This window comes from Malania oleifera, chromosome 5 (assembly GCF_029873635.1).
Source record: "Malania oleifera isolate guangnan ecotype guangnan chromosome 5, ASM2987363v1, whole genome shotgun sequence".
NCBI lineage: Eukaryota > Viridiplantae > Streptophyta > Magnoliopsida > Santalales > Ximeniaceae > Malania > Malania oleifera.
This window is the reverse complement of record NC_080421.1, coordinates 55,016,264-55,132,468: the sequence shown is the minus strand read 5'-3', so window position 1 is coordinate 55,132,468 and position 116,205 is coordinate 55,016,264. Positions and strand designations below refer to the sequence as shown.

The 116,205-nt window shown below is 36.1% G+C and overlaps 1 protein-coding gene across 4 annotated transcripts; it reads left to right on the top strand.

The window, feature by feature from the left end:
• The first annotated feature begins 41,246 nt into the window (after positions 1-41,246).
• On the top strand, positions 41,247-114,871 carry LOC131156307 (ubiquitin carboxyl-terminal hydrolase 5). 4 transcript variants are annotated; one of them, XM_058109883.1, is made up of 17 exons: positions 41,247-41,619; positions 56,288-56,542; positions 57,806-57,950; positions 58,076-58,135; positions 64,799-64,894; positions 65,351-65,770; positions 80,219-80,359; positions 80,444-80,614; positions 110,178-110,435; positions 110,526-110,674; positions 111,119-111,336; positions 111,451-111,679; positions 112,092-112,365; positions 112,691-112,921; positions 113,930-113,981; positions 114,055-114,238; positions 114,495-114,871. In XM_058109883.1, exons 1-14 carry the CDS (start codon positions 41,480-41,482, stop codon positions 112,871-112,873), a joined length of 2,739 nt encoding a protein of 912 aa, XP_057965866.1. In that variant the 5' UTR covers positions 41,247-41,479; the 3' UTR covers positions 112,874-112,921; positions 113,930-113,981; positions 114,055-114,238; positions 114,495-114,871. The 4 variants fall into 4 exon arrangements, with proteins under 4 accessions (XP_057965866.1, XP_057965863.1, XP_057965865.1 ...); XM_058109880.1 differs by having other exon boundaries at positions 111,119-111,679; XM_058109882.1 differs by lacking the exon at positions 114,495-114,871 and having other exon boundaries at positions 114,055-114,405.
• Positions 114,872-116,205: the final 1,334 nt, after the last annotated feature.

Genomic DNA, 116,205 nt, shown 5'->3' with positions numbered 1-116,205 from the left:
TAGATTTGAATGAGTTTTTAGGAACTGAAGCAGAGACTAGTCACAGCACCAGTACTGATCATCCCGTCAGGGGGTGGATGTTATACTATTTGCAGTGATGCGTCCTTGAAGGGACTTGGTTGTGTATTGATGCAGCATAGTAGGGTGATGGCATATGCGTCTAGACAGTTGAAAGAGTATGAAAAGAACTACCTTATCCATGATCTTGAATTGGCTACAGTGGTACACGCATTGAAGATTTGGAGGCATTACTTGTATGGCAAGCGGTGTGAGATTTTCTATGATCACAAGAGTTTAAAGTATTTCTTCACTCAGAAAGAATTGAATATGAGATAGAGAACGTGGTTAGAGTTAATTAAAGATTTTGATTGTACCATCAATTAGCACCTAGGGAAAGCAAATGTGGTAGCTGATGCATTAAGTAGGAAGTCTGCGAGACCAGTGGTAGCAGTTATGGATATCCAGTTTCCGATCATGAGGGATCTGGAGAGACTCGGCATAGAGTTGGTAGAGAGTGATCCTCTAGTGTGTTTCACCAGTTTAGTGGTACAGCCTACTCTGCAGGATAGGATTAAAGTTGCTCAGAAGGAAAATCCAGAATTAGCAGAGGTGATGGTTAGGGTAAATACTGGTCAGGGAGAAGAATTCTGCATTACAAATGATGGAGTCTTGCTGTTCCGTTCCAGATTATGTGTTCCTGCTGATGTTGACATCAAGAAGAACATTTTAGAGGAGGCTCATAGATCTTTGTATACAGTTCATCTTGGCAGTACGAAAATGTACAGGGATCTGCGAGAATTTTACTGGTGGAGTGGCATGAAGAAGGAAATTACCAAGTATGTAGCGTAGTGCTTGACGTGCCAGCAGGTAAAAGTTGAGCACTAGAGGCTGGCAGGTCAATTGCAGCCGCTATTTATTTCAGAGTGGAAGTGGGATCATATATCTATGGATTTTGTCTCAGGGTTGCCGTCGACATCGCATGATCAAAATGCGATTTGGGTGATAGTAAATCAGTTGACCAAGACCGCCCATTTCCTCCCTATCAAGATTAGCTATTCCCTCAGCCATTTGGTGGAAATTTATATTTAGGAGATAAAATGTTCTCACGGAGTGATCACGTCCATAGTGTCAGATCGAGACCTCGTTTTACGTCACGGTTCTAAAGAAGCTTGCAGGAAGCCTTAGGGTCTCAGTTATCTTTTAGTACGACATTCCATCCTCAGTCAGATGGGCAGACTGAGAGGATGATACAGATACTAGAAGATATGCTGCGAGCATGTGTATTAGATTTTGGGGGGAGTTAGACTCAGTTCATGTCGTTGGTAGAATTTGCATATAATAACAGTTACTAGTCCAACATTGACATGACACCGTTTGAGGCACTGTACAGTAAGAAATGTCGTTCTCCTTTGTATTGGGACGAGATGGGTAAGCGGCGAGTTATGGGACCAGATTTTGTGCAGTAGGCGTACTATAAGGTTTGGCTCATCAGAGATAGAATCAGTGTAGCTCAGAGCTGACAAAAGAGTTATCCCGATAATCGCCGTAGAAAATTAGAATTTGATGTTAGTGATCATGTATTTTTGAAGATAATTCCATTAAAAGAGGTTATGAGATTTCGAAGGAAGGGTAAACTTAACCCTACGTTCATCGGTCGGTTTTAGATTTTAGAGAAAGTGGGATCGGTTGCCTACAAGTTAGCTTTACCGCCTATGCTATCCAGGATGCACGGCATATTCCACGTTTCTATGTTAAGGAAATACGTCCCAGACCCTTCTCATATTATCAGTTATAGTGAGTTAGAGCTCAGTGATTCACTAGTATATGAGAAGGTACCAGTACAGATACTGGATAGAAGAGAACAGGAACTACGTAATAAGAAGATTCATCTGGTAAAGGTTCTATAGAGGAATCATGCAGCAGAAGAGGCTTCTTGGCAGCTCGAGGAATATATCAGACAAAAGTATCCACAATTGTTCCAAGGAGTTCAGATGTAATTAGGAAATGTAAGTGATTGTAGTATTTCTTTTGCAGGTACATGTAATGCTTTAGTTAGTAAGTAGTACTTTAGTTTTGGGAGAAATTTTCTTTTATATATGTAATCTCTCAGGAATGTAACCACGGTATTCCTCCGCCATAAGTGAGGGTAAATAATAAAATAAGTAGACTGTTTTGCCTTTGAGGGATGATGAATTATATGAATAGTAAATTTTGAGGACGAAATTTTATAAAGAGAGGAGAATGTAATGACCCGAAGAATAATGGTATTTAAATAATGAAGAGAGAGGAAAACGGGAATAGGAAAAAGGCAGCAGCAGACTTCGTTGATGAACGCTTTGCGTTCGTCGACGACGTGGCAGTATAAGTCTGTCGACGAAGGTGTGCCTCGTTGATAAGAAAATACCGAGAGGTTGTTTTGGGCGACTCTGAATTTTTTCAATGAAGGAAAGAGCTTGTCAACGAATTTCCTCTTGACCTCGTTGACGAGGTGACGTGACTTGTCGACGAAGCTCATAGTATAAATAGCCCAAAACCTCGGATTTTATGCAGAAAATCAGAATAATTCTCTCTCTCTCTCTCTATAGTTTCTCTCTCCTCTCTTTTCGATTTCGGTTCCGACGTTCTCCAGGTCGACAATTTGAGGCCACCACGACGTTCCTGTGGAAGTTCTTTCCAAGTCTATCAGAGCGGATCATTGGTGGGGCTGAGTTGGAATTCATCCCTGGTTTAAGGTAAAAAATTTTATGCAAAATTTGGTCTTTCCGTAGTTATATGAAAGGTTATTCATAGCGAAATACTAAATTTTAGTTCGGAGAGTTATTGTTTTCAGGAAGTTGAACGGGGAACCCTGCGAGTGCAGGACCGGTATTTTAGGGGGTTTATTTTCAATATCAGGTAAGGGAATAAACTAAAACAGTTATTTTCCATGCAAATTAATATTATTTATCAGCAAATTAATTTTCAGGGAAGCATGTATTATATTTGTATATTATGAAGAAAATGCATATTTTGGAAAATATTGCTATTATGTTGAAATGTATATATATGTATGAAATGCCAAAATTTATGATTTTAGAATGTAATGTATGGTTTTATACAGTAATGTGTGGCATGAATATTATTTTATGTGGGAAATATTATGATATGGCAATTTTATGAATAAAGTATGTTTTCAGAGATTGTGAAAGAATATAGTACATTATGATTTCAAAATACATGATAAATGAATTATTTATTTAGAATGATATGTATGAAATGTTTTGTACAAGGCCATGATTGATAGCTGGCGCAAGACTGTGTTATATGTATGATTTTGGCGTAAGGTCGTATTTATGAATGTTCGGCGCAAGGTCGCAGATATGAAAGAAACTGGCGCAAGGCCATATATATGTATGCTATTTCAGAAAATGCTATTAATCTATTTATGTTAGGCAATTATATTATCATGTATTATATGTTATCAAAATCCGGATGATAGTTTAGTTCAGTTACAAGAGCACGGTACCGTAGCTATACAAATCAGATTACTATGTTCAGACTTGTGCTAACCTCCGCACAAGGGGATAGGAGATGGACAGTCGATGTGGCATTCAGTGTAGAGTTGTAGATGTCTACCTGACAATCCGGACCAAGGTGTGGCGGGCCCATCTTACTTACAGACACTTTTGACTCAGCAAGGGTTGGCCAGCCATTGTTGGGTCCCGCATTTGGACTGCACAACCCATCATAAGGGGTAGTACATGACATCAGTTAGTTATACATCCTGGGTAAATTTCAGTATTATCAGATATATCAAATATTTCTTATCAGTATGAATTATTAGAAATTATGAAAGTAAATAATTATTTAGTATGTTATGATGAATGTTTTCCAGTATATGTAATATATATATATATATATGATAGCACTAAATATTCATGTTGTCACACAGCTGTATTTAGTTTATTTTCCCTTACTGAGAAGTGTCTCACCCCCGAATATTAAATAATTTTTAGAAAACCCAGAAAGACCGGCGGATCGAGGCCGCCGTTAAGTCAGTTGTTCTACCCCATTAGGAGGATAAGTTTGAACTAGAATCAGGAGATTTTGATGTGGGATCCTAAAGATAATTTTTTGTATTTTTGGGAGATTGTATATAAACCCCATGTTTTGGATTATATTTGACTATGATATTATGTACTTTGTGGTTATGAGATTGTGATTTACATTTACTGCTGCCTAGGTTCCGTTGTGTATGACAGGTGTGTAACGCCCCGGACCCGCCATGCGGGGCCCGGAGTATTAAGAGACCGACAAGTGTCTCCAATACCATTAATGCAGCAGAAAAATAATAAAAATAACCTCAAACATAATATACTAGAGTTCTATATTTGTACATCAACAAACTTATACCATGTATCCATATTTACCATATTACAACCTAGAAGAAATATAAAGAAACATAAAAACTAATACATATCCGTTCTAGTTTCACTCACAAAACTACCCGCCCTGGAGCTATCTAAGCTCGATCTCTTGGATAACTTGAAAAGATTTAACATAAGGCGGGGTGAGACACCTCTCAGTAAGGAAGAAATAGTTTATATTAGTGTGTGGATGAAGTGTTTATTATACAATTATCGTATCCATCCAAAGTGTACTCACAGTTCACAAGTAGCCCAAATATCATGCCCATAATCACACAAGATCAACATCTTTATCATCCGATCACATACCCATAACCATCAATATTTTAATGTTAATTTTCAAGAATAGGGAAGTCTACCTGCACATACAAGTAGGTTCTCTCTACTCTAGTGCTAACATCAGGGCACTCACCTTTCTTAATAAGCTCTCAGGTTATGTATCCAGATAAAGTCACCGAGAATAGGGAAGATCACCCGCCCATACAAGTGGCTTCCCTCTACTCTGCTATCCACAAATAATTACTAGAGTACTCGCATTCCTCAGTAAGCTCTCAGGTGGAGTAATCTACTTTACCCAAAATACTTAGTTAAATTAATATCACACGCTGTTGACCACATTCATTTCACTGAACTCCACACAAGTAACATAACGCAACCATTCTACACAAGATCAAACACAGCATATATGTCTACACATAACTAATCAAACCACACAACATAAATGTCCACATAGGACTAATCAAACCACAACATCAATGTCCACATAGGATAAATCAAACCACAACATCAATGTCCACACAGGACTATACAAACCACACAGGATACAAGACAACACTCCGTCTGTGACGCCCCGAACCCTTAAATTCGAGTTCAGCGCGTTATACCTAATAAAATCCTGATAATCCATAATTCATAATATACGCAACAAAAAATATAAATATAATCTTCATATAACATAATACCAGAGTTTACTAATTCTAACTATAATCCATAATAAATCATCCATCACCTGCATTTCCATAAATCTACATAACTCTCAAAGCATTTCAATATTTTCACAATCATTCCTTACTCAACAGCCTTAAAACATAAAGACATAAAATATAAATATTTACATTCCCCAAAATTAACATAGAAATATACCCTTTTCTTTTTCTATTTTCCAATAATGCTATAAAAACCTCGAGCTCTCAAAACTCGATCTCGAGGAAATCCTGAAAAAGATAAATTCATATTCGGGTGAGACACATCTTAGTAAGGGAAGAAACAATATATTAACACAGCGTGTGGCTAACATGAGGTATATAGATATCATTTTAAATACATTTGTAAATCATTATCATAACATTAAAATCATTTTCTGAACTTAAACAATCACATGTAGAGATTTACCCACGAGATTACCTAAGGATAGGGGTGATTACCCGTCCATACAAGTAGCACCCCTCTGCTCTGATACTTAGGTAATCCTAAGGTCACAATTAAAACATATCAGAGCACTCACCTTACTCAGTAAGCCCTCAAGTGTAAAATTAATCTCATACTCACACGGGTCAACAATAGTTTACCGGCAAAGGCCCTAAGGATAGGGAAATATACTCGTCCACACAAGTAGGTTCCCTCTGCCTTAGTATGTTATGCGGCTACTGCCACATCTGTAGCTACTCGTGCACTCGCCTTACTCAGCAAGCCCTCGGGCGAAAGGTACACCTCGCCCAATCGTAACATGTTTTACGTACGTGCATACTTCTAAGATCATAATGCATCATTCTTTCTATCATTATTCAATCATACACATTTGTTCATATTCATAGTTTAACATTGCATTGCATTTCATTTTAAGTGACTCTTTCTCATTTGTATCATTCATGTTTCACATTTCATTTCATTACATTGTCATTTCATTGCATAACGTTTTCATTTCATTCATTCGTACTAAAGCTAGTCTTTAGCCATCATCAGTTAGTCCACATAGAAATGTGCTAGAATCTGCTAACATGGCTCCTTTTAGCTTTCATCAGTTAGTCCACATAGAAATGAGCTAGATCTGCTAACATGACTGTCTTTCAGTTGTCTTACATTTATATGGTTGCATTTAACATATACAGGCAACATGGTCCATATCACATTTTATTCATAATGTCTTACTTACTTAGCCTGCATCTTATACATTTAATATATATTTGCACAGAATCTCATGCCACACAATTTAACAGGAAAAATTCCTACATATTCCTGTAAAATAGGTCAACCCACATTTAACATTTATATGCTGAAAATATATTTCTTTTCTTACATAATTCCTCAGAAATCACTTTTCACTTTCATTCATTTACTTTCACATATATATAACTATATAAGCAATCTTAGGCTCAGGGAATATATTTTTACATGGTTGGCATTTTATAATTCACACCAAAACATACATATAATATAACATAAATTATTGTCTTTAATTTCATAAAATCTGATTTAATATATAATTTCTCCTTACCTAATTTCTTGAACTACGCCAATAGGGATCCTGAAAAATACCCGCAGCCCTCACCCGGACCTCGAACCAAAAATTCTAATTTCATTAAATTAACCCTAAATAAAATATTATTTTAATATTTCCTAAGGCCATAAATTCTAAACAAATAAATATACCCTTAAATTTAGTCAAATTACCAAATTTCTCAAATCTCACTCTCGCTTTGAAGTGGGGCCTAAAAAACCCCAATTAGAAATTTACTCATGTCAAAATGACGACGATCACAACTAGGACCCCATGGTGGTGTTTGATCGTCAATTTGGCTGAAGATCTAAGGAGAAATTAAGGATTTAGAGGAAATATATCTTTCCCCAAGAATGGTACCTACGCCATTCCCACAACAAATCCATTCCAATAGAAATGTCGGTGGCGGAGTTAGGAATCCAACGACACTTTCCGTTTCCCGATCGTCGCTCATTAGGCTGACGAAATTGAGGAGAAAGAGAAAAGTGGAGATGGAGAGGCAAGACGGGAGAGAGCGCAAACTCTCTCTGCAATTCAGGAAGCTTCAGACTTCCTTCTTTCCTTTTTTTTTTTTTTTTTTTGCTTTCCAATTCTTTACAGGTTAAGTTTTGTATATATATATATAGCTTTAGGCTTCCTTCTTTCCTTTTTTTTTTTTTTGTTTGCTTTCCAATTCCTTACAGGTTAAGTTTTGTATACATACATATATATATATATATAGCTTCAGGCTTCCTTCTTTCCTTTTTTTTTTTTTTGTTTGCTTTCCAATTCCTTACAGGTTAAGTTTTGTATACATACATATATATATATATATATATATATATATATTCCAATTAATTTTTTTTACTATTTCTTTTATTTATTTATTTATTTATTTTATTTAATAATGTTTAACTAATTAATTACTAATAAATAATTTTAATTTAATTTAATTTTTTTTCTATTTCCTTTATTTGTTTATTTAACATATTAATTTAATAATGTTAAACTAATTAATTGATTAATAATTTTAATTAATTAATAATTTTTTTTTCGGGTTATTACACCGTCCATGGTAAATAGGTAAACAACCTCCTCACACTACTGCCAATGTTTACCTCCCAATCTAAGTGTCCATATAACGACCTCCTCATACCACTGTCAACGTTATATGACAATTATATCAGGTACGATATAACAACCTCCTCATACCACTACCAACGCTATATCGTAATTTACATGAACCACAATCGAATCAACAGAAATCAACCGTTCAACATACCCAAGAATTCACCACAATATACCCAACATCAGCATATTCAATCAACCAGAATTTCACAATCAACAACATTTACATTCTCAATAATTCCTCATTCCAAATTAATCACAATCATTTAATTATCAAAAATGGTTTCAATCACACGATTTTTCCCAATATAATTTATCTATCTAAAAACAACATTTTCAATACCAGTAAGGTTTAGAAAATTATACCTATATACATATAATTTCATAGGCAAAACTAGTCGTTTAAAATTATAAGAAGACCATTATAAAATATTTCCCCTTACTTACTCCTTGAAATTCAACCCAAAATTAACAAAACGAGACCCTGAAATCCAAAATTCCAAGTTCCTCAAATCTTAGTATAATACTCCTATAGTACTTTCTAAGCTCCAAACGATAATATTTGTTAAAGAAATTCCAAAATAATTCACTTACCATGGTTTTGGGATGTTTCCCAAACTACTCAAATCAAAGATCCGCTCTGCCTATATTGCAAAGAATCTTCCCATGAGTCTCGTGGTAGCTTCTGATCATCAAACCAAGCTAAACCTGGCCTGGAATCAAAGAGAGAAGGTGGAATGGCCGAAGTTTTTAGAGAGAGAAGGAGAACATGCAGAAATTTCATGCTGAAATGAAAGAAAGCCACTTTTTATACTCAAGGATTTGTTGATTCGTTGATGAGTCTTAGTACACAGTTCGTCGACGAGACAACTAACTCGTCGACGAATTTCAGTCATGCTAAGAACCCCTCTCGGTAATTCCTCATCAACGAGACATGTACCCTCGTCGACGAGTTAAGAAGAACATTCGTTGATGAGACCAGTCTATTCATCAACGAATGTTTGTTGCCACCTTTCGAATTTGTTCTTCCTTCCCTTTCTATCTTCCTTATTATCTTAAATTATTTAAAAAATTTCTGAGTTGTTACAAGGTGTCCCCATTACCCATGGGTCCGGCTTAACTATTTTACTTATTATGTTTTATTATATGATAAGAAAAGCAAGTCGTTACAAATGGTATATGGAAAAGTTCCCTAATAATCTTGGGGCAAGGAATTCCACTCCTCAATCTATAACCACTCTGATTTCAATGCCTTCTCCAATATCCTTATGATTTCATGAGGCATGATGTATCACAAAATGCATTGGCCTCCAAATAAAAAAAAAATGCGAGGGTTGGTGCAAGCCATAACAAGTTGTTATTCAACTCCCAGTGTCCTAAAAATCCATATAGGCCAAGGGTTTGAAGGTGTCGAGTTTCTAGTGTTGGGGTGCAACACTAGTGGATATTCTACAGGTTCCCAAACCATTTCTACCCTTGCCTATACAGCCTAGTAAAGCCCCCAATCCTCACCCATTATAGGCTTCAAGTGGAAAGGGTCTAGTTTGAGTGAGAAGATTTTCATAAGGCCTATATAGTCGACAATGCCCCACAAAGGCTTCACTACTTCTCTCATCTACTCTCCTAACAATCCACAAACAAAAAGAGTTTTGAAAAAAGGAAGTAAAATAGTTAAAAGCACGTGATATGGATTGCCACCTTATTTTTAAGAAAGAATATAAGGAAAACAAAGAAAAATCCTGAAAAAGTTTGCAAAAAAGCAGAAAATGGGTTTAGGAGTGCAATTGTGCGTACGAAAGGTGATCAACTAACCATCTTGGTAATGATTAGCCGACCAGCTTCCCTATCAACACTCGTTGGCAGAAAGGTTGCCGCAATTACGTATGTGTTACCCTTAAAAAGAAAAGAAACAGAAGATAAGGAGAAAAAGACCCCTTTTTTATCCCCAAGTGTAACATCACTCTCTGAGCACCCCAACATGACTTCAAGTGGCTCAAAGAATTGCTTTAAAAGGGGGGTTGGGTTCAGAACCTTAATTTTGATGAAAAAATGATAATGATGATGATAAGGATGATAGGTGGTGAAAACAGTTGGTTTAAAAACATTGACCTTATAATACTGAGTTAAAAGTGACAGTTTAGGAAATAGGGCATCGAGCTTGTATTACGAATCTTTCAATGAAAGGGGTGAAAACAGGGGGTTTTGAAAAAAAAAAAGAGGTTTTAAGTTGAAGAGTGTGATGCGATACATGAGTTTTGAAAAAGGTAGGGCTTCATCATCGACCTATTAAAATCAAAAGGAAACAATGGAAAATATAATATTTTTTGGATTTTTTGAAAGAATTTTTGAAAAAGAAAAAAAAAAGAGAAAAAAACTCTAATACTAGACAACCAAACAACATGGTTCATTTGGTCCAACTATATTGGTTGGAACCATAATCCTTTTTAAATTATATGGTTTTCAAAAGTTAAAAACTCCTATCACGTCTAGGTATAAAGAGAAGAAGACACTAAACAATAAAACTCTCTCCTTTATCTCATCATAAGTTAGAATTAGATTTAGGAATTAAGAGAAAAAAATCATATTTTGGGGATTTTTCACACTTTTCAAATTTTTTTGGGATTTACAATAATGACAATATTAAATAAAAACACCCTAATTGACACAAACACATATATACAAACATTCATAGGCATACATTGATACGCACACACACATGTATTAACATACATGCACATATATTAACATGTCTATATACATATACATATATTTACATGATGCACATATATTAACATGTCAATATACATATACATATACTTACATGCTACATAGATACGACCATTTATGCGTTTATATATATGTATGTATAGTAAATACACACATACCACTATATGCATATATAGATAATATACCAACACAAATGTACATTATATATATGTACCATCTTGGCAATATTAGATACATATATACATACATATTTAGTATACAAATATACATATAAACAACTTAGATATATTCATATATATATATATATATATATATTTAATTACCTATTATAAAAGCATACACTTAGTAACATCTAGGTATAATATGTATACACACACATGTACATCCATATTTAATATATATATATACATAACATACATACTTATGTATAAATTAATACAAGTAAATATATAAATATGCAATACATATAAATAAACACATCCATATCCATGTATATACACATAAATATATAAACATGTATATATATATATATATATATATATGTATAAAAACATATATAAACATATATACTTAAATGATAATTGAGACATATGCCTCAAATTGAGGATATAGTGGCATTCGCAAACAACAACTTAATAAAAAGAGTCTTTAATCAGCTGTTATTTAGGTTGCTAGTCTAGCTCTTAATTAAATTGTTCAACCATTAAAAAGGATATTTTATCCATAGTCTTATGCATACAAAAATTTTAAGATGATATTTTTTAATAAAATATTTTTACTTAAAGTTGATTGTAAAGTTACAAAAGATGTTTTACAAAAAGGATGTAAAAATAAATGATGCAATAAACAATATGTTAAAATATTCAAATTAAAAGATCAAGACAACAAGATCTTGGCTTTGATACCAAATTTCTCGACATGATCAATCTGATAAGATTTGACAAAATTAAGAAAGTATAATAAAATAAAGTGATTTATAAGTTTGAAACGCACAATTTTATTCAAATATAATTATACAAATAAAATATTACAAAGCTTGATAATATACTTACTAGAAATATCACACTTCTATTGCTTTCTTACAAGTGTTCTCTCAAAACTCTCTCTCACACACAAAACAAGTGATTTGAAAAATAATCCTTACATACAAAATACTCTTATTTATAAAATGCAAAGCATTCAAATTTGAGTCAATTTAAAGTCTAAGGAATTTGGAATACTTTGATGAAGATGCGTGCATGGACCAGATTGAAAGGAATCCTTGAAGTTTTCGTCCTTACTGAAAAGACTGTTGACTCTATGAGTATAATCCCGTTTTGATAATGACAAATCACATAGTATCTTACTTGTGCATTGAGATTGTGATCGAAATCATTATTTAGCATGCATGGAAGGTAAGGATGTCATGGAAGCCATGAGGAACTTAAAGCATATACAACTTGACACACTTCATGAAATTAGAAGAACAAAAGGATGAAAAAGCTTCAAGTTTTTCAAGTGTAATGGGTATTTAGTATTACTTGTATTCACATAACTCATATGATATAGTTGGGAGCTCAAAATAACAAATAGATGGACCTTAGGATACATGCATTTTATGAAAATTTACATTCACTTATCCTAGGTTTAATCAGGTTGAAAATAGGCAACTTGTCGACGAATCCTTGGCCTCATCGACAAACGCATGAAGGCCACTCGGCGACGAATGTTTTGTTCTCGTCAACAAGAAAATACCAAGACCTCTTAAATTTCAAACAGGCAACTCGGCGATGAACCCATGCTCCTGTCGATGAACGAGTGTAGAACCCTCGTTGACGAACATGTGCACTCGTTGACGAGTCCGTTGGGCAAAACGACGCTCTAGTGCACAACGAGCAAAATTTTTCTTAAACAAAAATATACCTAAATTGATCCAACGATCAAGATGCGCCCATCTGCCGACCATGCATATATATATACATATATATATATATATATATATATATATACATATATATACATTTCAACCTAAAACCCTAGTTTTTGTAAGGAGATCAAAGAGAAGAACAACAAGATCTAGAAGAGAACAAGAACTAAAGATTTTTGCTATGCTTGAACCTCTTGCTTATGCACTATTGTATTCAGATTTTTAGGCATTCATTACTCTCATGATGAAAGGTTCTTTCAGTCATATTTTTGTGAGCAAAATCGTGTCTTTGAGGTTTGGTAAACATAATATTATTTTTGATATACAGATCTTTATTTTCAAAGTGCTTATACTCTCACAATCATATTATTATATATTTTGAGAGCAAGAACATGAGTTGTTCATATATATATATATATATATATATATATATATATATATATATATTACTTGAAGATATTTTAAAAGAGTTTATTAAAGCTTAAATCTTTGAAAACATTCAAGTTTATATTTTATTCAAAGATTTTATCTCAGTTTCATTATTATAAAATTGATTTGATTTCGATCTTTGGAGAAAAACTGTTTTACTTATATTTTTATAAAGATCATACAATTAGATTAGATCTTTGAAATATATTTGTTATACATCTTTTCTTATACAAAGATCATTCAATTGTTATTACTAAAGATTTCATAGAACATAGTGCATACATTCAACTGAGCTTCGAGTTATATCATTTGAGTATGTATTAGGATTTCAATTGTACTCATTAGCTTGTTGTGAAGCATTCAAGTTTGCAAAAAAGTTTAATCATATTATTGTATTGACGGTTCAAGTTGTGAACCGGAGTGAGGAGGAAGCTACGCCTCATGTAAGCAGTGGACTGTAACGGGAAGCTTCGTCCTAGTTAAAGGAGCGGGATTAGTGGAATCCTTGAGTGGGTTGCTCAAGGTGAGGACGTAGGTCAGGTTGGCTGAACCTCGTAAAAAATTTGTTTGCATCTCTCTTTCCTTAAACTCTTTTAATTTCCGCTTGCACTTAATTATGTGGATGTTGTGTATATGTTAACTGTAAAGTGTTCAAAATTAGAACTTGAGTGACACAAATTTTAAAATACCCAATTCACCCCCCTATTGGGATTACACCTAAATTAACAAAGGCTCATTAATAAAGGAATCTTTGAAGTTTTTGTCCTTCTTGCTAAGACCTAACAAAAGTTTGTCATATGCCAAAAGCAAAGGTTGGAAGACAAAACCATGTGTTGAAGTATAAAATTCAAAATGGTCCAAAGGCATCATAATCATTATCAGGGTCCATGAGGACAGGTGTTTGTTCTCTATTATTGCGGCCTGACTCTAAATCAAGACTGAATGCTGCTACATGAAGGATTACTCTATAATCTTTTCTGGAAGATGCCCTGGTAAGCAAAGCTTGAATTTTACTTCTAAAATGTCCATGCATCTTCATTAAAGAATTCCAAATTCCTTGCACTTTAAATTGACTCGAATCATAATGCTCTGTATTCTATAAATAAGAGTATTTTGTATGTAAGGATCATCTTTCAAAGCACTTATGCATGTATTTTTTTTTCTTAAGTCTTGCAAAGCTAGAAAAAATGTTTTGCAAAAGGATGTTCGAAAATCTTGTCTCTAACCAAATCTTTCCTAGATGACAAATGATACTTTCAAGCTTTGATTTTGAAATAGAATTTATTAAAGGAGAATCAAACTTCTTGCTAGGCTTTCTTACAAGAGAATTATTGTAGAGCAAGCACCCTGAAATTGGCTGCAAAAGATGTTTCTATTGCTTTTTTACAAGAGTTATCTCAAAAATCTCTTACAAAACAAGTACAACAGAAGAAGTGTGATATTTCCTCTAAGTATATTATCAAGCTTTGTGATATTTTCTTCATATAATTATATTTAAATAAAACTTTATATTTCAAACTTATACCTCACTTTATTTTATTAGACTTCCTTGATTTTGTTAGATCTTATCAGATCGATTCTATCAAGTAATTTGGTATTAGAACCAAGATTAGGGTGCTTGCCCTGCAAGAATTCTCTTGTAAGAAAGTATAGCTAGAAGTTTGTTTTTTCTTTAATAAATTATATATCAAAATCAAAGCTTGAAAGTATTGTTTGCCATCTAACAAAGATTTATTTAAATAGAATGTATTTTACATCCTTTTGCACATCTTTTGCAGCTTTACAATACTTAGAAAAAAAAAAATGCATACATTAGTGTGTGTGTGTGTGTGTGTGTATACATGCATACCCCAATCCATACATGCATGCATGCCCATGCATCAAATACCCATATTCACATGCATACATAAATCTAGGCATGCCTTCATCATATATACACACACTTACATGCATATTCACATCCCTACATGCATCCATATATGACAATGCATGATAACATATCATCATGCATGACCAAGCATCATATCATATCATCATATCATATCCACATGCATCCATCATATGTGAACATGATCATGTATCATACCATATCATTATACCATACCTACATGCATCCATCATACATGAACATACTCACATGCATCCATACATGACCATGCATGCTTGTATCCCCCCATGCATCATAAAAACACTCATACATACATGTATGCATCAACCACACATGCCTACACACATATATTTATGAAAGCATGCATCATATACTCACATGCATAAGCTTACATGCATACATACATACATCCATATGCATATATACATCCATGCATGTATGCATCACATACCCATCCACATAACCACGTACATGTATGCACTTGCACATACATATGCCTACACATGCTAATACATCATCATGTATACAACACCACAACATTCCTACACATATAGCCGCCTATGCACTGCCAAATCTAAAGAAAGAAAGCAAAAATAGAGTGAAGAACATAGAGCAAGGAGAGGGGGAGAGAGAGAGAGAGAGAGAGAGAGAGAGAGAGAGAGAGAGAGAGAGAGAGAGGAGGTGCCTTCGGCTTCAAGGGAACATTATAAAGCGAGTAAGAAAAAAAGATGAGAAAGAAAGTCAGAGAAAAAGAAATAAAAAAAGAGAAGAAAGAATGTTAGAGAAAAATAAATATCGAGAGAGAATGAGAAAGAAAGAAAAAAAATGGAGAATAATTATTGTGTGTGTGTGTGTGTGTGAGAGAGAGAGAGAGTGTGTGTGTGTTTGTGTGATACCCCATGGAAGAAAGGCTTAAATGGATTAGATGTTACTATTCATATCAATAAGGTGCACCTTTCTTTTCGGGAATCTTCCCATAAGAACTCCATGGTTAAGCGTGTTTGACTTGGAGTAATCTTGGGATAGGTGATCTTCTAGGAAGTTTTCTCAGGAAGTGTGTGAGTGAGGACAAAACACATTGAAAATGACACGTGTTGGTCTATGGGGCCAGTCATTGGTCCGATAAAGCCTGCCCCCTTGTTGTCTAGTCCAAGTGGAGGATGAGAGACGTTGTGCTCCCTGACAGACCCAAGTTGGGGCGTTACAAAATGGTATCAGAGTCATTATCCAGCCGGAAGTGTGATAAGATTCACATCGCTTAGGTTTGGAAATGTGGGTTCGCAATGAGGACGTTACATTCTGTAAGTGAGAGAGAATGTGATACCCCGTGGAAGAAAGACTTTAAAGGATTATATGTTATTATCCATATCAATAAGGTGCACCTTTATTTTCGGAAGCCTTCCTATAAGAATTCCATGGTTAAGCATGCTTGGCTTGGAGTAATCTTGGGATGGGTGACCTTCTGGGAAGTTTTCTCAGTAAGTGTGTGAGTGATGACAAAATACACAAAAAAAAAAAAGACACGTGTTGGTCTATGGGACCAGTCATTAGTCTGATAAGGCCTACCCCCCTATTGTCTCGTCTAGGTGGAGGAGGAGAGATGCAGTACTCCCTAGCATACCCATTTTGGGATATTACACACACACACACACACAGCGAGAGAGAGAGAGAGAGAGAGAGAGAGAGAGAGAGAGAGAGAGAGAGAGAGAGAGATTGAGAGAGGTTGAGTAAGAGAGAGTGAGACTCCCCTCATGAGAGCTCCCGCGTCGGGGCTTAAATGAGGGGAGGGGGATGGAAGGAAAAGAAAAGAGAGAAAAAAGATTAAAAAAAAAAAAAGAAAAGGAGTGGGGGTATATTGGCGCAGTCATTGAAGCTACAAAGGGGGTAGGTGGTGATTGGAAGGGGAGAGGAGATTGAAGGGGTTGAGGGAGAAAAAAAGGGGCTCGAAGAGGTCAGGGGAGACATGGGGAAGTGGTGACGCATGACCAAATTACTGGTCGACTGAGTGAACAGTGCCAGTCAGCTTAGGCTTTTATGAACTGAAATGATTGGTTGAATGAAAGTTCAACACCAGGTCAAAATACACTGGTCGTTCGACTGAGGAGTTCGTGTATTAAATTGGTCAGTCGACCGAGCTTTGTTTTTTCTTTGATTTTTAGCCTAGGGCATGGTCGGTCGACTGAGCTACTTTTCACTAGTAAGGATCGGTTGACTAAGGTCATTTAAAACCTAAGATTAGCCCTGATTTTGAACCTAAAGATATTTCAGAAACCCTTGTTTGATTTAAATTTTATAAAAAGGATTTTTGATAAAAGTTTAAGTCCCCTAAGGTCTGTCTATGGTCATCTGAGCTTTCATCCACATCATGAATGATATGCATTATTACAGACCAAAACTTAAATGCAATTACAATTTAAGAACTTATATGTCTTCTTCTTCTTCTTCTTCTTTGTTCTTTTGTCTTCATGGAATAAGTCAGGTGTATGATGCGAGCTTTCTGCACTTTATGACTTCCATTTTCAAGTATCTTATGTCCGTGCTGAAATGTAAACCTATTCACATACTGAATGCACACATAAGATATAAGTAGTTTGTCCTAATCAAAATGGGATCGAACTCAAAAAGTTAACAATCTCCTCCTTTTTGATGATGACAAACACACAAGAGCAAAATGGGTGAAAAGACTCCCCCTAACAATATGCACAACTAAAAAATAAGCAGTACAGCTCAGGCATATCAAAAGATAGAAGACATTTTAAATTAATCATGCATTTAGATTTTGCAATGAAGCACATTAAAGCTCAGATCATTACCCCATTAAAAATATTTACTCTATTTAAAAATTTTCCATTTTTATCATTTTTATCATTTTGTTTAGAAAAATCTCCCCCATTTGGCATCAGTAAAAGGGTTAGGCTAAGTATATAAAGAACTCCCTTTTTTTTATAGAAAATGTAGCCATGAAAATTTTATAGCTATTTGAAAAATGTAGCCATTAAGCACACAAAATAGTATGACCAGTCATTTAAAGATTAAAATGACATGACAAACATGGTCAGACCAGAATTATCCTCAAACCATTGCAGTTCAAACAATATATAAAACCCGCAAAAAAATAGAGTTTAGAACATGCGGCATATGATAACAAAGAGTAAGTTTGAGCATGAATTCAGTTTAACTATTTTGTATGCATTTTTATGTGTAATCACCAAACTAGTTATGCATTAAATATATATATATATATATATAAAATAATAATAATAATAATAATAATAATAATAATAATAAGGCAAGTGAGAATGAATTTTAGTTTTGAGAATACTTCTTGCCATAAAGCATTTTAAACAAACAAAAACAACAACAAAAATATTCCCCCTTTTGATGTTTTCAAAAAGGTACTGGGGTGTGCTTGCTGAAAAAGAAACTTTAAAGAACGTGCAAGCACAATTCTTTTGGTAATCATTTAAACACAAAACAAAATGTGATCAGAAAAAATACAACCATATAGATCCTAAGGATATGACAATTTAAGTCCAGATCATAAGGCTACACAAATGACTATGGCTAAACAACATATTTCAATGTAAGATTTTCAATGAAATCAATACATTTTAGCACATGCCATAGCAAAATTACAGCAGATCTAAGAAAAGAAATGTTGGTGAGCATAACAAGATGGAAATTTAATTTTGGATGTTCCCCCTGTCGATTTGAATCCTAGCTTAGATGCATGGAATTGCTTATACAAATCAAAGATGGTTTGACTAAGAATGCCGAGCAGTATGAGCAATCATTTTAAGTTTCTTAAAACAAATATACTAGATCAAGATTAATTTAATCTATTATGCTACTAGTATAATAATCCTTATAATTCACACATGCATCAGAAAAGAAATATTAAGGCATACACTAATGCTCATAACCCTGAGAACAATCCATATCTAATCATAAAACTTTAAGAGCAGGATATGATATTCAGGGTTCTTAGAAGAGCCTCAATATTCAAAAAGAGAGACATGATGCATATGAGTCCTTTATGTTCTTTCTCTAGGGATGACCCCTAAATATTTTCAAGCATGCATTTTCAACTAAGGATGAAGATTAAATTTTCATTTATCATTCACTTATCCTTTCAAAATATTCTAGCATGCATTTTATCATATTGATTTTAGCATATGGTTTAATTTTTGGGAAAATTCTAACAAAATTTCGGCAACATGCCATCTATAAATTGAACATTTTCTCAATTTACCAAGTACCTGAAACCTGGTTGTTTTCAGCAAATAATTCAAGTTAAGCATGCAATAACCTAAATCCACTACCAGCATGCAATTCACAATACTACATCAGCCATGCAGTTGGCATTCCAATTTAAACATGCAATCAGGTAGCACCAATAAAAGTTCATAAAAAATAAACCATCCATTTATGAGATTTAATCATTCTGTTCAATATGGACAGTAATCTGTGATACTAATTTCATAAAGGCATATGGGCCTAGGATATAATTATGAGAGCATTTGAATTTATACATGAAGATAATGCTCCCCCTTAGTTGTGTACTTCTACCAACTTATGCCTTTCTTAACTTTTCATTTTTCAACTTTTTAGCCAACTGCTTTAGATTTACAATGATTTAAAATTGGATTTTAATGCCTAGGCTTTGTTGAGAATTCCACTTGTGAACTTGTCCCACATTGGAAAATTAATATGGATAATGGGTGTTTATATACATAGATGGACCCAAAACCTAATTAGCTTGAGCTTTTGGGTCAAATTGGTGTTCACCCATGTGTATCAAGCCCACCCATGGGCTCCTTCGGTCCTAACAAGTGGTATCAGAGTCGACGGTTCATAACTCTGGGTGAGCGACATTGTAAAAGTCGAGACGGGAAGCTAATTCTCCTGACGTGCTAACAGTTGGAGGACCAAGTGTGTGGCTAAGGCCAATAAGGATCATCTAGGCTACGGATGGATCCGAATAGGGTCAAGACGTGGGAGGTAGGATTGGCTTGGAGGCACGTGGAATGCAATTTGAGACACGTAAGACGCCAGTGGTAAGGCCCACTTGAGCAACTGTTGGAGAATTGTCCCAGAAGGGAGATGGTTTCCGTTCAAGGGAGAGCAGGAACTCACAAGTGAGGGGGAGATTGTTGAGAATTCCACTTGTGAGCTTGTCCCATATTGGAAAATTAAAGTAGATAATGGGTGCTTATATACATGGATGGACCCAAGAGCCAATTAGTTTGAGCTTTTGGATCAAATTGGTGTTCACCCATGTGTATCTAGCCCACCCATGGGCTCCTCCGATCCTTACATGCTTATCAGACCAAAAAGTCACAAACAAAATTTCTTCCAAGTCATAAACCTATCTTTGCCTCTTTTCTTATGGATTTCAATGCGTGTGAGAGGCTCAAGTTAGAATGGCTTTCCATTTAACTTCTTCTGCATAGGTTTCTCTAAACTTTATGTCTTCATCTAAATTGAAACCTAGTGCAATCATTTTAGCCATTCAACTTCATTTAAGGGAAATGAAGCTCTAAAGGATTTGATTTAAAATTTGAGATCTTGTGAGAGAAGTATAGGATAAATACTCTTAAAATTAAAAATTCTAATACGTTTAGAAGAGTATTTAGAAGAAACAGGATATTATATAGGATAAGCAAGCTAGAGAAAATGTCCTAACTTGTTTGGGCAAAGAGCATTATGTAGTATATGAATTTCATGAATATTGCTCTTTTGAGATTGGAAAGTATCCTTTTAGATTTGATCACAATTTAGAGTAAGGATATGAACGAATGAAAGGATGAGTCTTTACCTGATGTGATCGTGATTTGGTAAAGATTTCCTATGGAGGAGAAGTCTTCAAAAATAGAGAGTTTTTACATTTTAAGCAGAAAGGAAATATTTCAATAAGACATTAAAATTTGAAACCCTTAGTGGATGCCTCTAATTTTGATTATGGAAGGATGTCCAATGATAAGCACCAGGAATATTAGGAATTTGTTATCATTAGTGCTTATAACCTGAGTGATGACTAATTTTTTATCAAGCAGTTAAGGCTCCAAGATGAGCTTGGGATAAGATGATACATTTCCAAAAGTTCAGTTTTATGCAATAGACAGAGTATGCTTAACTTAAGTTTTTCTTATTTAGTAAGGGTTAAGCATTTAGAATTATTTACCAAGCAAAAATGCTCTGTCCATTTTGGGAGTGGATTTTTTTTTAGCATGTATCTAAGATATTATTCATGGTATGATGATTATATTTTTCACGTCAGAATTATAAGGTTCCAGAGATTTTAGCTAGTTATGCTTTCAACCTTTACTTTGAACAATATGAAGGAAAAATATGAATTATGTGGAGACGTACGTCCTATACAATCAGAGATTAGCACATACCCTTTTAGTTCAAAGTTCGCATGCTATAACCAATAATTTCATTTTTAACCAATCAATATGATATATGCATAAAGTTCAGATTGAATATTTTACTTGAATTTTCGAATTGGCATGATTTCACTAAGATTCTTAGTACAATAACAGTGTATAGCGAATGCATATACTAAGATTAAACATTTTAGGTACAAACCACTTCTTAAGCCTTTAGTCATCACAACCTCTTAAGACTAATCCTAAAATCTAAGGAAGAATTAAATAATTATGTAATTTAAATTTAAATCCATTCTTCCTTTGGTCTTGAGAGCTTTGCCTTCATGACAATCCATGCCATCTTTTTATCCATGCCTCTGGCACTTCTACATAGACAAGTGAACCTAGTGTGCCCTTTCCTTTTATAATATAAGCAAGTATTATGTATATGTGAAGAGTTTTGCTTATATCTTCTACTTTTATTTGATGAGGCATAAGAGTGGCTATGAGATTTATAAGATGAACCCTTTTTGAAAGATTTACTTCTTTTAACTCCAAAGGGTTTAACATGATTATTCTTTTCATCTGTGAGTTTGAAAATCATTTCAGGGTAATCTTCATTTTTTCATTGTAGGCAAACGATTTCCAAAACTTTCACAATCCTTTTCTTTTCTAAGGTGGCATGGTATTCTTTCAGTTCTTCTAATTGCTTTGCCAACCTTCTATTCTCATTCTTCAAAAATGTTTTCTGTTTAGACATCCCAACTAGAAACTTATGCATTTTAAATAAAGCTTTTTCTAGTTCTTCATTCAAGAGCATGCTTTCATCATTAACTTCGTCACATGATTCAATACAAGATTTATTGCAAGAATTATCACGCAAATCAGTGCATGAGTTATTAACAGAATTATCATAAGATATAATGGATGATTCATTAGATCAAATATCATAGGATTCGGCACACGAATCATCACAATAAACATCATAATTATTTAATAAATAAGATTGAGATATGTATACCTCCTCCTCGACTAAAGCACTTAGCTCATGATTCACCACATCTAGATTGTTTGAGCATGATTCTTCAGGAGTGGTAGTCACTTGTTTCTTAGACGCTCCACACCTCTTTTCTAACTCCGCCCAAATATCTCTCGCACATTTACATGCCATAATTTCATATAAAAATTAGAATTTAAAGCACAATATAATAAGTCCATGGCATATGAATTTGCATGCAATAAGCTAGTATCATTTTCTTTTATTGGCATACAAATTCCTTTATCAATCACCTTCCAGGCCCTCCAGTCCATTGATTTTAAAAATATGCTCATCCTTTGTTTCCAGGCAGTGTAATCGACACCACAAAATAATGGAGGCTTGGTAAAAGATTGTCCCTCACTGAATAGGGATACAGCAGTATGTGTCATTGCGAGCTTTAGCATAAGCGGTTAAACTTTTGCAACGAGACTCTGATACAAATTGATAGGAATGGTGTGATCCCAAGAGGGGAGTGAATTAGAAATTTTAAACTTCCTAAGTCAATTTATCTCTATATTAAGATCCATAATCAAAATAGCTCAACCTATGGTCTCTCTAAGCATTTACCAATTCAAATGACAATATGTGAAAATATATAAAGCATGCACATCATCCAAAGTAAGTCAAATATAAACTTACATATGCAGGAAAGATAAATAGCCAAGAGAAAGAGACACGATATTTTTATCGAGGTTCGACCAAACCAACCTATGTCCCCTATTGACTTTATGAATCTGATCCCGTTTTGATAATGACAAATCACGTTATTTCTTACCTGTTCACTGAGCTTATGAACAGAATTAACTCTTAGCACGCACGGATGGTAAGGATGCAAGGAAGCCATAAGGGCCACAAAAATCATATCTCATGTTGGCATTTGAAGAGCAAAAAGAATGAAGACCATTTGTGTCAATTGTAATCACATTCAATTTTTGCTTTTGGTCTGTAATAATGCATTACATGCATGTTAGGGTTTATGCTCGAAAGCTCATAGATTGACCTTAGGTCCCCAAGTTCTTCATGATAAATCCCTTAAGATAAAATATTATACTTACATAAATAGGGATAATCTTATAAGGTCAAATTAGGGCATACCTTAAGTTTTGAAGGGCATCGGTCAACCGACCTCTTGGCGTTATAACTGCCACAGTCGACCAATCTAGCCAAAAGTCTAGAGTTTGACTTGGTTCGGTCAACCGACCTGTTATTGAACATATCGCCCACGGTCGCCCGACCTTTAAAACTGACCTTTCCTGCCACCCACAACCAACTAATATCATAGTTCAAAATCACCTTGGCTGACTGGCCTTCAAAGATCGGCAGACCAAATAGTTAGCCAAGCGACCGAACCTACGAAGGTTTGGAAAATCGTCTTGGCTCGACCAACCGACACACCACACGAAAAACCGAACCCAAAAATTATTTCAAAATCTTGAGTCTTTTCGGTTGACCAACCCTTTAATACGGGCGACCGAACCTCTCGGGTTTGCGAGTTTTTACCACACAAAACAGGGGTTAATTTTTAATTATTTTTTCCAAAATACCGGTTGTGTCCCAAACGGTAACAATTTTTGGGAAACTTATAAATACCCCTTCATGTGCCCTGATTAGCAATATTGATTAGGAAAATACTCTCTGAAAATTTTACACTCTCGTTGCTTACATTCTTTAAATTTTCAAGCACATTTTACATTCTCTCATTTGTTCTTGCTTGCTAAAATCTTTTCAAAAAGAGAGCTTAAACTTTATACTCCTTATTTGCAAAACAATTGCAAATTGAAGTGAGTTTGCTTTTCATTGGTGTTTGCCATATCCATATTTCATATCTCTTGGCATATACTCTCATTTTATCATACACATTTGAAAATTCTTCTTAAGAGTTTGCTATTGTGATTTTTATCATATTATTTCATATAGATAAATATTAATTGGGAAAATCCTATCCTTTGCTTCTGAGTTTGGCATTCTCATTGCTAGGCTTGAAAGCTTGCATACTATTCTTTGATAAACACTTTTGTAAGCTTAAACCCTAAATATTTGTTGTGCTTTATAATTGAAAAACATTATTGAGATATTTATTTGGGTTTTCTAAAGTTCTTTTGATTACTCATTTATTGGACAGAATATCTTGAATCAAAGGTTTCACTCTCTCTCTCTCTCTCTCTCTCTCTCTCTCTCTCTCTCTCTCTCTCTCTCTCTCTCTCTCTCTCACACACACACACACACACACACATATATATATACACACATATACTTGAGAGTTGACATTTAGGGTTGCAAGATCTCACTTGAGCATAAATCCTTATCATACATAAGTGCATTGGTTGCATTGTGCTTATTGGTATACGTATTTTCTTAGCTAAGAAGCATTTTTTTTGTACACAAAACTTATTACTAGTAATTGTATTCCAGGTGTGGCCTGAGAAGGTATTGATCTAACCCATAAGGATCAGTTGTAATCCAGGCGTGGCCTGAGGTGGGTATTCTCTACCCCTTTAAGGAGAGGTTATAAAGGTTGGGGTCAGCCCTATTAATCTAACCTTGGGTTGCCTTTGCCCAATTAAGAAAAGGTGTTGTAAACGGTGTCGTTCCACCTGTGAAGTGAGCTTTAGTGGAATTCTCTTGCTTGTGAGCTTGAGGCGAGAACGTAGGCACAGTTGCCGAACCTCAATAACATATCATGTGTCGTTGTGCCTTAACTGTCTTTACATTCTGGTGCTTGCTTGTTTATTTTGTATCTGCTAAATTCATTGCACGGATATTTAACTACATTTTTGTAATTGCTTGTGTAATATTGGAACTGCTTTATTTTCTTAGCTTGAATCGGTTGATATGAATCTGTTTAGAAAAGACCCTAGATTGAGTTATACTGCTGCTACTAATTAACCAAGAATTTTTAAATCTCGAATTCACCCCCTCTTGGGATTACACCAATTCCAACATCTCTGCCTCAAGCTAACCAGTAAGAGGATTCCACGATTTGCTCATTTAACTGGGCGGAGCGATGCCGTTTACAACTCTCCTTACGCGGCGGAGACTCCCTAACTCAATTACAGGGCTGAGCCACAACTAGTACTCCTTACAAAGTGAAGTCACCTCAGCTCAATTACAAGGTTGAGCCACAACCAGTTCTCAATACGAGGCAAAGACACCTTGGTTCACTTTTCTGGCAGAACCAAGTTGTACACACTTTACAGGATGATGCACCTCCTAGCTCACCTAACCGGGTTCAAGCCAAATCAGGACTCCTTTCAGAGTGAGTCTCCCTCTTCAAGCCACACTTAGAATACAACAGATAATAAAATTTGCATAGAAATAAATGTTTCTCACAATAAGAAGGTGTGTACTAATTTAAAGCACTAATGCACTCACACAAGATATGGATTTAAAGCTCAAGTGACTGTGGGTATTTTCCTCAAAATAATTTTTGTGATCTTTGTGTAAGATGTATATGATAAATACTTCAAAGATCTTAATATCCCCAAATGATATCTCCAAAAATATTCCTCAACATAAGTATAAGAGATTTTAGAGTTTTAGCTCAAAAGAAGATTTTTGGAAATAAAACTAGAGTGCTTTTTGAATCTTGCAATGAATGTGCAAAAGATTCACAAGCTAGAATAAGTTTCTCCAAACAAATATTTATCAAGAAAAATAATCGGGAGAAACAAGAAATGATATTCGAAAATGTAAGATTGAAGGAGAATAAATGCTTTAAAATGATATATAATAAATGCCCAAAAGAATGATTTTTAGCTAACCTTTCAAGAGCAATAAGTGTGCTAGTGAAGGAGGTAAGAAATAATCAAATGCTCTCTTAAAAAGATTTTGAAATGAATGAGAGTATCAGAAAGTATAAATTAAAGCATCAAATATTTAGGAGGATTTTTTAATCTAAGCACTAGTTAAAAATGAGTTATGAGGGGGTATTTATAGAGTTCTTAAAAAACATGATCGTTTGGGACCTATTAGGCATTTTCTAATTTGTTCGATGAAAAATTAATGACATTTTAGCACTGATATTTTGAGCAACCCGAGAGGGTTAGTCGACTAGCGAAGGCACCGGTCGACTGACCACAAGCCAAAATTTGAATTTCTGCGTGGCTCGATTGACTAAGGAAGAGGTCAGTCGACTGACCTTGGCGATTCCCCATTTCTTCGTAGGTTTGGTCGACTGGCCAAATGATCAGTCGGCTGAATGAACAGTTCTGGTCGGCTAAGGCTTTCATAAACCGAAATGGCCGGTTGATTGAGAGCCAGGCCAAAATATATTGGTCAATCGACTAAGGAATTCATGTGTTAAATTGGTTGGTCGAGCGAGCTTTGTATTTCTTTGATTTTTAGCCTAAGGAATGGTCGGTCGACTAAGCTAGTTTTAACTAGTGAGGGTCAGTTGACCAAGGTCATTTAAAACCTGAGATTAGCCCAGATTTTGACCTTAAAGATATTTCAAAAACCTTTGTTTGATTTTAGCTTTTATGAAAAGGATTTCTAATAAAAGTTTAGGTCCCCTAAAGTATGTATGTGGTTATTGAGCTTTCATCCACATCATGCATGATATGCATTATTACAGACCAAAACTTAAATGCAATTATAATTTAAGAACTTATATGTCTTCTTTTGTCTTCATGGAATACGCCAGGTGTATGATGCGAGCTTTCTGCCCTCATGGCTTCCATTTTCTAGTATATTATGTTCGTGCTGAAATGTAAACCTGTTCACATACTTAATGCACACATAAGATACGAGTGGTTTGTCATAATCAGAACAGGATCGGACTCAAAAAGTCAACAATTTTGTTGGTTCTATAAAAAATGACCAAAAATTTTAAGAGTGACCAAAATTGCAAGAAAATTGGAGAAAAGCTAGAATTTTGTCCCAATTTTTATGCAAAAAACCAAGATTGCAATTTCAAAAAAAACCAAATTGCAATTTCAACCCTTCTTATCATTTTGAATTGCTCCAAATCATTTGATGTAGTCAGATTTGGTTTTAAAAAAAAAAAAAAAAAAGGCCAAAAACCAAAAAATGACAAGGATTTTGCCTTAATTTTCATGTAAAGGAGCAAAACTACTCCTAGACACTATCTTACAATTTTAAACAACCCTGAATCACTTGATGTGGTCAGAGTTGGCAAAAAAGGACCAGCAAAGCCCGAAATGACAAGGATTTTGGCTCAATTTTGGTGTTTAAGGTCAAAATCACCGTCATACCTCTTCGTACCATTTCAAATTACTTTGAATTACTTGGTGTAGTCAAAATGGGCAGAAATAAAGTAGCAAAGCTTGAAATGATAGATTTTTGTCTCAAAATGCTTATCCAAAGTCAAAATCACTATGATATCTCTTCTTAACATCTTGAACTACTTAGAATCACTCATTGTAGTCAAAATTGACAAAAAAACAAAAGACCAAAAAAGCTCGAAATGATAGGGATTTTACATTAATTTTCGTGTCTAAAGTTAGAAATCACTATCAGACCTCTTCTTACCATTTCAGACTATCTTCAATCACCCGATACAATTGTATTTGGTATAAAGAGAGCAAAAAAGCTTGAAATGATATAGATTTTGCCTAAACTTACATGCATAAGGTTAAAATCATTGTTAAACCTTAACTTGTTGTTTTTGATAGTTCGGAATCAGCTGGTAAAGTCAAAAATTACAAAATCCAAGAAAAAATCCAAAAGTGAATTACTAAAGAGCAGGTTTTCAACCCCCTAACTTCCTAGTGTAAAACCTACTTAGGAAACATAGGCATCAACATCATACAAATGAAAAATATAACACTTATAAATTCAAATCCAAATGTACAAAGTGCCTTTATGGAAAAATGATGACACAAACACAAAATAAAATTACTCCTCTTCAATAAACCTACTTAAAATTTTGGATGATCGAGGTGGAAATAATTCTCAGAAGATCGAGAATGAAGAATGTCATATATGGTGGAATTCTAATCCATATGCGGTGGGGATAATGGGGAAGATTGAATCCTAAGTTGGGGGAGTGGCCAAGATGCATTAAATGATTCAAATGTTACAAGGAAATGAAGGCTTTGTCTTGGTTGTAAGATGGATAAGAGAGAGAGAGAGAGAGAGAGAGAGAGAGAGAGAGAGAGAGGCGGAGACGGAGAGAGAGCGCAGTTGCTCACTCCTTCTCTCTTCGATTCCGAGTCCGTTGCTCACTGGATTGAAGATTTGAGGCCACCACGACGCTCCTGACGAAGTTCCCTACAAGTCTGCTAGAGCTGATCATTGGTGGAGTTAGTTTGGAATTCAACCCAAACTCAAGGTAAGGTGTTTTATTTAGAATATGTCTTCCCTATAGTTATAGAAAATGTTGTATATAAGAAAATACTGATGTTTTGTTCTGAGGGATGTCATTTCAGGGTGTTAAGTGGAGAACCCTGCGGGTGAAGGGCTAGAGTTCAGGAAGGCTTTTCAGAAACTAAGTAAGGGAAATATGCTATGTTAGGAAATTTAAATATACTAATAGAAATTTTACAAACATGCATACATACCAGTATTTATGTAGTTTTTACAGAAAATGTGATTTTAAAGTATGTGTGGACTGAGTAGATATTATTTGATATGGAATTTTATACAGTCTTTCAGTATATCAAGTTGTGTAGATATAGTTAGATATTTAGAGATTTTATACAAACATAATATATATACATATACAGTTTTTATCTAGATGTTTATTCAGATCAGTATATACAATGTATATAGAAAGCTATATTTTCCTAAATGTCATAACACTCAGAGTATACAGACAAATTATACAGATTGAAGATACAGACAGATTATACAGTTATAGCATCAAGATGTTACAGATATTACAGTATTTACAGTACATAATTATAGTATTATGGTTATTTTGGAAATATGATGAAAATAGTAAAAGAATATATATATATATATATATATGTATGTATATATATAGTATTAGATCCCTGTGAAAAGATTACAGACAGATACAGATGTAGATACAAAATACAGAGCACAGTACCGTTGTTAATACAGATAGAGTGCAACCACATATCTCAGATAGTGTGTGGGTACCATCAACTGTGCTCAGAGAGTATGCAGCTCCCTAGTTCGCTGGGTTGAGGGGGCTAGATTGATGAGGTAGTAGCCAATCTCGCGCCTAGGAGAGTATGCAGTTTGTTCGGACTGAGGTAGTGTAGAGTATAGTGACTTTCTTAGAGGGCTAACCAGGTTAAGTCTCGCCTACAGGCCGCACAACCTTGTCATGAGGGGTCAAATCATGACATACAAAGTTCCAGGCATAAAACACAATTATCTAAATGTATGCATTTTTACAATATTTGATAAATATAGTATGATACTAGTAGTATGAAAAATAGAAAAATTTAAATAATACAATTATGTTTTAAATTGCGAAAAATGTAAGATATGCTTTACAGACTTATTATTTTATTACAACTCAGATGTTATTTGTAGTATATATGTAACCTAGTCACCATACACTAGTAATAGCATATTTCCACTTACTGAGCGTCGACTCACCCCATGACTCTAACATTTTTTAAGGTGAACCAGTTAGATGAGAAGATCAGGCTCGCGGATAGAGATTTCTTAATTACCCTGGTTGTAGGGTGAGTTTGTGATAGAGTTTTGTATTTTTGGGTTAAATGATACTGGGGGGAAAATGTTTTATCGCTATAGTCGGTATGTATTGAATTCTGGTATCGTACAGTATATGTGGTTGTATGACTTATGTTTCTGCTACATAGGTATGATTGTGTATATATATATAAATGATATAACTTTGAGGTCATTACAAAGGCAACCCAGAGTCGGCAGAAGAGTTATGTGAATACTCGCTGACGAGAGCTAGAATTTGAAGTAGGTGATATGATATTCTTGAGGATTGCTCCGATGAAGTGGGTGAAGAGGTATGGAAAGAAGGGCAAGTTGTGCCCTAGATACATTGGATCGTTCAAGATTCTAGAGAGAATTGGTTTGGCAGCGTACAAGATAACACTACCCCCAGTACTGTCCAAGATACACGACATGTTCCACATGTCCATGTTGAGGAGGTACGTTCTAGACCCCTCACATGTGATTAGTTATGAGTCGTTGGAGATCGGGGATACTCTAGCATATGAGGAGGTACCAGTTCAGATTCTGGATCGAAAAATACAAGAATTGCGTACCAGGGATATATCGCTAGTAAAGGTTTTGTGGCAGAATCATGTAGTTGAGGAAGCTTCCTGGGAGTTCGAAACGGAAATACGCCAGAAGTACCCGCAACTGTTCAGCGAGGGCTAGTGCCAGACATGTAAGGGTATGGTTGTATATAAAGGGATTAAAGTAGGTTGTGTGGTTAGTTGTGTATAGTTTTAATTATGGATAGTCATTGGAAAAAATTGTTAGGGTTATTGTAATTTACCAAAAGTAGTATTTTAACGATGGTATTCCTCCGCCATAAGTGAGGGTAGTTAATAAACGTGGGACGGGGCCACTGTGTGGGTGGCTACTGAATTTTCTCTAGACAAGGGTAGTGAGTTAAGAATGTGATTGGTAATAGTTAATAAATTTCGAGGGCGAAATTTTTGGAAGGAGGGGAGAATGTAGTGATCCTAAAAAAATTAAAATTAAAAAATTATTATTAAAAAAATTAAAATTAAGATTAAAATTTTTTAAAAATATTTAATTAATTATTATTAATTAAATAATAATATAATATTATATATATATATATATTAATGTTAAGTTAACCTAAAGTATCTTTGATCTTTAGGAAGCCTTTCCTTTTCTTTTTTTTCATTCTGTGAACAGAGAGCAGTGCTCCTTCATCTCCTCCATCCCTTTCTCCCACTCTCCTCAATCTCGTCTTCGATATTTGGTCAATCGAAAATCTGAAAATACCGTTGGGCTCTGTTCACCGCCACCGACATTTCTTCTGGAGTGTATTTGTCGTGGGATAAGCATATTTCTTAGGATAAGGCCAATTTTCAAACTTACCTCAATTTCTCTTAAACTATAAGCTCAATTAACGAACGAAAATTGTTAGGAGATTCGTGGAAAGATTCTCTACAATCTAGCCGGAGTAGGTTTTCGAATTGGAGCTCTAGGGTACCAATCCTAAATCAAGGGTAAGTTTAATAATTTAGACTTTATTAGGCTATTTAGGGTATTCAGAACTTAGGAGAATTTTAGGGAAAGTTACTATAGGGATTGTGATGAGTGATGTAGTGAAGTTTGAAATTCAGGGTTTTAGGGATTTTGTACGCTGTGGGGCATAGGGTAGGGTGTTAGCGGGCTTTTTAGGAATCAGCTAAGGGGATTAAGTTAAGTCAGGAATTTTATTTAATTTGAACCGATTAAATTAATATATTTATTTAAGAATTTAAAGGTTATTTCGAAAACCAACCGTTCGAAATGGATTTTACAAACTTAGGATAGATGGTATGGTATTTTAAATGAAAACAAACGGTGGAAAGTTTGATTGTTTGTGTGGATATGTTAAAATGTGGAAAATTGTATGGCAGATGATTTAATTGGTATGAATTATTGTATATCTGGATTTGGGATTTTGAAATACTGAATTGTTTGTGAAATATTGGATTTGTTTGCAAAATACTAGAAATGCTTGTGAATAATGCATGGATTTGATATTACGGCTGAGGGCCGGGAATTTGTTTTAATGACTATGAGCCAGACTGTATTTGTGGCCGGGGGCCGGGTTTTTGGAATAACAGGAAATATATATGTGAAATGATGTTTTAAATGGTGTTTTCTATTATCTAAATTGCATGATATGCTTTAGGAACCTTGGGGACTAGTGTATTGTGAGCACGGTACTGTTGTTAGAGATTTGTTATGTGGCCGCGTGCCCCCACACCTATGCTAAGAGGTGTAGGGTGGTCTTGTCTGATTTGCCTATGTGACATGAATGCACCCCCTTGGGTGAGGGCAATCAGACCAGCAGTTGGAGTTGCATAGACCCGCAGAGTATGTTAGCGGAGAGTATAGATGACTATTGTCTGGGTGGATCCTCCAAAACAATAGCCCAGCCTTCGGGCGACACAACCCGTGCCACGGGGGAAGTAAATGACACGTTTGTCATAGGGAGTGTCTTATATGCATATAAATATATATATATATATTAATTTATATGAATACGAATAATTAATAAGAAAATTTTGAGGGCTTGTTGAGAAAGGCGAGTGCCCCGGTAGCAGTAATGGTATTAGAGCAGAGGGAAGCTACATGTATGGGCGGGTAATCTTCCTTATCCTCAGTTAATTGTGTGTGTGAGTGCAAAATAAGAATGTTTTTATAAATGTATTTATCTTCTTAGTGAACTAGTTATTTTCTGTACACCAAATGCTAGTTGGCCACACACTGACATTAACTTAATCTTTCCCTTACTAAGTTGTGTCTCACCCTATTTTATAAACTATCTTTTTAGGAAATCCTAGAGATCGGGTCTAGCGGGCCAAAGGAGTTGGGCTAGAGGTCTAAATTTACGTAGGTAGTGTGTAGGTAGAGATTTTATTTTTTTGTTTAGTTTTATGGGTTGTAATTATGTGAAAATAGATATATTTGTCTATAAAGATAGTTAGAATTCTAGTAATGTAATTTGAGGATTTTTTATTTTATTTTCGTTGCATATATGTGTTTTATATATGATGAATAAGGTATTAGGTACACAGACGTTACTAAAGTAGCACTCCGGACCCACGTGGCAGGTCGGGGTCGTTACATGCTAAATTGGAGAACCCTTCAACGAACTGTCTTTAGTAACCTGCAAGACTCAGAAAACTTTTGATCTCCTGAACATTCTTCGGTCTCACCCAGTCTACTACTGCCTCTATCTTACTCGGATCCACTGGTACTCCCTCTTTGGAGACTACATACCCTAGAAACGAAATTTGTTCCAGCCAGAACTCGCACTTCTTCAATTTAGTATATATCCTCTTATCCCTGAGAACTTGCAATACTAGTCTCAGATGAACTTCGTGTTCTGCAGCACTCCTAGAATATAGTAGGATGCCATTAATAAATACCATGATGAACTGGTCTAAGTATTCGTGAAAGACCCAGTTCATCAAATCCATAAATAATGTAGGTGCATTAGTCAAGCCGAATGGCATAACCATAAATTCGTAATGTCCGTACCGAGTTTGGAAAGCTGTTTTCGCAACATCCTCTATTTTCACCTTCAATTGGTGATACCCAGATCGTAGATCGATCTTAGAAAAAATTTGCGTGCCCTATAGTTGGTCAAACAGATCATCGATCTTGGGTAACGGGTATTTGTTCTTTATCGTTACCTTATTAAGTTCTCTATAGTTGATGCACATCCTTATCGACCCTTCCTTCTTCTTCAAAAATAGCACAGGTGTTCCCCAAGAAGAAACACTCGGTCAAATGTACCCTTTATCTAGAAGCTTCTGAAGCTGTTCTTTCAACTCTCTAAGTTCAGTTGGAGTCATACGATACAAAGCTTTTGATATTGGTGTCGTACCTGGAACTAACTCTATAACGAATTTCACTTCACAGTCTGGAGGTAATCCTAGAAAATCTTCTAGAAACACGTCAGGGAACTCGTGCACTTCAGGAATCATCTCCAATATACGTTCTTTTGCCAGTGTGTCTTTCACAAATGCTAGATACCCTTGGCATCCTTCCTGGAGCAATCTACCAGCCTACAAAGATGAAAGGATCTGTGGTGCAGAACGCACACATGATCCTATAAACTTGAATTCCTGCTCTTCTGGAGGTCTAAGCATCACTTCTTTCCTGTGGCAGTCGATACTAGCATAAATGGAAGACAACCAGTCCATCTGTAGGATGATATCGAAGTCATACATGTCAAATACTATAAGGCCAATTGGTAGTACCCTTCCCTGGATCACTACTGGAAAGTGACAGACTACTTTGCTGCATACATTTGCCGATCTCGATGGCGTAGCCACTACTAGTTCATAACCTAACTGTTGCATCTCTAATCCACACAATTTAACAAATCTCAGGGAGATAAAGGAATGTGTTGCTTCCGAGTCAAATAATATAACAACTTTATTGAAAAGCATGTAAATATTGCCTGTTACCACATCTCCAGCATTTTCTGCATCACCTGGAGTCAAAGAGTATATGTCACGCCTCGAACCCAGCAATGGGACCCAGGGTATGATCTAGTAACCTAACATGTCCTTGTATCATACAAAACACAAATGATACCATAATTAATGAGGATCCAACCCCGTGGGGTTCCCGTACACCCTATACACATTCACATACATGACATATACGCAGCGGAAAAGTTCATTCTATACATACATGGTACCATACCAAAGTCTATACAAATAGAGTCTAAGCTCCATAATACAAAACATAACTCAGGGTGCCAGCAAATACCCAAAACGACAACCCCGTCACAATCCAATTATGTACACTAGTACTTCACGCAGTATACCGACCACTACGCTCCCAACACAAGGACGCTACATCCGGTTACTCGAAGGACCTAAAAACATGTATGTATGATAGGGGTGAGACACCTCTTAGTAAGGAAGAATCAGGTTATATCGGTGTGTGGCATATGAGTGTTATCATGACATAAAGCATACAGAGTTCAATACAATTCCAGTATTTTTCACAAAACGGTTCCAGTATAGTTCTCATCACATCCACACACACATGATCAAGTAACCCGGTGTCATCACACCCTTCGGCCCGCATTACACGGCGTCCCCAGCACATGGCGTAGCCCCAGGCTCCCATGGCATTATATCGATACAACTGGTGGATCCACACCCTTCGATGATCAACTAGTAAAAGGTGATATTTCACGCCCTTGAATATAAAGCTAGACATTTTGCCACTAACAGGTGGTATTTCACACCCTCGGATATAGAGCCGAACACTCTTTCACAACTTGGAACAATTCAGAACCCCGTTCCTATATCTTATTTCAGAAAATCACAACTCATGCATGTTCATATAACAATTCATTCCACACTCATTTGGTAATCTCAAAATCATGATTTTTCAAAAATACAGTTTAAATAAGTCAAGGCATGACCATCTCCATAACACATATACATAACACAATATATCCACAGTTTTCCAATGAAACTAGAGATGCAACCCAATGCCCCCTTTTCCCAAAACTGTAACATGAAAATATCATAATTTCCACCTGTTAGATTTCCCAAAATGAGTAGTCAAAACACACACATTACTGTGAACCACAGTTCTACCGAATTCAATTTCAAAAATAACAGATATAAACAGAATCCCCTTACCTTTCCCCAAAAATCCAAACCCAAACGCTACGGCTCCTAAGCAGCGAACCGAGTTCCCAAAACCTATAAATCACAGTACAAAACATACTTACAATTCCACTCTCTACAGAATTACCAAAACGAAAATAAAAATCGAGCCTTGCCTCGATTTTGGGTCAAAACCTAAAAATCCTCGAAACGAAGATCCGTTCCACAAATCACGAAGAGAATCCTTCCCTAATCCTTGTAGTAACGTCAGATCGTCGATTCTAGTAATGTACAGTGAAGAAATCTAGAGAGAGAGAGTGTGGAGTTTCGAGTTCTTAGAGAGTGAGAGAGCATTTTGATAACTTAGCTTCAAAACAACCCAAAAAGATATTTATAGCACCTTTGACTCGGCTAGCCTCGTCGACGAGGCGGCGTCTTCATCGATGAGTCAACAAAGGGAGTTCGTCGACGTAGTAGTAGCCTCGTCGACGAGCCTAAGATTTTCGAATTTCCCAAAACCTCTTGGCTTTTCTTCGTCGACAAACCACTGAATTTCGTCGCTGAACAACAGAAGGGCCTTCATAGACAAACTCTTGCTTCGTCGAATAAGCCAACTCAATTTACCGTTTTACCCTCTTCTTAATTGTTCATTCCATATGTCACGAATTGGGTTCTTACAGTATACCCTAGCCTGGGCAGTACCCCCCTGCTGTCCATCTCATGGTGCTTGCACACCACCTTTGAAAGGCTATTGAGGTGCTCCCCCATACCTCAACAGATTACAATCCCTCACCTGATGTCCCATCTTGCCACACCATAAACAAGCCCTCATAGCCCTCCAACACTGCCCTACGTAAGGTTTCCCACAAGTATAACAAACAGAAGTGGACGTAATACTCTGAGAAGAACCACTACGATTCTTCTTCTTCCGATTGCCTTACTTTGCCCCTTCATAAGAACTGGAAGGCATAGGTCTCTTCTTTGAGATCTGACCCCCCAACATCCTCCTACAGACTCTCCTCTACTACAGTGGCTTTGTCAACAAGAGTAACAAAGTCCTGTATCTACCAGATAGCCTTCTACCTGCGAATCTCCTTCCTCAGGCCCCTCCGAAATTTCTAGGCCTTCATTGCCTCGTCCGGAACCATGAATGGAGCAAAATGGGATAACTCCTAAAATCTGGCAGTGTACTGCTTAACTGTTAGCTGCCCCTGTTCCAAACTCATAAATTTCTCCATCTTTGCATTCCTAACCGTGGTTGGAAAATACAGTTCAAAGAATAATTTCTTGAACCTAGCTTATGTCACAACCACGGGAATAGGTCGATGCTCTTCAAGCATCTTTACAAATTTCCACCATCTTTCCGCTTCGCCCGACAACTTGAACATTGCAAAGGCTACTTTCTGTTTCTCGGTGCAATTCAAGACGTTCAGAATCTTCTCAATCTCCCTGATCCAATTCTTAGCTTGAATAGGGTTTGCACTCCCCATAAAAATAGGAGGCTTTAGTCGCGTGAACTAATCGATAGAACAACACAACGTAGTCGCAGGATGATCCTGCCCCCTATTCGTCCAAACCACCTCAGCCATCAACTGTTGAGCGAAGTCCCGTAGAACATTTGTGGTATCACTGCCAGCCTCAGGGCCAGCTCCCTCACTGCTACTGCTTCCAACATTAGCATTATTATCCCTAGATTCCATCCTAAAAAGTAATTGAGGAAACCAATTAGAAGCTCAACCAACTATACTGCAATTACTATAAACTTACTTCCTATAATCACAGTACTAGTACTGATGTACCCTAATGACCCACCTTCTTATTCTGACTCAAGTTCTGCCCTTCCACTTAGACACAAAATCGTTAATAGATTGCCGTGATTTTCTGAACCTTTCAAATGATCCAAAAAATAACATAAGTCTATCAATGGATTTCTGTCTTTAGGTATACAAAGCAGCACTTGCTAATCTTATTCACATCCTAAACTCTGATATATTCTACAGAACCTAGTAACCTAAGCTCTGAGTATACCCCTAACCAAGCAGTATGAATCGCATCACACTTCCGACTGGTTAAGGTCTCTGATACCATACTGTAACGCCTCGGTCCTTTATATGAACCTAGAGTGCTACTACATATATTCTGTTATACTTGTATCTGATAAGCATATATAAACAACTAGCTCTAAACAGGGACAAACGGGTGTATCTCATACATATTTGTATTCATGCACAACGAAAAACATAAACATTCTCATTCGGAATTCTGTTAGACATATACCAGAGTTTTATCTATATTCCTTACTATAAAGGATCCATATTTAAAACATTAACATATTACACTCTCTTACATTCTACCAGGCTAATAACCCAGTACTGATACAAAAACTTACGTCTACTAACAAAACTATTTGTGCCAAAGTCCTTCTAGAAGAACTAGGACCGACGTCCTATAGGACCTGAAACAAAGGTTGTAAGATTGGGGGTGAGACACTTCTTAGTAAGGTGGAAGATGTTTCATCAGAACGTGACTACATGAATTTATTCCAATTAAAAACAGTTGCACAATATTACATACACAATGCAGTACTATTAGAGATATATAAACATAATACGACATCATGACAAGCGAGAGTCCCCGAGGTTAGGGTAGGGTACAGGCTCATACACTGTACGATTCCCTCCACACGGTACTCAACCCTATGACTTTGCCCATTTCAGTTTTTAAATCATGTATATGAAATTTAGGACAATTACTAGCTTTGGAACTTTCAGAAATATGCCTAATTACCCCGTGGCATGGGTTGTGCACTGATAACTCTGACAAAGCCCTATTCAAGCAAGCACTGTTAAGCATCATAAATATAGTTCGGCTGCCCCACCTAGCCTATTATTTCACCAGTGGCCCCATACACTCCTGCAACCCGACTATCTCGATACCCACACTGATTCACATATATGGTTGCACTGTACCTCAGTAAGCAACGAAACCGCACCTCTAGCTATTTAAAGCCTTAGATAACCTGGAGTATCTTTCAACTCCTTCAGAGTGTCTTTCAACTCCTTTAGTAACAAGATGTGATCCTAATCAATCATATATATAATTTACAATAAAACATAACAACCTGTGCAGTTCCAGTATTTTCACAATCACAATTAGGCAATATTTCATGCATTCATTCATTTTGTCAGATAGTGGTGTTAACCGGCACAAACACTCTCAATTCAACCATTTTTACAAAATAAAGCTCGGTGATTAACCGACACCTTTTTTCCACATTTTTACATAACAAAATGGAATTTCAGTTTTCATAGTTCATTTACTAGTTTATAGTTCCATTTCATATCATATGTCACGTTCGTTTTGTCAAAATCTGTTATAAACAGTGTATAACTCGAAAAATACCATTTGAACCGCAAACATGAGTATCAAGCAATTTCTACTTTAGTTTTAAAATAGTTAGAGTAGTTTTGGAAAATTTGGAGTTCATATACCAAAACCCCTATTTTTGCCAAAAATCATAAAATCGTAAGAAACAACATTTATACCCAGTAAAATTTTGCATATAAGCAGTCAAAATGTGCATAAAGGCATAAACCAACTTTCTAGCGTTCAATTTTCTAAAAATACTAATGTAAACAAATCCCCTTACCTTAATCTTGAAAATAGAAATATGAATGGATTGATACAAAACAACAATCCCAGATCCCCGAAACCTAAAAACCGAAGAACAATACTTCATTATAATCTCCACTACTACATAACTACCGAATCATAAATGAAATCAGATCCTTACCTTGATTTTTGGGAAAAACTCGAAAATCCTCAGATCGAAAATCTGATCCGTTATAATTGTAGAGATTCTCCTCCTAATCCACGTAGTGATGTCGGATTGTTGATTGCGGTGACATACAACATAGAATCTTAGAGAGAGAGAGGGTGGGTTCGTGTTCCAGAGAGAGAGAGAGAGAGAGAGAGAGAGAGAGAGAGAGAGAATGGGATAACTTAGCATGGATGTAATGGATATTCTATTTATAATTAGGTTAACCCGAACAGCCTCGTCGACGAGTCGGAGTTCTCGTCGAAGAGCTGAAGAAGGTTGCTCATGGCCAAGTAAGTGACCTCGTCGACGAGCCTGTGATTTCAGAATCTCTGAAAATCCCTCAGTATCTCCTCGTCGACGAGTCCTGGCGTCTTGTCACCGAGCCACAGAAGAGACTTCGTCGACAAGCTCCGCTGTTTTATCCTTTTTAATTTCTCTTCTTTCTCTTTATTTATTTTGCAGATTCGGGTCCCTACATATACGTTGATTGATTTTCTATTTTAGTAAGAGTAAGCCAAAAAGTTTTCCCCTGTGATTTAATCCATAAATTTATTTTTGGGGAAACTTTCTTAAACTTATGAGTCTTTGCATTCTTATTGTAAGACTCAAGAGCTTGTCTTGTGTTTTGAAGAAAATATTTTTGACAATCTAGTTTTCTAAATATCTTGTGTGCTAGACTTTTGAAAATCATTTTCGAGATTTTTGCTTGTGTGTTTCAGATCTTTGATATTGCACTTTGTGATTGATATAGTTATCTTGATTCAAAGATCCCTACACAAACTCTCTCACATACTGATTGCTATATTTGCATTATCTTGAGAGTAGTCATATAATCTTCATTAAACTTATAATTCCTATCATATTGAAGTGCATTGATTGTATTGGTACATATTTGCTTATTAGAGAAGCATTGATATTGTACACAAAATTTGTATTGCTTATTTGTTGTATTTTAGGCGTGACCTAAAAGGGTGTTGATCTATCCCGTAAGGATCAAGTTGTAAAGGTTGCGGTCAGGCCTATGAATTTGACTTGGAGTTTCCTTTGCCTAGTAAGGAAATGGGGTATTGTATTAGGTGTCTCTCCACCCGTAAGTAAGCAAAGATAGTGAATCCTCTTACTTGTGAGCTTGAGGCAAGGACATAGGCAGCAGTGTTGGCTGAATCCCGATATCATATTGTGTGTCATTCTCTCTTTCTCTTATACTCTTTATATTTCCGCACTTTGATATATGCACATGTATGTTTAATTATTTATTGCCTTGATCGTTCGTCATACATGCTTTTAATATTGTGTGTATTGGAATCTGTTTAGACAGACCCTAGGTTGCATAATACTGTTGTCATCTGTTTTAACCTAGACATAAATTTTTAAATACCCAATTCACCCCCTCTTGGGAATACACTAATTCCAACAATATTTGTTTATCTATTTACATTTGGGGTAGATTCGTAGTGGATTTCATTGAACATCCATCTTGAAACATAAAATCCAACCAAGTATTGTCTCTAATCCATTTATGAATCATAAAATGCAGATGTGGATAGGAAAACCATAAATTTAGGCTCATATGTATTCTTATGTTGCATTTGATGATATTAATTTCAGACTTTAGATTTGAATTTGGATGAAGTTAAATAAATTTTAATATCATTTCATATTATATCTTATCTAAATCTAATACAGATATAAATTTAATACTTATCCAAATATAGGATTAGTATTATCAACCAAACATAGAAAATAACAAAGAATAACATATATACCTTTGACCAAGGGCCTATACTATATGAGCCCGCAATATGACACAAACTAGAAGTCTACATAGATTCAATAATAAAGAGACACGGACCTACTTAAATGTGGTTTAGCGTTTTCCTAACTTTTTTTGATTGTTGGAGAGATCAGAATACGCTGGTTTTTCCTAGGGAACGAATCTCGGTTTTGCGATTCGGAAAGACGGAAAACCATATCGACGCCACTTCTCAAACGGCGAACCGGGGGGGCGGATCCTTGCGATTCCTACACCGACGGAGATGGCGGAGATTCCATTTTGCAGCACTAGTAGTAGCACGGAACTGGCGCCGGAGGACGAGAGGCTTGCTATAAGAGACATTGCCGTGGCTGCCGAAGCTCAAAGCAAAGAAGGCGATACTTTCTATCTAATCACCCAAAGGTTTTGTAACTTATCATCCCTAAAACACCCCCATTAATCAGTCATACTTTTTTCCTTTTTGTAAATATCTTATTCCTAATACCCTGAATCAGAGAAATGCCGTCAGTTTGTTTCTTTTAGCTCTTTTCAGTTTTTATTTCTTTCAATTATTAATTATTAATTATTAATTTTTTTTAGAGAAACCAGTGATCGCGAGTCTTGCAGTGAAGTAATTTCTGTTAGAAAGCTTATTTACCGAATAATGCTGAATAAAACATGCTAAGGATATGAGAAGGCGAGTTTGGGATTATTTGCTGCCCCTTTGTTCTTTTGACTTTGGAGGATATCTTATCCTCCCTGTTTCTTTTCTTTTTTTGTTGTTGCACTCGTATTCACTCTCTAATAAATTTCTTTTTTTATTGAAAGAAAAATGTGACATATATTGGACCCCATACCTCTGAATGAACCAAAATGAAATGGGCCACTGCCTATTTAAACAATTCTAGTAGGGTAACAGTCTATTGTATTTACTCAGCTGGCACGCTTCACATTCTATGATAGACATGACTTCAACAATTGGACAAACAACTTTAATTTTTCCAATGACGGTTGAACAAAGTGACAGTTCCATTCGAAGGGAGTGGATATGGTTGAGACCTGATGAGCCATACTTGCAAAATGAGCATACAAGTAGTATAGACCTCTAGATTCACACCACTCACCAATCAATGTCTTCCTCTCAAGATTGTGAACACATGAGGAGGGATAGAATGTAACAACACAATCATAATTTGCCACTCAACTAAATATTAAATGGAAAGTTTGGAACAAAAAGTCAAATGGAGGAAAATACTTTTACATAGATGGGCAGCATTAATACCAAAAATAGGAGACACCATATCATTGAAAAATGTTACATGGATGAGGATAGCTTGTTGTACCTTGGATGACGGGGTAGAGGATCTAATTATATAATGGGAAGCCCGAGTCCAAATACAGAAAAGGATAACAAACATTTGTTTATTTGGCTTGGCAAGAGTACATGAAGGTGGAGCTTGAGCAAACAATAATTGGGAGTACTCATCATTGTAAATTTTTACTTGGTTGTTATTGCCTTATTAGGGCCTTGTTCATAGGCTAGGTAGCTGGAAAGCTACACAAGATTGGCCCTCTGTTACTCCTTCATGGTCAGCAGAGGTGGCTATGGAGTAAAATAGTTGTAAGTGTGAACTCCTTGTTGCTCACCCACTGCCACAATTACCTCGTCCATCTACATAACCTTGGCTAATACCATGTTCACCACTGTGCAACCTCCCTTTGTCTCAAAATGGTCTTCATGAACTCCTCTATGGCCATGATCATTAACTCCTTGGCTATATGCAGCTGCAAATCCTAGAGTAAGATTCAATTTGTTCAGTGGATGTAGCTCTACAAAGATGAGAAAAAGCTCAAGTCAAAGAAGGAATTTTCTGAATTACAAAGAATTTATGCACAAACGGACCCCTTACTGATCTAATTACAATAAAGACATGACATTGTTTAGTCATCTTAGAAATATCGGAGGAAATGGGCTGGAACATATTTAACTCATAAAAAATACTACACTTATCAGAATAGTATTCTTTTATAGCCTCGATTGTCTTGCTTCTTAGTAAAGTAGGATTGTGAAGCTTGGTAGATTTGAGTGATATAATTTTCCCTGCTTAATTTAATGGAAGTCATTGTTGATGGAGTCTCCAAATCACAGAAAATGGGTAAATTAACAACCAAAATAGTCACTAGAACTCTCAATTTTTGTTTTCACGGAAGCAGCCAGCAAACACCAAAACCTGGTCAGTCTTGTTTCTATATATAAAAAAAAATCAGCACTCTTCTTTAGGTCTTGAACTAGTTTTAAATCCCCATTCAGCAGAGATGGGTGCCCGATACTGGGCCTTACTGATGGCATTGCCCTTTGCTGACATCTGCACTATGTCTTGTTGACTCTAGCAATCTCTTTCCTGGTTGGCTAGGTTCTGTCAAGACATTACCTCTAGTCTCATAATGATGGGTGCCCCATACTGGGCCTTACTAATAACACTGCCCTGTGCTGACATTTGCACCATGTCTTGTTGACTTTAGCAATCCCTTTGCTGGTTGGCTAGGTTCTGCCAATACATTACCTCTAGTGTCATGATGATTCCTGGCAAGAGAGAGAGAGAGAGAGACCAGGAAACATACCACCTTAAAGCCTCACCAGTTATTTATATTAAGAGACCATGAAATTACGAACATACCCCTTAATGCCTCACCAAATATTTGCAACAAAAGCACAATAAGAAACAAAATTTCCACTGTTCTACTGTGCTTGGACAAACCTCACACTTCTCAACAACATCAAGCAATGAGTTTTACAAACTCCAAGTTACATAGGAATGCAAAAATGGATGACAAATAATTTGACCGTTCTGCATTGCAGATAGCACATATATCAGGAGAAAGTCTTATGTGGTCTCCTCACCTGCAAACAATCTATAGTGTTAATCAAATTGAGAATCATTCCCCATGGAAAAATTCAAAATTATTGAAATCTTAGGACCAAAGTCACATTATGATTCTTTAAAAAAAAAGAAATGGAAAATGAAAACTGTTTTCCGCAGCTATACAAGTTGTTAACTTTCCAAATGAAACCCCCAAGAGGAAAAGATGGAAGCAGAGTTTGGGTTGGATAAGTGATGGACCTAGAAGAGAGAATACCCTTTTTTTTTTGTTTGGATGAGTAAAGATGTCTTCCTAAATGGCTCCATTGGGATATAAGACAATTCCCATAATAATAATAATAATAATAATAATAATAATAATTATTATTATTATTTTTGTTGAGTAAGGACATATTCTATTAAAAGGGCAACCCTAAACAGTCAGCCGTGAAAAAAAATCTAACCAAGTAGGGAGGTCTAGTAGAGAAATTCCAGAATTCCAGAAAAATGTAGTATGCATCAGGTTGTTCTTTAATTCTTTATCCATAACTGTCTAAAACTAATTTTTTTTTTCACAAAGTAATAAAAAATGTTGACAAGCTTGTTCTACTCATAAGTAGTGGGTGGGTAGCAGCAGAAAAGGTAATTCAAGAATTAAATTCTTGAAGGGAGCTAGGTGCAGAGAAGGGATGCCTTTTCACTTCTAGTGTTCTGGCCTACATGAGAGGGAGGAATGGTAGATCGTTTGAAGGATAGGAAAATTCCATAGAGAAAATATAAGGAAGATAGTTTTCTGTCTTCTAGTTTTTCTCCACTGGCTTTTTTTTGTTTTGTGTTTTTTGTTTTTTTAAGAACACCGGCTCTTTTGTTGATTTTGTAGTGAGCTTGTACTCAAATTTATGTTTTTATCCCTTTTTGTTGAGTGACTCTTCCTTGACGCTTCTTTTCTTTGATATGAATAATACATTTATCAAAAGAGGGAACTTGACTAGAATCTTGAATGATACTCAACAAAATATATTCATTATCTTCCCTACCATTCAAATTTCTGAAAAAAAATGTTCTAAGAATAGAATTCCCATGAAAACATTTTTTTTTTTTTTTGGATTGAAAGTCCCATGTGAACAATAAAAAGTGGAAACAAAAACATGAGTGGTAAAAAGGCAATGGGGAAAGGAGTGGAAATATTAAGTGGCAAATCCCCAACCCAAAGATATTTACAAAACAAAAATTCAGCATCGCCACCAAGCTTGTATCTAGTCAAAGGAATAAAAGGAAGAGGAATTGATATGTGAACTTCCAGGGGGCTTGCATGAGTAATTTCTTCTCTGCCCTAAGCATTCCATTCATTCTTCTACAAAACATACTTGCTTTTGTTCACCTTATGCCAAGGGACTTGGGTCTAAAGCGAAAAATCTACCAACATTTCCTTTAAAAAGATATTTTTTTGACACAACGTTAATGATTATGGGGCCTTTTTGACTTTTAAGCTTTTGCATGATCTTTCTATATGATGTGTAATTATAAACTTTGGCATCTTCACTTACATATCTTGGGCCGACAGACAACAGCCAGTGATGTTTATGGGGAGTGATTTTGCTCAACTAGTAGAGTTGTCTTTTCAGGCAATGATACCTTGCATTGAATTTGGGATTTGAGTTTGGATTAGATGCTCGCATCAGATGCATGGGGAAGGAACTGCACGGCTTTTAGGGGTACAATAATTTTTGTTAGCTGGATGAGACCTATAATGTTGGAAATTCACCTTGTTATGTTTTAATGAAGTTGAATGTGAATTGTGTAGATTCCTTTATTACTATTAGTTTTTTTTTTTTTCTTTTAAATTTGGAATTTAGGCGATGGGATACTTTGCTTTTTTTGATTCCTAATGGGAAATTTTATATGGCTTTGGCTGATATGTGTGTCTACATCAAGTGATGTCACGACTCATGAGTCAAGCTTGTGTAGGGAATTATGCTTGCTTGTGGTGCTTGTCTTGTGTGTGTGAGATAGGTTACCATCATGTAAATAGTAAGTAGTATAGGTTTTGTTAATTGAGTGTGTCAAGTGTAGAATGGGAGTATGACTCTTTGGTTATTTTGATGTTTTCTAGTGCCAAAGTTAACATATCATATAAAGCTCTTTAGGGGAAGGTGAGTGCTCATTAGTATTGTAAAACTCACTAGCATTTGTTAAATGTGTTTAGCCCACTTGTGTCCCTCGCTAAGCACATATTCCCTATGGAGGTGGTGTTAATGAATTACATTGCTTCAATGTTCACCGCGTGCTTGTCATTTGCTTACGTGAATTGCTTATTGCTCTCGCTTATTTTTCAGTCAATTGCTATGAATGTGTTCTTGTGGGGAAAGGTAGTATACTTTGGCTGGCTAGTTAAGAAAGAGTGCTTTAGCTTGTGCCGCACAACCCTTCACAAGGTGTGAAGTGTTCGGCTTGTGACAGTTGGTATCAAAGCTTGGTTAATTGTTACATGAATTCAATTGCCTTCATATTTTGGGATTGTATTAAGCATTGGTAAAAGACCATGCCAACTAAAACCGAAAGAATTGAGGCGCTAGTGTTGCAGGATGATTCAGCCAACCATTTGGTTGTGGAGATGGTCAAACTTGCCGAACATGTTCATGTATTAGAGAGATCACAAAAACATCAACATGATTCCATGGTGGAGATGTTAAAGGACTTCCATGCTACTATAGAAGCTTTACAAATCCAATTGAGGGATCTAAATGCCTAGATAAATTTGCTGGTTCATGCTATGGGAAATTCCAACTTTATGGGAATAAAGTATGGAAGAATGAAGGTGCCAGAACTCGGAGTGTATGGGGGTGCCTATGATGCTAAGGAGTTGGAAAACTTCTTATTTGACATGGAACTATACTTTCGCTGGGTGAGGTTTGATTCAAAGGAGGCAATAGTATTTGTGGCAACAACATACTTGAGTGGCTACACTGAATTGTGGTGGGGTACCAATTATGATGAGATAGAGAATGTACACTGTGTAATTGATTGCTGGGAAGATTTGAAGAGAGAGCTAAAGGCCCAATTCTTTCCTGAGAATGTTGAGTATAATGCTTGGTGTAAATTGCGAGACCTTAACCACACTAGTAAAACCAAGGAGTATGTGAAATAATTTTCTACTTTGATGCTAGATATTCAAGACATGTCAAAGAAAGACAAACTATTCTATTTTGTTGAGGGGTTGAAACCATGTGCAAGGGTACAACTTCATTGATAAAGAGTTCAAAACTTGCCTATAACATAGGTTGTTGCAGAATGCTTAACTGACTATGCTGGAGAGAGTTCCACAATGTCCAAAGAGAGTGGCATGGGAGGAAACAATAAAAAGTCTTTCAAGAAGGGAAAACCCAACAGTGAGGGAGTTGACACCAAGGCATCAACTTAAAAAGAAGTTTCCTTGTCTTGATCGTTCAACACATTTAGTGGTAAGAGCAAGATAACGTGCTTCTTATGTTGAGGCCCTCACAAAGTGTTGATTGCCCTTTCAACTCATCACTTAATGTCTTGCAAGCTTTGATTACAAAGGGGGCAAAAGAGGATGATGATGATGAGGAGGAAACTTTGAGGATGGGTGCAATGTAGTTACTTAACATGTGAGAGGCAGACGAAAGAAACTAAAATTGCCCAAGCAAAATGGTTAATGTTTGTGGATCTGCGGATCAATGGGAAGAGCACCTGTGATTTGGTGGACTTTGTCTCATAAGTTGAATCGCAAAGACTTAACTTGAACTTTAGAGAAAGACTTAGGGCGTATGAAGGTGGTTAACTCCGCAGTTTAGCCTAATTTGGGAGTAGCCAAGTGAGTGATTGTGAAGTTGGGATATTGGGTGGGACATGTGGATTTCATAGCCGTATCAATGGATGATTTTCAAGTGATACTTTGAATGGAATTCTTGGGGGATACTAATGCGTTACCGATTTTCTTTTCTAGTTCCCTTTGTCTAATGGGATTGCATGGTGCAAGCTGTTGCGAAGAAAGGGGGTGATGAGAAGTTCCTCTCAATTGTGTAGCTTAAGAAGGGCTTGAGGAGGGGTGAACAAACATATTTTGCCATTTTGGTGGTGAATGAAGAGGTAGGCCAAGAGTTGGTGCCTATTGCCATCCAAGTAGTGTTGGATGAGTATAAAGTTGTGAGGCCAGACAAGTTATCTCACAACTTGCCTCCACAATGGGGTGTGGATCATGAGATTGAGTTGTTACTAGGGATGAAGCCCCTTGTTAAAGGGCCATATTGGATGGTGCTTCTAGAGTTAGCAATGTTAAGGAAGAACTTGATGAGTTATTGGAAGCGACTGTATATGTCCTTCTAAACTATTGTTTGGTACACCAATATTGTTTTAGAGGAAACATGACGGAAGCATGCAGATGTGTGTGGATTACCTCGTGCTTAACAAAGTGACTGTGTGCAACAAGTATCCTATTCCACTTTTCTTTGATTTGTTTGATCAACTAAGTTATACCAAGTACTTCACCAAACTTGACTTGCAATTAGGCTAATATTAGGTGAGGATAGCTGATGGTGATGAGTCGAAGACTAGTGGCATTACGCGGTATAAGGCGTATGAATTCTTGGTGATGCCTTTCGGGTTGATGAATGCACCAAGGACATTTTTGTACATTGATGAACTAGGTATTTCATAAGTACCTTAACAAGTTTGTCGTAGTATACATGGATGACATTGTTGTCTACAGTTCCACTTTGGAGGAACATGAAGAGCATCTGCGGAAGGTTGCCAACAAGTTGAAGGAGAACAACCTTTATATGAAGAGAAATCCTTTTTCACTCAGGAGAGCATCAAATCCTTGGTCATGTGATTGAGCAAGGTCGTAATCGGATAAATATGGAGAAAGTGCGAGCTATTCAAGATTGAAAGATTCCAATGACAATGAGGAAGCTGCATTCCTTTCTTGGACTTGCCAACTACTATTGTAAGTTCATGGAGGGGTACTCGAGGAGAGCTGCCCCGTTGACAAAACTATTGAAGAATAGGTGGAATTGGATAGAGTAGTGCCAAGGAGCCTTTGAGAACTTGAAGGAAGCCATGATGTGAGACTCGATACTTGCTCTTTTGGACATAATGAAGCCCTTCGAGGTATAGGCATGCATTAGACAATGTCCTTGGTGGAGTCTTGCTTTTGTGCGTGGCGACATTACCTACTTAGGTTGAAGTTTGTGGTGAAAATAAATCACTTGGCTATTAGTTACTTCTTTACATAGCCTAAGTTATCGCTCAAGCAAGTCCATTGGCAAGAATTCATAGCGGAGTTTGATTTCTTACAAGGTGGGAGGATAAAGCAAGTCGTAGATGCACTGAGCAAGAAGGCTGAGCTTGTGGCCTTATAGATGATAACACACTTGACAATATGTTTTAACATGACAATTGTGAGCGTGCATTAAGGAGAACCTTGCTGAAGATCTAGGCTCAAAACCTCATGAAGTTGCTGGAAGAGGGCAAAGCGCACCAATTCCGGTTAGAATATGGATTGCTATGACACATGGTATTTGAATTCTTGTGCCTCGAGCTAGAGATTTGAGGAAGTCACTGCTGAGAGTGTCATGAGTTGGCAGATTGTTTGGTATAGCACCGTACTTTGACATTGTTAAAGTAGAGATTATTTGCCACACATGCATAATGAGGTGGTTAAGTATACCCGAACTTGTCTCCTATTAATAAGACAAGGTGGAGCAAAAGAAGATTGTAGGGCTGTTGGAGCCCCTTCTAGTACCAACGAAACCATGGGAGAGTGTCTTGCTTGACTTCATCTTTAATGTATTGATAGTTGGAGAAGTTGGGTTTGTAATCGTGGTTTTAGATAAATTTTCAAAGTAGGGTACATATTTACCCGCATTGAAGTGTTGTTCAGCTGAGGAGACAACCCAATTTTTTTTTCCAAACATGTGCTTGCAATTTGAGGTGTTTCCCAAGACATTGTCAGTAGTTGAGACTTGAGATTCATAAGCAACTTTTGGGTAAAACTTTTTAGAATCCTCAGTTCACAACTTGACATCTCTTCGAGCTAACTACCAGTAGACAAATGGACAGGTAAAGAGGTCCAACGGGCTATTGAAGGAGTACTTGCGCCATTTTGTCACCACCAATAAGAAAAATTAGGTGCTGCTATCCGATGTTGCTAAGTTATGTTTCAATGCCCAAAGAGCTCAACAACCATCAAGAGTCCTTTTGAGCTTGTCACGAACTAGTAATTGTTGTTACCTCACATAGTGGATGAGCCGTACAGAGGCAAGAGTCTGAGAGCATCCATCTTGACCAAAGAATGGAGACATAAGGCAAAGATCGCTCGAGCATACTTGGAGAAAGCTTCCAAGCAGATGAAGAAGTGGACAGACCTGGGGAGAAGATTGTTGCACTTCAACGTTGGTGACTTGATGCTTGTTAAGCTCTATCTAGAATAGATCAAGTCACTATATCTAGAATAGATCAAGTCACAACGAGGTCAAGATAGGAGACTACTTCAAAAATATGAAGGATCAGTCCCCATCTTGGTTAAAATTGGAAAGGCCTCTCACAAGGTTGATCCTTTGGCTTGGATGAAAGTGCATCCTGTTTTTCATGTCAGTTGCCTCAAGCCATTCAACATCGACATTGAAGATCCATGTAGAAGTTAGTCAACTAGAGCAACACTGAAGATAATGCAATCTGACATAAGAGAAGTTGAAGCCATCCTTGCTGACAGAGAGTTCACATCATTAAGTGGCATGAGTTCTTAGTGAGGTGGAAAGTCCTTGGAGATGAAGAAATCAGTTGGATATTAGTGGAAGACTTGCAACCATTCATGGACAGAGTTGAAGAGTACCTAGCGTCAAAGCCTACGAGGATGTCAACCACATAAATGGGAGAGAATTTCACAATCCAAGCTTATTCAAGGCATTATGCTTGCTTGTGACTGCTTGTCTTGTCTGCATGGGATGAGCTAACATCATGTAAATAGTAGCATACAACAACAACAACAAAACCAAGCCTTAAGTCCCACTAGGTGGGGTTGGTTATATGAATCATTTTCCACCAATTTATGCGATCATGGACCATTTCTTTTGATAGATTTAGGGATATTAAATCCTTACTCATTAGCTCCTCCCAAGTTATTTTAGGTCTACCCCTACCCCTTCTATTGCCACCCATAGTAACTAACTCACTCTTCCTCATTGGTTCACTATGTGGCCTACGTTGCAAGTGTCCATACCATCTAAGTCGTCCCTCTTTTATCTTATCTTCTATAGGAGCTACACCTAACTTATCGCGAATATGTTCATTCCTTAATTTATTTTTCAATGTTATACCACTCATCCATCTAAGCATTCTCATCTCGACAACTTTTATTTTTTGGATATTATGTTTCTTTGTTGCCCAACATTCTGATCCATATAGCATAGTTGGTCTTATAGCTGTCCTATAAAACTTCCCTTTCAATTTTAAGGGTATTCTATGATCACAGAACACACTTGAAGCACTTTTCCATTTTACCCAACCTGCTTTAACTCTATGCATTATATCATCTTCAATTTCTCCTTTAGCTTGCATAATAGATCCAAGGTATTAAAATCTACAAGTACTATTTAGTTCTTCATCATCAAGTTTAACTTTGTCTCCAATATTCCTCCTATCATTACTAAAATTACATTTCATATATTCTGTCTTATTTCTACTTATCCTAAGACCTCTAGATTCCAAAGCTTTTCTCTATAATTCTAACTCAACCTCTACTCTGTCCCTAGTTTCGTCAATTAATACAATATTATCTGCAAACAACATACACTATAGAACCTCCTTTTGAATACTCTTAGTCAATTGGTCTATCATTAAAGCAAAAAGATAAGGACTCAAAGCAGACCCTTGATGTACACCTATGGTGATTGGAAATTCTTTAGTTTCTCCATCTATAGTCCTTACACTAGTCATCACTCCATCGTACATATCCTTAATGACAACAAGTATACCTACTACATACACCATTTTTTTTCTAAAACCCACCATAGATCTTCCCTAGGTATTTTTATCATATGCTTTCTCAAGGTCAATAAATGTCATATGCAAGTCCGTCTTCTTTTTCCTAAACTTTTTCATTATTCTTCTTAAAAGATATATAGCTTCTGTGGTAGGTCTCCCAGGCATAAAACCAAATTGATTTTCTGAGACCTTCTTTTCTAACCTTAATCTTTGTTCAACTACCCTTTCCCATAGTTTCATTGTATGACTCATAAGTTTAATTCCATGATAGTTATTACAATTTTGAATATCTCCTTTATTTTTGTATATAGGTATTAAAGTGCTTTTCCTCCATTCGTTTGACATTTTCTTAGTTTTTATAATTGTATTGAGTAAATTAGTTAACCATACAATTTCGTTAGCATGTCCAAACTTCAATTGGGATGTTATTTGGTCCCATAGTTTTCGCATTTTTCATCTTTTTTAGTGCAAACTTAACTTCATTAACTCTAATTTTGTGAATAAATCTCATATTTTTAGTATTTTCCTCATTTGACAATTCTAAGTTTAGGCCTTCTATTTGGTTTTCATTAAACAACTTCTATTTGTTAATTGAGTGTGTCAATGCCTTATTATAGAATGAGAGTATGACTTCTTGATCCTTTTGATGTTTCCTAGTGCTGGAGCTAATGGTATATAAAGCTCTTTTGGGGAGGGTGAGTATTTATCAATATTGTAAAACTCACCAGTGTTTGTTAAACGTGTTTAGCCTACTTGCCTCCCTCATTGAACACATGATGCTTATGGAGCTGTTGTTAATGAATTACTTTGATTCAATGTCTACTACACTCTTGTCATTTGCTTACATGGATTGCTTATTGCTTCTTTTTACTTTTCATACAACTGTTGTGAAAGTGTTCTTGTGGTAAACTGTTGTATACTTTGGTTGAATAGTTATGCAAGAGTGCTTTAGCTAGTGTTGCACAACCCTTCCCACTCCTCCCAAGGTGTGAAGTGTTTGGCCTGTGACATGTGTACATGGGTGACACCTCCTTGGCATTTTATCAAATTTACTCATTGTTTCCAAATAATGTTTCTGTTTTCAAATTTGCATTCTAAAATTATGCAACTTAAACATTTTCATTAATAAAGTAGCTTGCTCTTGTATGCAGTTTGTGCGTGATGATTTGGAGAGTGGATTACTAGCTTATGCTGTATAGAATAGGCTATGTATAGGGTGAAGTGGTGAAGTTTGCACGCATAGTGCTCTTTCCTTTGAAAGTCAGAAGCTTAGCATCTAATGTTAAATTTTTCTTTGAATTAATACATATAAGTTTAACTTTTGAGTTGCCAAAATCTTCATGAAGTTTAGGGTACTAGTAAGGTTCATTCGCTGTCAGCAGTGGTGGAACTCACGTTCAATTCAACAATCAAATTCTCTAACAACTGCCCACATTATGGCTTTCACACACTATTTATAAGAAAGTCTATACACATAAAATTACACACATACCCCTAAAACTATATGAATTACAAACGAACCCATACTTTAAATAAATATGCTAGTTAAACTAAATACATAATAAACTACTAATTAAACCCTACAATCCCTTAACCCACTTCTTCCTAATTATTCTCCAACATGGTACTTCCTAAGATCTTGCTTCTTGTTCTACATCAACTCTCCCCTAGTTGGAAAAAAATTCAGCCTCGAAGTTTGAAATGTTGGAGAATCAAAAGGGAGAAGCAAACTTGGACTCTTTGAAAGCCAGTGCTTGAATAGGACAAGAAACCATGTTCCATTGGCAGCACCATAGACTTGAGTTGAGAATTAGCATCAATGAACACTTCGGGGATGACAAACTCGATGATAGGAATGTTTGAGAGACTTTGGATGTCTTCAAACATATGCATTTCCTTGCTTGTAGTGTTTTCAAGTTGAGTTAATGTGATTGGTTCTTTGTCTTGGTTTATTGGTAGAGTGGACTTCAAAACGATTTTCTTCCCATTATAGAGGAAGACATATGTATTCTCAAGCCCTTGAGTCACACCCAAATCATCCAAGCAAGGAGAACCAAGGAGTACATGGCCAATCTTCATAGGTAGCATATCACACCAAACATTAGCCAAACATTCACCCATTTGGATGGGAACCAAACATCTTCCGTAAACATGTACAATAGAGTTATCAGCCCAAGACATCTCATAATGCTCTGGGTGAGATTCCAGATGAAGCTGCATCTGAGTACCCCATTTATGGAAACCACATTCATTGGACACATTCCATCAATAATGATTTTGCAAACTTTGCTCCACATTTGAGAAAGGTGTGAGAAGCTTGAAATTGTGCCCAAGATATGATAAATGACATTCCTTGGTCCTAAATTTGTCACCATGTTGCTGATTTTATGCATATATATATATATATATATATGTATATGTATATGCTGCAGCTATATAGCACAACCTTTTAACAAAATTTCCGACAAGCCGTACTCCCAATTTCTCAAAAACCATCTTCAATTTACCCTTGATATTGATTGTCCTGCTGAAACGAAACAAAATCACAGAGAAAACTCATAAATTACAGTAACAAAACCTGATTTTTAATACTGGAGGGACAATTTCTAGGGTTTTGTGCCAAAAATTATTGTGCTTGCTTGCAATTTAGTGTCCACAAACAAAATATCTTCTGCATATCAAAATATCATGGAGAAAACACCAATTTCTCATTGTGAGAACCAATTTCTCACGATTCTGGCAGCAGAGGAAGCCTGGCAGAATTGTCACTTGCAGTTGCCGGAGCATGGGGCGCGAGTCACCGGCGGCGAGATTCCAGTGATGAAACTTCAGTAGAGTGCAGATCAGTGGGTGGGGAGCACAGTGGTGGTAGTGGTGTGATGAGAAAAACACAAGGCACTCGGGAATCTTGAAGGCCGATGGCTGGAGTATGTTTGCCTGATGCGTGGGGTTACCTACAGTCGTCGGAGGGCGATGAAAATTGGAGGGGAGGGGTTTCGGGGGGTTCTGTTTTTGGTGATGTGGGTGGTGTTGTAGAGTCTGAGCTGGAAATTAGGGTTTTGAAAAATGGGACACGACTTCAATTTTCTGAAAAGTACAGAAACTGCAGAACTGCTTTTCAGTTTTTTTTTTTTTTTTGACTGAAATTTCAGACTAGAGAAGAATGGGAGAGAGAATGATGGAAGGGAAATAGAGAGGAAAACACAAGAAGGACGAATGTAGAAGAAGAAGAGAGAGAGACAGAACAGAGGATGGAGGGTTAGATACAGGCCAGAGAGTGAGAGAACAGAACAGAGGATGGAGGGTTAGATACAGGGCAGAGAGAGACAGAACAGAACAGAGGCAGAGTAGAAAACCAGAGAACAAGAAGAGAAAAAAGAAGAAGCAACAGCAGAGAGTGAGGGAGAAGTTACAGAACAGAGGAGGAGAAGAAGCAGCAACAGAGGGAGATAGAAGTTGCAGAACAGTGGGGTGAGGAAGAAGAGAAGAAGAGGGGGAAGAAGAAGATTGAAAGGAAAAGATGGAGGAATTGAAATGGATGAAAGAGATCGTGGTTGGGCTCTGATACCAAATGATGCATGGGCAGCATCAAGTTTTGCAGTCCTGGGATAATTAGAAGAGAAGAAGGAAAGGGAAGGGAGGAGAAAGGAGATACCAGTGGGGAACTCACGTTCAATTCAACAATTCAAATTCATTAACTACTGCCTACATCGTGGCTTTCTTACACTATTTATAAGAAAACCTATACACATAAAATTACACACATACCCCTAAAACTACATGAATTGCAAATAAACCCATACTTTACACAAATAGTACAAACAAGCCCCAAAAATACACATAATATTATACTAATTGTACTAAATACATAATAAACTACTAATTATACCCAACAATCCCTTAACCCCCAATTCTTCTTAATTATTCTCGCACATGGCTCTTCCCAAGATCTTGCTTCTTGTTCTACATCAAGATGTCTTCTCTCCTGCTTGTAAATTCCTTTTTTATCTAATGAAGTTCTTTTTCTATAAAAAAAAATATGCCATTTTGTTTGTGCATGTTTGACATGGACAAAAAAAAAAAAAAAAAAAAAAAAAAAAGGAAAGAGAAATATTGTCCTCATTACATGGAGTTTTCCAGCATATAATTTTCTTTTTCTGAATTTTTTGGTCAAAGCTACTTGCTAGGCAGTGTTTTTCTTGACACTTTTGACCTGCTATTCACAGATGGTGGCAACATTGGCTTGACTATGTGAACCAAGATCAAACAAATATCACCAATGATGGATCCTGTTTGTTAGAGCATTGTGATTCAGTTGATTCTAGTGCTTTGAAAAGGCCTTCTGGCATTGACAACTCTGATTTAATATATGATGCACCATCGGAGGACTCCACTGTGGGAATTGAGCTTCATGAGACTCTTGTTGAAGGTCGTGATTATGTCTTACTCCCACAAGAAGTTTGGAACCAACTGTATCTGTGGTGAGTGTGAATGGGAATTTGGCAAGTTGCTTCGCTTGAGGATTTGCCTCCATCTTTTTGGTTTCATGTTTTTCTTTACAATTTTCAGCATTTTCTGAATTATTTGACACAGATGTGGATGGCTATGAACTTATAAAATGTTTGTCATGCTGGATATTATATATAACATTTACATATGTTTTGAGTATGGACTATGGAAAGCTACATATCATATAAAAGACTTTCATTGTTTTAGCCTGTAGGATATGTGTTACCTAAGTTCAAAGAATGTTCAAAGGCAGTGATATAATCTCCTCTAGTGCAATGTTGGATGATGTGCCGGTTGACAAGGTCTAGATCGAGGGAATACTTGTTCAAGGAAAGAGCTACCCTGGCGTAAATGTTTAATATAACAGACAATTTATTTAGAGCCGATCACATACTAAAATACCTGACTGTTTCTTACTTTATAAAAGAGCTAGCTAATTCTGAAAAGAAATATTAAAATATATTTCTTTTCTCTGGAAACCTCTAAAATTTTGCAGTGAACTAAAGTCATCTCTGCAATGATTGAAAAGTTCTAATTGTGCAATTGCAATCTAAAATTGTTGTTAGATTACCACTTTACATAAAAGCTTAAGTTGTTAGGTTGTGGGCCAACAATGTATTGGCCTTAGCACTCCCCTGCATGTGCAGTACAAGTGCACATGGAGAGATAAACAAACGATAAACACCATCCATTACAGGGAATAAAATAATTCTTAACGAACAAACAATAAATGGGGGCAACAAGGCTAGAAATGAGGAGGTCAGGACTTCCTGGCAACCATAGCTTTGATACCATGTTAGATTACCACTTTACCTAAAGCTTAGGCTGTTATGTTGTGGCTTGTGGGCCAATGATGTATATCAAGCCTTAACAATTGTGAATTCTTTTCATTTATTTTCATGAGCTGATGGGGACTTAAAATGGGTCCATGCCCATGAATGACCAGAATTATCCAGTTGAGATGGAAGTCTGCAAAAGCCTTCCTTATATCTGCAGTACACTTGTATTGAAGTAATGACACTTGACTGGTCAAAACCTTAATCCACGCCATAGTGGTTATAACTTGGTTTTTCTTTGAAATAACCAATGGCTGTTAATACAGCTTTTTGTTTCTTTTGGAGCTATCTTTACATGGCTGCCAAGTGTTTTGAAATTGAATTATTTTAGATAGTGCCATCCTTCTTTAGTGATGTGTTGATGAAGTATTAAGGATTAATATTAGCATTTGTTTTTAGGTACGGAGGGGGCCCAACATTAGCGAGGAAAGTGATCAATTCTGGTCTCTCTCAGATGGAGTTAGCTGTAGAGGTGTACCCTTTGCGTCTTCAACTCCTTGTGACGCCAAAAGGTGACCAGTCGACGATAAGAATAAGCAAGAAGGTATGATGCTAGGTGTTATGATGAATGATTTTTATCCGTAACTGCACTGCACACACCAACTCCAATTGACATATAACACATGTGCTTGCTGAACAGCTTATCTGAAGATCTACCATTTTGGGCAGGAAACAGTCGGAGAACTTCACAGGAGAGCGTGTGAAATTTTCGATCTTAATTCGGAGCAAGTAAAATGTTCAAACACACAAGCTCTTCTTTATGCTGTATTTTCAGATCTTCTTTGGTCAATATTTTTTTTTAGAAGAGAATACGCTATTTTAGTAATTATGTGGCGTAAGTGGGGGTGTTCTTGTTTTTCAATTTTTTTATTATTAATATAGAAGAGGGCAGACCTGCAGCTGTACATAAGCTCTAGGAAAACTGCCACCTGGCTTCTTCTTTTTCTTTTCTTCTGCCCCCCATCTCTAACCCCAAGTGCTGAATTTTCTTCATTGAATATTCGACTTATTATATATTTACTACATCGTATCAGAGCATTGATCTTCCCTAAATCTGATTTATCTGAGTAGATTTTGGACACCCTGTTTTCTCTTTTTTCTTATCTTTCTCTAATTTTTCTCAATTCTGCTTCTGTTTGGTTTGAAATCTGTTTAGGACACTCTTGCTGTTGGTTCAGATGTGCAGCATCCTTGGTTGGATGCTGTGTGTGTCTGTTGTGATTTGCTGACATAAAAATTACTTGCATACTGATTCAAGCATTCTGCTGCTGTTGTTGTTCTGATCTTCTAGTGGCTGTTTGTGGCATGATTCAATTTTTGATACTGCGTGTATTGATGATTGATTGTTTGCAATCTTGTGTCATGGATGATCTCCATGAAAGCTAATTGCAAGGTAAAAATCACTCTCTTGTAGTTAACCTGTATGAGAAGTTTTTCAAATATGATCAAGAAGGTAGGTTTATCAATTAGCATCTTTGAAGGGTATACAGGAGGAACTCAACATTTATCAACCAGCTAGCTCTGAGATTGAGATGATTAAGAGGCAAAGAGCCAGAGGTTATTTGATAGGAAAAGAAACTTTATTGAGAATCAGAAGAAATAGTTGCAAAAAAGGAGAAAGGGGAACAGAGGTCTGCATTCAAGAGGAAAAGAAGAAAATAAAACTACATTAACCTAATCAAGCAATCATTCTGGACCATAAGCCCAAAGGGAAGCCAAGTACCTAATCCTATCCCAAGGAAATTGCACTGATATAAAAATTCTAGCATATCTTTCTAGCCAAATTCCTTATAATGCAGCACAATGAGCACACTTCCACAACCATTTAACATCCTTGCCTTTCCCAAATCCATCAAATGAAATAGTCAAAAGATTTTCCACCAAATTTGGATAGGGTGCATATTTCACCAAGATCCCATAAAGAGTATTCCACAAGATCCTTGCAAAAGAACAATGAATAAACAAATGAGACACATCCTACTCTGGAGCAGTTTGTTGGTGTCAATTCTATTAAGGGTCACCAGTCAAACAAACACCTTTTATCTTAGAAGGAACTTTAGCCTCCCAATTATGTCAATAAAGAGGGATAACCTCATCACCTTACTAAGATAAACGAAGAAAGATAATACATGAATAAATGAATAATCCCTTGAAGAATCAAAAGATCAAACTCTACCCTCACTCCTACTCTAGATATGGTAACCTAGACAGCTCCTCCACGGCTCCACCTCTCCATCATTCAAAACCATTCCAAAATGCAAGATCCAATAAAAGAAATCCCTCTCAAGAATAAGAAATGAGGAAATCACATTCTTAGGACAGGAAGAAAGAAAATATAAACAAGCAAAGTAATAAGATAATGCTCCCCACCCCCAACCAACCTTCCCAAAATGTAACAATGTTACCTCTACCAAGCTTTGTAAGGGGAAGAAAAGAAGGATAAACATGGGAAAAGGACTCTCTAAAGAGTGTCTAATGCCCATAGTAGCATCCACCCATTATTTTGTAAGCCATATTTACTTTTCATTACCAGGTGCTGGAGAGAATTTACCTCCCAAGGGAAACCTCCACAACCATTTAACCAACAAGGAAATCTTTTTAGACACCAAATTACCAGGACCCAACCCTCTTTCTTCCTTTGACCTACAGACCACCTCCCAACTAACCAACTGATCTCTCCTTTTCCCAACACATGACCTATGAAAATCCCTCATAATCCTCTCTGGTTTTTGACAGAATCTTATAAAGAGATTCAAAAAAAAAAAAAAAAAATGCAGCATAATAGCAGAAAGGCTGGTCTGGATGAGAGCGATTCTACAACCTAAAGAAACGAAGTTCCTTTCCAACCATACAACCGCTTACCTACCTTAGACGACAAAATTGGATCCCAAAAGGCTAATGAATGAGGCTTACCACCCAAAGGAACTCCTAGATAGATGGAAGATCACTCTAAAACACCACACCTAGCTAGGGAGGTCAGCTCCAAATCCCTCTTGGGGCTAACATTAACTGGTTTAATACCACTCTTCCCCTTATTAATTTTAAGACCAGAGACACTCTTAAAAAATTTGTAGAATAGTGAGAATGTTCAGAGCATGGTTTTAAATAAAGGCAGCGACTGTTACGTAACGCTGTTACATAACCGTTTTTTGGGTTACCGAGACTGTTACACACCGCGAAATCGGTGGGAAGAAAATTCACGGCTGTAGCAGCCGTTACGTAACCGCTATAGGACTGTTACATGAAAAAAATATTTTAATTTTTACTTTTTCTTCTCACTTTTTCCCTCTCTTTCATATATCATTCTTAATATACCTAGTGGCGAGAGAAGGAAAAGATTGTAATGAGGATGACAATGAAACAAAATTTACTATTTCTTTAAATACTCACAATAGATGCATTAATTAACAATTTGAAAATACTAACTTGCTAGGGAAAATATTTTATTTTGATAATATTAGTAATGTGATATTTATGTTCTATATTTTTCAATTGCAACCTTCTTTCTTTTCTAGCTATTTTATATTTGTATTATTCGTATGTCTTATGTGTCTAATAGATTAATGGAGTGTATAATGTATTTTGTTTTATTAATTAATTTAGCACACATAAGAATTTATCACAGATAAGAACAATGAGAAGTATAAATACGCGCACACGTAATTTTTCAATCAATGGTGGTTTAAAGCAAATGTAAACTTGTTGCCCTTACCAAATAACTTAGTTGTTCGAACTAAAGGATTCAAAATACACTAAAAATCTTTCTAAGAAGGGCTAAAAGTTTAAAACATGCAAGTACACTAATATGCACAAGGTTGTGTGTTCTTCAAAAAAATTCACGGCCGTTACATCCGCTTCCCGTTATATAACACATCCACTACTCCCGCTTCTTGTTACACCCGTTACCGTTTCGATACACTACCCCCTACTGCAATATAAAGCCATGGTTCAGAGTCAACATAGTCATCTAAGAAAATAATGATGTCATCTGCAAATTGCAAATGAGACACTGCAACCTCCTTCTTACCCACCTTAATATGCTTCACAACCCCATTATCTGTGGATATCTATCAATCTACTCAACACATCCACCACAAAGACAAATGGAAAGGGGGATAATGGATCTCCTAGCCTGATTCTCCTAGAAGAAGCAAACCAATCTTTAGGCTGTCCATTAATATTTAGTAATTGCCGAAGAATAAATATTAGGACACCCCCTAATCCAATTCCTCCCCCTAATTCCAAAGCCTTTTTTGTTAAACACTCTATAAAAGAACCCCCAACTAACTCATCATAAGCCTTCTTGAGGTTTCACAATGCACAAAGTACTTTCAGCGTTGTTCATAAAAGAACCCCCAACTAACTCATCATAAGCCTTCTTGAGGTTTCACAACACACAAAGTACTTTCAACATTGTTCATTGCATATTTTTTCATCGTTCCAAGTTATCTTGTTTGTGTACTAGGCATCCATAAACCCTAGAGGAATTCCTCCCCTTGTCAGTAGATTTATCCCCCCTATAGATTTAGCCCCTTATCATTAGTAATCCTCTAAATATCATCCTGGCAGCAGCCCTCTTGAACCAAAAGTGCAGGTGCATCAACTGAAATCCCAAGGCTAACCAAATTACTATTGTCCCTGATCGGAATATACCCAAACACGCTGTCAACCCTCTTTGCTGCCCTTTGAAAGACATGGATCTCCCTTTCCACAATATGGATGTGGCATTAAAGGGTAGGGCAGGATCCTTCTCCATATGAGATTTAGTTTTATAGGGCTTATGTATTCCCTTCCTAAAACTCAAAATGGGCTATTTACCCTTGTTTTTGAGGGTCACCGTCCCCCAATTCTTCAATGTTGAAGCTTGATGCTTCATAATCATTAAAAGATTCCTTATTAACTTATACATATCTGAGGGCATGGGTTTCAATTAACTGATCAGCAACCAACCTCTTTTAGATTGTTAAGCTCATCATCCTCCTCCTCACTGAACTCTTGGTCGATGGAGAATAATAACCAACCCCCATCATCATTTCCTTACCCTTTACTTTCATAACATCAAGCTCTTTCTCCTTAAATTCTCATCTTGACTTCTCTGATTTTTACATTATTTTGATCTAGCAGATCACAACCCCCACCATTCTCAGAACAATGCTCTACACCAGCCCCTTAACTCAAATGTGTAGTTGGCAAGGCATTGGAGAGGATAATTAATGTACTCCCACCATGTTAATTTTTTTAGGGGACACATAATTTCTCTGTTGTTAGGTCCTCCTTGGATGAGTCTATTTTGAGTCCATAAAAAATTTCTCGTCCCTCCTCATGTGTTGGTCCTCCTATTCCTACCTTTATTCCTTTGGAGAAAACTTCCACTTGCCTTTTGAAATCATTAGTTACTGACATAGAGAAACAGTTGAGGGTTTATGAGGAATGGAAAGGGGGCACATACATCATTACTAACATGTAGTTGCTTCTTTTCCCTTCATTGTTTCGACTTCTGGTTCCCAATGTGACTTGGACTTGCCAATTGCTCATAGGAAATGTTCCTGAACATGTATTAAGCAGTAGTTGCTTATCTTACATTATGTCTTGTTTCTTCACTTCCCTAGTCCTATGTGTTCTTTTGCCTGCCCATTTCCTTGGTTTCTATTCTTCCCCCATGTGATGATGGATGTGGAAATGGAAGCCTTGACCCTTTGAGAGACTTGGGATTTGGTGGATATTTCTTCTACGAAGGAGTTGGTTAGGTGTCGTTAGTTTGCACCATCAACTATCTTTTTGACGTCTCCATTGAATGCGTTAAAGCTCAATTGAAAGCCAAGGGGTACACCCAAATAAATGGTATTGATTATTTTGAGACCTCCTCCCTTTTGTTTCTTGACTAAATGCTATTTGTTTTTAGTCTCATTGGTGGTTAATCTTGATTTGTCCTTGTGCCAATATGTGAACATTGCCTTCTTGTATGGAGATTTGCAGGAATACGTATACATGGAGCATCCTCCCAAGTATGTTGCTTAGGAGAGGACCATATGGAGGTTGCATAATGCCATTTATGGTCTTAAGTAGTCTCCTTGAGCATGGTTTGACAAGTACGGTGATCTTTGCATTTGATTTAGAGCTGCTTTGATCATTTGGTCTTTTTTTTGTAAAAAGGAGAGAGGCGTGGTACTTCTAGTAGTTTATATTGGTGATATATGAATGTGACTGATTAAAGTGGATTACTGATGTTAAGCAGTGGCTTGAAGCAAAATTTCAAATCAACGACTAGGGTACTCTGCGTCACTTTGTTAGTATTGATATTGTACGGTGTAAGAAAGGGTTAAATCTATCTCAGCAAAATATACCCTGGACTTGCTAAGCGAGAAAGGTGTGTTTGGGAGTTAAATTAGTTGATACTCCAACGAATACAAACATAAGTTTGTCTTGAGGATGTTGGACTGGACTTCGAAGACACATGTCGACATAGGCAATTGGTTGGCAAGTTGATCTACTTGAATGTCACTAAACCTAATATATTTTTGGTTATGGGGGTGGTGTGTCAACTAATGGAAATTCGCAAACAACCATTGGGATGCTATCTGTAGGAATCTAAGATATCTCTTAGTCTATCCTTGCACAGGTTTGATATATAAATATAATAGAAACTGTACCAATGCTTGGGCTGGCTTTGTTGACAAAGGCCCACTAGTTATCCACAATACTAGTTATCCACGGTACATTCATGGGAGGCGATATTGTTATCTTGTGTAGCAAGAAACAACTACTGTAATAAGATCTAGTGCTGAAGTGGAATACTGAGTTGTGGTTCATAACTTATGTGGTTGAAGTCTGTCATGTCAAATATGGGGTTCTTGGTAGTGAAGCCTATATATATGTTGTGTGATAGTCAAGCTGTGACCAGTGTTTTTTGAGAGGACAAAGCAAATTGAAGTTTACCCTCATTTTGCGAGGGATGTTGTCTTGAAGAATGTTGTAAAGGCGTTGTTTGTGAAATTTGAGGATCAGTTAGGCGACGAAAAAAAGGCTTTATTGAAGCTTGCCTTGTATATTGACTGTACCAAGCTGGGGTTAGTGATATTTATACGCTCCCAGGCTCCAGCTTGAGGGAGAATGTTAGAAAAGAATAGGCTATTCTAGTAATTATGTGGTGAGAGGGGGGTATTTTTTTGTCCTTTTTTTTTAATTGATATAATATATAATAGTGCAGACCTGGAGCTTTATGTAAGCTCTGGGGAAACTGCTGCTTGGCTGCTGTTTCTTATCTTCTCTTCTCTATCTCTAACCCTAAGTTCTGAATTTTCTTAATTGAATCTTTAATGTAATTTCAGATTTAAAACAATTTTAATTTTCAAAATTTCAGCTTTTGAGCATCCATATTTTCCTGTGTTTCAGGTCTGCGTTTGGGATTATTATGGCCATCGGAAACATGCTTTGATGAATGATATGGATAAAACACTTGATGACGCCAACATACAGATGGATCAGGATGTAGGTTGCTTTCTGGCATCCATTTTAAAACCAGTATATACCTTTTGGGAAAAAAAGTTCTCCATTCAATATGCTCTATGTTGATATTCCCTGCTGGCTGCTAAATGCATATGAAATCAAGCATAAAATTACTTGTCATTCTTTGTATGCAATCAGTATTTGTGGTTTGAGAATGTAATTCTGTGTGTCATCTATGTTGACTTTAGTCATAATTACCTTAATTTGGCAAGTATATTTTAAGGCAATATTATTGAAGAAACATATCCTCCATTCTCATGTTTTCTTTAAGAGTGATTTTGGGCTCCAAAGATAACAGTTTGTTTTTTTTTTGTTCTAGTTAAAACATGTTATATGATTTGTATGTGTATGAAGACTTGCACACTAATATGTTATCAGTTATCTACAATTAACATCTCGCTTTCTGTTTCTCTCTCTCTCCAAATAATTTCTGAACAGATTCTGGTGGAGGTCGTTAATAATGTCAGTAGTACTGCATTTGGAAGTTGCAGAAGTTCTGTTCAGGAAAATGGATCTGCAGATAAGGAAGCTACTTCTGTTCTTATAGAGCCTTCTAAGTCAAGCTTATCAATTGCAGGAGGTTTAGCTGCAAGCAAGAATGTGTCTAGGAGCTGCAGTTCAGAGCTGTCACAGAGTCAAAATCTGACTTCCCCACTTAGAGATTTGGATAACACAAATGGGGTCAGTGGTGTTAGTACAAGAGGGTCTTCTGGCGGCCTGATTGGGCTGTTGAATCTTGGGAACACTTGTTTTATGAATAGCGCAATTCAATGCCTTGTTCATACACCAGAGTTTGCCAGATATTTTCGGGAAGATTTTTATCAAGAGATAAACTGGCAGAACCCTTTAGGCATGGTTGTAAGTTTCTGATTCAATATTATATATTTGGAGGTTATATTTAATTTTTTTCATCACAAATTTTTGATTTAGTTCAAATGTTGAGTGCCAGTGGTAAATTCTGGTTTGATAGATTTTTTGTTCAATTATTGGAATTATTTTTTGGTAAATAACATATTGTTGTCCTCAAGGTGCTATCACTGCCAAATCCTATGTCCTCCACCCCTGGATTTTCTATTTGGATCCAAGAAAAACTGATTGTTAGTGTTGTTGTTGTTTTTGTTTTTTGTTTTTAAAATTTTTAATTTAATTTTTTAAAAATCAAGGGATTATCATTGATCATCTCCTCCACCCTTCTTTTCCTATTCACAAATCTTATAGCATATGAGTTAAGTGTAGAGTCCTGCAAGGTTATGTTGTATGGGTGGGACTCCCAGGAGTTGCATTAATGCTATCTTTGGCATTCAACTGTTGTGTTGGAGTCCAAATTTGATTCGGATTACCTAATTCCAGAGGTATCTAAGCTATACAGAAAAATGCCATAAACACCATTTATCCACCAGCGCAATGTACTTGGAAACTGGGTTTTCCAAACCTAGACCACCCTCTCACTTTGTCCTACAATGGTCTTAAATTTCGATTTCAACTGTAATTTCCAGCCTTAGAAATTTCCATCTTTTGAAGACTGGAAATTTCAGCATTGATGCTAATTTTGATTTTGATTTTCAATTGTAAAAAATGATGGAAATTAGTAGTAAAAATGGAATTCTTTATGGAACTCTAGAAACTATTATTAGATATAATAATGCAATATTATACATCGTGGACAGGTATTTTGGTGTATAAGGTGCAATACCTGTAATATAATAATCATATTAAGCATATTCAATTAGTTTAAATGGAATTATCAAGTGAATATTATTTAAATTCAGATTATTAAGAAACAAATGGTCAAATGCAATGTTATAGCTAATATCTAGGTTTAATTTTTCATATAATTTCAAATCATTAATTTTTTTTTTTAAACAAAATTTCATTGAAATCTCAAGATTTTGATAAATTTCAGATGATTCATGAAAATTTGATGAACAATTTGTCAAAGGGAAATTGATTTGACACTTCACTTTCAAGGGTGGTCAAAAGCGGAAATTTTGATGGAAATTTCAAAAGTTTCTTGGAAATTTAAGACCATGATTCCCAACTAGCCAAATGATCCATAGAACCCCGAACCACAGCAATTCTCTTATTAACTTTTCTAAGTTCTGGGCAACACTAACGAGGACTGAAAAGAGAAAAAATAAAGAGGAATGCATGTCAAAGAATCTTAAAGTAAAATTGTTCCCCTTGAAGGCTTCAAACTCCTAGCCACTATAGGATCCTAAAAGGACATTATGATTACTGCCCAATAAAACACCTAAATAGGGAATGTGCCAGCTATGAATAGCATACCCTGTCAACCCCTTAAACCTGTGTAAAAGGCCTTATACCAACCAAACCATGTAGAAAGATTAACCTTTTAACCTTTAAACTTTTTCAAACACTTGCAAAAAGTGAGCAAACTAGCAAAAGAACCTTTGTGAGAAATCAAACAAATAGTATCATTAGCAAGCAAGAAACGATGACACATCATCAGAACTACACCCTATGGACCTCCACTACATCCCTCTGCACGCACAGCTAATCATCCTGCTAAGAACATTTACCATGATTAACCCCCTTCGAAGTGCTAAACCACAATTTAGGTTCACCATTAACTATCACTGAATAAAGGGTTTTGGAAAGGCAACCCCCAATTGACTTTGTCTAGAATCAAAATCTTTCCTCCCTATTTCCCAGTCCAAAAAATTCCAACTTTCCCTATCATATGTTTTTCAAAACCCAACTTAAGAACAACCCTCTTCCTTTGACTATGCTTCATGTCCTCCTCATCTTCACTAGCTACCAATGCTGCATCTGAACTCTGGGAACCCCTATAAAAGCAATTTGGTAACAAGCAATGATAACATCCAAAGCCTCACTTAGCCTATTTCGTTGGCACCTTAGCTAAAATGTTGTTTATTCTAGTTGCTAGATTGATACACCTAAAAATCCCTCACCTTAATGGATTTATGCGTCTTGGGTTGTGAAGGTAATAAAAGTAGAATTAACGTTTCTTCCCACAATCCCATTATCAAAAAACTATCTATAAATGCTTATGTGAAGGTAATAGAAGTAGAATTAACATTCCTTCCTACAATCCCATTATCAAAAAACTATATAAAAATGCTTATGTAATCAGAAAATAAAAGGAAAACAAAAAAGGGCGAATTTATCAACCAAAAGAAGATAATGGCGGAGGATTAATATGGGAGTTGTGCTGAATATTGCACACAATTACTATTCTCTGTAATATAGTAGATCACTGTTCATGAGCACTATAGCTGTAATGTTCACTAGGATATTTTGGGGTTATTCCTACGAGTTGAAAAGGAGGTTGCAGGAGTGAAATGAAGTGTTATTTGTGTCCGAGATTAAGCACAGTGAAGGCTATAGGGATTTCTTTGAAGCTCTACTGCAGCTCTCATCTGAGCAAGGCAAGGAGATTATATTTAGATGTTCAGACTGTGGTGTCTTGAACATAATTAGCCACAAGATGTTAATGAAGGAGCAGAGTGGGGGTTCGAGGCAACCAGAGATACTATCCTTCGCAGAGGTCGCCAGCGATGTGCCAGCGAGGGGAAGGATGGTTTCAAAAGGAATGATGGAGAATCTTGTGATTTTAGGAAAGACTTTCCAACTTTCCTACCCAGATGCAATTTTAAATTTTCTTCCAAATATAATTCTGGGCTTGGGAGAGGGAAGTTTGGGCCTGTTACTAGTGGGCCTCTTACAGTCAGTAAATGGGGTTAAAAGGAAAGAGAACAGTGGGCCAAGCTTTATCCAAAGGGGTGTTGGGTCTGTCTTAGAAGATAAGAGATCAGAGGTTAGTACCCAAGTCTGAAAGAATGATGAAAAAACCAGCAAGGAAAATACTGAGACCATAATTGTGGAAGTAAATACAGAAATCTGCCCAGAGGTGAAGGTTTCCAACGAGCATACTCAGGTTAAAGGATATGACTGATCTTCCCAAATACCTGGATATGGAATCAGGGGTGGAGAAGGCTGAATTGGCTGAAGGGGAAGTAGAGATACCTTATGAGGTAACTAGGCTGCAGGCCTGTATAGAGGACCTGGTACAACAATCAATGCAGCAGAAAGAGGGCAGGTTCTCTTAACTGACCCAAGTTGCAGCAAAGGCACGCATTCAGTTGTATATGAAGATACTTAAATTGACGAGTTCAGTGAGGATGAGAAGTGCTCAGAAGCAGATGATAACCTAAGCAGCTTTTGTGATTCTGAGTTCGACCTTTTAGTTGATCAGTTGAGAAGGGAGTTAGATATGGGAGGAGAAGATAATTGGGAAGAACTTCTTGGACATTTGGGTTTTGATGAAAAAGCAGAATAATTATTACTGAGTAAGAAGCAGTCTCACATACCTTAGCTTGCACCAGAAGAGAGTTCTTTTGTCCTCTGAAATCGGGCAAGGATAAGATAGTTCTTTTACGCTCAAGTGTGATCAAAAGACAACTTTGATTGATGAGGGGTATTTGTCTTCTGCTGCTGAGCTTATTCTTATTAAGGTGGGTGTTGGTGTTAGTCCTTTAGGTTTCGGGAGGGGCAATGATGAGGAGATAGCTGCTCCAATGGGCAATTGGAATTCTTCGGAACTTGGAAAAGATATTCTTCCTATTCTTGTTCAGTCCTTTTCTGATGATTCTTTATGCTACAATGAGGGAAACTTTGGTGTTGGTTGAGGGGTTAATGAGAGGGACTATAGAGACTTGAATGAGCTCTTAAATGTTATGGGGCTGAAGTTAGTGAGTCCTACAGGAGTTAGAGTTAAATTGGGGGTGAGACGGTGAGTCCAAAAACTTACGAGAGGCAAAAAAAGGGAGGTGGAAAAAGAATTAAAAATTTTGATTTCTGCCATCAATTATGGAGGAGGGAAGGGGGCAGGGAAAGGGGGTAAGCGCGTTAGACTATGAAGACTATTAGTTGGAATGTTAGGAAGAGAAGTTTGATTAGGTAGGTTTTGTTAAGGAATTCCCTTGATATTGTCTTAATCTCAAAGACTAATCTTGAGTTAATAGATGGGAAGGGTGGTCTTAGGATTGGGATTTTGTACCTTCTTGGTGTATGGTGGGGCGGCATTCTAGTGTTGTGGGACACTAGGTCTATTACTAGTGGGTTTCTTATTTCTTTCTGTCTTGCTTGACATTAGAGATAGGGGTCAATGGTGGATTTCCTTTGTGTACAGTCTCTCTAGGCCTGCTCTTAGGGGAAATTTTTGGGATGAGCTATATTTTGTTTCTAGATTATGCTCGCCGAGGTGGTTATTGGGTGGTGATTTTAACGCAGTCTGGTTCCCTCGGGGAAAAAAGAGGGGTGGCGAGGTTAATGTCTCTATGCAGAAGTTTGATTTGGTTATCATGAAGTGTGGGTTGAGGGATCTTCCTTTGGGCAAATGCCAATTTTACTTGGTTAGTGAGTTGGGTTAGGGAGGTTGCTAATAGAATTAATAGGTTCTTGTTTTCCATTGACTGGGAGGAGGAGTTTCCTAATCTTTCTCAAGTGGTGTTACCTAGACCCACTTTTGATCATTTTCCTATCTTGTTGGAATCTAGGAAATTTCCTTGGGGCCCCACCCCATTCAGGTTTGAGATATGTGCTTAGAGCATAGCTCCTTTTAGACCTTGGTCAGGGACTTGTGGACTGAGGAAGTGGAATGGGTCTAGGAGGGTTTTAGATTTATGAAGAAGTTGAAGAGGTTGAAAGAGTTGAAAATGTGGAATAAGAAGGTGTTTGGAGATATTAGGATTAAAAAGTCTATTATTCTAGGAGAGTTAGATAGAAAGGGAGGAATGATCCTTTCTAGGGAGGAAGAGGTTGAAAATGTTTCTCTGAAGAAAAAATTGGAAGAGCTAATTTTTAAGGATATGAGAAGTTGGAGGCAGAAGACAGTTTAAATGGGTTAGAGATACTGACAATAATTCTAAATTTTTTCATAGGATAGCCAATGGAAAAGTGAAGAAGAATTTGATTAGGGAGTTGAAGGGGTTATTGTTTCATATGCTGATGTAACTGCCTCTAAGGAGGATGAGAGTAGACTAATGGTGGAAGGATTAGAGTGGGATCCTTTGCTTGTTGATAGGATAGTTTGATTAGAGAGACCTTTTGAGGAAGAGGAAGTTATGGCTATAGTTTTTGGGATGGAGAGGAATAAAGCTCCTGGGTCGGATGGTTTTCATTTAGCTTTTTATCAAGATTGTTGGGTGGTGGTGAAGAATGACCTGATGAAGGTTTTCAATGAATTCTATTGGAATGGGGTTTTAAGAGTATTAATTCTACATTTATAACTTTAGTGCCTAAGAAAAGTAGGTTTATCAAGATCTTTGACTATTGACCGATTATTTTAGTTTCGAATGTTTATAAAATAATCACCAAAGTGTTAGCTAAGAGGTTAAGTGTGGCGCTTGATAAGACTATTTCTAAAGCCCAAAGTGCTTTTGTGGGGGGTAGACTGATTGCAGATGCAATCGTGATTGTGAATGAAATCGTTGAGGATATGAGGAGGAAGAAGAAGGGGCTTGTTTTTAAGTTGGACTTAGAAAAAGCTTATGATAGAGTGAGTTGGAGCTTTATGGATAAGATTTTTTGTGGAAGGGGGTTGGAGAGAGATGGCGTAGATGGATGAAAGGCTGTATGTCTAATGTGAATGCAGTGATAGTGAATGGTGAGCCCAAATTTTAGATGCTCTTCGAAAAGTGCATGAAAAGCTATATCTCATATTTACCCTCTCTTTGTTCCCTATACTAAATTTTTTTGGGGTAAGGGTTGTAATATCTGTTTTTGGAAAGACCTATGGATGGGGGAATGTTGTTTTTTCCACCTCTTTTTCTTGCCTTTTTCGATTGAGCAAAGGCAAAAATGATCCCATTTCTTCATTTAGAATAGACTCGGACGGTCCTTTACCCTTTTGGGATTTCCATTTCAGGAGAGCCTTGAATGATAGGGAAACAATTGAGTTATCTTCTTTATTGATTATGTTGAATAATTGTTGGGTATCTTCTGAAAATGATAGCTGATATTGGTTGTTGGATTCTTTGGGAGACTATTATTGTAAATCTTTCTTTGAATTCTTGGTTAGGACAAATTCCTATTTTCCTCTTTATTTGTTAGGCCTGCTTGCCACCGCTCTTGCTCCTCCGACTGACCATGTGAAATTTGATCTCTTAAACCACAATCTCTAATAAACAAATCAAAATTCTGCGCAGTAGTAATAACCCTATCTCCTCCCTTATACTCTTGAGGAAACCTCACAACATTAAAATCACCTCTTACTATCCAATTAGGAGTGCAAAAGCTAAAAACAAAATAATGCTCATCCAAAAAAGCAATTTTAAAGACAGTCTAGAAGCCTTTTACTTTTACCAATATACAGAGAGAAGAACCCTACTTAACTGTCCACTTTAAAAATAAAGCAAGTGTCCCACAACACCATAATACCACCTGCTAACCCTTGAGAAGGTACAAAAGCCTAATCCTCACAATGTTCTTCCGAAATCCTTGTGACAACCCCCATGTCTACAATCTCAAGCTTAGTCTTCTACTCCAAAACAATATCAAGAGAATATCTAAGTAATACCTCTCCAAGTAAAACCTTTCTAATTAACCCTCTCTTTCTAAAGTCCCCTAGGCCTCAAACATTCCAACTGATGATCTTTATAATTTTACTCGTTTCCCTCCCTTTCCAACTTCCCTCCCTCCCGTGTAATTGATAGAAGAAACTAGGTTCTTTAGCTCTTTTTGGACCTTCATTTTTTTCTGCTCATATATTCTAAATTGAAAGCCAATTTCACCTCGGCCCCAACGGGGGCTAACTAATTTTAGACAAAGTACTCAAGGAGTTTATTTGGATTAGAAAGACTCTCTCTCTATCTCCCAAAACCAATACCAGAAGTGCCTCCCCTAGTAGAACCCTCCCTTTGGCATAAAGTGTCAAAAGGAAAAATGGATTGAACAAGAAGGGAAACAACACCTTTGTTAGATTTAGAAGAATTTGAATCAATCATAGAGATAGCTTCCTCTTCATCAATACCACCTCTTCACTAACAAAAGGAATAGGGTTAGGGACAGGGGACAAAGACCCCTTATTAATCACGTCTTTCTTCTAGTTTACGTTGTGTTTAATACCATTTTATTCCTACTTGCACAGTGCCAAAAATAAATTGAGTACTCTTTCCCCCCAAATTGATGCGAGTATTGCGTGTGAACATCACATTGCCCCAAGGCTTCCATTCTTTACTTTCAAAAAGTCCATTTGTGAATTGTGCCAAGGTATGCCCTCCATCCAAATCTAAGTCAGCTCTTTGTTGATCAACCAACAATTCCTTCTCAGACTCACAAATGCTATTTGAGTCATCTTCAATATCAGAGACCTTTGATCCCTTCCCTTGCATTTGGTGCATAAAGTTCCTCCCCTCTATTATCAAGAATCTCTAAATCCCTTTTAATTCCCCATCAGCTGAATTGAGAGATGGTCGTATGTCACTAGTAGAAGAAACATTTCCCCTCTTGTTGTTCCATGTAGCCTTACCTTACCTAGATTCTCCTCCTTTTCCTTCAAGTCTCCTTGGCAATGTGCCTCTGAATCCTCTCCCTTTAGTTTCTTTGGAGGGCTTTGCCTTACCTCCTTTATTAAATTTTCCCCCATTTCAACTCCACCAACATTAACCACTTGGCCACTAAAAGAGGAGCCCTAATCAATTAAAGCACCTATCGTTAGTGCAAGAGGGTCTCAGATCCACCTCTTGGAGAGAGCTAGAGGCCACAATATTTTTACCTTTCTCAACTCTTTTAATAACAACCCTTCTCAGCCCATAATTGAGAGGCTCAGTTTTTCAACTCTCATTGCTTGTGTTAGAAGTAATAATTCAAACCCATTGTCAAAATGTGGGAGATCATTACGTGCAAGGTGAAAAAACCCCTTTTCCCTGTAATATTGGCCAAGGCTCCTCCAGAAAATTCTCCCTCCCTTTTGCTTGACAATCTTGATCAACCTTGGTGAAGGTGCAAGTTTTTGAGAGCCTTTGGAAAAAAATGGATTTTTTTGATTTCTCCTTGTGGTGAATGATATTCATTGTGCCACAATCTGATTGACTCATGCTATGATTTTCTTCAAGGTTGATTGACAGCATCATTAGGGCTTCCATAAACTTCTGTCATCCTTCATATTGCTTACCCTCTGGAATATGAAGGGCTTGTCTTTGACCTCTGAGAGAGAGCTTCTCAATGCAAATAAATCTTCCTTTCTTTCTACACAAGCCCAATTGAACTCAACCTCCTCTTTTGAAAAATACATCCCTCCAATTCCCAGTTGCTGCCCCTTGAGGGCTTGAACAAATTACTCCCAAGGATCTCAGAATCCACAAAAATTCTTCCTCCTTCAATAAGATAAATGAAATGAATCTCCATGCAAAATTTGAAAGTTAGAATGCTATAAGATTAAGGCAGTTTGCGTTAAAAATTTCTCTCAATCTTCATTGTAGAATGGTCACTTATCTTAGACCTTCCCCCTAGAATGATGATAGACTAAATCAAATGCAAGAAAAGGACTAGAAACCAGTAAAGAATCTGAAAGGCGCTACTACGTACTTCGAGTAAGAGAGTTGATGGGCCTTGTACCAAGAGGGCTGACGTGAATGCAAGTTCAAATACGGAAGTTGCTCCGAGAGAAGGGCTTCTGAGATGGTCGGGAAATCCTTTAAAGAGGAAAAAACTACCACGATTGAACAAGTGGAGCATATTCACAATCAAAGAGGTGTGTGGCACCTATCTTTGCTGTAACGAATGGGCTAACATGATAGCAAACTTAGGTAGGCACAGACAAAATTAGAAGCTTCATTACAATCCTTCATTCTTTTGGACTCTAGCGACACTAGTCCACTATCTTGAAGGCAGTAGGAGAGGAAGAGAGGTTTGCTTTTGTCGGAGGAGCTCGATCGATATTGGTGTAGGTGCTAAGACATCTTGCCGGATTATTGGCAGTTGGCTGTTGCTGTTTTGCGAGATGTTTGTTTAATCTTGGTCTCTCCACTCTTGAAAGAGCAAATGCACACTTTGGTCTGTTAACCCATCACTAGACCTAAAAGCTTAAGCTGTTAAATTGTGGACCAATAATGCATATCTAACCTCAACACTTCCTGCACATGCAGCTCCCAATTGCACCCATGGTATTAAATTTCCACGAAATTGTCGAAATTTCTAGTTTCCGTCACCCTCGAAATTGAAATGGCAGTCGATTTCCATCTTGCATAATTTTTGTTGAAATCACAACAAATCATCCTGAAATTTTAGCGAAACTTGTCGAAATTTTAACTATACAATGAAATTTCCTTAGAATTCAAATAAAAAATTTAGGAGTGAAGTGAAATTTCTCTCTTAATTTACTTTATTTAATTTTATTGAAACAAAATATTATTACAAATGCTTTTGAAATTATATGAAAAAATAAACTTACAACATTTTATTTATGTCTAAATTAGAACTCCGCCTGTGATGCACTTAATGTCTTAATTTTTTCACACACAGCCGGTCCCAAGCCCGGGTTAAGGAGGAGGGTTGCGTTAGGTAGCTGACAGCCAGTGTAAAATTTGTCAGATCACTATGATATGAATCCATACCGAATATTTGCTGGGGCGTCCCCTACGAGCGACGCGTTGCACTTGAACCACTCGGGTGTAGCGAAAAGTGGGCGAGGGTGGGCTAGGTCGTCGCCCCGAAGCTACGCGCCGTGTCGGCACCCGGGTATGGTGTCAAATATGCGAGGGTTCTTGCATTATTCTAGACGTGGGCAGGTAAAGACATTAGTTCAGGAAACTAGGATTAGATTAGCAACTTGGAATATAGGGACACTTATGGGTAAAAGCATGGAAATTGTGGATACAATGATTAGAAGAAGAATTAATATAATTTGCCTTCAAGAAACTAAGTGGGTGGGGGAGAAAGCTAGAGAAATCAATAAATCAGGATTTAAACTTTGGTACACTGGAAAAGAAAAACATAAGAATGGAGTAGGCATTATTATAGACAAAAACTTAAAAGATAGCGTTGTGGATGTAATTGGAGTAAGGGATAAAATTATAAAAATCAAGATGGTATTAGGACAAGAGATAATAAATATCATTAGTGCTCATGCTCCTCAAGTTGGCTTAGCAGAAAATCTTAAGAGACAATTTTGGGAAGATATGGATAGTATTATACAAGGCATACCAGAGACTGAGAAAATATTTATAGGAGGAGATCTGAATGGACACGTTGGAAGAGATAATAAAAATTATGAGAGAATACATAGAGGTATGGATATGGAGACAAAAATGAGTCTGGGGAGATGATCTTAGACTTTGCTATGTCGTATGATTTTAGTATAATGAATACTTGCTTTAAGAAGAGAGAAAAACACTTAATAACCTTTAAAAGTGGACAAAATAGAAGTCAAATAGATTTTTTTTTAACTAGGAGGGTAGATCATTTATCATGCAAGGATTGTAAAGTTATTCCAGGTGAAAGCCTAACCACACAACATAGAGTCTTGGTGTTAGATATATGTATTAAAAAAATGGAAGAAAAAGGATAAAATAAACCAGTGTAGGAGAACTAGATGGTGGAACCTAAAAGGAGAAAATATAATAAAATTTAAAGATAAAATGATCAAAGATGGGGATTGGACCTAAGAGGATGGGATAGATACAAATACTCTTTGGAATAGATTAGCTAGCTCTACTAAAAAGATAGCAAAAGAAATTTTAGGTGAATCAAGAGGAAGGTTCTCGAATAGCAAAGAAAGTTGGTGGTGGGATAAAGATATACAAAAATTCATAAAGACAAAAAGAATTTGTTATAAAACGTGGCAAAAATGTAGAAACGGAGATAACTTTGAAAAATATAAGGAGGCAAGAAAAGATGCAAAAAGGGCCGTTAGTGAAGCTAAATATAGATCATTTAATAGTTTGTATGATAGATTAGGTACAAAAGAAGGGGAAAGAGATATATTTAAACTTGCTAAAGCTAGAGAAAGGAAGAGTAAGGACTTAGGAAATGTAAAATGTATAAAAAGTGAGGATGATATTGTCTTGGTTAAGGACGAAGATATTAAAGCAAGATGATGAAGTTACTTTAGTAAGTTGTTTAACAAAAATCAAATAGAAGGCTTAAACTTAGAATTGTCAAATGAGGAAAAGACTAAAAATATAAGATTTATTCGCAAAATTAGAGTTAATGAAGTTAAGTTTGCACTAAAAAAGATGAAAAATGGAAAAACTATGAGACCAAATAACATCCTAATTGAAGTTTGGAAATGCTTGGGTGATAATGGAATTATATGGTTAACTAATTTATTTAATACAATTGTAAAAATTAAGAAAATGCCAGCTGAATGGAGGAAAAACACTTTAATACCTATATACAAAAATAAATGAGATATTAAAAATTGTAATAACTATTTTGGAATTAAACTTATGAGTCATATGATGAAACTATGGGAAAGAGTAGTTGAACAAAGATTAAGGTTAGAAATGAAGATCTCAAAAAATCAATTTGGTTTTATGCCTGGGAGATCTACCACAGAAGCTATTTATCTTTTAAGAAGATTAATGGAAAAGTTTAGGGAAAAGAAGAGGACTTGCATATGATATTTATTGACCTTGAGAAAGCATATGATAAGATACCTAGAGAAGTTCTATGGTGGGTTTTAGAAAAAAATGGTATGTGTTGTAAGTATACCGATGTCATTAAGGATATGCATGATGGAGTAATGACTAGTGTAAGGACTATAGATGGAGAAACTAGAGAATTTCTAATTACCATAGGTGTACATCAATGATCTGCTTTGAGTCCTTATCTTTTTGCTTTAGTGATGGACCAATTGATTAAGAGTATTCAAAAGGAGGTTCCATGGTGTATGTTGTTTGCAGATGATATTGTATTAATTGACGAAACTAGGGACGGAGTAGAGGCTGAGTTAGAATTATGGAGAGAAGCTTTGGAATCTGGAGGCTTTAGGCTAAGTAGAAATAAAATAGAATATATGAAATGTAATTTTAGTAATGATAGGAGGAATATTGGAGATAAAGTTAAACTTGATGATGAAGAAATAAATAACGCTTGTAGATTTCGATACCTTGGATCTATTATGCAAGCTGAAGGAGAAATTGAAGATGATGTAATGCATAGAGTTAAAACAGGTTGGGTAAAATGGAGAAGTGCTTCAAGTGTGCTATGTGATCGTAGAATACCTTTAAAATTGAAAGGGAAGTTTTATAGGACAGCTATAAGACCAGCTATGCTATATGGATTGGAATGTCGGGCGACGAAGAAACATAATATCCAAAAAGTAAAAGTTGCCGAGATGAGAATGCTTAGATGGATGGGTGGTATAACATTGAAAGATAAATTAAGGAATGAACATATTCATGGTAAGTTAGGTGTAGCTCCTATAGAAGATAAGATAAGGGAGGGACGACTCAGATGGTATGAACACTTGCAACGTAGGCCTTATAGTGCACCTGTGAGGAAGAATGACTTAGTTATTGTGGGGGGCAGTAGAAGGGGTAGGGGTAGACATAAAATAACTTGGGAGGAGATAGTGAGTAAGGATTTAATATCCTTGAATCTATCAAAAGAAATGGTCCATGATCGCATACATTGGCGGAAAAGGATTCATATAGCTGACCCCACTTAGTGGGACTAAGGCTTGGTTTTGTTGTTGTTGTATTTATGTCTAAATTAGCATTATTTGTATAATAAATAACATTTAAATGATTTATGAATTTCATTTGTATTAGCTGAATATGTTTACTGTACACTATCTTACAAATATGTTCGATACACATACTATATTACAACTTTTTCACCTTATACACAACATAAATGTATTTAACTTGTAATATATTAGTCCTAAAACTTACATTATTATGTTTGTTAACCATTTCTAATGTTTCACAAAGAATTCCATGTTTTACTATTGATTTCTGCTATTTTTTCAAATCAAAATCGAAATCGAAATTTTCGTACTTTTGGAACTTTGAAATTTGAGTCGAAATCGAAATTTAGGACCTTGGTTGCTCATATATAGGTAAACAAACAAATAATGACACTCATTATAAGAAATAAGATAATTTTTAAGGCAAAAGACGCTCACCTCCCCTGAGGTTTGGCAAAAAGATAGGGACCTTCCCTAAGTTGTCAAAAATTCCATTGATCTCCCTTGAGCTTTCAATAATTTTAGGGACCTTCCCTGAGATTTGCTAAAAAGACACAAACTTCCCCTCGTATTTTGCAAAAAAACAATTTTTTTGAGGAGAGTTTTGTGTCTTTTTGGCAAATTTTAGGAGAGGTCTATGAAAATTTTAAAGCCTTAGGGGGTGGTCCTTGGAATTTTTGAAACCTCAGGGGAGGTTAGTGTCTTTTTGTCAAACCTTAAGGAAGATAGCGTCTTTTGCCCTAATCTTTAATAAATAAATGTGAGCGATGAGGATTGGACTGAGGACCTCTTGGCAACCATGGCTCTCATGCCGTCCTTGAGCCACCACATACCTAAAAGCTTAAGTTGTTAAGTTTCATCCAATAGTGTATATCAAACAAAGGAAAACACATACTTCTTTCACTTCTAAGATAGATGGCTCTGTAATTTAATGGATTATATATTTTAGATAGACACCCTGTATTATAATTTTTTTTTTTAGAAATCTTGTCATGTACTTGATGAGTTCACTAGGTTCCCTTTAATGAGCTCACTCTCTTTGCTGATATATTTGTGCTTCCTTTTGTAGTTGGCTTGGCAGTCCCTAGGTTCCCTTTAATGAGTTCACTCTCTTTGCTGATAACAAAACTGAACAAGAAGATCTTTTGTTTGCTTATTTTCCTTTTTAATACCTGTTTTTTTCAATAAAAAATCCCTGTTCTAATTTGCAAAATTTCTGCGTGTTACTGTTTTATGGCCAGACCAAGATCAATTTTTAACATTTCAAATTCATGTTTAGTGAGAGGAATGAGCTTCTTTTTACCTAGAACTAGGTTTTCTCAATTGGTGGGAGATCCTAGTTTATTAGTGGAAATTTTATTACTAGGCATCCAAGTTGGCCTTTCAATTACTAATAGAAAGGGAATTTTCCATTTGACAGCAACTTTGGTCTGGTATTTGGCTTCTTAAAATCCCTATTTTTTTTGTATGACAGTAAAAATATTAGTACTATTATTTTTTAAACTTAAAAAAAGGAAACATGGGAACTGTGGAGCATGCATGTTGTGTGTGCTGATGGCATAATTGTTGAACCACTGACTATTAAGTACTATATTGTTTGTATTCACTGAAATGAAGAGGTCATTGCACAGGGAGAGCTAGCTCTTGCATTTGGTGAGTTACTTCGAAGATTATGGGCACCTGGACGAACCCCAGTTGCTCCCCGGCCATTTAAAGCAAAGCTTGCTCGCTTTGCACCACAATTCAGTGGATACAATCAGCACGATTCTCAGGTTTGCTACCTTTGTACAAGTTTTTAACTATTGATCTTGGATCTGCCCACTTCATCTGATCCAATTGTTAATTATTTTTTCCAGGAACTCTTAGCATTTCTGTTAGATGGGCTTCATGAAGATCTAAATCGGGTAAAAAACAAACCTTACATAAAGTCTAGAGATGCAGATGGCCGACCTGACGTGGAAGTTGCTGACGAATATTGGGCAAATCACATTGCTCGTAATGATTCTATTATTGTTGATGTTTGCCAAGTGAGTTTTATTTATGATATTTTTTTGTTAATATTCAGATGGAATTATTTTTCTACCAGCTTGTGTTAAAGATGTTGAACCTGCCTGATTAATTTTTAAGTAATCTTTCCTTAGTAAAAAATAATAGGATCCTTTCATCTGAGGTCTTTTACTAGTTTGGAATCTAAAATGATTATATCAAGGCTGCCATTAATGGGCTGTGTTTCTAAAACACATTGTATTTGAGATGCTTATCATTGTTCAGACTTTGCATTTGCATCATATTTTTAATAGGTAGTGACAGTGTTGGCAAAAGTTATATTTTGTTTTAGTCATCTTTTCTGAACTGCAAAAGCTTATTATCATATTTATTTACAATTAAAAAATTATACTCTTGTTATCTAATATTGTTAGTACCTTTAATTTGATTAAAATTCTAGTACGCATGCTTTAAAAACTCGCTTGTATATCGTGTTGTAACTGCTATATGCAGCTATTTGATGGTTTAATTCTCAAACATGTAACAAACATTAATGGCTATTAATTTCAATTACCGTGCGCACTAGTGTGAAATATGTGTATCAAGACAAAATGGATTTATTTTGATTATTAGTTTATACTTTTATAAAAATTTCGGCTTTTTGTTTATTTTTTTTAATAGTAAAAGAAGAATTTCATTAGTAGATTGAGAATACAGCTAGGAGAATAAGACATCGCCTTAAGCCCCCGTTTGGGAGCGCTTAAAAAAAAGTGCTTATAGCACATATCACTTAAAATAAGCACTTTTACAAAAAAAGTGGCGTTTGACTTGCATTGTAACAAAAACTTATTGCAATAAGTGCTTTTCCATAACCACTTTTTTGAGAACTATTTAAGTGAATTTTGAGAAGCAATCTAGAATAGCTTTTGGCCACTTATAAGTGATATTGTTCATAGATAGCTTCAATTTAGTAAATATAAGAAAATTTAGTGACTATTTTATAATTTAAAAAATACATTAAAAGATAATTAGATATTATTTTATTATGCAATATAATATATTAATTATTAATGAAAGATAATTAAATTTTGGAATAAAGAAGAAAAACCATCTATTAATTTAAATTAATATTAAAAATTGAAAATATTAATTTAATAAATTATATTATTTTAACATAAATTAATGTGATAATCATATGTTATAAATATATATTAAGAACAAGATTATTATTAATCAAAAAATAATATTTTATTTTTTACTTAATAAAAATATATAAATATTAATTAAAAGTAATAGTTAAAATAATTATTAATTAAAAATTAATCATATATTATTTTATTATGCATTATAACCCATTAATTATTAATAAAATACAATTAAATTCTATAATGAATAAAAAGAACCATATATAAATGTAAGTTAATATTAAATAAATTAAAAAATTTAATTTAGTTATTAATACTATTTTTAACATAAATTAATGTGATAATTATATATGTTATAAATTTACATTAATAACAAGATTATTGCTAATTAGTAAATAATATTATATTATTTTAGTTAATAGAAAATATTTAAATTTTAATTATAAAAGTAATATAATTATCATTTAAAATTTTAATTATAAAAATATTAGTATTTTTATTTAAAATATATTTAAAATTACATATTAGTTATTATAATTCAATTTTGCATTGAACAAGAATTATTTATTAATTTAAATTAACATGAAATAAATTAACATTTTGAATTTATTTAATAATATTATTTTTATCATAATTTAATATGATAGTAATATGTTATAAATATACATTAATAACAAGATTATTATTAATTAAAAATAATCATCTTATATCATTTTTTAATAGAAAATAGTTAAATTTTGATTATAAATAATGAAAATAGTTATTAATGAAATTGTTAATTAAAATTTATTAATATTTCTAATTTAAAATATGTTTAAAAATAATCTTATAGTACCCTATAATAAAAGTAAGTGTCCAAATACCACATATTTTAAACACAACCAAACACCACTTATAACTTTCAACATTTTTCTAGTTCAGCACTTATTATTTAAATTCAACACTTTTTTTTCAAAAGTACTTTTGCATAAGTGGTTCCAAAAATCCCTAACAGAGTTTAGAAAATCCAAATGAAAAAAAAAAAAAAAACTACCGGAAAGCTAAAAAAAGAGAGAGAAAACCAGCACGAACTAACAATCCAACACATGACGCTAATTGCACTAAATATCAGAAATGCTAACAACAATAACAACAACAACAAAAAAACCAAGCCTTAGGTCCGACTGGGTGGGTTTGACTACATGAATCCTATTTAGCCAATTTATGTGATCATGGACAATTTCGTTCGCCAAATTCAGGGCTTAAATCCTTAATCACTATCTCATTCCAAGTTATTTTAGTTCTACCTTTACAATCTCTACTGCCCCTCATAGTAACTTAATCACTCTTCCTCACTGGCGCACTCTGTAGCCTACACTGCAAGTGCCCAAACCATCTGAGTTCTCTCCATTATCTTATCTTCTACAGGAGCTACGTTGCAAGTGCCCAAACCATCTGAGTCGTCCCTCCATTATATTATCTTCTACAGGAGCTACGCCTAACTTAATGCGAATATGTTCATTTCTTAATTTCTAAATTTATCTTTCAATGCTATATCACTCATCTATCTAAGCATTCTCATCTTGGCAATTTTGACCTTTTGGATATCCTGTTTCTTAGTTGCCCAACATTCTGATCCATATAGCATAGCTGGTCTATAGTCATCCTATAAAATTTCCCATTTAATTTTAAGGGATACTATGATCACAAACCACACTTGAAGCACTTCTCCATTTTATCGAGTTTGCTTTAACTCTATGCATTACATGCTCTTCAATTTCTTCTTTAGCTTGCATAATAGATCCAAGGTATCGAAATCTACTAGTGCTATTGATTTCTTCATCATTAAGTTTAACTTTGTCTACAATATGCCGCCTAGTTTTAATTCATATATTCTGTCTTATTTCTACTTTTCCTAAAGCCTCTAGATTCTAAAGCTTTTCTCCATAATTCTATCTTAGCTTCTGCTCCATCTCTAGTTTCATTAATCAATACAATATCATCTGCAAACATCATACACCATGGAACCTCATTTTGGATACTTTTAGTTAGTTGATCCATCACTACAGCAAAAAGATTAGGGCTTAAAGCTGATCCTTGATATACACCTATTGTGATTGGAAATTTTATAGTCTCTCCAACTATAGTCCTTACGCTAGTCATTACTCCATCGTACATATCCTTAGTGACACCATAATAAAACTTCCTTAGGTACTCTATCATACACTTCCTCTAAGTCAATAAATGCTATATGCGAATCCCTCTTCTTTTCTCTAAACTTTTTCATTAATCTTCTTAAAAGATATATAGATTTTGTGGTAGATCTCCTAGGCATAAAACCAAACTAATTTTTTGAGACCTTCGTTTCTAGCCTTAATCTTTGTTCAACTACCCCTTCCCACAATTTCATCGTATGACTCATAAGTTTAATTCCACAATAGTTATTACAATTTTGAATATCTCCTTTATTTTTATATATAAGAACCGAAGTGCTTTTGCTCTATTCATCTGGAATTTTCTTAGCTTTTATAATTGTGTTAAATAAATTAGTCAATCATATAGTTCCATTATTGCCTAAGCATTTCCGAACTTCAATTGGGATGTTATCCGGTCCTATAGCTTTTCCATTTTTCATTTTTTTAGTGTAAAGTTAACTTCATTAACTCTAATCATGCGAAGAAATCTTATATTTTTACTCTTTTCTTCATTTGTCAATTCTAAGTTTAAGCTTTCTATTTGATTTTCATTAAACAGCTTACTAAAGTTACTTCACCATCTTTCTTTTATGTCTTCTTCCTTGACCAAGACAATATCATTCTCACTTTTTATACATTTACGTTAGCTAAGTCTTTACTTTTTCTTTCTCTAGCTCTATCAAGTTCAAACATATCTCTTTCCCCTTCTTTTGTATCGAATCTATCATACAAATTATTAAAAATCTATGTTTACTTCACTAACGACTTTTTTGTGCTTCTTTTTGTGCCTCTCTATACTTTTAAAAGTTATCCATGTTTGTTTTATACTAAATTCCTTTTGTCTTTACAGCTTTTTGGACATCTTGATCTCACCACCAACTTTCTTTGCCATTCGATAATCTTCCTCTTGATTCACCTAAAATCTCTTTTGCTGTCTTTTTAGTAGAGGTGGCTATCCTACTCCAAAGAGAGTTTGTGTGTACACCATCCTCTATAGTCCAATCACCATCTTTGATCATTTTATCTTAAATTTTATTATATTTTCTCCCTTTAGGTTCTAGTTCTCTTACACTAGTTTATTTTATCTTTTCTCATCCAATTTTAATACATATATCTAATACTAAAACTCTATGTTTTGTGGTTAAGATTTCACTTGGGATAACATTATCCTTACATGATAAACGATCTGCCCTCTAGTAAAGAAAAAATCTATTTGACTTTTATTTTATCCACTTTTGAAGGTTAGTATTCTTCTGAATCTTCTCTCTTCTTAAAGCTTGTATTCATTGTAATAAAATCACATGACATAATGAAGTTTAAGATAACCATAGGCTTAATTTTCTCTCCATATCCATATCCCCCATGTATCCTTTTATAACCTTTATTATCCCTTCCGTTGTGTCCTTTCAGATCTGCTCCTATTAATATTTTCTCAGTCCCTGATATGCCTTGTATAATACTAACCATATCTTCCCAAAATTGTCTGTTAAGATTTTCTGCTAAGCCTAAGTAAGGAGCATAAGCACTAATGGTTTATTATCTCTTGGCCTAAGACCATCTTGATTTTTATAATTCTATGCTCAACTATATTTACATCTACAATGCTATATTTTAAGTTTTTTTCTACAATAATTCATACTCCATTCTTACATTTTCCTTTCCCAGTATATCAAAGTTTAAATCCTGATTTATCAATTTCTCTAGTTTTCTCCTCACCCACTTTGTTTTTTGAAGGCAAATTATATTAATTTTTCTTCTAATCATCATGTCCACAATTTCCATGCTTTTACCTGTAAATGTCCCTATATTCCAAGTTTCTAATATAATCCTAGTCTCCTGAACTAACTTCTTTACCTGTCCACATCCTGAGTGATGTGGGAACCCTCACAAATTTCGCATCGTACTCGGGCACTAACATGGCACGTCACTTCGGGGCGGCAACCTAGCCCCTGCCCCACACACCAAAGAGGAGCCAATTGATATATCTTTTCGCAAACCCGAAAATGTGATGACTTCTTCCCTAGAAAATGCACGCATTACTCTCCAACCACACCCCTTAGAAGAATGCAAATAAAGCGCATTTCCAGAAAGCTGCCCTTTCTTTTTCCTCCTAAAACCAATAGAAGAAACCGCCAAAAAGTCATCTACTGCCTCTAAACTCACCCACACCCAACATTCCCGTAAAATACCAAATGGCTTATTCCATACCCTTCAAGCACAATCACAGTGAATGAACAAATGTGATGCAGATTTTGAACAATTAAAACAAAGAACATAGAAGTCTGAAAATAGTGCCTTCAAAGGTCTCCTAACCTACAGCAAGTTATTGGTATTAATTCTATCAAGCGCATCCAAGCATATCAAACCCTTGATTTTAAAGGGGGCTTTGGCCTTCCAAATGGATTTATAGAGGAAAAGATAAATTAGACCTATTCATAAAATCCCAATACGATTTGCAAGACTAAACCCTTGAAGGGTCCAAAGACCAAGGCGGACTATCCCCCTCTAAAGAAAAACAACAGTTATTCAACAAGACTAGCAAAGAGGAGAGCTCTGCCATCTCCCTATTGTTTAACAATCTACGAAAGTGGAAACCCCAAGAAGGCAAAGTACCACCTGAATCAACAACAAAAGAAGAAATGGAATCATCCTACCCTAAGCTCAAGCAAGGGCATGGAAAAGAGGTGGACAAAACTGCATTCCCCAACCAACGATCTTTCCAAAAATAGGTATTACTACCCTTCCCACTAGGATTTTAGGGGATAAATCTGAGATAGATTTCAATGGACTCTCTGAAAAACATCTAAATCTCAAATTAGTTTCTCACCCATTCTCGTCTAATCCATACTTCTAACAACTAAATGCCACAAGGAAGAATTTTCTAGCAGAAACTGCCAAAGCCATTTAGCCAAAAGTGCTGTTTACACATACCCATTACTTCCCAACTTACCAAATGATTCCTAAAACCCCCTACCCCTGACCATAAGAAGTCCCTCATTATCTTCTCAATTTTGCTAGCAACCTCCTTCGGAACCTTACAAATTAAAAGAAAATATAAAGGGATACTAGAAAGTCAAGCCTGGATGATAGTAATTCTACCAAGATAGGAAAAAAGCACTTTGCCAACATTGTTAGGGTTGTTCTAGTAAGGAGACCAAGGAAGTAAGTGCTGAAGTCCAAGATCACAAGGATTCAGAGGTACCATCTCCTAATCCAGCCCCTTTAATTAAAAGCATCACAGATGTGGGGGAATTTTCAAAATCTGTAAAGCATAATGGGTTTAAAGGCTAGCTATGAGTGGGTCTAGTATACAGAGGGTCAAGTCAGATGGGCCTAATAAGCCAAAATTAATGTGGGTTTTAGAAAACGAGGGCCTCTCCCCTTAATGAGACTAGTAAGTGTGCTTCAACTATCGACATGAAGCTTACCAAATTTGAAGATGGAGATATAGACAAGCAAGGTCACGATAGATGAATTGTATGGTCAGGGAGAAGGATGCAGCAAACAATAAGGAGTGGGGTTAGTTCGGAATTTCTCAGGGATTATTGGTACCTCCCATAGTAGGGAGGAAAACCTACACTCTGAAAGATGCTCTTTGACTGTACTATAGGAACCCAATTGTACTTCGAATCTCTAATCTTCTCCTAAAAAATCAGTTTCAAAGGAAAATCAAAAGACTAATTTTGAAGAGGAGCGGAACTTGATTCTTTGTTTGATGTGGAGGATGATTTGAGCAGCATTTGTGAATTTGAAACAAAAATTTTGGTTCACTAGATAAGAGCTGAGTTCAATCTTGTAGAGCAGAGAGATTTATTTCAACTTTTTGAAGGAGAGTTTGGAAATGCTGAATTAAATGGATTATGATAGAATGAACACAGTGGTAATGCCTCACAGCAAATGGAGCTAATGCACCAACATCGGAATCCTGAATGTACACAGGTAGGTAAAGATTGTTTTTATCACTTTTCAAACCATTTGATTGCCTTAAATGAATTTTTTTTTTCGTCCAACTTTGAGCTTGTTTCTCCTCTTACTGATAATTTGGATGCTCTTTCTGTGGATGTTGAAGGGGATAATTTTGAAAAGGTAGATGTTTCTTCAGGGGATCCTTGTTCCTCTAAAACTATAAATGGCATTCTCCCCCTTCCCACTCAGATTGCTCTTATATCTATTACCTTATGCCAAAGGGAGTTTCCTTGTAGGAAAGGGGGCTCTAGGCTTAGCTGTGAGGAAGGTGGGAGAGACTTACGTGAGTCTCATAAACTCCTAGAAGATTTAGGCTTGAAAGTTGAAATTAGTGGATCCCTTAGGAAAGGAGGTGAGGGTGGGTCAGAGTCCAAGAACGTATGATAGAAAGAAAAATAAAGTTCAGAAAGAATTGAAAAGTTCAGTCTCTTCTATTAATTATGGTTAATTATGGGGTGGTAAGGAAATTGGGAGGGGTGTTAAGAGAAGAATCTCACGTAAATAGCATGGAATAAGGTTTGATCCTATTCATTGAGATTTTGTAAATATTCCATTCCAAAAATAGAAAGTTCAAACTAATTGGGATTTTTTTTGGACATTCGATGCAATTACTAATTCATGATCTTACTATACAAAATGAAAACTTCGTTCTTGATTCTAGGATTGAATAGAGAAATTCTCGAACATTTGGCGATCTTAGATGTGTTGATATCTACAGTCGGATAAAAGAAGATTATGTAAACACTTACTTGAAATCTCACTTAAGCATGTTAAATTATGAAGAATATTAGTTGGAGTGTGGGAGGGATTTTAATGTGGTGAGATTTTTGGGGGAGAAGAAAGGTTTTTTTTTGGGGGGTGGGGTTACTGCTAGCATGCAACATCTTGACTTTTTGATCTGAGAGCGTGGCCTTAGAGATCTGCCTTGGAGCAATGCTACCTTTACTTGGTTTATAAGGGGTGCTAGTTAGTGGCTAGTAGATTGGATAGGTTCCTGTTTTGTGGTTATAGGGAGGACGAGTTTTGTAATCTCTCCTAAACTATCCTTATGAGACCTACTTTTGATCACTTTCTTGTTCTACTAGAATCAAGTAGGGTAGCTTGGGGTCTCACTCCTTTTAGGTTTGAGAATGTGTGGTTGGATCATGCTTCGTTTAAACCATTAGTGAGAAGCGCTTGGGGTGAGGATACAAGGAGGGGTTGGGAAGGTTTTAGGTTTATGAGGAAGTTGAAACATCTTAAGGAAAAGCTAAAATCTTGGAATAAAGAGGTGTTTGGTGATGTTAGTTGGAAAATCCAGTCCCAAGTGAGTCAGAATCTTTGGATAAAAAGGAAGAGGAGACAAATCTCTTGGAGAATGAGGAGGCTAGAAGGATCTCTTTAAAGAATAAGCTAGAAGAGATGATATTTAAGGAAATGAAGTTGGTGGCAAAAAGCAAAAAAAAAAACTAAATTCAAATTGGTTAAGGAAGGCGATTGTGTACTAGTTTCTTCCATAGGCTTGCTAATGGTAAGATGAGGAAAATTTTGATTAGGGAGCTGGAGGTGGGAGGAGGGACTATTATTAACAATCGTAATAGGATTGCTTTTGAGATCTCTAATTTTTTTTAAAATCTCTATTCTAAAGAGGAGGCTTGGAGACTGATGGTTGAGGGGTTAGAGTGGAATCCCATTTCTAGAGATTAGATGATTTGGTTAGAACGACCATTTGAGGAGGACGTGAGGGGGTAGTTTTTGGGATGGATAGGGATAAAGGCTTCGAGTTTGGATGGTTTTAATTTGGCTTTCTTTCAGTATTGCTGGGATATTATTAAGGATGACCAGTTTAAAATTTTTGCTGAAATTTATGGGAACGGGAGGCTGAGTAAGATCATTAATTCTAATTTTATTGCCTTTGTGCCTAAAAAATCTAGTTTAGGCAGAGGGCGTTTGACCTATTAGTCTAGTCTCTAGTGTCTATAAGACCATCACCAAAGTTCTAGCTAATAGACTGAGTGCAGTGTTGGATAAGACTATTTCTACATCTCATACTGCTTTTGTTGAGGGGAGGGTGGGGAGGGGGGGACGCAAATTGTGGATGCTATCTTGGTGGCTAATAAGGTAGTGGATGATGTTTGTAGGAGAAAGAAGAGGGGATTTATTTTCAAATTGGTTGAGAAGGCCTATGATAGAATTAGTTAGGGTTTTCTGGATAAAATTTTTGTGAGAAAGGGTTTTGGTGAGCGTTGGCACAGGTGGAATGGGGGTTGTTTGTTTATTGTCTGGTTCTCGATAGTAGTGAATTGTGAACCTAAGTCCTAGTTCAGGGCTTTAAGAGGCATTAGACAGGGGATCCTCTTATCCCCTTTATGTTCGTCTTGGTAGTCGATGTGGTGAGAATGGTGGATAGGGTTGTGGATGGGGGGTTGGTGAAAGGGTTGGAAGTGGGAAGAGAGGGAGATGTGGTTTCTCATCTTCAGTTTGCAGATGATACTATCTTATTTTTAGAAGATGACAGCCCTTCTTTTGATTGTGTTCTGGGTATCCTCAAAGCTTTTGAGTGAATTTTGGGGCTCAAAATAAAAATGGGGAGAAGTGGTGTAGCGAACAGTAATGTTCTAGTTCGTTGAATTAGGGAGCAGTCTTCTATTGTGGGATGTGGCTATTAGGGTGGCTTCTGACTTATCTAGGGGTCCCATTGGGGGGCAGTCCTAGATGTGCGGATTTTTGGAATCTAGTAGTGGAGAGAGTTGCTAAGAGGCTTGACGGTTGGAAGAGGGCTCTTTTTTCCTTAGGGGGTAGAATCACCCTCATCCAAGCCTGCTTATCTAGTATCCCATTATATTATTTGTCTGTTTTTAGAATGCCAGTGGGGATCGCTATGAAGATAGAGAAAATCATGAGGGATTTCTTGTGGTCTAGGGTAGGGAGTTTTAGGGATCATTTAATAAGATGAGATGATGTTTGTAGGCCTAAATTGGAGGGAGGGTTGGGTCTTGGAAATTTGGTGTCTAAAAACATCGCCCTTTTATTTAAGTGGGTCACTTCCTTTGGCGTAGTGTGATTTGAAGCAAGCATAGGGTGGGTGATAATGTGTGTGTACCAATATTAATTCAGGATGTTCATCAGTGAGCCCTAGGATATCTATTTCTCAAATCTATCCCTTGCTTACACCTAACATTAATTTGTGGTGGGGATGGGTTCTTGGATTCAATTTTGGAAAGATCCATGGTTGGGGAATGATATTCTAGCTCCATGTCTCTTTGGTTTGAGCTCAAGGCAAGATAGTATAATTTTATTCTTTGCGGTTGATTTGGGTAGCCCTTTAGTTTCTTGGAATTTTCATTTCAAAAGATCTCTTAGCGATAGAGAACTGTTGGAACTTTCATCCTTGTTATCTTTATTGAACAACTGTCATCTTTCTTCAGCTAGGGACACTTGGTCTTGGGTTTTGGATCATTCAGGGGTTTACTCTTGTATATCTATTTTTGAGTTTTTGATCCGTTCTAATTCTTGTTTTCCCTTATATTCTTCTATTTAGAAGGCAAAAGCTCCCCTCAAAATTAAGGCTTTCATATGGCTAATATTGCGTAATAAAATCAACACTAATAACCTATCACAGATCAGGAGACCTGAAGGCCTTATCTGTATGCATGCATGTTATGCTATTTGAATTCTGAAAGAGCACCTCTTTTTTTATTTTTTTTACACTCACTATGCTTAAAAAAATTGGATAAAAAATGTACCTTTCCACCCATTCAGTCTCTTAGAAATCCTCTCCACAGCAGGATCCTAAAAGGTGACATCCAAAACACTGCAACCACCTCTCCAGACAACTCTCTAACACTCTTGATAGGCATATTGATAGCTGCAATACTACTCTTCCCCATATTAATCTTAAGCCTAGGTGCCTTCTTGAAGCCATGGAGGAGACCCAAAATATTCATAAAGGAAGGCCTGTGATCCTCTAAAAAGAAGATAGTATCATCGGCCAACTAAAGTTGCAACACCTTGGCCCCCTTTCTCCCCACCTCCAAACCTTTCACTAAACCTTTATTCACTGCCCTATCCACCATCCTACTCAAAATGTCAGCCACTAAAACAAACAAAAACTGGGAAAGAGGGTCACCTTGCCTAATTCCTCTCGTAGTCTCAAATCAAGATTTAGACTCACTATTCACTAAAACCGACTAGCTCACATTATGCAAACAGTCTCTAATCCAACACTGCTATCTCTCCCCAAACCCCTTCCTCACACAAAAATTTTTCCTTGAAGTGCTTTGGTGCTATGGCAAGTGCCTCCGCCTCGGTATGGGTGGTCTCAGGTTTGAGACTTGGGAGCGGCCTCTCCAAAAATGGGGGTAAGACTTGCTGACATCCACCTCTCTCAGACCCCACTCAAAGTGGGAGCCTTGTGCACAGGGTACGACCTTTTTTTTTTTTTTTAAGTTCCAATTCACTCCATAATTATCTTTCTCAAAAAAATCCAACTTAATGGTTCCCTTCTTCTTCCTTCTCTGAATATCCTCTACAACCTCATTCGCAACCAAAATGGCCTCCACAATTTGCCTACCCCCACAAACACAATCTGAGCCTTAGACATAGCCCTATCAAGCACCACACTTAGCCTATTAGCTAAAACTTTAATAATGATTTTATAAACACCAGAAACTAAGCTAATAGGTCTATAGTCTGCCATCTTGATGGATTTATTCTTTTTCGACTATGAAGTTATGGAAGTGGAATTGATACTCATGCTTAAAATCCCATTTCCATAAAATTCATTAAAAACCTTAAGCAAATCAACCTTAACCAAGTCCCAAAAATCTTGGAAGAAAGCCATATTAAAACTATAAGGTCTTGGAGCTTTATCCCGTTCCATCCAAAAAACGTGGCCCTCACTTCCTCTTCCTCAAAAGGTCTCTCCAACCAGACCATTTCATCACCAAACAAAGGGTCCCATTCTAAAGCATCAACCATTGGTCTACTATCAACCTCCTTGGAATACAAATTAGAATAGAATTCAATGATTTTTGAAGCAGCTTGACGTTGATTGGAGATAATGACCTCCTCGTTCACTTCCAACTCCTTCCTTGTTTTTCCATTAGGTGTATCCTATGAAAAAATCTAGAATTGCAATCACCATCTTTGATCCATTTAAACTTCATCTTCTGCCTCCATTTTTCATTTCGTCGAAAATCGCTTCCTCCGATTCATTCTTCAAAGATACTCTTCTCATCTCTTCCTCCCTTGAGAGAATACTATCTTTCTTCCTTCCCATATAACTCAGCCAACTCTCCTAAAACACTAGCCTTTCTAAACCTTAAATCTCCGAACACCTCCCTATTCCATTCTTTCAACTTCTCTTTTAATCTCTTTAATTTTTTCATGAATCTAAAACCTTCCCACCCCCTCTCCACATTCTCATTCCAAGAATTTTTGACAGAGGGCTGAAAGGAATTATGATCCAATCAACATATTCAAACTTTAGAGTAGGACCCCAAGCAACCTTCCTTGATTCCAACATGATGGGAAGGTGGTCAAAAGTGGGCCTAGGTAAAATAGATTGAGAGAGATTAGGGAACTCATACTCCCACTCTATACCCAAAAAGGAATTTGTAGAGCCTACTTGCCATCGCTCTAGCACTTTCTGTTGACCATGTAAAGTTAGTATTATCAAGGGGGAGATCTCCCAAACCACAATCCCTAATAAAGGAATCAAAACTCAGCATAGTAGTAGTAACTCTATTATTCTCTTTCTTCTCTGAGAGAAACGTCACATATTAAAATCACCTCCCATCTATCCATTTAGGAGCACAAAAGCCAAGCATACAACAAAGCTTATCCCAAAAAGAGCTCCAAAGGGTTGGTTTAGAAGGACCATACACCAATGACACCCACCATTGGCCTTGGCCTTTGCCTTTCACTTCTATTAAGACGGAAAGAGAGAAAAAACCTACTAGACTATTGTCAAAAGGTCTAAGTTCACAACACACAAACTTGACACTTGTGTGGCACCAAGTAACACAATTGGTTAAGCCAACGTGACACGCACAATTGTTGGTTAAATCCGGAAAGTGTATATTAATTCAAATAAACATGTACAAGGCAACAAGCATGACATAAGCAACTCCTCCCAACCTTTCTCTTATTGAAAGCAAGGAAATGTACTCTAACCATGGCCTTAAATTATCGAAATTTACACGAAATTATCGAAATTTCCGTTGAAATTTACAATTTCCATCACCCTCGAAATTGAATTGGTAGTCGATTTCCGTCATACATAATTTCCGTTGAAATGTCAACAAATCACCCGAAATTTATCGAAATCTTGAAATTTTAGCAAAACTTGTTGAAATTTTAACTATACAATGAAATTTCGCCAAAATTCAAATGAGAAATTTAGGAGTGAAGTGAAATTTCTATCTTAATTTATTTTATCCAAATAAAAGATTATTACAAGTGCTTTTGAAATTATATGAAAAACTAAACTTACGGTAACATTTTATGTAACCATTCATGTCTAAATTATTATTATTTGTATAATAAATAATATTTAAATGATTTATGAATTTCATTTGTATTAATTGAATATGTTTAATGTATATTATCTTACAAATATGTTTGATACACATACTATTTTACAACTTTTCCACTCATACAAAACATAGATGTATTTAATTTGTAATATATTAGTCCTAAAACTTATATTATTATGTTTGTTAACCATTTCTAAAGTTTCACAAGGAATTCCATGCTTTACTACTAATTTCTGTTATTTTTTCAAATCGAAATCGAAATTGACATCAAAATAGAAATTTCCATACTTTTGGAGCTTCAAAATTTGAGTTGAAATCGAAACTTAAGACTTTGACTCAAACATGTGCTGGAAACACACAACTTGTCCATCCCGCATGCCCCCTACAACCCATATGTTAAATTGATACACAGTGGACACCCCCAATTGCATAGGGTCTGCATTTGACAACCTTAACTACCGAGGTTGTTGTGGATGTAACCAACAATTACCAACAAGGCTAAAACTCATGGTCTTAAATTTACACGAAATTGTCAAAATTCCCGTCGAAATTTCTAGTTTTCACGACTATCGAAATCGAAATGGCAGTCAATTGTTGTCTTGCATAATTTCCATCGATATCTCAACAAATCATCCGAAGTTGATCAAAATCTCGAAATTTTAGCGAAACTTATTGAAATTTGAACTCCGCAATAAAATTTCCTCGGAATTCAAATGAGAGATTTAGGAGTGAAGTGAAATTTCTCTCTTAAATTATTTTATTTATTTTATTGAAACAAAAGATTATTATAACTTATAAGTTCTTTGAAATTATATGAAAAAAGAAACCTGCAACAACGTTTTATTTAACCATTCATGTCTAAATTATCATTATTTGTATAATAAATAATATTTAAATAATTTATGAATTTTATCTGTATTAATTGATTCAATAAATATGTTTAATCTATATTATGCACATATTATATTACTTCTCCACCTTATACACAACATAAATGTATTTGTAATATATTGGTCCTACAAATTACATTATTATGTTTATTAATAATTTCCAAAGCTTCATAAAAGAATTCCATGCTTTACTATTGAATTCCAATATTTTTCCAAATTGAAATTGAAAATGACATCGAAATCAAAATTTCCATACTTCTGGATCTTCGAAATTTGAGTCGAAACCAAAATTTAAGACCTTGGTTATGCTTACAAGTAAATGGTTAAAAACATGCCCAGATGTCCTACAAATTTACCCACTAACCAAGCTTGTTTGACAGCCATGCAAGGATAAATTGCTAAGTAACTGCCCTGTATGGTCAACATGTCAACACTAAAAGCAATTGACTTTGACACTATACTCCCACGATTCGACACTTGTGTCTAGCTTGGTTTCCCCTTAACCATGACTTTTCTACGTCCTAATAGTGGCAAATGTCACTGAGGCACTTGATGTAACCTAGTTAACCATCCAACCATGTTAATCGAAACCAACTACTGTAAGCAACCTTGTCAAGGACCATGGCCCAAACCATGTCCATCCCTGACCATGTGAAGTAGGCAACTTGGCTTCTATGTGCTCCCCCAATAGCAATAGTTTAATCAACCAACAAGTATCAAGACAACCCATGACATGCCATCTCAAGCTGCAGCCTTGGCACTTGCTTTGCCCACACCGTGTGCCTTGCCGATGTCGAGCCACTCAAGGGTCTGACAAGCAACCCCCACCAGAAGGAATCAATGTCCTCATTGGGATGTACAGTCCCACATCAAATTTGTACTAGGGAGATCTTAGACTTATAATGATGGTTGGACTCCAACTATGTGAGACTTTTTATAGGACAAACCTGTGTGGCCAGTGGGCCAAAGCAGAGAATGCCTCACTGGAGTTGGGCCCAAGACCGTTACATTTGGTATTAGAGCCACCTTAGGGGTACTATCATCTGGGTAGATCCTGCACAGAAGTTTAAGCCACTCTAATGAGGGTGTTAGAGATTGGGCAGGAGAGCATGCCACCGTCCCACATGCTATCAAAATAAACCCTGATTTGTTTCTTAAATTGACACAAAGTCACATCCCGTTCCCATGTAGCTTCAGCTTCTGATAAACCTTTCCATTTTACCAAATAATAGGTTCTTTGATTCTTCACTCTATCCCTCAATCTATGATCGAGGATTCTGTCAACATCGCTGTCAAACTGTTTTCAAATCACTGGTGGAGCTCTCTTTGCCTAATCTTGTTTAAGAGATTTGCATGGTAAGGCTTAAAGAAGCTCACAAGGAGGGTTGGGTGAACCTTCAATCTGTTGGGTAGCTTCAATCTGTAAGTAACATTTCCTACCTTATGAATTTCAAATGGGCCATCATACTTGGGAATCAACCCCTTATGCACTGTCTCAGTGTTGATTTTCGTCTATGTTTGAGGTGTTAGTTTCAGAAGAGCCATGTCTCCTTGAAACTGAACATCACTTCTATTCCTGTCTGCATATTTATTCATCCTTTGGGCTGCCTTAGACAAGCTATCTCTGGCCTCTTCAAGCATTTCCTATTTGCTGCAGGCTAACTAGTATGCAGCATGACACTTCCCACATGTATGTTGTATAGGTACCTCATGTGGAGTGAGCGGCTGAAACCCCAAAGCTAACTCAAATGGACTCATTCCTATGGAAGAAGATTTATATGAGTTCTAGTAGAACTGTGAAACATGAAGCAAAACAACCCAATTCTTCTGACTTGTAGTCACATGGTGTCTTAGATGCTCCTCGAGCAAAGCATTCACCCTCTTAGTTTGGCCATCAGCCTGAGAGTGATTGCTAGTTGAAAACTTCAGCTCAGTTCCCATTTGATTAAACATGTGTGTCCAATGTCCAGAATCTACCTGTAAATCTGGTGTCTCTGTCACTACTATGTTCGTTGGCATCTCTAAGTGCTTCATCACATGTTTGAAGAACAACTTTGTAGCCAGCTCTGCAAGACAAGCATGTGGTGCTGGTATGAACACTGCATACTTGGAGAACCTGTCCATAATAACAAAAATGGACGACATGTCCTTTACCTTTGGCAAACCCACAATGAAATCTATAGATACATTTCTCCATGGATTTTTTTGGAATAGGAAGAGGTTGCTGCAACCCTATCTCCCTTTGTCTCTCCAACTTGTCTTGTTTACATACAAGACACGTTTTGACATAAGCTTCAACATTGTCTTCCATTTTAGACCAGAAGTACGATCTAATTAATAATGCCAAAGTTCTTTTCCTTCCCAGATGACCATCATGCACTTCTCATTGCAATTCATTTCTGAATCCACTAGTGAAAGGAATGGATACTATGTGTACTCTGCTACCCTTCATGTATAACAAACCATCCTCCAGCCAATACAGGCATACAACCCCATCATTCACTCTATGTTGGAGTCTATTAAACTCAGAATTTGTCTCTGCAACATCCCTAACAGGGTCTAAAAACCTGCATTCTAACTATGCAAGTGCTGCAACCAAGGTCTTAAATTTCGATTTTGACTCAAATTTTGAAGCTCCAAAAGTACGGAAATTTTGATGGAAATTTCGATTTCGATGTCAATTTTGTTTTGAAAAAATAACAGAATTAGTAGTAAAGCATGGAATTTTAGGACTAATATATTACGAAATAAATACATCTATGTTTTGTACAAGGTGGAAAAGTTGTAAAATAGTATGTGTATCAAACATATTTGTAAGATAATGTACATTATACATATTCAGCTAATACAAATGAAATTCATAAATCATTTAAATATTATTTATAATACAAATAATGATAATTTAGACATGAATGGTTAAATAAAATGTTACTGTAAGTTTATTTTTTCGTATAATTTCAAAAGCACTTGTAATAATCTTTTGTTTCGATAAAAATAAATTAAGATAGAAATTTCACTTCGCTCCTAAATTTCTCATCTGAATTCTGACAAAATTTCATCGTATAGTTAAAATTTCGACAAGTTTAAAATTTCGAGATTTCAATAATTTTCGGATGATTCGTTGAGATTTCAACAGAAATAATGCAAGACGGAAATCGACTGCCATTTCGATTTTGAGGGTGATGGAAATAGGAAATTTTGACAATTTCGTGGAAATTTAAGACCATGGCTGCAACATATGCCTCCACTTCTTTCCGACTCAAAGCATCGACCATCTAATGACCTGAGTTCCCAACAGATAATGCTTCCAAGTCTCCAAACAATACACAACTGTAGTCATTTCTTTTTCATGAGTGGAGTACCAAGTCTCAGCTTCTTTCTGCTTTCTACTCTCAAAGGCCACAGGATGTCCCTCTTGCACAAGGACTCCTCCGATGGCTCTATCTGAAGCATTTGTGTGTACCTTGAAAGGTAGATCAAGTATAGGTAATTGTAGCACCCATTTTGATGACATTGTCAGCTTCGGGCTATCAAAGGCTTTTTGATAGTCATCTGTCCATGCCTATTTGTTGTCTTTCTTGAACAAATCTGTCAATGGGGAAACTCTTTTTGAGTACCCTTGAATGAACTTCTGATTGCGATTAGCCAAACCCAGAAATGAGTGTAACTTGGATATCCTTGATGGTGCAAGCCAATCAAGGATAGCTTTTACCTTTCGATCATCCACGCAAACCTACCCTTTGCTAACCCAATGCCCCAAGAACATTACTTCTTGATGACAAAAATTCACACTTTTCCTTCTTGACATACGACTGATTTTCTCTCAACTTAGTAAAAGTTCTACACATGGTCTTCCAAAGAATTGCTGTAAACAACAATATCATCCAAATAGATAACAACAAACCGATCTATAAATTCATAAAACACATCATTCATTGAATTACATAAAGTTGCAGGGGCATTAGTCAAACCGAATGACATTACTAGTAATTTGTAGGAACCATATCAAGTCACACAAGCCGTTTTTGGCTCATTCCCCTCTGCAATCCTCACTTGCCAATAGCCTGACTGCAAGTTTGGCTTTGTGAAGAATGATGCTTTTGCTAACCAATCGAACAACAACTCAACATTGGGGACTGGATATTTGTTTTTTATCATGACCTTGTTCAAAGTCCAATAATCTACACACATCTACAGTGAACCATCCTGCTTCTTTTGGAACAACATCTGAGCACCATAGGGAGCTTTGGAGGGTTGAAAGAGTCTTGCAATCAATAACTCATCCAATTGATTTTTCAAGTCAACCAACTCCAAAGTTCTCATTTTGTAAGGAGCTTGTGTAGGAAGTCTAGCAGCATGCATCAATTTTATTTGATGATCAGTTGCACGTCTGGGTGGGAGATTTTTTAGGAGTTCTGTAGCCATGACATCACAGAAGTCTCCCAAAAGTTTTGCAATCACATCAGGAACCATCTGGTCTGGTTTGTTCTTCACTAATGCAGCCAAGAATGTGGAGTCTCCCTTTATTAATCCATCATTCAATTGCATGGCTAAGATGACACCCATCTTCCTCTACCCACACTTCTTGCTTGGAAAGGAAGATGCCTTCTCATAGGATTCCAACAATGTGGGGCATCGATATCATTTGAGCATTCACAAAGAATTCCATGCTGAGTATGATGTCAAAGTTGTCTAAAGGGACCATCATTAGACTGCATTTTCCTTCCCACAATTCCACTGTTAGGACAGCAGTGGCCATTCCCTTTATGAGATTTGCTTCTAATTTACATCCTTGATCTGACTTGAATTCTGAGTGAGTTTGAGGCCAAACTTTGAAACCTCCTTCTCTGCAACAAAAGTTACATGGCCTCGGAACCCACCATAGAATCAACCTCAACACCATGGATCTTCATGCGAATATATATTAGGCCTTTCTAAGAGGAAGGCTTTGTAGCAGTTATAACATTCAACAACTGCAGTGGGTTGACATGTGAAGGCCCCTCTTCATCCAAACCACCATATCTTTTGAATCTGAGGCTACTAATGCATTCAGCTTCTCTAACTTAGGACAATCATGGCACAGTGAGGACCATTGTAGATGAGACAACCAAACTTTTGGGAACTTTGGAAGCATCCTTCCCTTTGTTCTAGTAGTGGCCTTCATGTTTAGATTTATCCCGTTTATCCCTCTTCTCTTCTTTGGTTTAGCCTCTTATTCTTGTCTTTCTTTGTCTTGCTCTTGGGATCTGTGGTCTTACCATTGATTTTGAAATCAACCAAGCCATTGGCTGCTGCAATAGCTGCAGGGAGATCTTTCACTCTGTGCCTATGTAGTTCTATCTGTGCTCACAGTTGTAAATCAGAAGCGAAGTTGAACAACTTGTCTTATTTTGACATACTCTTTATGTCCAACATCAAGGAGCTGAATTCCTTTACATTATTGTGCACAATTCTAATCTGTTTCAATCGTTTAAGGGTATCCCTTGCAACCCAAGTTGTGTTGCAAGGAAGGAATTGATCTTTCAACTCCTTCAGGGCCTCCCACATCTTAATTCGAGGTCTGCCTGCATTTGCACAATCTTCTGTCCGCGTATGCCACCATAAAATTAGCCTCACTTGACAGATACATTGATGTTATGGTAAACTTATCATTCTTTGGAACGTGAGCAGCCTTAAAGTATTGCTCCATGTCCCATAGAAAATTCTCAAGGTTCTTTGCACTGCGACTTCCTTCCAAGGATTTCAGTTCAGGAACCCAAATCACCATCTACTAATCCAAGTCTACCATTCAAGGTTTCTATAAGGGACATTATATCACTAAACAGTGTTGACATCTTCGCTTCCATAGCAACCATGAAATCAACATGCCAATGTTGCAGTTCAACCAACTTCTTGGTTAAATGCGCACACTATGCTGCCAATGGGATTGCATCATTAGTCTCTAGAAAACCAATCAATCCCGCCAACTTGAGTTTGCCATCACCGAACCAGGCTATGATAGTGTATAGCAATTCAAATAAACATTCACAAGGCAACAAGCATTATAGGAGGATCAAGGCCCTAGATCGTGATATTTGGTCTTAGAGGCACCCTAGGGGTACTATCATGTGGGACCTTGCCTAGAGGCACTTTGATGAGGGCAGCAGAAATTAGATGGGGGAGAATGTCACAGTCCCACATTGGATGTGTACTAGAGAAATCTTGAAGATATAAGGTTGGTTTGGGTTTCAACTATGTGAGGTGCCTTTTATAGGGCAAATCTGTGACCACCGGAGTTGGGTTCAAGACTGTTACTAGACTATCTGCTTTAACAATAGGTCGAGCATCCCATAGCACCAAAATACAACCCGTTGACCCCCAAGAAGGTACAAAGGGCCAATGCTTATTACGTCCTTCCCAAATCCCTCTAACAATCCCCCCTCTCCAATCAACACTTGAATCAAAGCAATATCTTGAGAATATCTAATTAGGACCTCGTTTATTAGCCCCTTCTTTTTAAGGTTTCCCAAATCTCTAACATTCCAATTGACAATTTTCATGATTTCACATGTTTCCCTCCCTTCCCAATTCCCTATCCCCACTCACCCCTTTTTTTTTATTTTTTTATTTTTTATTTTACTTCTCATAATTGATAGAGGAAACCAAGTTCTTAAGTTCTTTATGAACCTCATTTTTTTTTTTTTCCCACTTTTAAGTTCTAGTACTAGTATTTTCACCTCGGCCCCTACTAGACAAACTAATTTTAGACCTGTATCCTCAAGGAGTTTATTTAGATCTGGAATGTCTCTCTCACTACCCCCTCCAGGTCAATACCAGAAGCGCTACTCTCCAGATAAACCCTTTTTGTGGCATAAATTGTTAAAAGAAAAATGGATTAAATAGGAAGGGAAAGAGTACCATTTTCCTAATTTGAATGAATTTGGATTGACCATAGGAATAGCTGCCTCTTCATCAATAATACCCCACCTTCCCCAGCAAAAAAAAAAAAAAAAAAAATTACCGAAGAAATATCAACAAAGTCCACCATGTCAGAGTTGGGCTCAGGGTACTACTTGGCTTTAAGAACAACTACCTCTTTGTACTTTTGAAATGTTTTGCACTTCATTTAATAAATTTGTACAAAATTTTTTGTACCAAGTCATTGTGTATGAGCGTCTTCTTCTTTGAGACAGTTTGCTGTATATATATATATATGAGAAAACCCTCTTGGTTGCTATATAAGTCAAGCACAAAATCAATTTTAAAAGAAGGAAATAAGTTGTTAACGATTACATATTAAATGCTAATTGAAATTTGAAGCCTTGTGTCACTGAGAGGTCAACTACAGCTAGAGGAGCTCTTAATTGTTAAAGATTTCATTCTGTTGTGAGAAAATCTTTCATTAAGTAAAGATCTTTGAAATCAGCTATATTTAAATAGTTTCCAAAAGATATAGTTTGAATTTGAAATCCATTTTAGCTTTAAGAAATCCAGACTCTTCATTCAAAAAATTTGCAATTGGGTGTGATAAAATCCAATAAAGTTTTTCAAAAAAAAGAAAAGAAAAAATCTTTTCAATCTGGTGAGATAAAATTGAGAGATATTTGATTTAATTTAAAGCACAAAATTTTTGGTTAACTAAGACAAATAATCATGATGATTACTTAGGAGTTCAAAAACAAGTTTATCAAATGAAATACAAAACATTAGATGCATCAGATGAATAAAGTTTTAGTACATTAAAAAAGTGTACATGAGCCATGCTGCCATGGATTAGTACATGCAAGCTTATTCTAATACAACCCAAAGCAATAAATCAAATCCATAAGCATGTGTTGGAAATCATCAAAACTTTATTGAAATAGATTGAAGAAAACAAGCACACAAGATATTTTGACAGTACAAAGAGGTAGTTGTTATTGGAGCCTGGTAGTGTTGGCAGAGAAGAATAATCTGAGGTTGATGTAGCTGTGTGATGCAGGCACAGCAGCAGGAAGCAGCAGGTGCATCAACAGTCAGTTTTTCCATCATCAGCAAGACATCATCTCAGTATGGGGACTATGGCTTCTACAGAAGAGGCGACTAAGGATATCATTGGGTTATGGGAATGCATTGAAGACGGGATGGAGTGGGCCATGGTGCCTGACCATCTATTTGGACTAGGGCTGAATTTTGGGTAGTCTAGGAGTTGAGGGCTTCTGCTGGCTGAGTGGTCGGGCTGAAAGTCCAAATGTTTGAAGTGGTAACCAGGTTCAACAATGGAACTTGAATAAAAGTCAGCATTCTCGAGGCTGATCAAAGTTGTAGATCTTAATGGGCTTCCTTGCCCTGCCCAAAATTCTAACAGTAGGAAGGTAATCAGCTCATTTAATAATTTAGAAAGGGACTGAATAAGCCTGGTACAGCCAACTTTCATATGGAGAAGAAGTCTGCCCTCTCCCTTTTGCAGAGGAAGTTTAATGCCTTTTGTAGAAAAGGGGTTCCAAGCCTTCCATGGCATGGCACAAGGGATTGACAGGTGTATCATGCAGGGCAGACTCCTATCAGGGATAGTAGCTACTCAGGTCTTGAAAATTCAGCTGGTGCTCCTGTGCTTTTGGTTTTGAGAGTGTTGCTGCCTGGGTGAGGGCTTGATTAAGAAGCTGCTCAATGGCATGGAAGGGCTGGCACTAGGGTTCACGAACGTGGTTTAGATGATATCCATAGATTTTCTGCCAATGAGGGGGATAATTATTCTAGTATGGGAAGGAATTTCGAGAAGGTTTTCATTTGCTAGGTGGACGAGTGATAATTCTGCTGGGGCAACTTGAAAAAAAAAATGCATGCTGAAAATACTGTGTTCTGAATTCCCGGAGTATTCTGAATGGGAGACAGATGTGAGGAGTAGCAAGGGTAAGGAGAAGAGAAATGAGGTGATATGTTGGATAATGATAGTGTTGATATTAGTGAATCTGTGGAAGGGGGTACTTGGTTTTGGATGATATTCGAGAACAGTGCAGCTATCATTCTTCATAATCTGATTTACTTGGGGATTTATCGCTTGTGCTGCCATGGAAGGTTTAGAGGGGACTTTTATAATTGAGGATGGATTGGGTAAGGAGCAGCAATGCAAGGAAGGGTTTTTCCCACTCTAGTTGTTGAGGTTGATCAGAATCAGGACTTAGAAACTCATCATTGATGTATGAGATGGGCTTGTGGTTTTCAGGTCCTAAAAGTAACAACGTTTGCTTGGATTGAGGTAAAAGGAGTGAATTAGCAAATTTGAAGTGTTTGGTGGGCCGTGAAGGCAAGGGCTTAAAGAGGGGGGTTCTTACTTGATTTGTTAGTTAAGTGCCCCCACCCCCCCACCCCCCCCTCTTTTTTTTGAGGATTTATTGCCCACTTTTAAATTTTAATCTCCTTTTCCTCTCTTAATATATCTTCTTTTATTTTCGAAAAAGAAAATTATGTGTTTGGTTTGTTTGAATACAATATTGTTATGTAATTGGGAATTTTTGGTGTATTATTTTTAAATAATAATTAATTATCCTTTTTTAATAATCAAATAATTGTATTGGAGAAAGAAAGAAAAATTACAACAAAGGAAATAAAAACAAGGTGAACAAGATATCCTTCAGTGATAAGGAAAGCAGCTAGAGAAAAAAGAATATAATTAGTAGGCAACTCTAACGAAGCAAAGTAATCCAATTTGGTTGTAATCTCTAGAGATGCATGCTTAAAGAAACTTTTTGCTGAACATCAAAGACACTGTTGGTGTCATTGTCAAAAATTATGAAAACGAAGACTAGAAATGAAAACTAAAAGCCAGAAATAGAAACCAAAAACCAAATGCCAGCAACCTATTTGGTTAATATTTCTAATCAAAACAAATTAAAAGCTTGATTAAAAACAAATGGTTAGTTTTGTCCTTGAATCAAATAACAATTAATAAACATGATTAAAATAATAAAAGCACAAAATAATAAAATAATAAAATACTATTATAAAAAAAAGTTATTGTAATTGTTTTACTTAATTATAATATTTCGAAATTCTCTTTTCAAGAACAATCTTGTTCTATATGACAATTGGAAAATAGTTAACTTTTTTTTTTTTTTTTTGTAAATTGCTTTATTATTTTTATTAGTTTTAAAAAAATTTGTCAACCTTTTTATTTTAACTATATTTTCAAATCAAATGATAATTTATTTTAGTTTTAGTTAAAAAAAAATTATGTATAAAAGGAATGATTTAATCCAAAAAAAGGTAAATTTGGATATTGAAGTGTTCTGGCAACAGGTTGCTAAAACAACTCAAAACCTTAAAATATGATTTTCATTTTTTTCACAAAACTAAAAACTAACTATAGAAACAGACGACTGGCTATGTAAAATCATAAACAAGCACATTTTCATAATCTGTTTCTTCATTGTACAAAAATAAAAATAGAAAATATAAAAAAACAGAAACGATACCAAACTGGCCCAGAAAGTGAACAAGAAACACCACTCTGCTCCAATCCAAGACAAGTTAAGAGAAGTGGCAACACCCTTAAAATTTCAGGCATTTCTCTTGAACCAATACTGAATGATGGCAAGTTATCTACAAATGGTGCAATGCTTTGCTCCCCTCCCCCCTACCAAACCCCCTAGCGTAATAGTGAAGAAAACCTCAAAGGGGCATAACCCCGTTCTTCCCAAAAACCTGAAGTAAATTTATCTGTAAGAACTCAAGTGAAGGGATAATGGACAAAAAAATGAAATTAAGTCTCCCCCTTCATGAAGTGAAGGATACAAACATTGGGTTAAAAGATCCTCATTTGGTTATTGCTTTTGAAGTGAGTCATTAGCATCGATTTTCTCAAGGATTGTAGTCCAAGTTTGAAGGAACTTTAGCTTACCAAATTAAAGAATATAGGGCAAAAGGATTAACATTCAAATCATGAATCAAATGAGAAAAGAAAGACTTACAAGAGTAATCCAAGGAGAATCTGAACTCCAAATTCTTCTATCACTCGTTAAGTGGATATGAATATAATTTTTAGGTTACCACTTTTCTTAAAGGTTTAAATTTCTGGTTGTGGGCAAACAATTATTATCGAGCGTTAATATTCCCCTGCACATGCAGCTCAATCGCGCATGCAGAGATAAACTAACAAAGAATAACTGTCCATTATTGAGAACAGGATAATTTTTAACAAACTTTCAAGAAATGTGGGCAATAAGACTATAACCTAGGAAATCATTACAAACATGGCTCCGATATCATGTTAGATTACCTAAAAGCTTCAGTTAGGTCAAGAATTATGCACATTTATCAATAGGGCAAGCTCATTGCTATCTCTTGATAAGATTCTTCACAACATGAAAATCCCAAGAATGTCTGCCCTTTTGCATGGGAAAGAAAGCAGAAATAGGAGTTTCATGAAAGAGTAGATAACAGAAAAAGATGAGGGTACACACACAAGCCGAGGGAGCCTCCCCAATCTAATGATCCTCTCAAGATTCTCTCCTCTTTACAAACTCTATGTAATGTTTGGGAAAAAAAGAATGATAAATTTGAGACATAGTTCCAAGAATCTGAGCAAGTGATATTAGCTCCAGCTTATCATCTCACCCATTTTTTAGAAGTCCAAATTTGCAAATTACCTCATGCCACAGAGAATTAGGTTGTATGGAAATCATGGTTTTAAATAACAGCCGCAACCGTTATGTAACGCCGTTACTTAACGGGTTTTTGGGTTATCGATACCGTTACACGCCGCAAAATCAGTGGGAAGAAAAATCACGGCTGTAGCAGCCGTTACGGACTGCGGCCATTGCGTAAAGGCCGCTACGGCTGTTATGTAACCACTACAGGACTATTATGCCAAAAAAATTATGTAATTTTTTATTTTTTCTTCTCACTTTTTCCCCCTCTTTCATAAATCATTCTCAATATACTACGTGGCAAGGGGGCGAAAAGATTATAATGAGGATGACAATGATACAAAATTTACTATTTTTTTAAATACTCACACGAGATGCATTAATTAACAATTTGAAAATACTAGTGTGTTAGGAAAATATTTTATTTTGATTGTATTAGTTATTTGATATTTATATTCTCTATTTTTTAACTTCAACCTTCTTTCTTTTCTAGTTACTTTATATTTTTGTTATTCATATGTTTATGTGTCTAATAGATTAATGGAGTGTATAATGTATTTTGTTTTATTAATTAAATTAACACATAAGAATTTATCACACATAAGAATAATGAGAAGTAAAAATACGCGCGCGCACGTAATTTTTCTGTTAATGGTGGTTTAAAATAATTGTAAACTTCTTGCCCTTACCAAATAACTTAGTTGATATAAAGGATCCAAAATACACTCAAACTCTTTTTAAGAAGGGTTAAAAGCTTAAAACATGTATGTACGCTAATATGCATAAGGTTGTGCATGCTTGAAAAAATTTTCACGGCCATTACACCCGATTCCTGTTACACCTGTTATCGTTACGTTACGCTACCCACTACCGCGATTTAAAACCATGGTGGAAATAGGGCTGCACATTCGGTTGGAATGGTTCATTCAGCTAAATTGACCAAATTAACTGACAGCAGGAGATGGTCTACTGAGCTGACCAAATTTAAATTCAGTTAACCAAATTAATTGAAATAAAACAATGCAAGCACAACCCAGCTGGTGTCTGATTTGGTTTATTCTGTTAGAACTGCAAGCAACAACATCTCATCATCAGATTCAAAACAGAAGGAGAGGAGAATTCGATGTAGAGAAAATCGAGATGCTAGTGCAGAATAAAATTAAAGAAGTCCAAAATCCCAGTTTATCTGTGAGGTCGAATTTAGATACCCAGATTAAGTGATTAACATGATCAAAATAACACTTCTTGATGTAAGAAAACTTACCATATTTTGGTTTGAATTAGGAGAATATAAGAAATTGCCACGAAGCAATCATCTTCTATAAATCCAAGGAATGGAACAATGATTACATTGAGCTTGTAGTATTCAAGGAGATTTTCTGAACAGCTTTGTGAGCTGTGGCGAAATGCCGAAGCCAACCTGTGCTAGTTTTTTCCTGTTGGAGTGGTAGAACCTTGGACTTGGAGGGAGGCCTAGGGTTAGGGCTGAGACATGGAGGGAATGGGAACTGGGAGTTCGGAATGAGCAATGGTTGGGGGTGCGGGGTGCAGGGAATAGGGGGTGCTCTGATGAATATCAGCTTCCTTAAGTGTGTTGTTTCTCCCTTTCTATATGGCATAATGCTATAGCCAGAAACTGTCAACAGAGGTACACAGATCAATCAGTTGTATTGATCGTATCTTAAGATTTGGAATGATTAATGCTTCTTGACACGGGATCACTTTGATTGAAATATTTTTCATACAAATGTTCTTAGTTCGTATATAGTAGAATTGAACATTGACAAGATTGTCGACAACTTGACAATTTCTTACTGATTCTAGGAGTTAAATCTATCTCATGCATCAAGGCAAGTAACTAGAGTGGCAAATTGTTAGAAAAAGCTGGGCATAAGCTCAATTTTAAATTATTGATATGATGATTTTCTCTTTGCCCAAATCAAAACTCATAGAGAACGACATTTTGAGTTTCATCAAGTTGCTCATTGTTTTAAGTGTTGTCCATATTCTATAAGGTTACATTTGGTTCATAGAATGTCTATTGCTAGGAATAGAATGGTTATAGATAGGAATTTGATAGTTTAGAAAAGAAAAAATATTGTTCTCACAAAGCAAATGACAATGCAATAAATTTTATTAATTCATATAAAAGGAATGATTATTCCCAAATTTCACCATGGGAATTTCTATTCCTATTCTATGCCACGTTTTGATAAAATAAGACACATTACTGCTTTGTTATTTCCATTATGATGACAGCATTTTTTATTTTATTTTTTTGTAAGTTAACAAATCCCTATACAATGATAATTATTCTTGGGAGTAGATGTTTTCTAAGAAACAAATGCAATCTAAATTCTGTTTCCCACTCAAAGGAATAAGCATGTGTGCTCGGACAGATATGAGCACACATATAATGATCTTTCTACAAAACAGAGTACAATTAGTTTTAAATTCTCATGTTGATATAATATAATAAAGTTCAAATGTCTTTAGCAAGCAAAACAAAACATTGTGTTTGATAATAATGTCCTTTACACAAAAATATACTTGTATGTGTGATAGTTTATTTGACAAAAGTTATCCTTATTTTTATAACTTTATTCAGACAAAAATGATTCTTATATGAGCTTACTATAAACAATATTTTAATTGTTGAAAATATCATTACTTTTATGTTTCTTTATATTGAAGTACCCTTGTTTCAACACCGTATACAATATTTTATATGTAACAAGATGTCTTAAATTTTTTTTGAACAGTTAAAGCTTTTGATGAGCTTACCCCAGGCAAATATGCTTATGTTATGTTCTAACTCTTAATGAAATAAATTTGTAGCCTACATGAAATGATATCTTCTGAGATTTGGAAATTATTGAGAAAAAGGTTCCATTTTTTCCATGAGTTTTGATCCCAATGACATGGGAACAAAATACACTAGAACCTTCTGCCCAAAAATTTTAGTACTATCAATTCACAATTAAGTGCTTCCAGCTCAAACTAAAAAATTGAAGAAACTCAGTTTTACTTGCAAAATTTTGATCAAATGACACGAAGGTGAAAAAAAAAAAATGTTAGTAGACACCTCTCTCCAAAATATTTAGTACCTCTGTTCAAAGAGATGCTGATATAGAAGGTTTAACATTGTTCATATGGTACATCTAAATTATATACATCAAATTTCATCCAATCTGCATCCATTTTTTAGAATGTACTTTATAAATGAAAATATCCTCGACTTTACAAAGGACCCATTTTATTCTGCTTAGTGCTGTTTGATGACATAAGTTCTCCTCACTTGACAGGGCCAATACAAGTCAACTCTGGTTTGTCCCGTGTGCTGTAAAATCTCTGTCACATTTGATCCCTTCATGTATCTCTCGCTGCCACTTCAGTCCACCATTACACGAACTATGACAGTTACTGTTTTTACTTGCGATGGAAGTGCACTGCCAACTGCTTGCACTGTGACTGTTCCAAAACAGGGACGTTGCAGGGATTTGATCCAGGCACTCAGCAGTGCTTGTTCCTTGAAGCACAGTGAGAAGCTTCTGCTTGCAGAGGTTAGGAGTTTCAAATATTGAATTTTTTGTCTGTTTTATTATCATTACATATTTTTAGAGGGTTAGTTTATTCTGCTGTTTTGTATGCAGATACGAGGCCATTTGATTCACCGCTTTCTGGAAGATCCTTTAACATTGTTGTCTGCCATAAAAGATGATGATCACCTTGCTGCCTACAAGATTCTGAAGTTAGCGAAGAATACATTATTTCTTCAGTTGATACACCGCCGTGAGGAAAAGTATGTTTTTTGTCTTATTAATGTGATAAGCATTAACAAGATGCGTATCATCCAAAAAGAAAAATGTAACATAATGTATCACCCAATGCATACGGCCCTCATGCCATCAAAGGTCTGGAGAGGGGAAGATGTCTGCAGTCTTACCTCCATGTTCAGAGAGACTGAACATGTGACCTTCAGGTTTGGCTGTAACACTCTTACCATTGAGTCAGGAAGCCCTTAAATGACAAGGCATTTGGCTATTGAAGAAATGGTTATTATTTCCAAATTGTACTTGCTGTTGATTGGTCTTTGACTGAGACCAAAACAATGTGCAGGGTTAACATGGTGCTAATGTGCCATGCCTGAAGTGCGCTAACCATTTTCCTTCTTGGATTGGAGTTGTTTTGTACTGAGATGCTCTGCTAATTTATTATACTTCTTATAATGTCACTTGTCTTTCAGGGAAACTGGTAGCACCCAGAGCAAGATGGGATGGAAACCCTATGGAACACCTCTCGTCTCGCCAATCTCATCTGATGACATGATTAGAAGGGGCGATATACAATCAATAGTTCTCACAATGCTCTCTCCCATGCTACGAAACGAGAGCCTGGGACATACCGACACATCTGATATTAGCATTTCAGTAGACCCGTCTCATGGTGATTTTGGTGAAGCATGTACGCATTCCACAGTATCAGGTTCTATACAAAAAGAAAGTAGTTCTAAAATGGTTTTATCAAAACTACCTCTGCAGTTAGTTGATGAAAATAATGCATGCATTGACCTATCAGTGGGAGAAGAAAAAGCTATCAAAGTGTCTTCATCATCAATGTCAATACTCGTGTTTATTGATTGGTCGCAAAAGCTTTTAGAAAAGTACGACACCCATTACCTGGAGAACTTACAAGAAGTGTTCAAATATGGACCGATGACCAAAAAAGCGCGTACTGAACCTCTCTCTTTGTACACTTGTCTTGAAGCTTTTCTGCGTGAAGAACCTCTTGTACCTGAGGATATGTGGTTAGTTGCTGCTGTTCCTCTCTTATGCATACACATAAATTTTTAAAAATATGTATGTGTGCAGTGAGTGTGATGTGTGAGGATTGATCAAGAGAGGCTTATGCACTTGTAAGTTTTCCTATTAAAATTTTCATATAGTTATCAGAAGAACTTTACAAAAATTAATACTTGGTTGTTGGCCTTCCCTAAAAAGAAATTGTATGCACTCTCCCCTGCCCAAAACTTTATTAGTGTGAGTGTAAAACTTCAACTACTTTGAACCTTGACTTATTGAAAACTATCTGATCAATGCAAAATTCTGAGATGTTAAAAGAGTTGTCTATGTGCTAAATCTAGTGTCCCATGCAATTTACCTGCATATAATGGACGAAAGAATGAACAGAGAAACACTAATATGTATTATTTTGTGAAGGTATTGTCCACAATGCAAGGAGCGCAGGCAAGCGAGTAAGAAGCTAGATTTGTGGAGGCTTCCAGAAGTGCTAGTCATCCATCTGAAGAGATTCTCATACAGCAGGTCAATGAAGCACAAGCTAGAGACCTTTGTTAATTTCCCCATTCATGACTTTGACTTAACAAATTATGTAGCTCACAAGAACTGTTCCCATCGTCAAATTTATGAACTCTATGCCTTGACCAACCATTATGGTGGTATGGGAAGTGGGCATTACACTGCACATATCAAGGTGAGTGGGAGTACCCTGAAATTTCTTTTTGTCTGGGCTGCACATGTAGCGGTGTATTTGTATATTATAACATGCGTAGTCAGGAATTTTCAATTGACTATGCCGTGTGCATGTGTGACAATTTGCAATTCATGCTTTTTACAGCCTCTTTTCTTTTATCAGAGTAAAATCTTTAATTGAGCCAGCTGGAGCATTTTCTATGAATCAAATTTGAGATTTTATAGTTCTGTGTGAATGTAGCATTTATATGCTGTAGGAAAGTGTGCTTTCTGGTCAATATTTACTTGCTCTGGCCTAATTCTTTTTACATTTATGCTGTTTACAGCTTCTAGATGAGAACAGGTGGTATAACTTTGATGACAGCCACATATCACCTATAAATGAAGATGATGTGAAGACGGCTGCTGCTTATGTGCTTTTTTACAGGAGAGTGAAATCTGATGATGCTTCTGTAAGCAATGGGGCACAGTCCTCTGCTGCTCACGATAATGTTTCCTTTCAAAAGTGAAACTCCCAGGGTGTGTATAATTGACAGAAATAGAGGAGCTACTTCCAGGTGTGTGCTCTCTTGTATGTATCATATGGATGGAAATATTTAGGTTGATTTTTATCTGACATTTTTTGGTTTTGTTGGGTCCAAGCATAGAAAAAGTATAGTTCGTGAGTGCCTGAATTAAACTTTTATGTGGTGTTTGGTTCGCTGCATCTAAGATGCCCTCTGGCATGTAATTGCCAGGAATTTTGATACCCTTGGATATTGTATTCTCCAAAATATAGGAAAATATAGGATTCCATGTTTGGTTTAGAAGCATCTTATTGATAGATTCTGAGCATGGTATTTCCATGTTCAGTTTATTCCTAGGAATGATGATCAAATACTTTTCTATTCCCAAAATATTCTTAAATTGGCAAGTAATATTTCAAAACTTGAATGCTTGTATATGGTATTTCAGCAAAAATTCAACAGATAAAATAAAATACTAAAAAATTACCCAACTCATTGGAAACGCAAATCAAAAACAATAATTAAAAAATATATTATGAATTAGTAAATAATTCAAAGACTAACACCATAGCAACTGCATTTTAAATAATAATAATAATGATAATAAAATGCCGTCCATATGCATGAGTGTCAATAATAATATAAATAATAATAAAATATGCCTTCCATATGTATGAGTGTCAAGCTATGTGGTTTAACCATGGGCAGTCATAACTAAGTACTTTTGGATTTTAAAAATATAGTTTGTTTTTTCAATAATTTTTTTGTGATTCCTTAGGTCAGGAATCTGAATACCCACCTTCTAAAACGAGAATGAGGATGCCTTTGTTGGAGGGCTTTGTGGGCATATGTACCACAAGAATTTGAATCAAACGTGAAAATATCTGGGAATTAATGACGTTTCTCTAGAATTGTTGGTTAATTTGCAAGCCAAATGGTCTTGTTCACGGCGGGCATGAAAGGAGACAGGATGTCCATTTATTTGAGCTGGACTCAATTTTTGTGCTAGCTTTAGCTCTCTTTGGTCAATTTTGATCATGTTCAATTTTGATGTTGCAGATCCTAGCCTTGAAAATTTTGTTATTGCAATAGCTGTCCACCGAGGCATTTGGTAAGGGCCCTTATCTCACTGCCGGTGACATCCTTTATCATGTTATAGATGATGAATTTGACATTTTGACCAGGTCCTGGAGAATGAGAGAATTGAATTCTGCATTTTCTGAGAGGCTGGTAAAAAATTGCCAAGCATCATATCTTCTGCAGACTAGTTGGACTAAGATATTTCCTGTTTCCACAAGACCCAGGAATTCACTCTGTTTTGTATAGAATTACGTGCTTGTCTACAAACCGGCTGACATACTCTTTCTGGTAACAATCTTGAAATCCCATTTATCTGTATAATGTTGTGCAATATAATCACAGGGTTCATCAAGTTTTGCTTTCTCCACCAAGCTTCACAATTTAATGCCGTGAAGGTCATCCATTTATTATTGTTATTATTATTATTATTGCTCTTAATTGCTGCTGCTTTGCTATTTTTTGTTTTTATATTTCTTTCATCAATCAACTAAACTGTGTCTCTGTATATTTACATTAATTCATTGGAATTGGGATTGAAACTTAGGCTGTTTGGACCCTAACCAACGAAAGGGCATGCGTGGACTGGAGATATTACTGGAAGCTATACTTGGATTGTCAGTGATCAGTCAGTCTCTGGGATAACTTTGTGTGCACACTCCATTCTTTTTTTTTTTTTTTTTGAATTAACAACAGTATCCCAGACATTTTTGCTCGGACTAATCTGTGGCCTACGCCAGCCGTGTTCACAGCCAACACGCAGGAGGTAAACCGGATGTGCACACTCCATTCTTGCATTAGGCTTTGGTGGTCAACATTTTGCTCTCTCTCTCTCTCTCTCTCTCTCTCTCTCTCTCTCAGCCAAATATGTCTTGAGAAAGTCGTCAAAATAAAAGGTGCGATACACCATTGTTATCCCAAAAAGTTTCAAGTGCATGGCTTCATTCCTTGGCCGACTCTGGTTTTTCCTAATTTCCCCTTGAGGTGTTTCAGTGAAGATGGCAAAGTTCCTCTGCAGCCAAGTGACCTTAAAAATCCATCAAAATCTTCTTGACTTCCAAGGATTACCAATCATTGGTATAGCAGGCTCTTGTGCAGTGTGTTCACGCGTTTGGTTCATGAAATTGAATGAAAATAAATTAAAAGAGCATGCAGACGTCAGTTCCATTCTTATATAATATAATTAACGTGCAGGTTTAGTTGCACATGCTGCTGCTACTGCATAGCTCCATTGCATCCCAATGCACGCATTCACCAAAAGTGGTCTTGTCTGCAAATAGGAGCACTTGTGGGCTGCATTAAATTTTTTCTATTTACTTTTAAACTCCTCTCTCGACGTCTGGGCTTAGTAAAATTTTTTTAATTTATTTTTTAAAATTCTTCTCTCTCTCTCTCTACGTTTGGCTCCATTAAATATTTTTATTCATTTTTAAAACTCTTAAGGAGATTTTTTTTAAAAGCCCTGAATGGATTTCACTATAATAATTTTAAATTTTATTTTTGAATGGGTCTCAATTCAATCACTTTCATTCCTAGTATATTTTAATTATTAAATTAATCTGAATTATTAGTACTCTATTTATCTTTTGTTTATACTTGCGTACGTTAAAATTAAAAATTTAAATTCTCATTCCATATTAGTGTGATTTATATTTGCATTTTATTTTTCTAAATTAAATTCACACTTAGATTGACATCATTTATGGTGTAAATGTCCACATCTTTAAAATTTTAAATACTGCTTATAATTATTGAAAATACTATATTTTATATATAAATTTATAATATTTGACAATTATATTCAATAAATGATGCAACATAATGTGTTAAATTATGATATTATTGCTAAAATTAATAATCAAATCATGCACAGGCTGTTTTTCTAGTTAAATATTACTGTTAAAATCTAATTTGAAAATTTTTTAGTAGGGTTTGTGAAAATGATTTTCAAGGAAAAGCTTATCAATCTCATCTTTTGCAATGGAGTGAGCAGAATCTAAATGTTTGGTAATGTTAGGCAATAATTAGGCTTTCTAAATATAATACACACACACATTTATTAACAGAGCATAATTTAAGAAATGGATAAAGGCATAGAGAGTAGAAATATTAGGAAGAAATACTCAGGTGACATGATTAAAGCCTGAAACTTAAATACTAAATATCTTTTATTTAAATTCTTGAATGGGTGGGAGGAGGGTTACCCCCATTATAGCTCAGGCTCAATGCGGGTACGCTAAGCTTCCTCAGCATATATG

What these genes read in the sequence shown, in the direction of transcription:
- LOC131156307 (XM_058109880.1), top strand. Translation starts at nt 41,480, where the DNA reads ATGGCGGAGATTCCATTTTGCAGCACTAGTAGTAGCACGGAACTGGCG. An exon ending in TGGAACCAACTGTATCTGTG is followed by an intron (nt 56,543 to 57,805) that starts GTGAGTGTGAAT and finishes ATTTGTTTTTAG; the next exon opens with GTACGGAGGGGGCCCAACAT. An exon ending in ATACACCGCCGTGAGGAAAA is followed by an intron (nt 110,675 to 111,118) that starts GTATGTTTTTTG and finishes CTTGTCTTTCAG; the next exon opens with GGAAACTGGTAGCACCCAGA.